Here is a 144,179-nt window from a genome sequence, read left to right as displayed (position 1 = left end):
AACATGTCCAGCCATCTCTTTGCAAATAACCCCATGGTTCTGTGAATAGCGAAGCAGTGAATTATTAACCTTTTTCTTTTAAAGTATCTGTTCCTTGGGGGGCACTTGCGTGGCTTAGTCGGTTGGGCGTCTGACTTTCGCTTAGGTCATGGTCTCGCGGTTCGTGAGTTCGGGCCCCGCGTCGGGCTATGTGCTGACTGCCAGCTCAGAGCCTGGAGTCTGTTTCAGAGTCTGACTCCCTCTCTCTCTGACCCTCCCCTGCTCATGCTGTCTCTCTCTCTCTCTCTCTCTCCTAGAAATAAATAAAAACATAAAAAAAATTTAAAGTATCTGTTCCTTGGATCTCTTGGGGAACAGCATCTATAGACGATGAAAGCCCTATGAAGCTGATAGAATTCTTTATTCACTGGAACCCCTCCTCCTCCTCGAATCCAAATCCTCCTCAGGACTGTACATGAGAGAAGTCAAGTTCTCTATATCGGTGGACAAAATGTTTCAAGATGTATTTCTTTCTGAGTCTAAAGAAAATTTTAAGAGTCATTTAGAAGTTTACTTCTCTCCCGAGCATGAATATTGATCCCTTTCCCTTGCTCACGAGTCCCTATGCCCTTCTTCACTTCTCAATAAGGGACACCGTGTCTCCTGCATCCCTTTTAAATGGGTCTTTACCCAGAAGGGAGGATTGCAACTTGGAGCGCTTCAGGGAGGTGAGCGGACTCTTAACAATATAGTCTGAGCATCCAGGATGCCACTTGCTAATGTCATAAGTAATTAAGTTGCTTTATTTCTTCCCTTTTCCTTCTGAGAATCAGAGAACGCAACAGAACAAAGGGCTGTTTTCTACTGGCTTGTGTGCCATTTTCTTTTCACATTCATTAGAGTGAAGCTGAACACTGCCACGAATGGTCTGATGTGGTAGGCATTTGGCAATTCTGTTTTGGGAAGACCGTAATCCAAGTTTTATTCCTGGATGTGCAATAATTTTATAAAATTTTCTATCAATTCACTATAAAGTTGTATAAAGGGAACATTGGATTTATTTCCTGGTATAACTCTAATTGGTGTCTATTTTTATGTTACCTTTACAAATCAGGGGCCATTTAACAGAAATACAAAGGAACTAAATCCTGCCCTTTTTTTTCTTTTTCATTGCCTTGAATCTTTTTCTTCCATGAGTTAACTTTCTCTTCCTCTGCACATATTTGTAGTTTGGATATCATTTTTAAAAAGTAGAAGCTTTTTTATGTATGTATATGTGTGTGTAATTTGATAAAAGGAGTTGATACAAATGGCTGGATCTGACTTCAACTGCACCCAATTAGTGTGAGATAGTAATTTATTGGGGTGATTCTTAATGAAAAAGGCAAAAATATATGCCTTATTTTTAGCGAAGAATGCATTTTTAGCATAGAGGTTTAATTTGTAGGGGTAAAATCCAAGCCAAAAGGTGGTAGGGAATTTAGGTGAAATGAATGAACTCAACCAGAAAGCCTAATATCAATATATAGACAAAATCTACAGATGAACACAAATGCCCAGAATTATCTTTTATGTAAGTTACTTCTCTGTGCTAAATGATTTGAAAACACGAATCCATTCTAGTCTAAGCACTGTACTAAATGCATACCTTGTTATATTAAACTTATTTAGGGCATCATTTCCTCTTTTGCAAGACGAGACAGTTGGGCCAGATCAGCATTTTCCAACTGTGGGATGGGACCAATTAGTGGTTTGCAAAAACAGTTTAGTGCATTGCTACCAGTGTTTAAAACATCAAAAAGGAGAGACTAGAAAAGGAAATCTCAGAATGAGTCATTAGTCCTAAGGGGAAGTATTTTTTTGCGTAACTCTTGTTTCCATTTTGAATACCTATTCTGGATCACAGTGAAAAAATATTCTTCACTGGGGATTAAAAGTCTCTGAAGAAACACTATTTAAGTTACCTTCATGTGTCACATTCTGATTTTACACCATATTGGTCTTCTGGGTTAGAGCTATCATTGATTTGTAACTTGCTTCCTGTGAGAATCATGGCTATATTTGCCATGAGAAGTTTGAAATACTTAACAAGAGTTACTTCATCCCTGGATGCTTCTGTTCCAGAGAGAACAACATTTCCTTCATCGTGTCTCATCTTAGGAGTCAAGGAAATAAATCTGTTTCCAAGTTCCCAAGACAAAAATGCCTCCACTCTGCCTTTTATTTTTTTTTTTATTTTTATTTTTTTATTTATTTCTAGGAGAGAGAGAGAGACAGCGTGAGCAGGGGAGGGTCAGAGACAGAGGGAGACACAGACTCTGAAACAGTCTCCAGGCTCTGAGCTGGCAGTCAGCACAGAGCCCGATGCGGGGCTCGAACCTACAAACCGCGAGATCGTGACCTAAGCGAAAGTCGGAAGCTTAACCGACTAAGCCACCCAGGCGCCCCTCCACTCTGCCTTTTAAACACCAATAATTTGTTGTCATAGCCAGAGGGTGTATGTAATGCATACACGCACATTACATTTAATTTTTCAACATCCAACATATTCTGTAATTATAAAATAGCACTCAATTTATTGTATAAAATCCATGGCATTAAATGTTTCATTAAGATTTTCCACATCTCAGGACACCTGAGTGGTTCAGTCAGTTGAGTGTCCAGCTTTGGCTCAGGTCATGGTTTCATGGTTCATGAGTTCAAGCCCTATGTCGATCTCTGAGCTGACAGCTCAGAGTCTGGAGTCTGCTTCAGATTCTGTGTCTCCTCTCTCTGCCCACCATCCCCAAAAATGAAAGAAACATTTAAAACATTTTTTTAATTAAAAAAAAAAAAAGATTTTCCACATCTCTTGGGTCACTACATTGACCTGAGAAACAGTGTGTTTTATACTGCATACATCAGCTGGCTCACTCTCTACGCCTTCGAATAAATAGTTTAGATCACTTCACGATGCAAAGAAAAGTGACATGGACAGCCAAATTCTGAGAAGACGTTGGGCGGTGAGTACGTTGTGTGTCTGTGTGTTGTAGACATAGCTGTGGGCACACAGAACAGAATTTCAAGCAACCTGAAGACCAGGGATAAATGCAAACTCTAAACCGTAGCTTCTTTGACATGATTTTTGTAACTGCTGATGACTTGTCTAAGAAACTACAGGAGAAAATATTTGGTTGTGATCAAAGGCAAAGGGCAGTGAGAAGCGCCATGGTTCAGAGGGTGGGGGCACAAATGTAAAACAAGGCATGTGGTTCTCTTTCCCACCATTCACACTCACTGACGGAGCTTTTTGATGTCATGGTTTGCAACACTGGAGAGAGCCTTTCTTGTCACCCATCTCTATTCCCAGGTTAAGGTAAGGATTCTCATGGGGACTGAACTAAGGCTGGCTGAGAAATTTGCTTGTAAATGGCTGCGACACCTAAGAAGAAACTGTGCTCTGTGGTGCCAAATTTAGACCTTCTTTTTCTAGGTTGCATATCTATCTGGTAAATTAGAGGGGACAGTGAGTCAGGAAAACTGGGTGTTCCTTGTGAATTGGATGTGTTCCAGCTGTGTGGACTTGAGTAAATCATGTAACCCCACTAGGGTCACTTCAGTGTCTCCATTTGTAGAATTAATTTTGGGACCTGACACATTTCCTTCTCAAATCTATGACTCTGCCTCGAGTTAAATCCATAATCCCTAGGAGTGGGGGAGGGGGATAACAGTATTGAATAATGTTTCTATTCAGAGGCTTTATCTGTGTAATCATATTTCACACTCACAACGACCTTGTCAGGTGATCCTATTTTATACACAGAGATTTATTTTATGGGTAGGTTCGGAGAAGTCAAGTAAGTTACTCACACGTGTAACAGAAGGCAAAGTTCATATTAGAACTCGAGTTTGTCAGATTTAAAAACTCTCTATTATCAAGACCCATGATTGGCCATTTCAGCTAATTGTCCTTTTAGCAATCGTATTTCTCAGATTCTGTGGATCCAGTTAGAATGAACTGGTGTAGCCAGAGGACTGTTTTTCCTTGTAGGGTGGCCATAGGGGGTTACCAGGAGGCAGAATTAAACAGTTGAATGGGGGGTGGGGGGGAACCAATGGGTCGGAGTCTCATAAACTCTGAGACACAGATCTTAGTCTGTACATCTATTTCTATTTTCTTGTGAACTTGAACCCCATCTGAGTCATATTTTTCTCCCTTCCCCTGCTCCAATCCTAGAATGTACAGATATATACTGGTGTCTTAGAGGATTTTACATCCATGTTGATGGGAAGAGAGTGGTAGTTTTTAAGCAAGTGGTAACATTTCTGGTCCCTATGAAATGTCAGCTTCCTAGCTCATGAAATTGTTTAAACTTGATCTTCTCTGTGTAGGAACTCTTAAGGCTGTTTTATTGCAACCACACCCCTGGGTGGGGAAAATCGCTTCTGGGTTTCTGGATATTGGCAAGATGTCCTATAAGTTAAATACTTTAGTGGAAAAAATGATAATTTTTCTATTGATATTTTCACTCAAACTCAGCAACTATATTTTTCTTTTCAGGTGTTTCTTAAGGAAATGTACCACGTTGAGTTCTTTCCCCTTTGAAACATGCTAGAAAAGTAAGGTGTTTTCCTAAAACACTTTGACTTCCCTAAGGCTAAGATACTCCATTGACATCAACAACAGACAAAGGGAGAATTTCACTCAGATTCCAGAATCTTAATGGAAACCCCTTAAGGGGTCTGTAGTATAGTAGAACAGTACAGCCACCAGAAACACAAACCTTCAGCCTCCTGGATCCAAAACCCTGACCTTGAGTCTCAAGCAGGTCCAGGATCAAGGACAGGCAAGCAAGCTTCCCAAAGGAGCAAAATTTAAGGAAGCACTCATTCTTAGGTACAGGCCCTGTGACCTCATGACCCTGAGTGCACGTACCTGCTGAGATTTTGCTCAGTGGGTGGCTCATTCTTAAGGAGGTGCTCACTGCTAGGGACAGGGTCGCACAGGCAGAGGGTCAACACAGTCAAGTGAATGCTTCCTTAAATTTTGCACCTTAGGGTCTTCCCTGATTCTAGTCCCAACACTGAACCCAGGGGGCCATGACTCCAGGTGGTTCTTCAGAACAGCCCCATGCAGGCCACAGAGATGCAGAACATGGTTGTACAATACATGGGGATCCATTACCTGATGCCACCAAGCACCAGTAGAAGCAAAAATGCTGAGCCCCCTTCCCCCCCCATGCCATTATTCTCTAAACTCACTCCTCTAGACACTGCCCAGGGGAAGGGAGAATTTAGTGAGTGAAAAAGGAATGACAGACCTGTCCTTCATCTAAGAATGCTCCATTCACCGGACTTTACATAACTCCCTTGGAAAGATTCAGAGCTTGAAGCCCTGGAGTGGTTGGCTTCCACTCCCTGGAGTGGAGAAGGCATCAAGGCAAAGTAGGGTTCTGCCAACCTGACACCCTAGAGCAGCAAGCTCTGGCTTTCTCAACAAATATTTGAGGATTAAAAATTTTTTTTAATTATTTTTTTAATTTTTTCTTTTCTTTTACTTTTTTTTTTAGAGAGACCACATGAGCAGGTAAGAGGGGCAAAGAGAAAGAGAAGGGAAAGAGAATCTTAAGCAGGCTCCATGCTCACCACAGAGCCCAACATGGGGCTTGATCCCATGAGCCTGGGATCAGGACCTGAGCCGAAATCAAGAGAGGTGTCCAACCGACTGAGCCACCCAGGCACCTTGAGCATGGTTTTCTAGAAGAAAGTGGGTTAATACTTCTGTAGGACTCTAATGTGCTTACTTAATATTTCTTCCTTTCTTAAAAATATATGTAAAAGAATACTCTCCATTACATATGTTGATGGCACTGCCAGCCCACAGTGGGACATGTGCACTTTGAGATGTTTTTTCCAGTGCTGCAAATGGGATAGGGGTGGTGTGTCCTTACTCTCTCACTCAGTCAGTCCCTTGTGTGCACTTTGGAAAGACTCGGCAAGGTCACATGACTGCTGGGATCAAAGCTATAATCTTGCCGTCTGTGTCATTACCCGAACCAAATGAACTACACTGAACTAAGAACAACATCAATAATGACAAGATTCCCTGACATACCTGACCACCTCCTGTCTGCAGGCACAGTCCTGGGTCCTTTACAGCTATTACATAATTTAATCCTCACAGGAATCCTTAAGAAAGTGGTCCCTTAGCCACTGCCAGAGGGAAAAGAGGGACCGGGAGAATTAAAGTAACTTTCTTAGGTTTCTAAAGCTAGATTGTGGCAGAGATGGAAAGGTATTCTGTTCCAACATCCGTGTTCTTTTTGCTTCCATGAAGCCCCTCTTAGAGCATTTTGATTTCACGAAATACAAGTAACTATTTCCATAATAACGTGACATAAACTGCTAAATAGTGCTGGTTTGATGTACATTTTTGTTGTTGTGTGCCTCTGTATTCCAGAACAGAGGTGAAGGGATGAAGAGTTCTGCTTTATGTCTTTTTTTTTTTTTTAAGGTTTATTTGTTTATCTTGAGAGAGAGCAAGGGCTCAGGGGATGGACGCACAGAGAGAGAGAATTCCAAGCAGGCTCCATGCTGTGCTTAACAGCCCGAGCCACCCAGGCACCCCCTTTGCTGTCTTCAAGGAGATGAGCTATGACCTCGCCACTGAGACCCTCTTTTTTTCCCCCTTGAGTCTCCTCTTCATCCTGGCCGCAGTGCTCTTCATCTGGAGGCCACGATGCATCAGAGATGAAAAAGGTATGTCACACACGTGCATTCCGCCATGTCTCGAAGAAAATCACAGGAGGATTTCAAGCACCGTCTTGTGAGATTTCATAGATGCCCCGCTCTGTAAACATAGGAGAATGTCCACCTCCCTTTCAGGTTATCTATCAAATTGGCTCTTTCTAAAGGACTCAGGAGGTAACGTTTCCCATAGCTCTGGTCTGAGGGGCAGGGGATAAGTGTTCACTTACCCCAGTAGACCTGACCCATGGCAAAACCGAGAGTCCCCACCTCCACCCTCACCCACATGCATCCTTGGGCCCTCCCTGTTGAGGTTCACATAAAGAATATTTTCAAGGACTTATAATCTAGACAATTAAAGTTTCAAAGAGATCACAAGTGCTTTAATTCAACCAATAATTTTGGGCGACTGGAAGAAACATTTCTCAGTAGGCCTCTGTCAACATGCCTGAATCATCTCCCTGCTTATTACAGAGGGAATGATTGACTCATGGAACAAAGCTTCTCCCCGGTCAGGATTTAAAGTGGAAATGAATTTGAAAAGCTGGCGTCAAATTCTGAATTGAATGAAATTTAAACTCAAGAAAAAATTAAATGTAAAAGCTCTTGTGTTCAATTTTATTCTACTTCTGTGCTTTGGAAGATTAGGTCCCAAGTGTCTTACCCACAACACATGTTCAACAAATACTTGTTTGTGGAGGAGAAATAGCAGCGCCTGAGGATGCCGAGGGCTCGTTACAAGTCTTCATGGGATGAGTACGTGCAGAGTCACTTCTTCCTGGCAGCCCTCCTTCAGAACGAGGGATGACCTGCTCTCCGGTAGCTCCATCTACACTTGTTTTTGCTTCAGGTTTTGCCACCGGAGACGGCCTGGCCCACTGTGCTGAGGACATACGTCAGGCAGGGTCTGGAGCAGAAATAACTCATTGTCTCTTCTGGCAGCCAAGCAGCCTGAGTTAGCAGAGAACTTAAGAATTCAATTTTTTTTTTCTTGCAGCTTCCCATTGCAAAATGGAGGAAAATCTCTCATACTTTCATCCCCTTCATGAGTCTCTCTTGCAAACATTCAAAGACAGAGACAGATGCTCAGCGTGTTGGGTTCAACAATTGTGCTTTCTTTTGATGAGGAGGAGGATGCTGGCCACGGAAGCTACACCAGGGGGCGCCATTCACGCAGAGTCCATGGATTATGGATCAGCATGTCCTATAGAACGTAGGAAACAGCCAGGCAAGCTCAGAACTAGAAGTCACTCAATCCCCACTCTCCACTGTGCTTCCGTCCGGAAGCCAGCAGGCAAGAGGTTGCTCATTTCTTTGAAGTCCTCCAATAAGGCCGAGCTTAATAGTGTGAGGTAGCTTTTTTACAAACATTCAGAAAACGCAACATTGTAGAAAGTTCTTCCTTGCCTGGAGCTAAAGTCTACCTCTCTATTACCATTGCTCCTTTATTTGCTCATGTTCCTGGTTTTAAAGACATGCACAAAAATTATATCCTCTCCCATGTGTATTTTAAGGTTGAAATATCTGCCTGATATCAACTGCCTCTTTATCACGTTTCTGCAAAACATGTTAAATGTATTCTTTGAAATATTTGAGGAAAGTTGCAACATTTTATTTCAGCTACCCTCTGATAAAGGTCTTAGGAAACTAAGTTCCACCTTGAGTTAGACAATAGGACTGGGGAAACTTACTCTTTGTGGAGAAAATGACACAAGCTACCGGAATGTCAAAGGGATACTATGAACATCAAATCAGACATCTGTTTGTGAAAATAATTTGACAATAATTACCTATTGTATGAATTTAATCATCATCTTTCCATACTTGATGAGTAACCAATGATATTAACTGCCTGCAAATGATGTTAAGATCCCTTCATTAATTCACACAATCATTTCATTCTTCACTCAACAAACACTTATGGGGTTTCTACTATGTTTCACAATTGGGGAAGTAGGGATGAACGCAATTAAGTGACAACAGAAATGAATAAGACTGAAATTATTTTCAAGTACTTTCCTAAAACTTTTAAAAAATCTTCATCTTGCATTCTGTCACAAGGTTGTAAAGGTAAATACACACACACACACACACACACACACACACACACGTAAGTGCCTACAGCCCACCTCTAACACTGTAACACTCCTGTTTAAGAGTACGTGAAAGATTTTGTTTTCCAAACTCACCTTTCCTCTTTGAAATTATATCTTCTTCCCCCCCATGAAGAACAAAACTAAGGAACAGATAAGAGAAAGAGGTGATAGATAATAGAAAGTTCATAAAAATGTAAACAGCTTAACATTTATGGCAAGCGATCGATTTCCTATGTCACTATCTGGTCTCTTGGAGCAGCATTTGAATAGCTTTTGAAAATAATTCTTTGTTTCCCATTGTAGATGCTTCACTTGAATGAACTAACAAGAACTGCAAATTCTTGAAACACAAAGGTACGCACAGGTCCTATTTCTCTTTTCATTTTTTCATGTTTGGTTCATGAGGATGCGGACTAAAAGTTGAAGGCAGTAAAACAGGTATTTATTCCACATGCCCTATGAGTCTAGAATATAGATAGTCAAACTCCTGCACATGCTGTCTTCAAATTATCACACTGAGGTGTGGACACAAGAGATGACGAAATGGAAACTGTCAAAAAGTTGAGAAAGAGACCATTAGTCTTTAAGAAGAGAGGTTATTCCCTTCCTTGAATAATAAGTGTGGAAGGGAGATTAGTGTCAATTGACTTCATAATGGAACCCAAAATACCCAGACAGTAGAAGTGCCTGGACCATAGTGAGTGCTCAAAATATGTAAATATATATATATTTTAAAAAGTAACTAAAGATGGCTTATCTTTATGAGATTTATTGTTAAATGCTTTTTCTTATTGGTAATTTCCATAGAAACAATGTAGTATATTCCTTCATTTATGTCAGGAGGTCTATAACTGTCTAAAAGATGTGACCTTCTCACTGTTACTACGGTGGGCTATTAAGACCAAACATCATTGCCCAGGATTCTTATTCATTACAAAATATATAGTAAACACACTTTTTTCCTGATGCCATCTATACTAAAATTAATGTCTGTATGGATGCACGTTCTGGGCCATCTTGTGGAGGAGACAGGGCAAGCTCTAACCAGGGCATGGCCCACACAATTGCCCCTGCACACCCATGAGGTGATTGTGACCCACTGTGGCACCTGCTCTCCAACCATGGTCTCCTTTTCAGAGTCAGTGAAAGGCAACAATTTCGACTTGTCCAAATGGTGGAACGAGTAGTCTTTTTTTTTCTTTAATGTTTATTTATTTTTGAGACAGAGAGAGACAGAGCATGAGCAGAGAAGGGGCAGAGAGAGAGGGAGACACAGAATCTGAAGCAGGTTCCAGGCTCTGAGCTGTCAGCACAGAGCCCGATGTGGGGCTCAAACCAATGAACCACGAGATCATGACCTGAACCATAGTCGGACACTTAACTGACTGGAACAAGTAGTCTTTGATTCTTTTTTTTTTTTCTTTTTTTTCTGAAATTGCATGTCCTAATGCAAACCCAAGATGACCTTGTCTAACCTCAGCTGATAGTAAAGTGGGTGATGATACAGCCCTTGTTTTCAAGTATTTTCTAACTTCAACCTAATGTGAACAAGAAACAGGGGTCCATTTACACATTCAAGCACTTTCCTCAGAAATCAACATGTCCAGTCAAGTCCCCGTGGCAAGTGGACTGTTTGTAGAAGGAGCCCATCCATTTCTCCCCCTGAGTTAAGATAAAGCCTGTTTCCAGAAGTAAGTTAGAAGCCTTTCCTTTCTCCCTTCATTTAGTTTATTCTAGCATTGTTTGTGTTATCAAAACTGTAGGATAATAAACAAGAGATAATGTATATATTGAGATAGATATTGCTATATGGAAAACATGCAATATATTTTATATATGAGTTTATTTCATATAGAAGGGTTTAGGCTTCCAATTATCAGATGCTAATTTGTGACATACATGTTCAGTCATGTTTCAGACGAGCCCAGTTGAAGCATACAAAGAATACATTTTACACAGTTTATGATTAAAAACACCAACACTAAGAAGATTTCCATATCAGTAATAAAAAAGGAATTGGTATCTTGGAACCCAAGATACCTGACACTAATTACTGATGGCACTAATTCTCCCAGATTATCCTAATTATGTAGTTATGGTATGAAGTACACCCTCAGAGGCTAAAAAGAAAGAAAAATGTCCTTTGTCATTGAAATAACATCCTATAGTAATTTGTTCATTTTACCTCACTATATGCCTCAAATATGACAAATGTATTAGTTGGTCCTGCACACTTGCGTTTTGTATATTTCTGCCTCTGTTTACATATGATTTCTACCACGTATGATCTAAATGTATTAAAATCGTAATTTATTTACTATACCTCTTCTTTTTCTACACTCACTTAATAGGAATATTTAGACCCTATGGAACAACTGTATAACTTGAAAATTTGGATTTCAAGAATAACTTAGTAGAAGTCAGAATGCGGATTAACTCATGGATTGAAATTAAAACAAATGCTGAATTTATAGGTGCCCACACTGGAATCTGACCATAGTTTTGCCACAAACTCACTCTCGAGCTGCTGGGTGATCATTTAACCTCTCCAAACCTTGCTTCATTCACACCATGAAGACAGTCCAATAAATGATTCCTATGCCTCCTTTCAGCTCTTCAACTTGATAATCTTATGAAAGGTCAGTGAAAAGGCATCCATCTAATATAAGGTGTACAATTACATTGTCAATGCTTTGTAGTATACTTCAATATCCTTGACCTGGGCCATAACATTGGAACATTTTAGAATAATGTTAAGATCTCTGTGATGTAAGCAGATTCTGGAGCACAATCGCAGTTGGATAAAATGATCTTAAAGATGGAATGGGGGTGGGATTAGTTGGTCTTTATAGTCAACCAATTTTCTCCTGTTATGATATCTAACATTAACACATCTTTGTGGATAAGGACAGTGAGCCCTGGTTTCTTAAATGAGTGCGAGTTTCAGAACAAAAAAATTTTTTTCCTGCTCGAGATTGCAGTGTTTAGTGTCTGGGCTGCCCTCTTCCTGGTAGAGTCCATCGCCAACATAGTCCAAATGAGTCATGGAACACTTAAATCTCCTCCTAGTAAGGACAACCGGAAGGAGGAGAAGCCAGAGAAGGTGCTCTGTGAAGAATGAATGAGGCAAGGGGCACTTTGTCAGGGAGTACGTTGGTTGTGTCACAATATTTCATACCCCTCTGGAAAAAGAAATGGATAATGTTGTGTGGCTCCTGGAGTGAAAACTAAAACCAATAGGTGGGAATTACAGGGAAGAAGGTTTATGGTCCAGATGAGAAGGGCCTTTCCTGTAGGCTGAGCTGTGCCACCATGGAGCCGGCTGTTTTATAAAGAGGTGGGCCACCAACACAAGGACTTTTCCAGTGGGTGTGACTGGTGTCACTAATGCTGTGGGAAGTGCTCCTTGAAGATCTTTTTCAAATTTAAGATGACTTGATTCTAATCCTTAACAAATGTACCTCTGATATAAATTTAGTCTCTATAGATGGCTGACTGATGAGGATGTTGGTGTGAGTTGAGGCAGAAAAGCAAACTGGTCAGTCTCAAATCATAATTGATGTTGTCAAAGTTGGAAGATCTCAGCTTCCAAAGATGTCTCTTAATGTGGGTGAGAGAAAAGGGTGGGCACTTACAGAAAGTGTAAAATTATAATACATGTTGTGCTCATTATAGAGGGATCATAAAAGAAAGAAAGTAGGAATTCCCTATGATGATTTAGTTTTTTTCCCCAAGTGAGTCCTGGATGGTGAGTCAAGGCATAGATTCCAGGGTTTACGTGTTTCAAGTGCAGTTCATGCACCCGGTTGCATTTTCCCCACATGTTCTTATACAACTTGCTTTCCAAAATGGCAAGGGGAAGTAGCCTTACCTGTTCATACGCTCACACCCAGCCCTTAGAATGCTTCACATTTGGGTACAGTTTTTTTCTAAATACAATTTTCATAATTTGCTTCCTACATTCTGTCCCGTAATTTGCATGGAAATCACTTAGGAGAAACAGAGACACTGGACAGGTTCAGCGGACATGAAAGACACAGCTGTGGTCCTGCCTCCACCCCAGCTCAGACTCGACGGCTGTCACGAAGGTGTAACTTTCACACGGTGGCTTTGGGAATGACTGATGTCTTTGACCCCTGGAGGGCTAACTTGTCTGGCATAAGTGCTGGAGGAGGCCCTGGCCTCCAAGAGAATCGGTAAGGCCATGCTAGAGGTCACAGAGGGTGGTTCAGAGTGAACATTTACCAACCAAACGAGCAAAATGGAAAATCTTGAAATCTTCAAGGTGGACAGTCCTTTCCTCCCCTCAGTCTTTTTTTTTTTTTAATATTTTTTTTTATTTATTTCTAGGAGAGAGAGAGAGAGACAGTGAGAGCAAGGGAGGGTCAGAGAGAGAAGGAGACACAGACTCTGAAATAGGCTCCAGGCTCTGAGCTGGCAGTCAGCACAGAGCCCGACGCGGGGCTAGAACCCACGAACCGCAAGATCATGACCTAAGCGAAAGTCGGACGCTTAACCGACTAAGCCACCCAGGTGCCCCTCCTCCCCTCAGTCTTATACAAGGAAGCTATGATTCTCTTCCTTGGCAGACTCTCCACCCCTTAAGGAGGGGAATGAATTTATACTCAAATAACTGATTCTTCAAATTAGCTGGATTGCATGAGCTTGAAGAAAGCATTCGGTATAGTTGCAATTGAAATAGATAAACCATATTCTTAGCAATGTTTTTCTTTCAACTATGTCATGCAGAATACCCAACCCATTCTGCCTTGGTTTGGTTTATGCTGAGGAAACAAATTATAGCATCCCATTAATTGTAGTTATTAAAAAATTATGATCAACACCACGTCTTTTCTTTGATAGCCTTCAACTTATTCAGAGCCTCGTTTGTAGGTTGCTGAAACTCAGAATGCCTTTTTCCAAAGAAACAATGGTGTTCAGTGTGATTAGATGACCTAGATAGTTCTTCAAACCTTGTTTCCCTCCCCTGCAGCTGAGCTGTGGTATCAGTGAGAGGAGAGAAGCTTCGCTGGGCGCGAGGTACGCGCCAGGCACACAGCGAAGCCCTGAGAGGCAGGAATGATTATTTTCTCCATCTAAAATGTTTTTACATGTTTATTTATTTTTGAGAGGGAGAGAGATTGAGAGAGAGGATGTGAAGCGGGCTCTGTGCTGACAGCTGAGAGTCCGATGCAGGGCTCCCATTCACAAACCGTGGGATCATGACTTGAGCCGAAGATGGACACTTAACTGACTGAGCCATATTTTCTGCATTTTACAGATGGGAAACTGAGGTTTAGGCTTACTAATTTAACACACAAATGAAAAAAGGCAGGCTGGGTTTTCAGACCCAGGAAGTTTGATACAAGACCTCACACCTTGACCATGATACACCCTGTCCTATTTACCGGTTTGTATTGTAGGACTCAGAGCCAGGGCCTCTGTGGTAGAAAATAAAGCAGAAAGGAAAAGAAGGGAGTTGTTTTGCTCCTTTTCCTCATGTGGGAATGGGCACAGTTTAGAAATAACATTTATGGAAGATTTTCAAGTTTATGAAGAAGTTTCATACTTGAAATCATTTCATAGGCAAGAGTGCTTTATTTTATGCTTATTCTTTTTTCTGTGTTTGTCTCCACTTCTTACCTCTCACTTCCTCCTCATCACGCTCTTCTTTCTTCTGGCCTTTAGGGGTTCATTGTCTCAAGCCCCTCTCCAGAATGGAAGGGAAAGACCCCTGGATTTGGTGTCAGGAGGTCTCAGTTGAAATCCCGATTCTGTGCACCTAGAGGCTGACAGGCTTGGGGGAAGGCATCTGCCTCTCAGAGTTCAGTCTCCTTCCTGTACAGAATGGACATTCCAAGTTGGCTTCCTTAACGGCTGCTGGGAGATTCAAAAAGAAAGGCTTGATAAGCTGTTAACTTTAAACTCCACACCCTAAAAACAAATAATCCAGTGAAGAAGTGGGAAAAAGACATGAACAGACACTTTTCTAAAGAATACATCCAGATGGCTACCAGACACATGAAACAATGTTCAACATTACTCATCATCAGGGAAATACAAATCAAAATTACAATGAGGTACCACCTCAAACTTATCAGAATGGCTAAAATGAACAACTGAGGCATTGAACAACAGCACATGTTGGGGAGAATGCAGAGAAACGGGAACACTTTTGCACTGTTGGTGGGAATGCAAACTGGTGCAGCCACTCCAGAAAACAGTTAGGAGGTTCCTCAACAAATTAAGAATAGAATAACCCTATGACCCAAGAATTGCACTATTAGGTATTTATCCAGAGGATAAAAAAATGATGGTTTGGAGGGGCACATGCACCCCAATGTTTATATCAGCACTATCCACAATAGCCAAATTATGGAAAAAGCCCAAATGTCCATTGACTGATGAGTGGATTAAGAAGATGTGGTGTATACATATATATACAATGGAATACTACTAGGCAATCAAAAAGAACGAAATCTTGCCATTTGCAACAATGTGGATGGAACTAGAATATATTATGCTAAGCGATAATAAGTCAATTAGAGAAAGACAAGTATCATATGATTTTACTCATATGAGGAATTTCAGAAACAAAACAGATGAACGTAGGGGAAGGGATGGAAAAATAAAATTAAAACAGAGAGGAAGGCAAACCATAAGTCCAGAGAACAAACTGAGGGTTGCTGGCAGAGTATTCTGTAGGGGGATGGGCTAAATGGGTGATGGGCATTAAGGAGGGCATATATGATGAGCACTGGGTATTATATGTAAGTGATGACTTACTAAATTCCTCCTGAAACCATTATTACACTGTATGTTAACTAACTTGGATTTAAAATTTTAAAATCAAATAAATAAATAATTCTACCATACATGATAAAAAAAATTACAGGCTGCCAAAATGCATAGCTGTCCGGGGTCCTGCACAAGGGCCCCAAAGAATGCTCTTTGGGTCATCCTTTCTTTTGTTGTGTCTCTCCCTGTTTCCCTCTCTGCTTACTCCTTGGCCATGTTGTCTGCAGGCTCGATTATCTAAAGCCAATTCCTGACTTACCCGACTGGTGTCATTTTGTCATCATTCTAAATTTCTAGTTTTGTCTGGTGGGAAAGATTCAGAGAAACAGTTTTTGAGCACTTTCCTCAGGATTTTAAATTTTAAATTGCATCTCTCCTTTTAAGTGAGTCGGGGACGCATTCCAACTCACAACTAGTTCAATTTTTTTGCTTATGATGGAACATTATTTTTTTCATTTCGCCATTTACCTTTAAATTTACTGACATAATAAATCTAATATTAACCACTTCGCTCAACTCATTTGATGGCTAACTTTGTATCAGGGGAGTCATTCCAATGATGCTGATTCATTGTAATGAGGTTGTTTCTCAATGTCCACTACCTCACAATTTAGATTTTAATTGCTTTAGGTTGGATATAGCAATTATAGTTTGACAAGACTGAGTAAAAATTCTGCAATGTATAACCACTGAGGAAATATTGATGATGCTGCACTATTAAAATTTACTGTTGCTTAGAGGGTTTTCCAGTGAGTCACTTTGCACACCCAATGTGGGTTGGTACATGCTAATAACACATTCCCAGAGTTGGCTGTAAATAGCTTCCATTGTCTAAGCTGACCTTTGAGTCCTCATAGTTTCCATATGAAGTCCTGTCAGAGGCAGCCAAAGAGGCGCAGGAAGACAATGCCGCAGAAGCCAAGGAAGTAAAAAAATAAAGGGTGGGGAGCAAAGTATACAGTATGTTGGAACACTTTAACTATGGGGTTTTTTTTTTTTTTCATTTTCATTTTAATGCTTGGGGGTTTTCTTCTTCTTTCAACTTTTATATCCATGTCCCTAAGCAGTTATGCAAGGGGAAGCAAAGAAAAGAAAAGAAAAAAGAAAAGAAAGGAAAGGAAAGGAAAAGAAAAAAGGAAGAAAAGAAAAAAGAAAGGAAAAGAAGAAAAGAAAAGAAAAGAGAAGAAAAGAAAATGCAATTGGGGAAAGAAGGATTCCCACGGTTTTGTGAACTATTTTCTACAAACATAACTTGTAACATTCTAGGTGTCTCACCTTTAGTTCAAACAGAATGCACAGAGGCTGAGTATTGAGCCATCCATCTCTAATGGAAACAAGACAAACAAGTCCCCCTCACGAAGATTTTTCTTGCCAGAGACATGCTCCTGGATGGAGTAGCAGCTAGCTCTGCTCTGGTTATGGAATGCCAACCCTTTCTCTCCCAATGAATAGAATCAAGAAGCTTAATTGGCCATTTTTTTTTTAATATGGTGACTTTGGTTCTACTCATGAAAAAGTGTTATTGATAAAAAGAAGAGATATCTGAATAATTTTAGTATCTCTCTCACAAATGAATTTGCCGAATGTGTGGATTTGTTCATAAATGATCCCATTGATTATACTTTATGAATTCTGTGTTGGCTTATACCATCACTTACCTGACCAGGTGCCGTGGTGCATTAGTGTGTTTTTCTCTTCAAATCCAAACCACTTTGATCTTTTCCAGTAGATCGATATTGGTTGGAGGATGGGGGGCTGTAATTGTGTCTTTTCTGTACACTTATTATTTTATTCCTCAAACTCCTCTGCCTTCTTCCTCCAAACTACATCACCGCACCCCTCACACACATACATTTCCATACTCTTCATCTCATGAGATTCTTCTGCCATTTTCTGTTCTTCCATTTTTACTCTGTCAGCATGTTTTTTTCTGTTTTCCTTTGGGGGAAGTAAATTTTTTCTGGGTCTACTAGAATGTTACTAACTCCCTTATAGACTTAGATCTTTCCCCAAACTGATACTTAATGATGTCAAACATAATGTGAGAATAAGACATTTTTCTTTCAATATCATGTGTGAGAGCTTAACTTTAATCACAATATCATTACTGAATATATAAGTAGTTTGATACCTTTGATTAGTATATTTTATTTTAAACAGCATAAAGTCCATTTGATAGAAGGAAACACAATGTAATCAAAATTAGATCACAGGGAACCTGGATGGCTTAGATAGTTAAGCGTCTGCCTCTTGGCTTCAGCACAGGTCATGATCCCATGGTTTTGTGAGTTCAATCCCCACATCGAGCTCTGTGCTGACAGCATGGAGTCTGCTTGAGATTCTCTGTCTCCTTCTCTGTCTCCCCTCCCTGCTTGCACTGTCTCCATCTCAAAACTAAACTTAAAACTTTTTTAAAAGAAATTAGATCACAATTTCCATTTCCTGCAAAGAGATATAGATAGATAAGCATGTGGCATACAAGACACACCAAGAATCATATACATTAACTACCAACTATGAATACACTAAATTTCTTAACATCCAATGATGGAAATTGTAAGTAGAAATTATGTGAATTCCAGCTGCTTAATGAAGGCAAGTCAAAATAAAACAGAAAATTATCTACCCATTAAGGGGAGAAAACATCTGTGTAGATGATCCATCCAAAAATCAATTATTAAGTTTTTAAAATTAGGACCCTAAATATTATTTCAAATTAGTCTTAACAAGCATTTACTCTTGAATACTGAGAACAAACTGAGGACTGATGGGTGTGGGGGGGGATGGGCATGGAGGAGGGCACTTGTGGGGATGAGCACTGGGTGTTATATGGAAACCAACTTGACAATAAACTATTTGTAAAAAAAAATAAAAATAAATAAAATAAATAAAGACAGATTCTAAAAAAAAGAAAATAAACGCTTTTAAAAAACCAAAAATGGTTTTTGGTAGATAAGATGGATTAAAGAAAAATGCCTTTACTTCAAATAAAAGTCTGTTTTAAAAGAGTCTGGAATGTGTGTGGAATATATACAGACAGTCAAAAGTGACCAGGGAGCTGCCTGCTAGGACAAACAATGGGTTCAAAGAAATCCCTTACTTCATACTTGATAAAAATATTTCATTTCTATTCATCCAAATTTATATCTTTTATGCTTCACTTTGTATATAGCTAACTCAGTCCACTCATGTATAGCTATACTTGAATCTATACATGAATTGAGAATATTAATGAAGTTGTTCAATAAGCCAGCCACCACCTGTTGCTTGAACACCCACAGGGAACATGGCGCAACCCAAAAGATTTCTCCTTCCACCTTCGACACAGCAACAGGGAGACTCCATCGCACAGGAGAACCTCAGCCCCTCACGCAGCTGTCCTTCCAGAGCAGAAAGCCTGAGGGCTGTTCCCTGCGCAGCTCTGTGCTGCTGTTTTAAGAAAAATTTGGCATGAGATTAAAGATAAAATTTGAAATGAAATGTCTTATGAATTAATCTCCTTGATCTTGACATTGAAAAATTGAAAACAAGGAATGAAGGGAGCAAATCTGTCAAAATGATGAATAAATCATGAAGTTGAACACTTAAAATAAGCCCCACCTGGCTCTATCTGATACCAAGACATCTAGGCCAAAGGATCAAGAATAAACACCTGTAAATAATTTTATGGGAGTAATTAAAATTTCAGAGCAGAAAACCATATATTTCCCTATAGAGAATAATATTATTTGAGAAATATAATCTAAATGTTTTTCTAAATTGCTCTTTGGAAGCAAGTATTCTATTTAGGAAATGTTTCTAAAACAGAGAACCATAAAAGCTATGGACTATAACTTGTACAATATCTTATTTTTCCCTATTGAAATATATATAATTTTCTAGAACAGAGCTCTCCTTCTATCCTTGTGACTATTCTACAAAAAAAATATATTTTTTTGAGAGAGAGAGAAAGAGAGAAGGCACAAATGAGTGAGGTGGCAGAGAGAGAGAGAGAGAAGTGGGACTTACCCCAAGTGGGGCTTGTGTTTACCTGAAGCAGGGCTAGAGCTCACCCAATGGTTGCAAGACTCAAACTCATGAACCATGAGATCACGACCTGAGCCGAAGTCAGATGCTTAACTGACTGAGCCACCCAGGCACACCAACAAATACTTTTGAAAAGGAGTTACTTTCCTTACAATAATATCATCTCTCTTTCATTAATTTGTACCATGTTTAAATTAGCTTAAGATATTATATCCATTAACTTGTTATTCTTTATCATGCACAAACATGGACCCCAAATCCAACCACTGGAAGGTCCCTCAAGGCAGATCCCAAGTTATTTTGACATGATTCCGTCATGTTTGGAGCGCGTCCTTACTCTTCGGTCCAACAAAACATCCCAGGGCTACTCTGTACTTTCCCTGTCTAATTTCTGAAACCAGCCAGTCCTTTGAGAAGCTCTAGCTCCTTTTAGTAGAGAATGGTAGTTAGAAAAGAAGATATGGGTGCTGGAAGGCTCCTTGCTTTATGGGTATCCTCATTTCTAAGACATTTCTGTAGGCAGGGAGGGAAAAATTAACATTACATGATATGATATATAATAAATGCAATATAGTAACAAATTTAATATAATAACAAATAGAACAAATGCAATATAATAAAAATGTAATATAACAAATATAATATAATAACAAATATAACACTAATATAATATAAAACTAATATAATGTAATACAAACTATAATATATGTTGTGTATTTACACTGGTAGCCACGTGTCAAATCCAGCCCTTCCGGGGTTTGCCTCACCTTGCTCCATTTTTATTTGTAAATCATTCTCCCACAGGAAAGACCTGCTTCTCAGAAACGTCAATATTTTTACTTACTTCCTGTAATACATAAAACATGTTTTAGAATCAATTTGGAACTCTTTTAATAGGGTGAAGATTACTTAGGGAGTGACATTTCCTGAGTCCTTACTGCCCCCTAGTGTTTGCTTTGCTGCTTCTGTAGTTTCTCAAACGCTTTTCCGGAAAGGGGTTGCCGGTTCTACCTCAGGGTTTTTCAACCTCAACATTAATGGCATTTTCTGCCACATGAATTTTCCTTGTGGTTGACTGTCCCGTGCATTGAGAGACACAGATTCAGTAGCATCCATTGCCCCTCCATAATCAAATAGCGCCACTTCCTCCCAAGCTGTGACAGTCAAAAATGTCCCCAGACATTGCGGACAACCCCTACTGTTCTTAATTTTCTAGTTAACCACAATACCATCTTTGCCTCAGAGAAGGAATGGAAGTACTTCCAAGTATGAGGATTCAAAAAAAAAAAAAAAAGGGATAAAGAGATTAAGATCATTGAGGGCAAAGCCCTCAACTCAGGAATCAGGATTTTAGAGGCTAGGCTGATCCAATAAGGGGCTTTTCTTGACTAGAACATACTATCTGTAGATTGACCTGAGAAGAATTAGATAATACGACCAGATTCCCTGAGCATTATGATCCTAAGCTGTATAAAGTATATGTAGCTGACTAACTAGGTGAACTGGCAATTTAACATCATCTTGGCTCCATGTGGAACTAAGAAGTAAGCATTCTAGGATCCCGGATGCCTTTATTGATAGACAGGCCCTCTGTGTTGATCTGGGTCTCAGTTGGTTGATTAGGGTCTCAGTTGGTGCCAAATTCAATCACTTGTCCTGGGTATTCAATGTAGGAAGGGGGTCTTGGAGAATATTTGCCCTGAATTATCCCTTTTCCTACTTCCTCCAAATAGCTTCATTGGGAGTCATGGGTAACTCCCTTTCTAGTCTGGGACAGCAATCTCCTACAGGATGTGGGAATTGCAGATCCACACCCTCAAAAATATTGCCCCATTTTCAAGTGCTTACATCCTTCCTCCATATTGCTCTTGCAAATTTCTGCAAGGTTTTTAAGAATCTATCCTATCAAGTTTTATATTTTTGGATTTGATATATGCTGAATGCATTATCTTACATACCTAAGAGGAATGTATTTCCTCTTCGATTCTTGTCATCTACAAATTCAAACAACAAATACCCAAATTCATCACTGCTTTGGGTAAAGTCATCAAATAACATATCCAATGACTCTGCCCTTTAGTGTGACACGAGTAGCCCTTAAAAACCCTGTGGCCAAAAATTTCAGCCATGGCCAGAAATTTATAATAATGAACTATACCTTTGGCCTAATGCCTGAGAAGATTTGTTAAAATAAAAATGTAATATCTTTTAGTGGTTATCAATTAAGTTTTGAAGGTCGCAGGACCAGAGATTGAAGCCAGGCTCCACTGCCATGGGAATTTAGAGACTTACTTTGCCTCTCTGGCTGTCTGCTTCTCCAGTAAAAATAGGAAAGACTAGTGCCAGCTTCGGAGCACTGCTGTAAGGATCAATATGGTGGCACGTACAATGTACCTAGCACAGTCCCAGGTACACAGTAGACCCTCAATGAAATCTTGTTCTTTAACAAGTTCCGCCAACATTCCCTTCTGGCAGAAAATAACCTGAGTAGCAAGGTGTGCCTGTTTTTGCCAAAGTACTTCCGCGTTAACATCTGCATGGAACCAGGAGTTCCTAATTTAATATCCCTCTTAGACGTCTACAGAGGGTTCTCCCATCAAACATCAACTGTCACCATACTCACTCTAAGAAATGCTTTTTTTTTTTTTTTTGGAGACTGGTGGGGGCAGGAGGCTGTCATACTAAAACACGCCAGTTTTTTTATCTGATGCAAAACTAAATACACACACACACACACACACACACACACACACACACACCCTCCAACACATCTTAAGGCTACTTTTCACAGTCAAAGTGAGGTGGCGCATTTACTGGTTTGAATTATTTTTCTGGTACAAGAGTGACCCCTAGAGGACAGGTGTTGCATTTACGCTACCAAGAGCCAATGTCCGCTTTTGGTAAGTTCCAGACTATCGAGGTGTCAGACAGATGCTGGAGTTGGCAGGGTGTGAGTGAAGATCTTAATTCCACACTTACTAATGAGAAAATTTGTATATCTCCTTGATCTCAAAAGTATATTTTTTACAACTTTATTGACATGTTATGTACAATAAGCTGCATTTTAACAATGTTTGTTCTTCCAATCCATGAGCATGGAATGTCTTGTCATTTCTTTGTGTCATCTTCAATTCCTTTCATCAGTGTTTGTAGTTTTCAGAGTACAGGTCTTTCACTTCTTTGGTTAGGCTTATTTCTAGGTATCTTATTGTTTTTGGTGCAATTGTAAATGGGATCAACTCCTTAATTTCTCTTTCTGTTGCTTCATTATTGGTGTATAGAAATGCATCAGAATTTTGGGGCCCCTGGGTGGCTCAGTCGGTTAAGCATCTGACTTTGGCTCAGGTCATGATCTCATGATCTGTGGGTTTGGACCCCACATAGGGCTCTGTGCTGACAGCTCAGAGCTTGGAGCCTGCTTCAGATTCTGTGTCTCCCTCTCTCTCTGCCCTTCCCACACTTGTGTTCTGTCTCTTTCAATAATAAAAATAAACATTAAAAATTTGAAAAAAGGAAATGTATCAGAATTCTGTATGTTGATTTTCTATCCTGCGATTTCACTGAATTTGTGTATCAGTTCTACCAATTTTTGGTGGAGTCTTTGGGTTTTCTACTGTCTACATGACAGTATCTGTCATCTGCAAATAGTGAAAGTTTTACTTCTTCCATGTGATTTGGATGCCTTTTATTCCTTTTTGTTGCCTGACTGCTGTAGCGAGGACTTCCAGCACTGTGTTAAATAACAGTTGTGAGAGTGGGCATCTCTGTCGTGTTCCTGACTGCAGAGGAAAAGCTCTCAGTTTTTCCCCATGGAGGAGGATATTAGCTGCGGGCTTTTCATATATGGCCTTTATTATGTTGAGGTATGTTCCCTCTAAACCTAAGCCTACTTTGTTGAGGTTTTTTTTTTTTTTATCGTTAATGGATGTTGTACTTTGTTACATGCTTTTTCTTCATCATATCGTTCTTATCCTTTCTTTTACTAATGTGCTGTATCACGTTGCTGATTTAAAATAGTTGAACCACACTTGCAACCCAGGAATAAATCCCACTTGATCATGGTGAGTGAGTTTTTAAATGTATTGTTGTATTCAGTTTGTTAGTATTTTATTGAGAGTTGTACATCCATGTTCCTCAGGGATATTGGCATGTAGTTCTGTTTTTTAGTGGAATCTTTATCTGGTTTTGGCGTCAGGGTAATGCTGGCCTTGTAGAATGAGTTTAGAAATTTTCCTTCCTTTTCTATTTTTTTTTTTTGAATAGTTTGAGAACAATGGGTATTAGCTCTTCTTTAAATATTTGGTGGAATTTGCCTGTGAAGCTATTTGGCCCTGGACTTTTGTTTGTTAGGAGTTTTTTGAGTAGTGATCCAATTTCTTTGCTGGTTACTGATTTGTTCAAGTTTTCTATTTCTTTCTGTTTCAGTTTTGGTAGTTTGTAGTTTTGGGGATTTATTCATTTTTTCCAGATTGTCCAATTTGTTGGCATATAGTTTTTCATAATGTTCTCATAATTGTATTTCTGTGGTGCTGGTTGCTATTTCTCCTCTCTCATTTGTGATTTTATTTGCATCCTTTCTCTTTTCTTTTTTCGTAAGTCTGGCTAGAGGTTTATCAGTTTTATTATTTTTTTCAAAGAACCAGCTCCTGGTTTCATTTATCTTTTCTACCGGGGTTTTTTGTTTGTTTTGTTTTGTTTTTTAGTTTCTATGTCATTTATTTTTGCTTTAATCTTTATTATTTCCTCCCTCCTGCTAGATTTAGGCTTCATTTATTGTTCCTTTTATAGCTCCATTAGGTGTAAGGTTAGGCTTTTTACTGAGATATTTCTTGCTTCTTAAGGTAGGTCTATATTGCGACATACTTCCCTCTTAAGATCCCTTTTGCTGTATCCCAAATTTGAACCATTGCTTTCTCATTTTCATTTGTTTCCATGTATTTTTAAAAATTTCTTCTTTGATTTCCTGGTTGACCCATTTGTTGTTTAGTAGCATGTTGTTTAACCTCCATGTATTTGTGGTCTTTCCAAATTTCCTTGTTGTTGACTTCAAGTTTCATAACGTTGTGGTCAGTCTTTCCGTAATTGTTGAGGCCTGATTTGTGGCCTGTTATTGATCTATTCTAGAGAATGTCCCATATGCACTTGAAAAGAATGTGTATTCTGTTGTTTTAGGTTGGAATGTTCTGTATATGTCTGTGAAGTCCATCTGGTCCGGTATCTCATTCAAAACCATTGTTTCTTTGCTTATTTTCTATTAGATGATCTGTCCATTGATGTCAGTGGGGGTGATAAGGTCCTCTACTATTATTAAATTATTATCAATTCATTCCTTTTTGTCTGTTACTGTTTTATATATTTGGGTGCTTTCATGTTGGGTGCATAAATATTTCCAATATATATCTTCTTGTTGGATTGTCCCCTTTATTATGATACAGTGCCTTTATTTATCTCTTATTAAAATCTAGTTTGTCTGATATAAGTATTGCTATTCCAACTTTCTTTTGACATCCATTTACATGATAAGTATTACTCCATCCCCTCACTTTCAATCTTCAGGTGTCTTTAGGTCTAAAATGAGTCTTTTGTACACAAAGAAATGGAAAAACATTCCATGCTCATGGATAGGAAGAATAAATATAGTTAAGATGTCATTACTACCTAAAGCACTCTACACATTCAATGCAATTCCAATCAAAATTGCACCAGCATACTTCTCAAAACTAGAACAAACTATCCTAAAATTTGTATGGAACCACAAAAGACCCCGAATAGCCAAAGTAATACTGAAAAATAAAACCAAAACGGGAGGTATCACCATCCCAGACCTCAGCCTCTACTACAAAGCTGTCATCCTCAAGACAGTATGGTATTGGCACAAAAACAGACCCATAGACCAATGGAACAGAATTGAGAACTCAGAAGTGGACCCAAAAGTATACAGCCAACTGATCTTTGACAAAGCAGGAAAGAATATCCAATGGAAAAAAGACAGCCTTTTTAACAGATGGTGTTGGGAGAACTGGACAGCAACATGCAGAAGAATGAAACTAGATCATTTTCTCACACCATGCACAAAATCAACTCAAAATGGATAAAGGACCTGAACGTGAGACAGGAAACTATCAACACCCTAGAGGAGAAAGCAGGAAACAACCTCCTTGACCTCCACCGCAGCAACTTCTTACTTGACACATCCCCAAAAGCAAGGGAATCAAGAGCAAAAATAAACTGTTGGGACCTCATCAAGATTAAAAGCTTCTGCACAGCCAAGGAAACAACCCAGAAAATTAATAGGCAACCAACGGAATGGGAAAAGATAGTTGCAAATGACATATCAGATAAAGGGTTAATATCCAGAATCTATAAGGAACTCACCAAACTCCACGCCCGAAAAACAAACAACCCAGTGAAGAAATGGGCAGAAGATATGAACAGACACTTCTCCAAAGAGGACATCCAGATGGCCAACAGACACATGAAACGATGCTCAGCATCCCTCCTCATCAGGGAAATACAAATCAAAACCACACTGAGATACCACCTCACGCCAGTCAGAGTGGCTAAAATGAGCAAATCAGAGAACTCTAGATGCTGGCGAGGATGTGGAGAAACGGGCACCCTCCTACACTGTTGGTGGGAATGTAAACTGGTACAGCCCCTCTGGAAAACAGTGTGGAGGTTCCTCAGGAAACTAACAATAGAACTCCCTTATGACCCAGCAATAGCACTGCTAGGAATTTACCCAAGGGATACAGAAATGCTGAGGCATAGGAGCACATGTACCCCAATGTTCATAGCAGCACTCTCCACAATAGCCAAAACATGGAAAGAGCCTAAGTGTCCATCAACAGACGAATGGATCAAGAAGATGTGGTTTATCTATACCATGGAATACTACATGGCAATGAGAAACAATGAAATCTGGCCATGTGTAGCAACATGGATGGACCTTGAGGGTGTTATGCTGAGCGAAATAAGTCAGGCAGAGAAGGACAAATACCATATGTTTGCACGTATAGGAGGATTAGGAGGAACTTGACGGAGGACCAAGGGGGAGAAGAAGGGTGGAAATGGTGGGGGAAAGGGAGAGAGGCAAACCATGAGAGACTCTTGAATGCTGACAAAAACTGAGGGCTGGGGGGGGGGGGGGGGGGGGGGGATGGGCATGAAGGAGGGCACTTTGGGGATGAGCACTGAGTGTTATGTAGAAACTAATTTGACAATAAACTATTTGTAAAAAAAAAAAAAAAAATAAAGGGCTACATCCCTAAAAGTCAAAAAAAAAAATAAAATAAAATAAAATAAAATGAGTCTTTTGTAGGCAGAATGCAGATGAGTCATGGTTTTTTATCCATTCTGATACCCTGGTCTTTTTGATCAGAACATTTAGTCTATTTGCATTTGGAGTAATTATGGATAGAAATGTATTTATTTTCTTGCTTGTTTTGTCATTGTTTCTGAGGATTTTATCTGATCCTTTCTTGTCTTTTTCACTTTCAGTCTTTCCTTTCCACTCCAAGAGGCCCCTTTAATATTTCTTGCAGGGCTGGTTTAGCGGTCACAACCTCCTTTAAACATTCCATGCCCATTGATTGGAAGAACAAATATTGTTAAAATGTCTATACTAGCCAAAGCAATCTACGCATTTAAGGTAATCCCTATCAAAATAACAGCAGCATTTTTCACAGAGCTAGAACAAATAATACTAAACTCGTATGGAACCACAAAAAACCGTAAATAGCCACAGCAACCTGAAAAAAGAAGAACAAAGCTGGCGGCATCACAGTTCTGGACTTCAAGTTATATTACAAAGCTGTAGTGATCAAAGCAATACGGTACTGGTACAAAAATAGACACATAGATCAATGGAACTGAATAGAAAACCCTAAATGAGCCCACACCTATATGGTCAATTAATGTTCAACAAAGCAAGAAAGAATATCCAGTTGGGAAAAGACAGTCTCTTCAACAACTGGTGTTGGGAAAACTGGACAGTAACATGCAAAAGAATGAACCTAGACTACTTTCTTACCTTATACACAAACAATAAATTCAAATTTGGATTAAAGACCAAAGTGAATCCGAGGTAGACTCAGCACTGTCAGTGCAGAGCCTGATGTGAGGTTCGATCTCATGAACTATGAGATCATGACCTGAGTTGAAATCAAGAATCGGTTACTTATTGACTGGGCCATCTAGGCACCCCGAAGCTCAGTGAGTTTAAGTAGCTCACCCAAAGTCACACAGCTAGTAAGAGGCAAAAACAGGCTTGGCATCCACTATCTACCTGTATGGCCCATGGGTTTAGCTATCATGCTGCACTTTTATTATTACATTGATGGTGGATTTTTCAGTGGAGTTAACGAGACTTAACTAAAGGTGGTGGAGTCAACAGAGTAGAGCAGTGCGGAACTAGATGGTGTGTCATATACTGTGCTTGCTCTTGGGGCTTGGAGGCACGTCCCCTGCTGATCATGGGCTCTCAGGGGTGTCTCCTAACACCTACTACCCCCAAAACCCAAATCCAGGAATCTGATATCTTTAACTTTGTGTCCAGAGAGTATGAGAGTTCCAGCTCTGATCCTCAGTATCTGTGTAGCCTTAATGTCTTTTAAACTTGTTTTCTTCTCTGAAACAAAGTAACAATAGTACTAAATGCATTTATTACTATATGAATTAAATGAGATTACAGGTTAATCACTTAGTACAGTGAACGCATATGGTAGCTACTCTACAACTGTTATTTATCACTGTGGTATTATTGGTATTGTTATTAATTAAATCGAAGCTTGTGCTCTTTTCACTGGTAAAACATACTCTCTGTATATAAGTATGAAAATAGGGGAAGCTCAAATGAGGTGGTTACTTCAGCCCAGCATTGATGGAAGAGGGTTGTGGGCAGAGGTGGGAAGGAGGAAGCGGTGGTTCTTGGAGTGCTCACAGAGAAGGTGCTAGAATGGAGGTACAAAGGATCTGGAGATGGCTTTGGGTGGCTGGGGGGCTTGAGTGAGGACCAAGAAAAATAGTTCAATTGAATTAAATTCACTCAACATTCACTGAATGCTTGCTTTACTCAAAGCAAAGATAAATATGATATACCATAAAATCGTAGTACACCATTGTCTGTTTGAGTTTGGAGGGAAGGAACCAGGTATGTGGTGAGGGGTGAGGGGACATTCTCAGCCTAGGAAATGGTTACAGCAAGAACAAGGAGCAAGATGCACTAGAAGTCCGATGTGGAACTTTTTACACCCCCTCCACCCCCCAAAAAAGCAAGAAGAAAACTTTAGGAATTGCCAAAGCCAAAGGACTCCAAAAGCAATGATAAAAACTGGGATATGGAAGCAGATAGTAAGAGTCAGGAAGGAATGGACATGTTTGAACGAGTTGGGAGTAGCTGGGTGGGGTGAGGTGGGGAGTCAGGAGTGGCAGATGCTTTACACAGCTGTTCGTGCCCTTGGGTGAGTTTTATGACAGTCATAAAACACTCTCCGGTGAAAAGAATGTAAATCCTCATTTTAAATTGGATTAAAACAGTTTAATGATTTATTGAATTAACTGCATAAATTAGATAATAAGTAAAGCAACAATAACTTCACAGTGACTACAATACTTAATTATTAATGAATGAGTTTTCACAACTTCCCTCCACCCCTGCTTCCCTCTATTCTCTCTGCTCCTGTTAGGTGGGGAGCTCTCTTGCTTCATATATTCACTTCCAGGCAGGAGAAGCTGAGTAATGCGTATCACAAAGAGGAAATGAAAAGAGGCTGGAGGGTATGAACTGATTCAGTCCTTTAGGGCTGATAAAACAGAGGTGAAGACAGGAGCCGAATGAATTGTCTTCCAGCAAGGGGTCTGAGCTGAAAAATGGACAGTGGCGGGGGGAGGGGGGTGTGGAGCTTGGGCCATGCGAGGGCTGGACTGGGTAAATAATGGCAGGGGCGCCTGGGTGGCTCAGACGGCTAAGCATTGGATGACTTCTGCTCAGGTCATGATCTCACTGTTTGGTTCACGAGTTCCAGCCCCACCTGGGGCTCAGGCTCTCTCCTGTTGGTGTAGAGCCCACTTCGGATCTTCTGTCTGTCCCCCTCTCTCTCTGCCCCTCTCTCCCACCCAAAAATAAATACACACTCAAAAAAAAGAAGGGCAAAGACTTACCAAAGCGCTGCTCTGGGTTCCCACCTGGAAATCCTTTAATATTCTCCCAGGAGATGGAAGTAAAGGGTGGAATTGCTTGATTATTTCTGTCCCTGCACAGTCAGGACAAGGTGCACTAGGGGCCACATGTCTTTGGTGTTAAGTGTCAAGCTCAGGTCAGCTTGATCTGGGTGGAACCTCAAGGAATGGGCGTCTGAAGAAGACCCAGAGCACAAACATTCAAAAAAGGACAGAAAAAGTTAGCTTTAGGCTTCCCAAGGAAATAATGTGCAAAATCACCATGGTTTCTGAATTTACGTGTATCCACACGGAGAGGAAACAGCCTTCATACCCCTGTGCTGTTCAGGAGCAGCGCTTCACATGTTAACATAGCAAAGTTCTCTGAAGGCGTCCAGGTTTCCTCAGGGTTTTGTTCTTTGAGGGACCATCACCAGATCTGACCGAGTCATTAATGATCTCAGGATGCAATCTGTTTCCTCTTGTATACAAGGTGCTGAATCCCACTGGAAGCAGGGAAAAGTGTCAGTTTTTATGTTTCCGTACCAATGAGGTTTCATAGTCTATTATAAAAGCATGAACAAATAATTAGAAATGAAATGAAGTGGGCCAAGGCTACAAATAACAACAACAACATTAAACAAGAGAAAACTGCATGAAGAACTAGGAATGATCAGCAATGCAAGATGTAAGACAGAGAGGATCACTTGCCACGCAGGTGTGTGGGAGAGTGTTTTAGGCAAACATCCTTTGTCACTGATTTCACTCTTTTTTAAAAAAACAACCTTTATAATGTTTATTTTTGAGAAAACGAAAGACAGAACACGAGCAGAGGAGGGGCAGAGAAAGAGGGAGACACAGAATCTGAAGCAGGCTCCAGCCTTCGAGCTGACAGCAGAGAGCTCCATGCTGGGGTCAAATTCACAGATGGCTAGATCATGACTTGAGCTGAAGTTGGACGCTTAATGAACTGAGCCACCCTGAGTACCTTGATTTCACTTTTGTAAGCCAAAAGTGCTTCACACTTCTCCTCGGAGATGGAGATTGTCACTTGAGCAAAACATTTGTTTTACTTTTCTATGTTTGGTGGTCTCTGTGGCCAGCTAGCTGCCTCCATAATTCTATTTTTCACCTTGTGTCCACATGGGCCATGAGATGCATTGATTTTCCATTTCATTTCTCATTGAGCTGTGCAATATCTTGAAGGGACCATAAAAAATAGAAGATTTTGTGCACATCTGTTTTAAAACTTTCCATGTAAATTCATCGTCCTTAGAATGACGAGGTTTCCTTCCACGTGCGTATTTGCTGGGTCTGCATCCCAAACATGTTGCAAGAATACGTGCACGGTGGGGTTGCCACACGATTCAGCAGCTGTGTGATGTGCGGCCATTACAAATATGCAGGAAATGGGTTTGCGTGTGGAGTGATCTTCCTGTCTTTCCTCACGATTAGGAAGCCGTATTATCAGGGAGGGGTGCTGGGTCAGCAGCAATGCGTTGATGTGTCAACTTTCTAGATATCCTGGTGTTCTTTCCTGGAGCAGGGGTGAAGGGTGGAGCGAAACTGACCAGGCAGGCCTGCCAACAACCAAGGTCTACAGTATGGGTCTATGTAAAAAGAGTGGGATCTGCGGACATTTGTGGCCGAAGCTTCCATACCGCTGGAGGTCCCAGGAGTGCTTGAGAGGTTTAGAGGAGTGAGAGTAAGTGGGCCAGCCCAGTCGGGGCAGGTATTCATGGAGGAGAAGCACTCGGGGCCTGCCATGACCACAGGATCAGAAAATCACATAAGGTGTTAAATCAACTTTATTGAGAAAGCTGATTCAATCATGCGAATCGTTCAGCTTGCCAAAGACAAAACTACGACAATTGAGTAAAGCCTTTGATGTCCTTTATTCAAGGGAAACAATGCATGGATCACAGGCAGTGGGGGGCCATTCTGGAGCGGCGTCAAGAATGAGTTTTATGAAGGCTTAGAAGAGACAATGTGGAAACAAGCATGATTGGCTAGGAGGCAGGGGATTTCCTTATAAGGCCAGGGCTCCTGTTTTCTAGGGCAAGGTAAGCTAATGAAAGTGAAATGGCAGCATCGTGATTGGTCTGTGTTAGGTTTCCTTGATAGGATTTCGTGTAAGTGCAGGCTGACTTTGGTTTACATTTGTGACATGGGCCAGGCCAGGGGGTAGGGCCTCCATCTTTTGGGTCCAGATATGTAAATGAACTTTATCAAACTAAAATTGATGAAGCATTTTCTACATGCTGGGTGCTATGCTGGGTGCTGGGACAGAGCAGGACACAGTCTCTTAATGTGGAGTTTTCCTATTGTCAATCTCTCTATTGGATGAGGTCACCTGTTTTAGGTTGCATTAAATAAATATTTAAGGCTAGGATTTCTGAAGAAGTGATTTATTTAAGGATATACCTCCAGGGGAAACCAGGAAGGTCTCAGGGGAGGCATGATGAGGAAGTCAAACAAGGGTGGAGTTTCACGTGAAGTCCCAGGCTCACCTGATCCCATGGGGAGCTCTAGAACATGACACTCAGAACCCAGGAACTGGGCTTTGCATTCTCACATGGGTCTCACATGGGTCAGCTCTTGGCTAGGGACCTCTCATGGGAAATGTAAAACTCACAGGCACTTCCAGCTCTCATTACTGGAGACGTGGCTTTAGCATCCACCGGAAATTTTCTGAATGTTCCAGATACAAGCCTTTAGCAGCAATTGGACAGAAGCTGGAGGATTAGCAGGTGGGCAAGGTACCAACCATGTCCCCAACCCACCAGTGGGAGAGTGGGGAGATAGGACATAATGAAGAAAAGCACACCCAGAGTCTTGCTACTCAAACTGTGGCCTCAGACCAACAGCATCTGGTCTAATGGGATCCATCAACAAGGAGCTCGTTAGAAATGCGGAGTCTCAGGCCTCATTGAAGACCTAGTTAACCAGAGCCTGAATATTAACAAGATCTCCACAAGATAGATATGCATATTAACTTCCAGTGAACTTGGCTCCAGAATGTTAGAAAAGATGATCTACTGACCTCCTAAACTGGCAGGAATAAGCATCGTGATCTGAGCCACAATACGGTGGGCTTAGAAAGTTCTTAGGCTGAAGGCCCTCTGGCCTAGTAGCTGAAACCAGGGGCAAGAGAATGCATCCCTGGCTGAGGGTAGAGCAGTGCCCACTTCCCTACCCGGAGCTCTATCGTGCCAGGCGTTAGGGTCCCAAATTTCCAGACTCTTCAGTCTCCATTATTTCATGAGAAGCTAGTATCTTTTGGGGTGGAAAGTGGGGAGACGATGAGGAGGAAAGTTTTGTACATTGACATAGGGAAGAGCAAAATATAAATAATGCAAGATTTAGAGTTATCCCACAATTTGAGCTTGAAAAGCATATTGAAAAGTCTCAGCAGGTAAATCACTTGACTCAGTTATGCATCATTAAGGAGTCATGGCACAAGTCATGCATGAGGAGAAAACTCGGGGGTAAAACATATTGGTCACCAGAAGGCCCCAATAGGACAAAAATGTCTCTTCCACAACACTGAAAATTCCCACCATTAGAGTCACAATGTAGTCGGTTAGCTAACACCATCTCTGAAAGGACACCATCTCTGGAGGGTGGCTTGCAGCAAAGTTTGAGGGACATCTGGTTAAAGACACAGATGACACGCACTCATCTGACCTCAGGATATCCTTAAAATAACATGGGAAAATCATAGTTTTGGCTGTTGTTGATTTAAAGCAGTAAACTAGGAAGATAAAGGGAATTGAAGAGAATAAAACAGCAATAACTTTTAGGAGGCAAAAAGTAGATTGGTGATTGTGGGTGGTAGTTGACTTAGTAGAACCAAGAAAATTGAATACTAGAAAGTGAGCAATCAGGAAGGCTGATAATAAATTTAATGTATCCACAGCATGTCTCTAAAGGCTGAAGAATTAGCAACATCAGATACCTTAGAGATGGAAGCTTGAGCCAAAAATAGACCAGTGGACCAATTGGTAGTCTGTTGAAGATTCAGTTTGACATTCAGATCCTCTCCCAGAGTCCATGCACCCAGCATGCTGCCCCTCCCCCTCCAGGAAGAAAGGCAAGTGACTGGAAGTTGATTCTCTAGAAACAGCAAAACAGATGGTAGCCTTCAGATAGCCAAATGCCAGCCACAGCTAAGATCAAGGTTACCATAATGCAAAAAGAAGAGCAAGTAAAAGTTTAAATTTTGAATTGTATAAGTCCCCAGAGGACCCGGAAATCCCATAGCCATCAGCTTGCTGCTAGGAGATCGGAACGGTTTTGTCTGGCATTGAAAGATAGTAATATTGGGGATCTCCCAAAGAAACGGTCCATCTCGATCATCATCCCACATTCCACACTTTTCTCCCTTTTTGCCAGGTTCCCTTCCAAGCAGGGTTTCCAGTTAGGTTTTTGATGCCCCATTCTAAACCAGGAGCAGATTGCCAGGTGTCCACAAGTAATGCAGCAAGATTCTCACACCGAGAGTTGTGACACCGAGGCTTCTTAATTTCCAGGAAGCAACTTTTATTCAGGCTGGCACTGCTCAGTTGGGTTTGTACCCAAAGAACTGAGTACCGAACGTCATGTGGCGTCATTCTTTTTATATATTTTCTATTTCTTTGTCTCCCGTATATGGTAACACACATAACCGTGCGGTCTGATTAAGAAGTCTCAGTTTACAAGGTCATGAGGGATGTTGTCACACAGGCACATAGCCAGGTGACGTTGAAGTTTACTCTCCCTTTTTTTTCTCTCTCCTTAGGGAGGGGACCCTACCACATTCCCCCCTCAGATGCGCAGACCCCTCGATTTTGGGTCAAAGAGCATCATCTTGGTGTATATTTCCATAACATCATTACATGAGTGGCCGTTTTTCTCTCAACCATCACCTGAGTGACACCGGAGACAGAGCAGACGATCAAGGGAGCTAAGCAGGGTAAGATCAAGCACTCTCCCAAGGTATCGAATATTGAAAGAACAACATCAGAGCATTTTCCATGTTTGAGATGTTTTGCGTGAATGAGCATCTGGTTGGGTTTTCAAGTTCTGGCCAACTATGTAATTAGCTTTCCTTCTTTCTCTGGATCACTTTCCTTCTCTTTTCCTCTTGTTGCCCCAAAACTGCACCATATAATAACCATTAACATGCAAGCTTTGCCTTAGGCCCTTTTATCAGATAACACAAGATACTACGCCCAGGCCTGAGAATGACCACATAGAGAAGACTGTTCACCCTCCACCCTCCACATGGGACTATGGAGGAATTGAAAGTAGTCTTTTAGTGCATTAAGGTGTTGATTTTTATTTTACTTTGATTTCAGAAAATTTCAAATATATACAAAAGTAGAGATAACAGTTTAATGAGCCCCCATATACTCATCAGCTAGCTTTAGTTATGATCACCCATGGCCTCTCCTGGCTCATCTATTCCTCTACTCTCCTTCTCCCTCAACTTTATGTCTCTGAAGCAAATTCTAGGCATCATCTCATGTTATCCACAAATATTTAAGTATATCTTACTAAGGTAACAGGTCTTTAAAATCATAACACAATATCTTTGATCATAACTAAAAAAACAATTTATCCACATCATTAAGAAGCCCATTATTCTTTAAATTTCTCTACTTAATTTCTAATTTACTTCTTTTGTAGTTGGTTAATTCAAATAAGAATTCAATTAAGTGCACTATATCTATATCTGTATCATCTATACCATCTATATCATCTATACCATCTATATCTATATATAGACTTTTCCAGTCTAAATTTCTCTCTTTTTATCCTTGAATTACAAATTTTGAAGAAAATTAGTAATTTGTCCTAAATATATTCCCATGAAATTCCATAGTGTTGTTGGTGTATTCTTTGATGATTTTTCCTTAAAGTATCATTTTTAACTCATGAATTTTAATGCATTTGAAATGTTTAAATTCATTTCCATTTTAATTTCTTTTCAGGCTCAAATTGCCTTATTTTTGGTCAATGGGAACTTTCTTACGCTGGCTCCTGGGTCCTTTTGAAATGACCCCAGTAGTCTTTCATGGCCTCTGCTTTCTGCTGTAACAAGATCTTCAGACTCATCATATATTTCCTGCCCAAGGCCCAGAATCAATTACAGTAAAACCTTGGTTTGCGAGAATAATTAATTCTGGAAACATGCCTGTAATCCAAAGCACTTGTATATCAAAGCAAATTGATTTCAAGAACCATTGGCTCAGTTGTGATCATGTGATGTTTGGCATCAGGTACTACTTATATTGGAAGACGTCGCTCATATATCAAGTTGAAATTTATTAGAAATGTTTGCTTGCCTTAAGGAACACTCACAGAACAAGTTCCTCAAAATTCAAGTTTTTGCTGTATTTTTTTAAGTAGCCCTACTCCTCTATAGCCACAAAAGTTTTAGAAATTACTATAGGAGGATATCATTCTGATTTTGACATAGAAAAAATTTCCTTAAAAAGATATAAAATGTTAAGCATGTAAGAAAATACAGATATAGTTAACAGTATCAAGACATGTCTCAAACATTTTAAAATGCCGAATTAGAGTATTTTTGCAACATATGTAACCAATAGCATATAGAAAGAACTCCAATAATTGAATACAAAAAGAAAAAATGCTTCCTCAAACTTTCCCTGACCAAAATAAATTTCAAATAAGGATTTCACATTCACAAGAGAGGAAATCCACATCATCACAGTGTTATGAAAGAACGTTCAATCTCTTTGGCAATCAGGGGAATGTAAATTATGACATACCATTGTATCCATGCTCGGTAGTCAAAAATCAAGAAATTTGACAATATCAAGTGCTGGAGAGGTGCATATTGGAGATGTCTTTGTATAGTGCTGATGGGAATATATATTAGAAAATGGGAGAATACATAAATAATTTGTAATATTTTAGTTCATTCAATTCATTGCTATTCCATGGAAATAATGAACTATCCGGGGTGCCTGCATGGCTCAGTTGATTAAGTATTGGACTTCAGCTCAGGTCATGATCTCACGGTAAATGAGTTCAAGCCCCACATTGGCCTGTCTGCTGTCAGCACAGAGCTTGATTTGGATCCTCTATCCCCTCCCTCTCTGCCCCTCCCTAGCTCATGCTCTCTCTCTCTCTCTCTCTCTCTCAAAACTAAATAAACACTTAAAAAAAATACCTGGAAACAACCTGACTCTTAGAAACACCATGTAGAATGGAACAACCAAGATCCAGAAGACTACAGAATATGTAAAATTTTAATAAACAATTTGACATTGTATTGTATATACCTAGAGAAACTCTTGCATTATCCATGTACATATGCAATCTCTGTAGGGCAGGGGTCAGTGAGCTACAGCATATGGCCCACCACATGTTTTTGCAAGCTTTGTACTTGAATACAGCCGCACCCATTTGTTCATTTCTGTTTTCCCACCACAATGACAGAGTTGTGGTAATAGAGACCAGATGGCCCACGAAGACTAAAACTATTACTATCTGGCCCTTTACCAAACACATTTGCTGCCCCTCCCCCCACGCTACAGTACGTGTACCATAGTGCCAAGTTTTAATAAGTCTCACGCAGAAGCAAATATAAGCAACCTATTATTTTCTCATATTTTCCTAATAAGGATATACAAATAAAACTAGGGAATGATGAATAAAAATTCAGAATAGTGTTTACTTCGGGTAGGAATCAGAAGGCAAAGGACGGAATGGGGAGAAATACATACATATGGAAGTTAATGGCACTATTCCCTTCCGTGCATTAAATATTGTATTAGGAATATAACTAAAAGTAAATTTTAAAAACCAAAATAAATAATTACAGAAAAATTTCTTAGGACTGAATGACATAAGCTTCCAGATTAAAGGAGCCTGAGTACCAGTAAAATTGTACAAGAGTCAGTCCATCCCAAAGCACATCATTATGAAATTTCAGGACATTGGCGACAGAAATTTCATAAGCTTCCAGAGATCAAAGTTAAGGTCATATACAAAAGATCAGAAATTGTTGTTCAAGTTTTGAATTTTTACTAGCAAGGCTAAATATTAGAATATGACAGAAAAAGCCTGTTGGTATTTCAGAGGGAAAATATTTTTTCCCTAGATTTTTTAGCTTAGAATCCTATACATCACTAAACTAGGAATTTAACAGAGGGGAGAGAAAAGGCATTAATTTTTTTTTAATGTTTTATTTATTTTCGAGACAGAGGGAAACAGAGCATAAGTGAGGGAGGGGTAGAGACAGGGGGAGACACAGAATCCGAAGCAGGCTCCAGGCTCTGAGCTGTCAGCACAGAGCCCAATGCAGGGGTTGAACCCACAAACAGTGAGATCATGACCTGAGCCGAAGTTGGATGCCCAACCAACTGAGCCACCCAGGTGCCCCGAGAAAAGGCATTTTGAAGTATTCAAAAATCTAAAAACTCTTACTCCTTATGTCTCTTTTTTCAAGTTGCTAAATTGAGCATTTGCTCCACAAAATTGAGTCAGTGAACCAAGAAAAAGATGAAGATGTAGGATGAAGATGATGAAGAATGTAGGATAAAGAGAGTCCAGTCCCAGAGACACATAAAAAAAAAATCCTCAGATTCTAGGTCATCACAAGAGGACAGACAGCCTTTCAGGAGCCTTGAGAGCAATAATTTGGTCTGGACCAGATCAGAGGCTCTGAGCATTTTTATTTTAAGAAAATGAAATTGATTAGATCCCTCAAGTGTTTGAATGTATTTTTTTCCTCGGTTTTATTGAGAAAGAATTGATATACGTGTCTTTAAGTTTAAGGCATACGGTCTGATGCCTTAATTTACATATATTGTGAAATGATTCCAACAGGTTCAGCTCAGAGCCACTTTGTCATACAGATACAATAAAAAGAAAAGAAAGAAGGAAAGAAACAGGAAAATGAATTTTCTCCTTATGGTGGAAGAATTTTCTCCTCATGGTGGAAGAACCCTTAGACTTACTCTCTAACCAACGTTTTTAATACGTCATACATCAGTGTTAGCCCTAGTCATCGTGCACATTACACATAGTACTCGTGTATCTTATAACTGTAGGCTTGTGCCTTTTGGCCATGTTCTTCAAGTTCCTCTTCTCCCCACCCCTCGTCTCTGGTAAACTCAAGTCTGATATCCTTTCCTATGAGTTTTTTCTTTCCTTTTTAAAAATATAGTACTTCTCTTTCTATCTGGCCTATTTCACTTAGTATAATGCCGTGTGGGTTTATCCACCTTGTAATGCTCCTGTCATTCTTCATATTTTATGGCTAAAAAATATTGCATTGCATATATCCACCATGACTTCTTTATCCACTTACCCACCAATGACCACTTCAGTGGTTTCCATGTCTTGGCTATTAAAAGTATTGTTTCTATGAACATGGGGGTGCAGATAATCTTTTCAAAGTTAGTGTTTTCATTACCTTTGGATATATTCCTAGAAGTGGATATATTCTAGATCATATGGTAGTTCTATATTTATTTTTTTGAAGAACTCAATACTGTTATCCATGGTGGCTGCACCAATTTACAATCCCACCGACAGTGTACAAGGGTTCCCTTTTCTTCACCCTCACACCAACATTTGTTATCTCTTGTCTTTTGATGGCCATGTAATGGGCATGAGATAGTATTACACCACAGTTTTAATTTGCACATGGCTAATGATTAGTGTAGGTGAACATCTTTGCATGTACTTGCCTTTCATACATCTTTCATATACCTTTGGAGTGAGGTCTATTCATGTCCTTTGCCCATTTTAAACTAGGTTATTTATGTTTGTGTTATTGAGCTTCATTAGTTCTTTATATATTTTGGATATGAACTGATATCAGAATGTGGTTTGTAAATACTTTTTCCCATTATGTAGGTTGTCTTTACACTTTGTTGATGGTTTCTTTCTGTTGCACAGAAGCTTTTTAGTTTGATGTTGTCCGATTTGTTTATTTTTTATCTTGTGGTTTGTACTTAAGGTGTCATACCCAGAAAATCATTACCAAGACCCTTGCCAAAGAACTTTGTTCTTATGTTGTTTTCTAGAAGTTTCAAGGTTTTAGGCCTTCCATTTACATCTTTAATCCATTTTGAATTAATTTTTGTGAGTGGTTTAATCTATGGATCATTTAGTTCATTTACATGAGAATATCCAATTATCCATTTATTGAAGGGACTGTGTCTTCTCCATTGAGCATTCTTGACTCCCTTCTCAAATATTAGTTGACCATATTTTATTGTGTCTATTTCTGGGCTCTCAATTCTGTTCCATTGATATGTTTGTCTGTTTTTATACTAGTACCAAACTGTTTTGGTGACTACAGCTTTAAAATATAGCTTGAAATTGGGATTGTGATACCTCCTGCTTTGTTTTTCTTTTCTTTTTTCTTCTCATTAGATGCATAATATAAAATTTATCTTGCTAGGAGAGGTTTGTGGCTGAGTTAATAACAAGTATATATAAACTGAATACATTAAAAATGTTTATTTCTTAATTTTGAGAGAAACAAGGAGAGAGTGTGTGTGAGTGGGAGAAGGGCAGAAAGAGAGAGAGGGAAAGAGAGAATCCCAAGAAGGCTCCACACTCAGCACAGAGCCCTACATGAGGCTCAATCTCAGCACCGTGAGACCATGACCTGAGCCCAAATCAAGAGTCAGACTGAGCTACTCAGGCACCCCTAAATACATTTAAAAGACAAGATAATTAAGAATGCTAGAATAACAAAATGTGCAAAATGTACAATTATAGAATTTGGCCCAGCTTGAATTCCATGCACATGGTCATAATAATGAAGATAGCAAATAATTATGTAACCAAAATTTAGATATTATCATATATGGCAGAATGGAAGGGGTGCACATGCATATCTCTAAAGGCCATGCTTATATTGCTACTTCTCAAAGTAGCAATATGGCGATATGGATGAAAACATTAAAAGAATTAGCTAAAGCAATTAAAAATAATTCCGTTATGGAGTGAGGAATCTGGGAAGAAAAATGATGTGCCTTTACACTTGTAATTAAAAATTTAAAAATAACTTACCAAAATGACACCAAAGACCAAAATCTGATATATTAAATAGGATCATCCCTTCCCAGTTTAACCAACTAACAAGAAAATATGGCAGTATCTGGAACTGGCCTCTCCCTTAAAAGAAATTAATTAAACAAGTCAGCTTGAGTCTAAGAAGATGAGATACTTAGTTTTTGTTGTCTTCAGCACGTTACAGAATCTTTCCATTCACTTGAAGCTGTTCTTCCAGAAATGAGTGTTGTTTGGCAGTTAGGAAAGAGGGAGTGGGGGAAGAAGCATCCTCTTCTCTGACACTCAGAAATGGGTCATGCTGTTGTATTAGACATAAAGCTCATCACAGAATCCCACCCTCAGACAAGTTACTCCGAGGCCACGCCAAAATGAGATAAGATAAGCCCATGTCATAATTTTGTTCAAGTACAGACAAAAGCAAGGTGACTCTGCCATCCATAAAATAGCAAACACACCTGTCTCTCACCCAAAAATGATTGATTGCTACTTCTTTATCATTTATGGTTTTATCCTCCCTATAAATAAGATTTATTGAGATACCAATCAAAGAATTAGACCTCCTCCCTTTTCTGACAGCATCCAATGCAGAGCAAATCCCAGCCATGAGTAGGGTGGGATGTGGCTGGTGCCTTGTCACATGCAGGGTGGACAAGAGGGGATACAGTTTTACATTGCTAAGCACTGGGCGACTCAAGAGTGAATGTAACATTGTTTCTGTCCTTGAGTTCCTAATGTCTCCTTAAACAGAGGCAGCAACATACAATAATGCATTTCAAAACTAGAGAGAACATGATACTCGTACGGGAGGGGGGTGTGTGCCTGGGTGGCTCAGTCAGTTAAGCATCCGACTTCAACTCAAGTCATGATCTCACGGTTTGTGAGTTCGAGCCCTGCATTGGGCTCTGTGCTGACAGCTCAGAGCCTGGCCTCCTTCAGATTGTGTCTCCCCCTTCTCTGCCACTCCCATGTTCCTGTTCTGTCTCTCTCTGTCTCTCAATAATAAATAAAATGTTTAAAACATTTAAAAAAACTAGAAAGAACATGAAAGGTATTTTCAGTGGAAAGAACATTGACCTAAAACATTTGGGTTTAATTCTTACAACTTATTAGCACTGAAGCAAATCACTGGACTACTCTACTGGTCTGTTTTCTCACTTATAAGACAATGATTTATCCTACTAAACAATCACTGAAAATATTAAGTAAGATCATGTGCACTGAAGTGTTTTATAAGTAGTATGGGATGACTATAACTTGGGGAGCCCAAAGGGAAAGGAAGCCCCAAAAAGTGAAATGACCTACCCAAGATCATAATGGATGTTATGAGACATCAGTATAACACTCAAGTGGAGATAATTACCAACAGTACTTCAACAGTAAAAATAATGATAATAATAATAATAATAGCAATTGCTTATTATGAATAGACATTCTGCCTTACGATTTTTCTACATTATTTCATTTATAACAAAAATACTTTAGTCTTGCATGTAGAAGGTGAACCTCCTTTTATATTTCTCTTACTTTATAATTTTACCCAGAGCTGATGGAATTCATGAACATGATTATGTTTTACGACTCTATCAAAAATTTGGGAAAGAGAGGATATGTGCTCAACTTTCTACATTAATATAAGAAGAAAGAAGATCTTAAACTTCAAGATCATGAAGCTGTATTTGAATATCATGCAACATAATTTCAATTTGAGTCAGGCTAAATGGTCACGACTCTTGATTTAAAAAAGGTGATGAACTCCCTTCTTAATAAAGACCCTCGAGAAAGTCGGGATAGAAGGAGCTTACTTAAACATCATAAAAGCCATCTATGAGAAGCCCTCAGCTAACATCATTCTCAATGGGGAAAAACTGAGAGCTTTCCCCCTGAGATCAGGAACACGACAGGGATGTCCACTCTCACCACTGTTGTTTAACATAGTGCTGGAAGTCCTAGCATCAGCCATCAGACAACTGGAAAACAGTGTGGAGGTTCCTCATTAAATTAACAATAGAACTCCCCTATGACCCAGCAATAGCACTGCTTGGAATTTACCCAAGGGATACAGGAGTGCTGATGCATAGGAGCACATGTACCCCAATGTTCATAGCAGCGCTCTCAACAATAGCTAAAACATGGAAAGAGCCTAAGTGTCCATCAACAGACGAATGGATCAAGAAGATGTGGTTTATCTATACTATGGAATACTNACATGGCTATGAGAAATAATGATATCTGGCCATGTGCAGCAACATGGATGGACCTTGAGGGTGTTATGCTGAGCGAAATAAGTCAGGCAGAGAAGGACAAATATCATATGTTGCACCTATAGGAGGATTAGGAGGAACTTAATGAAGGACCGTGGGGGAGAAGAAGGGGGCAAATAGTCGGGGAGAGGGAGGGAGGCAAACCATGAGAAACTCCTGAATGCTGAGAACAAACTGAGGACTGATAGTGCGGTTGGAGGGAGGGGAAGGGGGGTGATGGGCATGAAGGAGGGACTTGTGGGGATGAGCACTGGGTGTTATATGGAAACCAACTTGACAATAAACTATTAAAAAAAAAAGGTGATGACCAAAGGTTCCTCCTTGATGGTAAGGTTTTCCAAGAAATATTTTGAAATGGGCTTTATGTGGTCATGTCCAGGCAAACAGGAACTTGTTATAGAGTAAGAGTGGTTAAACATTTGTAACCCTAGGAGTTGGTCACAAAGATATGCATACTTGAGTGTTGTGGAAAAGTTTAGAACTTTCCTTGAGTAAATGGTATGGATTTATTCTTTATCCCTCCACATATTTGGGCTTCTTAGCATCACTTGATGATATATGAGACTGATACAGTCCATAGCCAGTTCTGATGAATCAAAGAGCCTTTGCATTCTAAGAAGTTACTACTATAGAAAAGTTATATTAGAACACAAATCTACATCCTGCCTCTGTATGAAAAGAGATAGTAACATTAATGTTTTTTTATAATTTTTAAAAACATTTTTAATGTTTCTTATTTATTTCTGAGAGAGAGACAGCGTGAGCAGGGGAGGGTCAGAGAGAGAGGGAGACACAGAATTTGAAACAGGCTCCAGGCTCTGAGCTAGCTGTCAGCACAGAGCCTGACGCGGGGCTCGAACCCCCGAAACGTGAGATCATGACCTGAGCTGAAGTCGGACGCTTAACCGACTGAGCCACCCAGGTGCCCCATAGTAGCACTTTAATATTAAGGCAACAAGTATATGGGTACAAATATTGAAATGACTAAGAAATATGATTGAAATAGTGCTGGAAGCATGGTAAGGGTAAAAGTCACTGAGAAATGATATACTTTGGGAGATAATTCATTCAGATAATTCATCTGACTCAGACTTCAGATAAACAAACAACTGTAAAAGGATAGATTAAGTCTAGAATGAAATCTCCCTCTGTCTCTCTCTCTTTCTCTCTCTCTCTCTCTCTCTCTCACACACACACACAGCCACCACAAGCCCTGACCTGATGGAAATCTGAGATGTTCTGATCTTTGTACGATCTCATTAACATACTCACTTCAACGTCAAATACATAAATCAGGTAAATTATTTATTTCCCTGAAGTCAAGAGTCTTGCAATCTTATTAATAGGATGGTGTTTAGCCACATCTTCAAAACACTTTTTCCCATTGAAAGTTTAAGTATTTCTGTTCATAGTCAAATGAAGTCTAATACAAGACTTAGAAAATTGAGGCAAATGAAGTGGCCTTCTTCCTTTGTGTCCTTAAATGCTCCCACCCCCATCTTCTCTCAGCTCTTAGCCTCCTTTCCTAGTGCTTGGTACTTGAGCATTGCTTACAGCTCCTGGGTCCCCAACTCCTTTGATGCCTTCACCTGAAGCCTGGAGTAGATGACGTATTTTCCCTGCCACAGGCCTGACACTCTCTATGTCTATTGTAGCTAGTCACAATCAAAGTCTCTGTTATTTTGTTGATGGAGTCCTATCTCACATCTGATGCTGAAGTTCTCCAAACTCCTAGACCGAGGAACCTAACATTCAACTTACATCATTTGATGGGACTCACCCTTAACTGCTGCCTATTCCAGAAGATAAAGTTTTCTTTCTTCATAGCAAAGGAGGAAGGAAGAGAAGGAAGGCCACACTTTGAGGCTAACTAAGGAGGATCAAAATTAGAATACAAAAGTTTGTCTTCAGCTTAGTTCAAAAACATTAAGTAGGCAGTGAGTGCATATTATACTAAAAGTTGTGGGTATAGAAACTGAGATATACAGTTTCTGTTTGTAAGAGACTCACCAGGGCAACAAACATGTCAAAATAGAACTTAATATTTTTCTAAGTCCAGTAATAAAGCTGACCACTAATGCTAACAAATTTGGGCATTGTGGCCAGATATTAAAGATTTATTTCACAGTATTTAAATTAATATTATTGGATAAGAAAAGAGAGGGCAGATCACAGATGGTCTTGGACTCTGACTGGACTTTATCTTGTATTTACTGAGGACTCGATGAAGAATTTTCAGAAGAGTCATAGCTAGGTCAGGTTTACATCAAATAGATCAGGCTTGCGGCTTAAGGAACAAGAGACTAGAAATGTGGGGATGAGACCAGAGATGATGGAGACCAAAGCGCAATCGTTTCAGAGAAAAAAGAGGAGCACATCAAGAAATACTTCAAAACTAAAATTAGTGGACTAGTTAAATGATAGATGTGAACGTGGACATAAAGAAAAGAGTAAAGGATGTTGCTTCAATTTTGGCTTGGATGTCTGAGGCGGATGGGAAGCAGATGTGGAGAAACAGGTGGACAAAAACAGGCCAAAGACAGATGGACAAAGACAGGCAGTCAAGGGCGGGTGCCCGCTAGGAGGCTGCTTATGGCATCTTGGGATCCCAGGAGAGGTCAAGGTTGGAGACAGAGTAGCAGAAGCCTTTGCTGTCTCCTTCTCACCCCTCATGCTCTCGTCACCCACACATCCCATTTACATTCCCATATTCCTGTCCACGCGCTCTGTGAATTATGACTAATTAACAGAGGGAGAACTGAGCAATCACTTCCCTTCCTTCTCCTCACTTTGACACAAATCTAAATAAGGCTGTCTTCATTTGAAGGTGATGTAGGTACTCCGGCCCCACCCTGTGATAAGATGCATCACTGTGTCTCAATACACCTACTTCTTTTGGCAGTTCCATCCTAGAGATCAGGGATTCCCCTCATCATTTTATATGGGACCAAATCTGATACCTGTGTGTAAATCATTTATGTATTTTAGTAGGAAGTGTCTGGTCATTTTATCTACTCTTAATGAAAACAGAAGATACAGAAATTCATAAAGAGGGTAAAAGAAAAGTAATTGACATCTGGATTTGGAATGCTTTCTATGACTATCTTTATTTTTATTTTTATTTTTTTGCCTTCTAAGTATGTTTTATGAAAGTTATCACTGAGAGGCACCTGGGTGGTTCAGTTGGTTGAGTGTCCAACTTTGGCTCAGGTCATGATCTTGCAGTCAGTGAGTTTGAGCCCTGCATCAGGCTCTGTGTTGACAGCTCAGATCCTGGAGCCTGCTTCTGTCTCTCTCTCTCTTTACCCCCCAGCTCATGCTCTGTTCTCTCTGTCTTTCAAAAATGAATATCTGTTTAAAAAAAAAACATAGTTATCATTGAAATATGTTACTTTTTTTAGGCATACAGCAGTGGCCTAGATGTACTAGGAACATACTAGATAAAAGAGAGACTAAATTAAGACTTGTTAAGCAATATAAATAATCCACTTATCCAAAAATAATCCACAAGGGTAACAGACAGCCGAATGATGCATGCAATTGTGGTTACACGAATCCAGTGTTGTATCATTAGATCCTTGAAGGAAATGCATCATGACAAGCGCAGTTTCATCTGCTGTGTAGAATGAGTGACTTCATGATTCACAACACAATCGGTGGCCGCTCTGGAAATGTGATCTCTCTCTCTGCATGCTTTTGGCATGACAGGTTTTAGGAAGGTTGTTGGTTTTCTCAAGTAGCTGAATCACAGAACACTGGATATTTGTTCCCACAGCCTACCAGCCATGGCATCTATGTTGGGATTATCACTTGGCAACAAGGTAAATACTCTGAGTGAAGTGTTACACTCCCTAACAGAGCTTGTTTCATGTGCAAACTTTCTCACAGGCTGGCCCAGGGCGATACCTCAAAATAGGCAAGGTTTGCTTTCTGCTGGTCTGGATTCTGATATCGTTCCTTTCTGTGGCCTTGGCTCACTCATTCAAAACTGCCTCGGTCTTTTGCTTTTCTTCCTCACACACCCCGAAACTCTTTTTCCTGACCGCCTCTCCCCACTCTATCAAAACACTTTTTGCAGGAATTAAGAAACATGTATTATTTCTCCCAGAGCCATGATGAATTCTATCGCTAATCGTAGAAGGAGATGTTTATTCTCTGATAAAGATATTTCAAAAAACATATACTGCACGAATTCTTAGTCAAGGTGGCCCCAAAGTCACACCATGGAAGTAGCCACTTTCACATTCATTTGCTCCTGCTTACAGTGACAGCTACTTAAATTTCTAGGATGCACCATGCTATCAAAATACTAGGGCTAATTAATATTAATGATCTTGGTTGTAAAAACAGTGTTTCAAGACATTTCATGGAAAGTCATTGGTAAAATAAGATTATTAGATGGAATTTTATGTCAGAATGGGACTTCCTTTTGGGTCTACAATCGAATCATGCCTTGGATAATTTTAGTGGTGATATTGCTGATGTGGAGATATTTCCCATCAACCAGCAAATCACATGGGAAGAGTAACTGTGGAAGTGCCGGTGGTTGTACATTCAAAGTGGAGAAGAGAAAAGAAATAACATGGCAATGTGCTGAGCATGAGCAAGCACATACCTAGTGAGCACTTTAATTTGAGCCAAGTGCCTATCTCATTGGGGAAGACCGTCATGGTCATAGAGTCATGGTACTTACCAGGTACAAGGACATCGAGATGACGAGATGAGTGGTTAACAGACAGCCCCCTCAGTCACAGTTGGACAGGTGCTTCCGAGAAAAAAAACCACAGTGCCTATAATCTCCAAATTAGAATATTAGAACATTATTCATAAAGTTGTTTTCTTATCTTGTGTCTTATTTATCCTTTATGCAGGTTTCACTGCAGTGCTACCAGGAAGAAAATAAACACCTTGATATAGACACTTTGATCATGTATTTCTGGTTTTAAAAGTAATACATTCCTATTGTGGAAAATGGGGGGAGTTGTTTGAAGTAAAAAAAAATTGACAAACATCTATAAACTTACTGGAGTCAGTTTATATTTTGACACTTTCCCTTTGGGTCATCTTTCTGCATATATTTTACTTATATATGTGAGGTCGTATTGCATATATAATGTTGTATCCTATTTTTCATGTATGATTATCTGACACATTTTCCTGGAGGATAAGAAATAGAGAAGGGGGAGCACTTGCTGTTTCATTATTCCCAACTTCCACAGAAGTGATCTGATATATAGCTGTTGCAAGTACTATTTCAGGTTAACTGAGAGGCTTCATCTTATGTATTCTATAAGGGTAAGAGTCACTATGTAGTAGCTCTGCTCTTCTAAACCACCTACCGACTGGACAATTTCAGTGGTCTCCTGGTAGGGGTCTCAGCCTTCTGGTTCCCTGTCTTCTAGACTTTTCTTTTCCTCCTCCTCCTCCCCCCTTCCCCTCCCTTCTTCTTTACACTTTTTACAAGCAACTTCTCTTCCCCAGAGTTTACACAGGATGTCTTTAGATTAGATCTCAGCTCAGGGTGGTATCAATTCCCCTCTGTAAGATGCAGTCCCCTCTCCCCTCTCTCCTTCTCTTACAACAGCGGCTGCACCAGTCAGATCTCAGGCAACTGCTCAACAGTCTTCAATTCCCACTACTGTAATTTTAGTGCCTTCCCTTTTCAATTTTCATTTTATTTTCATTTCTCTTGTCTCCTTGACACGCATTTGTCAATCTTTCCCCCTCTTTCCTGTGACACTACCATTTGTGCCACTCAGTTTGGCTTTTTATCATAAATTGCCTTTTATGCTTCCTCCGGTAGTTTGAGGTGTAACTCAAACTCTTCGTCAAGGGTTTCTTTTTATACTGAGCTCATAAAATTTCTCTCATCTAGGCAGGAAGACAACTTCCAAATCACTCCGTTATACTAGCAAACCCCGTGGAACACTTACTAGGTGAAAGGTAATATGCTAAGCATCAGACACACATGATCTCGTTGATTCTTCACAAAAGGCTATGCCATTTAGGAATGCTTAAACAACATAGACTTATTTACCATCTCATGTAACCATAACCATGAGAATGAAAACTAGAGGTAGGTCATTTCCAGAATCGACTTGGGAGTGCTCTGATGTCAAGGCTCTGGTTTGGTATCTCTGCAAACCCACTGGCCTTCCTGTGTGGTTGATGTATGGCGGAACATCTCTTGGCATCACTTCCTCATACAGCCAGGCTCAAAGTCAGGTAGAAGGGGTGGCATAGGATAAGGAAATTCTGTCTGCATGCCTCCCTCCTATAAGGAAGGAGAAATTTCCCTAGATGTTCCCCAACGGATTTCTCCCAAACTTCACTGACCAGAATTGGGTTATATAGACACCCCCTTGGCCAACAACTAGTCCCTCTTTCCCCAAGATAAAGAAATCTCTTGACACCTAAACAAAATCAGGGAGAAGAATAGCGAAAACTGGATTGCTTTTGCATAAGCAATGAACAGTACCCGCATTATTAGGCAATTTAAGCTCAGAGAGGTTGAGAAAGAAATTTGTGCAAGATTATACAACTAGAAAGTGGCAGATAGAAAATTCAAATTAGAGCTTTCTGAGTCTCTCAGAATCCATATCTTTGCTCACCACACTAAATGGCCTTTTTCGAAAATGTTGGCATTTCACTCAGTCAAAAGATAGTTTGTAAGTCCAACTTGATGCTTAGCACTGTTCTTGCTCCTCAAGGGGGATCCGTGGGGAATATATTTAGGAATAGAAGTCCACTCAAATGAAATAGGTAGAATACACATGATTAAAAAGTTAATCAATTAATAATATATTTTCATATTGTAGCTCTGAGAGGTGCAGTTTTGCATAGTATGAGTTCACTGAAGATTGTAGAAATCATACTGGGTTTTGAGGAATCTATGGGGTGTGAGTAGAACCTCACAGGTTTGGACCAGTGGGGAGAAGGGAGGAAGGCATTCCTGTTGAGAAGAATAACTTGGAAAACTGTCAACGGCTGCCTGAAAGTTTCCTTCGGTGTAATGGGAGAATTTAGGAGTTGAAAAATCATCGTTGTGGGTGGGATTCCAACTTCTTCTTCATGTGACCTGAGATCTTCCAGCAATTAAAAAAAAAAAAAATCGTATAATTTGGCTTTTGGCTGCTAGGCACAGATTCTGAAGAACACACCTATCCCGTTGTGCCTCTGATGCTAACGAGGGGTTTGGGTTAAAGCACCTCCACTCATTATGACCAGAGATGCAAATAAGCAAGATGAGGTGAGGGTTGATCAGGTTCTGGGAATCACCACCAAGCTAAGCAGCTCACGCAGGGCTCAAACACACCATTTTGGTGTCGCTGACATGCACGTTGTCATCCCAGCTGCAAAGCACGTCCCTGGAGCTCCTCACAGCAACGGAGAAGAAATATGATGTTATTTCCACCCATCCCTTCCCTTTGGGGATTTCCTACACATAACAATAAAGCAAACAGAAGAGAAGCCACCCTCCCAATGTGTTGCAGCTTTTCAAAAAGCTATAACAATACAAACATTTTTAGACTCAAATTATCTGTCACCGTGCCTATCTTCTATCTGTTTCTGTTCCTCAAATTCCTTTGGCAGTATCTAAATATCTAGTGATTTTCTTCAGTCAAGTTTTCAATATCATGATTCTAGAGTTAAAAGTAAACTTCAAGTATACATATCAGTATAACAAAAGATAAGATCTGTGTTGGAAACATAGGCAAATAGAAAGTTCTTTGGGTGTGGCTGGTGACAGGGAATTAGGGTGGAACCCAGAATCATTTAGGTAATTACAGTTGGAGAAATCTAAGACAGTTTAAAATAAGCTCCAACTAAGAAAAATAGTGTTTTTTCTGTTCCTTTCCATGCCCCAGGGTCACTTGGGGTCTGCTTAGACTCGCGAGAAGAAAAATGATTCCATTGACTTTAAATATTACAAAAAGCCCACCAGCCATTCCTGTGCAAAGATGGAAGGGGTGTTGTGGAATTCGGTACTCTCCTTGGGCGCATGTATAGAGGGGACACTTGAACCTGAGGCGGACAGACATCAGCTAATTTTAACAGGCATGTGTAAGTATTGCCAAATTCTTAAGTTTCTGAATGACGTAATCCTCTGAACAAATTTCTTAAATGGTGCCTTAGCAAACAAGAATTTTTATAATAGTGATGTCTTTCTGAGTAAAATGTTGAATCACTCAAAGGATACAGATTAGAGAGAGAGAGGGAAAAAAATGCTCTGTGGGAGGGGCAGAGCTTTATAAAACCTGTCTTCCCTATGTGTGTACTCTGACAGCTCTCTGAGGACTGTTTCCTGTCAGTAGCACCTCTGGGAATAAGCAGGTATGTCACTGATTTTCATGGCGATTGCCATGAAATATGGTGTCATTTATTCTTCTTTCCTATTGCAATTACTAATATAATGAAATTAAAGTGTGGCATGTCTTTAAAAAATGAGTAAAAATGTAGTGGTATGTTTCTTGTTTAGATTTTTTTAATTAAAAATATTTTAGTTTAAGATTTGAGCTAAATTTACATTTAATATTGAACTAAATTAAGACTTAATCTTGAATCTCAGAAGCCAGAAAATGCCTGTGTAACATTAACCAAACCAAAGTGCACATTCAAGTCATGATGTCAATTTCATCGAAGAGGTTAGAATATGTATATTCTGTACTAAGTAGGGTTTGACACTGAATTTGATGGGAATAGTTGGATCGATTAAAATATATTCATTAAGCAAGGAAAGTAATCTATAAATTGTATATAAAGATAATAAAAATTTAAAAAAAGAGGATGGTCTTTATAACGATCAGAATCTGCAGAGATTAAGCAATCTGGGTTGGGTCAATTTAACACCAGAGTATATCTAAAGTTTAGTTTATAATTGGTCAATTCAGTGAAAAAGAAGAATTAGTCAAACTAGTTGTTGGATTGGCTGAAGTAACAGTTTAATATATAATTTAATATGCATAAACAGACACTCATTCTTTATGAAAGTCATCAACTAACAGGAATTGCTTTTGATTTTGTTGGGAAGAGAATGTGTAAGTTTGGATGGGAGGTTTCCTGAAAGTTATTGTTTTCTCTTTGTTTCCATTGATGTTTGTGGTCAATTTCTAAATATTTCCACCCTGTAGTCGCAAAACAAATTGTTTTAAAAGCCACAGCAAACTGTAATCTCGCATCCAGTGATTGTGAGAAGGAGGTATGATGGTGTGCCTGGGGGCACATCCTCACCTCTTGGTTAATGGGCGAAGTTTCAGCACACATTTGTCAACGTGTGTTGCAGGAAGTGACACAGATATCATGGAGCCCAGCCCCACCTATGCTGTCCATTTATTCTTCTCCATGATAATATTAAACCTTAATTAGCTGCATGATATTTGGGAGTTAATGAAGCTGTAAAATGTTAAGAGTTAAGAAACTCACAACAGGTGTTACCTGTTTGGGGCAATTAGGCTATTTGATGTCATTCTTCGATGTCAGTTTGACATTGTCAGATTCCCACCCAAACGTGAGCCGTGAACTTGTCTGAGAGGAAACACACTCTCCATAAGCCTTTCATAGGTTTGAAAGGCTAAAACCTTCTCAAACCCCATTTGAAAAGCACCAAGCTCGGAATCAGAAGGCTGAGAGGCAGTCTAGGCTTTGGAGCTCACTAGCTGTGCAAACTACGTCTTTATCTTTTTGTAACTAGATATGACTAGATTTTCCTGGGCAAGTAATTACATAAATTAAAACAGTGTTGCTGAAGGAATTTAGTAACTGCAATATAGACATGACATATTACTGTTTTACGTTAAGTATAGTTAATAGCACCTTGTTTATAAAATAAAAGCTAGGGGCACCTGAGTGGCTCAGTTGGTTAAGTGTCCGACTTTGGCTCAGGTAATGAGCTGTGCTAACAGCTCAGAGCCTGGAGCCTGCTTTGAATTCTGTGTCTCCCTCTCTCTGCCTCTCCCCTGCTCATGTGCTCTCTCAAAAAATAAATAAGCATTAGAAAAAAATTAAAAAATAAATAAAAGCTAGACTATTTTTAAAAGAAGTAAATGTATATGGGACAATTTAATTCTGTCCCTACTTATTTACTTCTTTTTTCTTTATAAAGTCACCAGAAATCTAACTTGGCGTTCAAAGCCTCTCCAATAGTTTGTCTTGACACTTAAATTTACACTTAAATTTTGTTAGTGTCAAAGAGACCTACTACACAGGAGACTATAAAGATTTCGGTATAAGAGATGCCTACAATTCATTTTTCTGGCTCTAGGCCCTTATTTATTTTTATCATATGAGGATAGAGAAATTTTATTTATTATGCTAATTATTAGTTTGTTTCCAAAATATTATTGATATACTTTACAAAAATGATCTGCCAATAAGACTAATTAACTTACAGATGATTTTAAATCAGTAGAAGGAAGAGGAAACAAATTTCTGAGCGACCCAAGTATCTAATCTCAGTGATAAAGTAAGACAAAAAGAATCGTGAAGTTTTTGTTTTGTTTTTGTTGCTGCTGTTGTTTTTACTTGATACTCCTTCTAGGAGCTTTACAGACTCACTACTTCCCTGTTTTCATTTCCTCTTTCTAGCATTTCTCTAGCTGTTAACTTGTCCAAACTCTTACACATAATAGCGCGTGGGGCATCATCAGCAGGGCAGGCAATGCGGGGAATTGGATGGAGGGGGGTTCATGACAGACCCAGGCTTGACTCCCTGCACCACTGCATAGGAGCTCTGTGACCTTATGCAAGTCTCTTAACTTCTCTCAGCATCAGGAGGTAACCTACAAACCACAGATAACGGTATGGACCTTTTGCAGACGCTGTGAGGATTGAATGAGAAGAGGTGCGAGTTTCAGGGACAAATTTCCCTTCATTTACAACTGTGTCCTGAAAAATACAACCGGCAGGGATTCCAAATGAGACACTTCAATACAAATGGCACTGCTTTTCTTAAAAAGCAGTGTTCATGACCCAGTGGTCACCTACGACAGCCATGGGTCAGGGAGGGAAGTGAGGGCTGGCCCCTGTTTGGAAGCCTGCTGAGTGAGTCCAGCCTGCAGACGCAGGGCGTCCTTCACCTTGGGGCCTACGCTCAGCCCCTCCTCAGCTCTGAGAAGCCACTGTCACAAGATTTCCTGTGGATTAATGAGTGTCAGTGTCTTGTGGTAGATTTATATATTTTGGTTAATTATAGGGTGTGTTTTAAGCCACCGTGAGAGCATAATGCACAGTCGAGAAATGATCGCTGGCCAGTACTAACAGATACCTGCACACACCTCGGGTGTGGCCGTGCATTCCGCTGCACCCAGAGACTTGGGTCATGGAAGGCGTGTCTGTCCTTTATCTTCAGGTGGTGATAGGGTGTGCGCGCGTGTGCTTTCGCGCGTGTGCGTGCGTGCATGTTTCATGCTCCCAGGATGGTCTCTGCAGTTTTGCCTACAATGGACTTTCCTGCTAGGGGGTCAGGAGAAGCAGGTGGCCATTCCAGCACCCGCATATGAACTCCTTAGCAGAGGGAGCTGTTTCACAGCCGGCTGCGGATGTAGGTGTGTGTAGGGGGGTAGGCAGAGTACAGGAGGTAGGAGCTGGGTGAAAATACCAACCCTCAAACAACGACTCCAAACCACTTCTGGAAGCAGAGAATCTGAAAGAAGATTGACAATCTCACCCCGGGGCCAACAAGAATATGTGCGCATGAGGCACACGTTTGAACATGTGTGTATTTCCTTCTGTGTGTACCGTATATTCGCGATGCAGCTCAGAGCTGGAAAGCCTGACCCTGGAGGCCATGCCGCCTGCTTCAGTGCCCTGTCCTGTCCCTCCTAGGTGAGGAACGCTGGTCACTTTTCTGATGCTCTGGGCGCAGTTTCTTCCTTTATCAAACAGGAATAGCAATGCCTTTCTCAGAGGGGTTTGGCAAGAATTAAATGGTTGGTAAAATGTTTAGGACAGCATCTGTTGTGCAGTAAGAGTCTAAAAAACGCTATTTATTGTTACTACTATTATACCGAACATCACTATGGCTGCACAGGTCACATGAGCCTGACACTCTCCCGGCTCCACTTCATGTTTGTCCATGAAGGAAAAGCAGAGAGGGAGTCCCTGTCCCGTGCAGGGTATACCCTGTCCTGCTCTGCTGACATCACCCAAAACGTTGAGTCACCTTTTAGAGCTGTTTTTTTTTTTTCTTCCTCATTTTCCTTCCAGATTGAAACAATGGAAGACCTTTATGTGGCCAACACAATCTTCGCCCTCAATTTTTTCAAGCATCTGGCAAACACCAGCGCCACCCCCAATCTCTTCTTCTCTCCATGGAGCATCTCATCCACCATGGCCATGGTCTACCTGGGTGCCAGGGGCAACACCGCAGACCAGATGGCCAGGGTAAGTGTGTGAACGCCCCCAACCAGGACTGGGGCATTCCTGGATGGAATTACAGAGTTGCAATATTACCTGTGAGGTAGCTTGGCTTGAACAAGGTTGGTAATCGTCACATGCTATTATACCACGAGCGCCCTAGATTCAAATCTGCAAAACAACTAAACCACAGAAACTCTCAACCATAGATAGCAGAAGGCGCACTGCGGTTTCGTATCCTGCAAGGCTAGAAGCAGCGACTACGTCTGGTGTTTTATAATATAATGTTTATACGTTTTGAAATATTTTGCGTGCTTTATCTCATTTGGTTTGAAGACAAGTGTCATTTTACGGATGGAAGACGAGGCAGCGTGGGCATAGCACCTCCCACGGTCTTCCTGGGGTTTCCTCACTCCTAGATCAGCCCCCTTTTTTTTTTTTTTAACTTTGTTTATTAATTTTGGGACAGACAGAGACAGTGTGAGTGGGGGAGGGGCAGGGAGATAGAGGGAGAGAGAAAGTCCCGAGCAGACTCCACACTGCCAGCACAGAGCCCGATGCGGGGCTCGATCCGAGGAAACCGTGACCATGACCAGAGCTGAAAACAAGAGTCGGAGGCTTAGTTGACTGAGCCATCCAAGCGCCCCCGCGTCAGGCTCTTTCAATGGCTCTACCGCTGTGGCATGTTTGCTCCTCACACATGTAGAGAATTCCTCCAGGGGTCTTCGGAGAGTGTTGTGAAGAGCTGAAGAGCTGGTCACCGCACTGCCGGAGATGCCAGGGGAGCCATGTGACCTCACATGGCCTCAGCCATGCTATTGACCCCATGGCGTCATGTCAGCAAAGTAAGGGGTGGCACGGTGGCCCATTTTCCAAACCAAGGTCGACAGGGTGTGCAGCAACAGTGTAAGGTTGTTTATGTCAAGGCCATTGGCTTTAGTCCTTGGTGAAGGGACATAAGCTCAGTCAGGGGACACTTTCACCGAGTCAAAGGCCTTGGAAATATGTCGAACTGCTTCCACCACGCACCACAGTGCTCCTGTAGGGTGAATCCGGCACATTTAACAGGCACATGTCCCTGAGATGTCCTCAGTCAGTGAGCCAGCTACAGTCATCATGCAATTAAGATTCTTTTCTTTCAGAGAAGCATGCATACAGACCTTGACATTGTATGTTTGAAGTACAGGCTCCCCTTTCTCACAAGCACAGCCTGTGTTTTAGTCACACCAAAGTGCCCCCGGCCACGTTCGGGTTTCCCATGAGAACTATGCCTGAGTGTAGATATGACCTTGTCTGGTGCACAGTGACCCAGTTACGGATGGGCCTTGCTGGAGGTGGCTCCCAGATAGAGTGTTAGTCAATCTCAATGCAGCAGGAAAGGAAGAGAAAGGCATCACTCCCTGTGAGTATTTGACAGTTTAAACATCAAGACTTACAACAAAACTCAATTGCTCAACCCTGATACCAGCAACATTTGGCAACACCTCTTCCTCTTCAGTTTCTTCCCCTTGAAGAAATAAAAACCATGAGCTGCACTGCAGGGTCTTAATATTTTTTATTTATGTTTTAACGTCTATTTATTTTTGAGAGACAGAGCACGAGCAGGGGAAGAGCAGAGAGAGAGACACAGAATCCGAAGCAGGCTCCAGGCTCTCAGCTGTCAGCACAGAGTCCGTCACAGGGTTCAAAGTCACAAACTATGAGAATCATGACCTTAGTCGGATGTTCAACTGACTGAGCCACCTCGGGGCCCTGGGTCTTAATTTTTTTCATGAGGGGGGTCAGAAGCATTATGTTTTGAGGAAAAATGATAAGTGAAGTACTCTAGGTTGTTAAAATTAAAAAAAAAAAAGATTTTGATCCCAAAGGAAAATGAACTTACTGGTCACTCTGGCACAGCACAGCTTTTCTGCGTCGGGAAAGAGTTTTAAGCTCGTGGGTCTATGCAAGGATCTTACGCTGTTTTCCCATAACTCTGCTGCATGTACAGACTTTAAACTTCAAAGGCAAATTTGGTTAATTCCCTACTAGAAAGAAGAAGAAAGGCTGGTTGGCTCAGAGGAGGAAGCACGGACTTTGGGGGACAGGCCAGGGTGTGTGTGAGTAGTAGCTTCGCCCCTCTTCACTAGGTATAGGAGGAAAGGCATTGAAACTCTCTGCACCTCTGTTTTCTCGTTGACGGTACGGGAATGGAAATACCCAGCCTGCAAGCCAGTTGTGCAGATTAGAGATAGCGGGCAACTCAGCCACTAGCAGCCCTTGACCTACTAGCTAAGGCTTATCAGCGCCTCAGCCGGGTACCTTTCTAAGAGCGTTTTATGGATTTGCCCACATGACACACAATCCTATGAGGCCAAGGCTATGACCACCATACTCATTTTATGGATAAGGAAGCAGGGGCAGGAAGAGGCCATGTTGCTGAGAATCGGCGTGGCTGGTAAAGGAAGCAGGCTGGAGTGGAAGGAAGGAAGACACGGAAGGGACGGACTCCTGCAGCGGGTGTCTTTGCGAGACTGGCGCGCAAGCAACGAGTGTTTCTTCCAGCTCTATATTTATTTTTTTTTAAATATTTTTTTATGTTTTATTTATTTCAGAGAGAGAGAGAGAGGGAGAGACAGTGTGAGCAGGGGACGGTCAGAGAGAGAGGGAGACACAGAATCCAAAGCAGGCTCCAGGCTCTGAGCTGTCAGCACAGAGCCTGATGTGGGGCTCGAACCCACGAACCGCGAGATCATGACCTGAGCCGAAGTCAGACGCTTAACTGACTGAGCCACCCAGGTGCCCCTCTAATATATATTCTTATATATTATGTGTAAAGAGTATCTGTGCTCGTTCCCCAGACATGAAGGCAGGGAGGTAGACATGACCACTAAGAGGTACTCAGTTGTCATTGGTTTTCAGGTTAAGTGATCTAGCAGGAAAATATACTCATAAATCTATTCCCTCTCATTCCAATTGTAGGTGTTTCAGTTTAACAAAATTGGAGTCAATGAAGTCCCCCCAATGACCCTGGAGAACTTCACGGGTTGCAAACTCATGCAACAGGTCCAGAAACGCCCTTATCCTGAGGCTATTTTGCAGGTATCTGACTCACCGGTTCCTAATGTCTTTTGTATTTTATTTCTAGAACCTTCTTGTCTTAAAGTCACAATGTTAGACAGGGAAAGAACCTAGCCAACTTCCCCTGTTTGTAGAGAGAAAACAAAGACTGAGAACCCTTAAGTAAATATCCTATGGGCACACTGCTAAGTATGGGCAGGGCCAGGGTAGAAGTGAGACTTTATGACTTTTAGGCCAAGACTGAGTCTAAATTTGATCACACCACTCTGCCAGGAGCTGGGCTCGTGTAATTTATTCTGAAACAGTGGTAGCAACTCTTAGAATACACGTGCATGGATGCAGATTTCCAGGTGGGAGAAGGTAAAAAGTGACAAAAACATGAGGAATGAGGTAGGTCACCCTCAATGATTTTATGAGAGACCACTGCCCCTTAGATCTCCCTCCCCGAGCCTTCTATCTGTCATCCGTCCATGTATGTAATGTCTGTCTGTCTGTATGGGTGTATATGTATATATGTATCTATTTATCATCTATCTCTCTCAGGTGTTAATATATTTTCTCAGTACTCTATTTCCTTACACACCAGCTATCCAGCTTGACTTATGGGAACTGGGCATCAATGTGCTCCTATTGATAGACAATGTCCACAATCATCCTCCTCAGGCTAGAAAGATATCTCCCATAGTCTCCATCTTGGGAATCCTGCTCCATCTGTCCATTGCCCAAGGAATTATGGGCTAGAGGAGGTGGAGAGGACCCCTTCAATATGGAGATTCATCAGGTCTCCTGTGGCACCTGGGGCAGTCCGTCAGCAGGCTTCCGTCCTCTGCTTCAGCTGGCCGTGCCGTGACTGAGCCCTGTGTCTATCATCATGCTGACAAACTCCGGGTTGAGGATCAGAATTCCCCTTTGTTTTCAAGGCTTTCTAAAACCTGGATTTTCCACTGCACAAACTGCCCTTTACTTATAAAATGGGTACTTTCAGGCATTATGTAAACTTTTTCTACATCACCTCTAAGGTAACGTTTTAATCTAATCAAACTCCTTAGAGACTTGGAAGTTGACGAAATTATAAAAGAAGCCTCACTTTCTTCTAGGATGTCGGTTACTTCATGGTTAAGTGCAACCTGTAGATGCAGCAAAATGTGAAACAAGTAAAATATAACCTTATCGGTTCTAATGCACTATATCAAAGTGTTTCCTCAGAGATTCTTCTAAAGCATTGGACAAAATTATATATTAATACAGCATTTTATTGTTGCATTGGAAAAAATATGTTTGCTTATAAGACATATCTCGTTTAGCCTTCCTGTGTTGGCTAAAGAGACTCCCTCCTTTCTGTTTAAGGCACAGAGTAGAGACAGAATCCATTCATCTTTCCGTTCGCTCAGCTCTGCAATCAATGCATCCACAGGGGAGTATTTGTTGGAGAGCGTCAATAAGCTGTTTGGAGAGAAGTCTGCGAGGTTTAAGGAAGTAAGTGAAGCCTGTAATTGAAATTGCAGGGCTCCCAATGTGCAACGAGGTCACTTTCAAAGCTGTAGTCTGTGATTGCCACGCAGAGAGTCAGAATGCCACACAAGCTCCCTAAGGCTCCTGAATGCCCTTGGTCATGGCGGCTATTGCCCATGCTCCCCTTGGTGGACACTCCCTCCCGTGGCTGCAAAAGCCCCATGTGCAGAATGAGTCCTAAATGTGGAGGAACAGTGAATTCCAGAGCCACTACCCACAAGCCCAGCCTTCCCCTCCTACCCAGTGTCTATAATGCACAGTGAGTGTGGGGAAGAGGGTCAACAGAGCACTTGTAATCTGCACCATTTCCTCTTACAGTCCCTCAACCCCCATGCCCACCCTCCACCCCTGCCCTTACCTACTCAGGCCCCTGAACCTTGACAGGAAACCTCATGATTTACAATTATACCAAGTCTTTCTCAGTATATGTTTGGTGTAACCTTTGGCCTATTTCTTGCTTTAAAGGAATATATAAAACTCTCCAATAAATACTACGCTACAGAACCCCAGGCACTTGACTTCTTAGAATGTGCAGAAGAATCTAGAAGAAAGATTAATTCCTGGGTCAATACTCAAACCAAAGGTAAAGCCAAAGCAATATTTTCTGTTCTTTTTAGTTAGAAAACTCCGATCTATTTAAAAAAAAAATCATTCTTATACTTAGCCCTAACTCCCTTAAAATTCACCCAAACTCAGTTATTCGGTTAATATAACCTTCTTCTTGTTTATCTGAGTGGCATTTTAAGTGAGAAAAAATAGTTGAGGTCGCTTAATGGAAGACATATATTCAGTACTTAAATAATCTGATTTTGGATATAACCATGGGATAGACGATGAGAGCAGGAAGACATGTCTTCCAATGTAGGAAATAATCAGAATTGAAATCATTGTGCTCTGTGTCCACTGTGGACAAAAAAAAAGAAAGAAGAAAAAAGAAAAGAGACATGCCCCTCCAGTGAGTAACTGGCGTGAGACCATTGGCAATAGAAACAGAGGGATCACAAAGTTATTTTTAACTATTTTGCACCATTCAGAGCCAATCTGCTGTGGAGTTCTTTTGGTCCCTGATAAACCACTTCTACTGGTGCAACTCAGGCCACTAATTCTTTCATAGGCTCCTGCCTCACTTTGTATTCTTCATAAGGACTCAAACTTAGTTAAATCTTCCGTTCATTCTTACTGAATTTAATCCTTCAGTCAACAACGGTATTCATCCACCACATACTATGTGCTAGGCACTGTACATGAGAAGGAAGATAAAAATGATCAATGAAACAGAACACAGACACTGCCACCCTAGAACTTACAATCTAGTCTAACCCAACAGACTGGGCTTCACCACTCTTGGCTCTCGAGCTCTCCACAGCGCGCTGGTTCCTACCGCCATACTTACTTTTTATGCATTCCTTAACTTCAGAGTTAAATTTAAGTGGCAAACCAAAGTCCTAGCCTTTCCTAGAGGTATCTCTCATCCAGCCAGGTCCTGATCTCCCCCTCTTCTCCACTCTTTTGGTGCTTTGTCAGCTTTGTGATGCCTGTTAATGGTTGCCTTGTACAGCCTTAAACTGTTACTGAACGGATTTGATCTTGTCTGCTTTGCCATCGCACATAAACTACAATTATTTGAGGGGAGGGCCAATGTGTCCACCTCTCCTTTGTCCCCACAAAAATTAGCACAGTCTTTGGCTGATAATGAAAACTCTTGATATTTCCAAATTTCCAGGTAAAATCATAGGTCTTAAATAATTACTGAATAATAACATATAGATGGACTTCTAAGAACAAAACCATAAAGACTGTTATAAAGGCAGAGCTGTTTTCGTATTTCATAGATTAATGAGCTCTTAGGACTAGAAAGGTCCTTGGAAATAACTTATCCAGATTTACTCCTTTATGGTTGTAGACTCCAGGCCTCTGAGAGGTTAACTCATTCAAGATCCCACTACCAATGAGTGGTGAAGCTGGGGGGGTGGGGAGGGGAGGTTCCTTTTCTTTGATCCCTAGTCTCATTCTGGGAGTCTTCAGTTGGATGTTTAAAGAGTTTGTTTGATAACTTAGGCAAAAAATAACTTTTCATGTAACTCCTGTGTGTAAAACATTGTTTCAGGCAATAGTTTGGTGTGGCTGGGTTTCTTGGCTCCCATGATGGGAAAAAGCATATGAATTACATCCTATAGAATTAAAAAAATATTTTTGCTTCTCTGAAAATAGCCGATCTACTTCTGTTCTTCATTTCTATTATGTATTTTGAAGTTACTGTTCTAAAATAGTGATCAACTGTGTACACAAAGGAAGCAGAGAAAGTGAAGATTAACAGAAGTGAAAGTAAAAACTGCAGAATTCAAGAGACTTGTGGAAGTTTTACTTTTCTGAGAAGAGCATGAACTGTTGTTTTCCTTAAGTATTGCCTTCAGTGGCTATGAATCTAGGAATTATGTTGTCAAAATGCCAAGTCATCCTTTGGGCTGATTTTTTGTCAAATTTTATAGTAATTTGAGGGAATGATCTGTTTATTTGTTAATGATCACATTCATTCTGTCATTTATGTCACAAAGTTAAGTACAGCCTTGGCAGTTTCCAGTAGTAACCAAGAACGTTAACTGCCTGGGGGATATACCGAGTGGCGTATGGAAGCTGGTCAGATGACACTGACCTTTTTATTAGAGTCGTGACTGTCAGTAGGATTGGGAGGCAGTGGGTGCTGGAGAAATAATTCTGACCTGCTACCAGCTTGTGATCTTGGGGAGATTGCTAGCCTCTCTTGGCATCGCGTCTTTTTCTGTAAAATGATAATAATGACACCCCAATAAAATAGTTGTGAGAATTAACTAAAATAATGTACTTAAGCAGTTGAAGTATCATAGAGTAGGTATCGACTGTAAATGTTTCTTAAGCCATTTTTTTTTTTTTTTTTTTGATAACTACCACACTTGGATGTTACAATTTCTGAGAAACTTCCTTCTCTGGTACACTCTTGTGTTCCCTTCTCTGCATTGCCGTAGGACATCGTGATCTCATAGTTTCTTACACATTGTTTGACAGCTGATTTTGAATGCCTCTTCCAATATTCTCAGCCCCTCCAGGGCAATCTTTCCTTTCTCTCCTCTTGTTTCTGTATAACTCCTAGCATAAGTCTAGCAGGACTTAAAAAAAAAAGTTTTTGAATGAATCAATGGATCAGACCCATCGATTATCTGGATCAGATCTAGAAGAAGCACTGACTAAGCTGAGAGACTTTGAGAAAATGACGTAAAAGGAGGTGACAGTCTTTCCAAGTTTAATAGTCATTCTAAATTTTCAATGCATTACTCCTTTTTCTCTTGGACTTTGCAAACCCTCTGAGAAATGTGGTCTGCTTTATTTATGCTATGAATGCATTGGGAGAAAAACTTGTGCCTGAGTCCATCGCCTCTGCAGAGTTTGACAAGTGTAGATGACGAGTTTGATGGTGATTCAAGAATTTCAAGTCATAGTAAGGTAACACTTCTTGGTCATGAAACCTAACATGTGTCATGTTTTCTGCAGGCAAAATCCCAGACTTGTTACCTGAAGGTTCTGTAGATGGGGACACCAAGATGGTCCTGGTGAATGCCGTCTACTTCAAAGGAAAGTGGAAAACTCCATTTGAGAAGAAATTAAATGGGCTTTATCCTTTCCGTGTGAATGCGGTATGAGACAACAAGACGGATTTTCCTAACATATATTTTAGGATCTTAGCCAAGACAGAGGAAGAAAAGTTAAAGACCATTCATGCTCCTGCATGACTTGCTAGTCATAAATCATGCACATTGGAGAGTTGGTTGACTCTTTCACACTACTGAGTATCACATGGTAATTTTCTGAGAGGCCATATGAATAGTGGTGAAGACCATGGGCTTTATAATTAAACAATCCTGGATATAGATGTAGGCTCTACCACTAAGCTTCTATTCCTAGCCAGCCAAGACCTTATTTATCTTCCATGTGTTCCATTTTTTGTGATCAATTAACACTTGGCCTTTGTAAAGATTCAAGAGATTTCACAGAATTCTTGGCCCATGGTGGGTACTGAACAAATATTTTAATGTTATTATAATTATTATTATTGCCCATCTTAATAATAATAAGGGCATACAGATAATTTGTTTTGTTGACTTTTAAGAATATATTTCCTCAACACTAAAGCAGAATCTATTCTCTTTTATGTCTAATTGTAAATCTCTTGAAGTCTTAATATCAACTTTTTTATTTCACTTTTTAATAATTTTAGACTCAGCGCACACCTGTTCAGATGATGTACTTGCGTGAAGACCTGAACATTGGATACATAGGGGACCTGAAGACTCAGATTCTAGAACTCCCATATGCTGGAGATGTTAGCATGTTCCTGTTGCTTCCAGATGAAATTGGGAGTATGTCTACTGGCTTGGAGTTGGTAAGCTGTTCCAACTTGTATTGTTTTAAACCACTGGAGCTAAACTTACCTTCCATGATAAACATGTCTGCACCTTTGGAAGCGGTATGCAGTTTCTCACAGAAACATATAAGTTGGTTGGTAACAAACGCGCACATCTCAAACTTTCATTCTGAGCATTAAAATATGTCACACATGCTACCTTTCTGCAAAAAATTTACTAGAGTATTAAATTGTAACATCACTCACAATATAGTAAAGTTAAAATTATTGATTTTTTTAAATGTTTATTTTTGAGACAGAGAGAGAAAGAGAGAGAATACAAGCAGGGGAGGGGCAGAGAGAGAGGGAGATACAGAATCCCAAACAGGCTCCAGGCTCTGAACTGACAGCACAGAGCCCGAAGTGTGGCTTGAACTCACAAACCAGGAGATCGTGACCTGAGCCAAAGTCAGACACCCACTGAGCCTCGCAAGTGCCCTAAAGTCATTTTTAAAAAATATAGTTTATGGTTTAGTTGGTTTCCATATAATATCCAGTGCTCATCCCAACAAGTGCCCTCCTCCATGCCCATCACCCATTTTCCCCTCTCCCTCACCCCCCATCAACCCTCAGCTTGTTCTCAGTATTTAAGAGTCTCTTATGGTTTGCCTCCCTCCCTCTCCTTAACTATGTTTTCCCCTTCCCTTTCCCCATGGTCCTCTGTTAAGTTTCTCCTGTTCCATGTATGAGTGAAAACATACGGTATCTGTCTTTCTCTGTCTGACTTATTTCACTGCAGCCTAAAGTCATTGATCTTTAACATTAGACTGTTAGGTTGCTTTGCTTCTTTTGTGAGCACTTACTGGCTTTTTTTGTCTTATGTTTGCATTTGTAGCTGGAAAGGGAAATAACCTATGATAAATTCATCAAGTGGACCAGCAATGACACGATGGTCGAAGATGATGTGGAGGTGTACCTGCCCCAGTTCAAATTGGAAGAACACTATGAGCTCCAGCCCATTCTCAGGAGCATGGGCGTAGAGGACGCCTTCAGCAAGAGCCAGGCCAATTTCTCTGGAATGTCTGAAAGGAATGATCTGTTTCTGTCCAAAGTGTTCCATCAAGCCACTGTGGATGTGAACGAGGAGGGCACCGAGGCAGCCGCTGGCACTGGGGCCATTATGTCAGGGAGAACTGGCCATGGTGGCCCACAGTTTGTGGCGGATCACCCTTTCCTCTTCTTTATCCTGCACAAAACCACTAAGAACATTCTCTTTTTTGGCAGGGTTGTCTCGCCCTAAAATGGAAAAGCTCCGTTTCTGCACAGAATTTTGTAGTACGGACCGTAAGCCTCAGAATCACTATAAGTGCCAAACGTTTAGAGGCTTTTTCTACCTATTTCTGTTTTTTTCCCTCTGAACAACCTCTACTACAAGCTAATGATAACTGCAGAGATAGCTGGACCGCTGTTGACCATAACGCTGCAACCCTGTTAATCATTCGGTCTCTAAGTGGAATGATGTTCCATTTAGTTCTTCCTTACTATTTAGTTTATTTTATAGCATTGACTTTTACTGTATTATTTATTATTTTATATGATGGTTTTTGTTATTGTTCACTGTCGGTTTCTGAAGCTGATACAGTTACAGAAGCAGGTGATCAGTTATTTTTCTACCTAAAGAAATATATTTACTCATTTATGTAATGAAGAATGAGTAGTTGTCCTTCCACACCCTTCATCATAAAGGCCCAGGAGAAAGCACTGAATAACAGGAAAATGTATGTTATGTGCATTTCCAGACATATCACATGGATGTGTCTATAACTTATGTAAAGTTGCAAGTACATAAAAAATAAACATGTTTCCACACAACCATTTGTTCGTTGTCAACATTAGATTCTTAGACTATAAGACTGTTATACCTCAATTCTTAGGAATCAAGCATCATGTCTCATTTTGGGGGATCAAAAAAAAAAAAAACTAATAAAGGACACAAAGGGAGAATTGATCCTGCAAGGAGCCCCCTTGTTGGGAGTGGGGTGGGATTGCATGAAAAATGGTTTTGAGCTGCCTTCTCATAGCAGCAATAGGCACAGAGATGAGGAAGAGTTTGAGACTTGGTCCTTTGGGGACATTCATATTTAAACCTCAAGGATATCAGGAATAAACACCAAGTCCAGTGGTTCAGACATAGAACCAAGGTCAAGGTCATTGAGCTGAGAGTTCGGAGGAGGGAAAATGGGCTGTAGGAAGAGAAATGCAAAATGGCTTCTGTTAGGGGTGTTTGTTTCAAAATAGCAGTGAATACTTTTAAGTGGGTCTGACTTAGAGCAGAATGTAACCTAAGTCCTGAGAACTAAGGCAGGTCTAGTTTGGGGAGTCCCAGCTCATGGGAGAGTCTGTCTACAGGAGTGTGGCTGGATCCTGGAAATGTTTCCCAGACAGTCCCCTCCCTGCGTTGGAAGACAGGGACCGATGACCCACTGGAACATGGTGGCTCAACAGGTAACCTCAGGCCCTTGACTGTCAACACCTAAAATCTCAGTTTTAGTACTTACGAATCCTCTAACTGTGGGTCAGGAATAGTGCTTCTATATGCTTTGGTTTGCCAACTAGAAAAAGTAATACTTTCCCATAAGGTTGCTATGATGGTTAAATGAATTCATATATCATGTGGATTATGCATAGTGTTTAATAAATACTAGTGCTGGTGATTATTACCTTTGTCAGAAATAAAACCATCACACTGTCAACTTGTCAGAAGTAGAATCCCAGGGGCACTTGGCTGGCTCAGTCAGTAGAATGTGTAACTCTTGTTCTTGGGGTTGTGAGTTTGAGCCCTATGTTGGGTATGGAGATTACTTAAATAAAATAAAATAATTAAAAAAAAAGTAGAATCCCAAAAAATTATAAAAAGTTAAGTTTTTAAGGCTTGAATGGTGGTTTATTTCCTCTAAATCAGACATTATTGAAAATTAAGGGTTCTTGCCTCTTGCATTCTCTTACGTTGAAGTTTATTCTTCTGTGTACTTCCAATAATTCAGCAATAGGATAAGCAGTAGCTTTCTGAATCATTATGTCTTCAGGTTTCAGTCTCATTATTGAGTTAAAATATGGACATAAAATTCTAGGTTCAAAGCCCTCTTCAACACTTTAGGGGTTCTAGAACCGGACTTGCTGATGAGAGAGTTGATGTCAAGATTATTCTTGCTCTTTGTAGTTTTCATAGCTTTCTTCTTGTTCTTGACAATATTCTTGCTATTTCATTGCATTATGAATTTTTTTAAATATTTTTTTTATTTTCTAGGAGAGAGAGAGAGACAGCGTGAGCAGGGAAGGGTCAGAGAGGGAGGGAGACACAGACTCTGAAACAGGCTCCAGGCTCTGAGCTGGCAGTCAGCACAGAGCCCGACGCGGGGCTCGAACCCACGAACCGCGAGATCATGACCTAAGCGAAAGTCGGACGCTTAACCGACTAAGCCACCCAGGCGCCCCGCATTATGAATATTTTTAAAAATTGTTCTCAAAAGTTTGTCTTGTTCCTCAGCACATTTTTTTTCCATCTGGAAACTTGTGTCTTGCTTCAGTTCCGGGGAACTTTCGGCCATTGCTATGGACGGAATGTTTGTGTCCCACCCCATCCCCACTTACATATGTTAAACCCCTAATTCCTAATGTGATGGTATTTGGAGCTGGGGCCTTTGGAAAGGGGTTATGGTTAGATTAGGTCATCAGGGTGGAGTCTCATGAGGTAATCGGTGCCCTTATGAGGAGATGAAGGGATCAGAGATTCCTTTCTCTACCATATGAGGACACAGAGAGTAGACGGCCGTCAAGAAGAGAGCCCTCACCAAGAACCCAACCATGCTGTCACCCTGACTTCAGACTTCTAGCCTCTAGAACTGTGAAAAAGGTATTTGTTGTTTAAGCCACCCAGCCTTTACTGTTCTCTTACAGCAATGCAAACAGAATAGCACAGCCATTATGCACGTATTGTCTCTGCCCACTCTATTTATGCCCTTCTTCTGGGTTCTGATCAGAGGAATACTGATGCATCTGTGGCACCTGGGTGGCTCGGTCAGTTGAGCTCTGGCTCATGACTTTGGCTCTTGTCATGATCTGATGGTTAGAGAGTTCGAGCCCCACATCGGGCTTGCTGCTGTCAGCACAGAGCCCCTTCAGGTCTCCTGTCTCTCTCTCTCTGCCCTTCCTCCACTCATACTCTCTCCCAAAAATAAACACTAAAAAATAATATTGATGCATCTGGAGTTCTCTAGGTTTCAAAATTATTTGGAATATCTAATAAATTCATATGGTCTAAATCCCAAATATCATAAAAATACTAGGGCAAAAACTATCCCTCTCACTCCTTTTCCCCCGCTCATATAGTTCCTGTCCTCCCTCCCTGCTAGAAATGTCCGTACATCTTGCCACATATACATAGGGCAGGCCATAAATAACAACAAACAAAATCGTGTTAATAATATTGTGTTGTTAACTAAGGAGACTATTACTTCCTTTCCTCTCCCTTCCCACCCCCAAACAGGCATCAAAATTAAGCACGACCATTATTTTCTTGACATGGGGAGTGTGCCTGTATGAATTTTAAAAGGTAACTGGGAAAGAGATCTGGAGATGGTTTGGGGAAACAAATGAACAAAACTTGGTCCGTGACTTTTATTGAAGATGAAACCATTTCTTGGCTAGTTTGGCAACATCTGCAATGATGCATTTAGAGCAACATAAATAACTAGAGCAAGTCTCCATGCTGTGCCTGAATGCGGCCCAAGTCACTCTCTAGTGAGCCGCTGTCTGTCAAGATAAACAAGCCCCCTTAATCTCCAGCTTCCATGTGATACTTTAAGCTGAAAATAGTCTGGAGGCCCCAGTGGCTACTACTATCTGCTCAGCACATGTCAGGCAGGCATCACGGGATTTCCTACTGCAAGTCACATTCACGAGTGAAGTCCAGGGAAAAGCTCTGTGCTGGGTTTCCCACTAACATTCAAAGGTTAAACTCTGAGCCAGTTTCCCACAAGACGTGTGCCCCATTTTTATGCAAAGTGCACGAAGGACATTCCAAATCTGTTATAAGGGGCTCCTTTTCTCCTTCAATCCCTTTGGAAAGCTCCCCCTACGCATCCCGCTGTCCATTCCCCTCACCACCTTGCTAAGCAGGCAGGCATACAGCGGTAGAAAATGAAACAATAACTATTGTTTTCCCTGTTGAATAAATACAGAAGAGTGAGGGGCCATTCATAAGAAGAAATAAAAGATAATCAAAAAATGAACCAGCATCCGACTCAGTGACTGTGTCTAAAACATTGATTCAGCCCCCTCGTCCTTGGGGTGGAAGAATGGACATCCAACGTGATGGAGTTATGCCCGGGGTCCACACCAACTCACCAAGGGAGAAGAAAACCAGCATTTTCTGGATGCCTCTCACACATGGCACCATAAAAAAGCAGATTGAACAGTTTAACGGCAAATATTTCACCCATAATATTTTCCATTAGCTGCCCATTACTATTCCACTGATTTGGAGTTTTCTGTTTTTTTCATTTTTCATTTTTATAATTTTTAAATGCTTATTTATTTTTGAGAGAGCAGGAGAGAGTGAGTGGGGAGGGGAAGAGAGGGAGAGAGAAGATCTGAAGCCGACTCCATGCTGACAGCAGAGAACCCGATGTGGGGCTCAAATTCATAAACTGTGAGATCATGACCTGAGCTGAAGTAGGACACTTAATGGACTGAGCCACCCAGAGGCCCCTCTATTTTTTTGTATTAAGAAGACTACCGGGGAAAACCACTATAATTGTGGCCAATTGGCAGCCTCGAGAAGAGATTAAGCAAGGAAAGTGTGAGTTACAATTTGTCAGCATTCAGGTCTCTACATGCGGACAGACGTGGAAAATGCGGGTAACTAAGTAATTCAGGCAAAACCTTAATTGTCTAGCTCTGTCTTTTTATTTGAGCTTTAGGCCAAGATAAACCTGAAGGGAAGATTGCCTGGGCCTCTGAGTGAATTAGAGGGTGGGGCGAAGAAAAGGGAGGTGCTAGAATGTCTAAAGAAGATTTCTACAGTTACAAGTTACTTAACTCAGCCACAGTCTCTTACAGAAGGAGCCACTGTCAGTTCTGCTCCAGCGGAAGGAAACAAGGTATCGTAAAACTTTCTTTGTTTAAAAGTGTTTATTTATTTATGTTCCCCATCTCTGCTGAGGTGCCTAGGCAAGTCACAAATGATCAAGAGCTCCCTAAAATGGAAATAATAGATAAAGAAAGCTTCATTCCCCTCCCCCCAAGAATGCTGCGCGAGTCAGACAGATTTAACCCCAATCTGCTTCGAAGTTTGTAGGGGAGAGAGGGCAAAGGGGGCAGGGAGAGAGCATTCCTTTGAAAGGAGTTATGGTTTTACCAGGAATGGTGAAGCTGTAAATGTCATCTCCTCCAGTCCCATGTCTAGATTGGCTACTTCTGTATCCATCAACCTAGGCAAAGAGAAACAGAGTCTTGTTAGAATAATTGAGCCCAAACCCCTCTAACCCTTCAGAAGAGAGGGCTTGGCAACATGAATTTGATGCCAGTCATTAATGTGTGGAATTAATGGCCTGGCTTTCAACCCGGATTCCCACCTGACATCCCGTCCTGGCCACCACACCATGGACTGTTAGCTTTCTTCTCTTCCATGGATAGTCTAAACCCCACTCTTCCACTATGTGCTCATCATAAAACATCCCAAACTATTGCCTCCCTCAGAAAATGGCTTTGGGTGAATATAGAAGTGCTGAGGGTGGGGGACATGTCTTCTTCTGGTAGGCACAGCCCCAGAGTAGGCAATGTCATCAGTATCATGGAGGCGTCAAGGAGCTTTGGGTATCCTTTTATAGGAAACAGGGTGAGGATCCTTCCCACACCCTCCTCCTTCACACCAGCTTCCCTCCCTTCTTCCTCCTCCTGTTCAACCTTCTCTCATCACACAATCCCTTCCTTTTATCATTAAAATATTTTTAAATGTCTATTTATTTATTTTGAGAGAGAGAGAGAGAGGCACAGTGGAGGAGGAGCAGAGAGAGAGAGGGAGACCGAGAATCCCAAGCCGGCTCAATACCATCAGCACAGAGCCAGACAAGTGGCTTGATCCTGTGAACTATGAGATCATGACCTAAGCAGAAATTAAGGGCCAGACGCTGAGCCACCCAGGCACCCCTTGCCATTAAAATCTTAAAGACGATGAGAAGCAATGACAAAAGCGATTGTATTCAGAGTCCAGAGAGGGGGGTTGCAGTGATAGTATTGCTCTGAGCTGGCTGTGCATATTGGGCAGCACATTGAACCTCTTTGGGCCTTCATTGCCTTGCAGATAAAACAAGGTAATTGGATTAGAGGGGACTGGGAGATTCTTTGGGACCCTAGGTATCTATAATGTGATATTTTGATGAATGACACTATCCTTTTATTACTTTCTTTTTTTAAAATATTTTTTTAATGTTTTATTTATTTCTGAGAGAGAGAGAGAGGGAGATACAAAATATGAAGCAGGCTCCAGGCTCTGGGCTGGCTGTCAGCACAGAGCCCGATGCGGGGCTTGAACCCATGAACCTCGAGATCATGACTTGAGCCGAAGTCGGACGCTTAACCGACTGAGCCACCCAGATGCCCCTCCTTTTATTACTTTCATAGTTCTCCAGCTTCTTCCCTAAATCCTTGACAGGTTGAAGTTTTACATATTTTACACACATAGTGTATGTATTGCATATTTATGTATTTATATACATGTAAGCTGATACATCTATAACTTTTGAAAACTGCAGAAGAAAATTTATTCTGAAAATAGCATAGTAGGAATTTTACCTAGACATTTATAATCTTCTCTGAAAAAAATCATTGTCTAACCCTCATATGGGTAAATTATTTCCTGTAAAATAGCATCCTAAAATTCTGCCTCCTTCAGAAAGTAGTTTCCACTCTTGGGTTAAATTTTATTAATGGATGACCTCTTCTATATGTTTTTTTTGTTGTTGTTTAAAAAAAGAGCAGGAATTGTTCTTTTCCGTTCTGGGTTATACCTCATTTATTAGTGTTGATATTAATAAAAGAATTAATGAAGCTGAAGATAACTGTATATTAACTTTTCACAAGAAATTAGCTCTTTCATTAGAGAAAATTATTGTTTTCAGGAATCTGTTACAAATAATTAAACTCTAGAATAACTATAAGGAGAAAGACCAAAATCTCAGGCCTGAAGATACTAGTTTCTCTTCCCTTCATGGTCAGTATGATTTGGAGGGGCCAAGCGTTTTGCATAAGAATGTAATCCATGAAATTTGAAGAGATAAAGCTTAATATAGAGGCAGTAAACAGAGCATCATTTGATGAATACAGCTGTAAAGAGATCAAGGAGATTATTTCCAAGATGACACTGAATCTTTCAAGAAAAAATAGATATTGGCAAGTTTCAAACATTTTGAGGGTGTATAATGACTACAAAACTAGAGTTGTTTTTTTTTTCTTTAGTTAAGTAATATTAGCCTAGGATTGTCATTATTTGCAGCATTAAGCAGAAGTTACAACTGAGGCAGCAGTTAGAGACTGGGATTAAATGTAAGCCTATGGTTAGAGGGATTTCAACAGGATCACTGGTAATCCAATTCATGATGAAACCAAAACTTCGCCTATACATGTCTCTCCCTTGATGCAACTGTTTGACCACAGAGAACTCCTGACCTTTCTAACGTTCTGAGGGCCAGGTGATATCAGTGTAAGATGAAGTTCTATATGATTGTTGGCACGAATGGGAATTTCCAGGTCTAGGAATTTGATTTATGTTTAATCATTTAACCAGTTTGAGAAATTATTTGGCTATAAATGGCAACAGAGTGACATAGCTATTTCTTTGATAGAACCCAAGTCTTAAAAGACTTAAAATGTCAGGGTAACTTGAGGTGAAATTTAGAGGTTGAATACAATTTTTTTAAAATGAGAAAATGTGAGTTTTTGTTCAAGAAGACCAGCTTCAGAGGCTCTCAAGTGAGTGAGAGTAAAGGCAATGAGCCTGGAGTTCCTTACTTCTCTAAAAGCATCTCCCACTAAGGTGTGAATGGTTTCAAGTTTAAGTGAACAAAGTATGGTGGCTGGAGCCAAAGGATGAACATTGGAAAGAAGTATAAGCGAGTATTTACAAACATCCATCTTGTGGGAAGTCCTGAGCAAGGTGCACTAGACCCACAGACTCTCAAGGAACTTACTCTGGGGTTGGAAAGATCTGGACGTATGAAGACAGAACCAGTGGTGTGAGAAATGTCAAGCAAGGGGCAAAAAGCGAGGTTGTGGGACATACTCTTGAAGCTTCTAAAGAAACAGAGAAACTTTGAACAGAATTGGATTTTACCAGAGTAAAGGAGGATTGAGGCATTCCAGGAACTGGTAATAAATATCATATAAAAGAGCATGAACGAACAAATAAGGTTAAACTATATAAACATATGGGTGATAGGTAAGTAAGAAAAAGCATAAAGTTTCTTGAAAGATATATAGCCATTTCTCATCTACTGTGTCAAGTCAGCAGTCACATGATGCTTTGAAAAGAAACACGGGGCTGACAGTCCGGGGACCTGATTCCACTGCCATTTTTTTTTTCTAGGAGAGAGAGAGACAGCACGAGCAGGGGAGGGTCAGAGAGAGAAGGAGTCACAGACTGAAACAGGCTCCAGGCTCTGAGCTGGCAGTCAGCACAGAGCCCGACGCGGGGCCCGAACCCACGAACCGCGAGATCATGACCTGAGCGAAAGTCGGACGCCCAACCGACTAAGCCACCCACGCGCCCCATCAGTGCCATTTTTATTGTGTTTTATTTCAACAAGGAGCTGCTAACTGACTAGCATCCAATTGTTCTCTGCTGTTCCTTCATGCTAAAATTTGAGCAATTCCCTTAAACTCTCTGGACTTCAGTTTTCTTCTTTTTTTTTAAGCTTGCTTATCTATCTATCTATCTATCTATCTATCTATCTATCTATCTATCTACTTATTTATTTACTTATAGAGCATGAGCCGGGAGGGACAGAGAGAGAGAGAGAGAGAGAAAGAGACAGAGAGAATCCCAAGGCTCTATGTTATCAGCACAGAGCCTGACACACGGCTTGAACTCACCAACCGCAAGATCATGATCTGGGCCGAAGTAGAGAGTGGGCTGCTTAACCGACTGAGCTACCCACGCACTCCTGGAGTTCAGTTTTCTAATATGTAAGCTGATGGTGTTGGTGTGGACTTTTCCTATAGTACATTCAGCTGTTATGAATAGCTACATGTATAAGGATGAGAGGAAATATATATGTACATAATGGATGGAAATATATACATTCTATAAACTATATAAAATCGAATTCGATAATATATTTTTTTGTCATTGCAGGAAGAGGTGATTTAAGGGAGATATTTATGTTAGCCAACAAATTGTTTTTTCAAATATAAAATAAGCAGAGAGGATTATTAACACATTTTCTATACCTGCTTTATTTTTCTTAGGTTTTCCAATGGACTCTCTAGCAAAATCAATCAACCAATTTACCCTGGATTTTAGCAAAAAGCTAGCTGAATCTGCTGAGGGCAAAAATATTTTCTTTTCTCCATGGGGCATCTCCACCTCCTTGGCCATGGTGTATTTCGGTACCAAGGGTAGTACTGCAGCCCAGATAGCCCAGGTGAGTGGGAGAGAGCCTCCTCTGCGGCCTTCACACCAAATGCTTTCTTTGACTTTTATCGTCATTTGCCTCCTGAAATCCAAATAGCTTACATCCTATGGCCATATCCTTCAAAACAAAAGGTACACTTAATCATTTACTTAGGCCATCAAAAGAAGTCTTGGAAAGAGAATCATTTGGAAAACTGCTGCTTGAGAAACGATGTAAGAGTCTGTGTGTACTGGCAAGATCAGACAGAGAGGATAACGTTATCAAGTTGGGTTCAACACCAAGAACAATGTAATTTCGATTATTAACGTATTTCAAGAAGTTAGGGTGCATACTTCATTTTATTTTATTTTAAAACTTTAGTTCCAGAGAAGTTAACACATGGCATTATATTAGTTTCAGATGTACAATACAATGATTCAACAATTCTGTATATTACTCAATACCCATCACAAGTGACCTCTTAATCTCCTTTACCTATTTCCCCATCCATACACCTACCTCTCCTCCTCTCTGGCAGCCACCATTTTGGTCTCTATAGTTAAGAGTCTGGTTTGTTTTGTTTTGTTTGTCTTTTTTTTCTTTGTCCCTTTGTTTTGCTGCTTAAATTCTACCTATGAGCGAAATCATATGGTATTTGAATTGCTCATATTTTAAATATCGTCATCATCTTTCCGATCTCAGAAGGATTTTCTTGAAGACACAAATGGAAAAATCAAATGAATTCTCTTCTTTGGTTTGTTTGGTTGTTTCTTCATTCAACCTCTAATTGTCTGAATGATCATAAAGAGCTCATTGAGATCATTAAAATAACGAAGCAATATTATCCTATAAGCAATTATTGATTTGCTGTAAGCATCTTCAGGCATAGTATGTGTGTGTGTGTGAGTGCACACATGCACACCTGCAAGTATAGCCATAGATAGCAAAAATATAATTAAAAAGCCATATATGCATATGTGTGCATATGTGTAAACATATAAATATATGTGTGTTTTTAAAACAAAAAAATAGAAAAGAGTAAATCCACTTCTAAATCATGCAATAATCAAAAGGACAAGTGATAGAATTTCCACTCAAGATGCTTTTTTCTTTGCCAAATATAGAAAAGGACACAGCCACTAATTTTTTTGTAAGTATTCCATCTTTTTATTTTATTTATTTATTTATTTATTTATTTATGTTGATCACATTTTTTAACAGTTTATTGTCAAGTTAGTTTCCATATAACACCCAGTGCTCATCCCCACAAGTGCCCTCCTGCATGCCCATCACCCCCTATCCCCCCCCCCACCTCCATCAGTCCTCAGTTTGTTCTCAGCATTCAAGAGTTTCTCATGGTTTCTCTCCCTCCCTCTCCCCAACTATTTTTACCCCCTTCTTCTCCCCCACGGTCCTCCATTAAGTTCCTCCCAATCCTCCTATATGTGCAAACATACGGTATCAGTCCTTCTCTGCCCGACTTATTTCGCTCAGCATAACACCCTCAAGGTCCATCCGTGTTGCTACACATGGCCAGATTTCATTCTTTCTCATTACCATGTAGTATTCCATTGTGTAGATAAACCACATCTTCCTGATCCATTCATCCATTGATGGACACTTAGGCTCTTTCCATGGTTTGGCTATTGTTGAGAGTGCTGCTATGAACATTGGTGCAGCCCCTCTGGAAAACAGTGTGGAGGTTCCTCAAAAAATTAACAACAGAACTCCCCTAGGACCCAGCAATAGCACTGCTAGGAATTTACCCAAGGGATACAGGAGTGCTGATGCATAGGGGCACAGCCACTAATTTTAAGTGAAAGCGGCAGACTATATATTCTGTCAGTTTCGGCCAAGGATGTCATTCTTATTCTTTTGGTTCACAAGATATTGTGTAGTTTAAAAACAACAAAATCCTGGTTCATGGCTAGTTGATAATTGGTTAATTATTAAAAGGTTTAACCGTTAATGTGATAGGCACTCTTAGATGGAGTCCAATTTGGGTCCATTTCATATAAATATATTGCTATGTGTTTCTCACCCTTGCTTTATTTAAATGTTATTTAAATATCAACAGCTTCAGTTTGCATGGAGATGGAATTGTTCATGTACCCTGTCTGTCACTATGTGTCAGCATAACCTTTAGTAAACTAGACTTTATTCCTAATTGTGAGCTGGGTCCATGATGTAGGAGATGGAATTATCACCTTGTTCTCTAATGTGGCACACTTCAGAGGAAACAAGGATGTGCACATCCTTCCTGTTAACTTCCAGATGAAATGTTGGGGTGAACACAAGGAATGTGTCTATAAATATGAAAGGGGGAGACACAATGAGAACTGAAACACTGAACTAGAATAAACAACTAAAATTCCTCAATGTTCTAGATAACTAGAGCAATGGTTGCTTTGCTGAAATTGTCTAAATGATACTCTCAACAGAACACCCAGTTCTCAAAACAGCCATAGATTTTTTAAAAAACTGAAACATGGAATACAAGAAAATTTTAGCTCTAAGTGTATTCCCAACATCACCTTCAATGTCCTATAAAGAGTATTGTAAGAAAGAGACTAGTTACTTAAACTGGAATTTCAAAAACTTACTTGAAAGCCACTGTTGACTTCATCTGTTCACGTCATTTAAGTGAAATCAGAAACCCTCCCCCTAGTTAATTAATTATATGTTCTGTATTGATGGGACTGACTGACTTGTGTTTACTGAAGAGTATTTCATATGATTACGTCTTTGCAAAGTGTGTTCATATATTGCCTTTTTGTTCAAATGATAGGTGCTTCATTTCAGAGACCAGGACATCAAATCTTATCCTGAAAGTGAAAAGAAAAGAAAGACGGTATGTCTTATTTTTATTGTCTATTTTATGATCAAGGAGAAAACACTTGCAGCACATGTCTTTTCATGGGGGAATTTAAGCACCCTTTAATAGGTAATTTTCCTTAGAAAAATAGCATAAGGGCACCTGGGTGGCTCAGTCAATTAAGCATCCAACTCTTGGTTTCAGCTCAGGTCATGATCTCACTCACTGTTCATGGGTTTGAGCCCCACATCACGCTTTGCGCTGATAGCATAGAGCCTGCTTTGGATTCTCAGTTTCCCTCTCTTTCTGCCCTTCCCCCACTTGTCTCTCTCCCCCACCTCAAAAACAAACATTAAATTTTTTCAATATCATAGAATTATAGAAAAATTTCCAAAATACAAAATTCTGTACACTTCTTGGAAAGGTCGTATTCTTTCCCTTTATCTCTCTCCACTTTTTTCTTCCCTTTCAGAACTGCCCCACATTCAAACTTGTTCTTGCCTTTACAAACTAAATGTGAAGAAAACGAAGCCCCCAAAACTTTTAAATCTTGCACCAACAACATTAAAGAAGACACTTTTTGTTGATCGTGCAATCAATATCAGCTTTTGCAAGCAGTACAACAAATTATTTCATTTAAATATAGGGTGTTGATCTATAGACAGTTTTTGTTCGACATTTTTATTTGACTAATCCCTTTTCTTTTAAAGGAATCAGGTTGGGGCAAGGTTGAAGAAATGCACTCTCATTTCCAGACACTCATCTCAGAAATCAACAATCCCAGCAATGCTTATGCACTTAAAACAGCGAATAGAATATATGGAGAGAAAACGTATCCATTTCACACTGTAAGTGTAAACATGTTTTAATCTAATGGGAAAGAAAGAGCCATGTGAGACCAATCAGTAGACTCTTTGTACATTGCTCTAGAGATCCCAGGGACGAAGCTAATGTATATGGTCAGGCTTTCTAGTAAACAACCATTTGGAGCACCAGTAAGTGTCTAATTGTAAAGGAAACCAAAAATCAGTCTCAAACCAGATCTAGTAATCGGATCTTTACGTCTAGAATAAAGGGATACACCCGAGGAACAGCCTGTGAACATGTACAAAAATGCAGTCTGTCTGATCTCTGGGTTAGCATTTGTTTCACAGGAAGTGGAGTAAAAGCAGTGGAGTAACTCAGGAGGCTAAACCTGCAGAAACGAAGGGACGCGATCGTCCCGGGAATGTGGCTGGAGACTGTGTCCTCAGGAGCAAAGCTGACTTTGGGGTCAGACAAGCCATGTCACAACATGACTTTAGGAGACATTCTTAACATAGAATAACATCAACTTCTCCCCTTCTCTGATGGTCGAGACCCCACAATGCAGACGGTGATTTCATCCTTAGTTCAGATTCAAGGGCGCCTCAGAGTGGTGAGCCTGAACCAGGCCGAGCATGGACTTCTTTCATATTCGCCCATCACATCCTTTGGCCCATCTCGTGAGAATGCGGGTGCCCAGTGGGCAAACAGCAAGGAAATCAGATCGGGCAGAGGGAAAGCGATAGAAGGGCTGAAGCGATGTTGTGGCATCAGCAGTGCTATCCCTGGCCATAGCCGGTGAATTCTGGAAAGTGCAGGAGTTGGGCTTTGTTCTGACTAAAGCATGAAAGCATCCAAACAAGGTCTTAAAGACATTTCTATTACTGGTAGTCGTGTGCATTCGGGTGTGATCCAGAAGCAAGAGGTTTTGAGTCCGGCAGGCACTTACAGATAAGAAGGACACAGAGATACAAAATGATACATCTGTTAAAGTGTCCACAGGTCCTGGATGTGCTCAGATGGGTTGATCAGAACCCATGAGTCAAGACAGAGAATGGTGCCATGTGAAACTTTAAGCTTTTTTTTTTGTTTTTAATAAACTCTACAGAATTTAAATTTCTGAAACTGAGTTAACTCACGTTTTTACTGCACACAATTCCTCCATAAAGTAATAAAATGAGGAAGTATGACAGCTGTCCTGAGGAATAAATTTTGTTCCTGAGGCAGGTGGCCCCACGAGCAGCTACCCCTATAGCCCACGTATATGACTGCCACCAGGGTGGACCTCAAGGGGCCAGAAGTATGAGGCCAGCTTTCTTCCCTCAGAAAGCCTCTGAAACTCTGACCGTGCCTGGCAATCAGTTTTCACGGCAGGGTCGAGTTTTCCTGAGTGGCCCATCACGGGTTCGTGGGCACTCAGAGTCCCCAGTGGGCAGACCCTTCAGGCTTCACGTAGGCTCCGTCCCTGCTGCAGAAAGCCAAGTGCAACTGCCCAAACCTTTTGCTCACTGGAGTCCTGGGATTCCTAGAGTTCGTCTCTTTTCATTCCAGCCCCGTTTCACAGACATGAATAAATCTGGGGCATGGGAGCCCCAGAACTGCGGGAGACAGGCTTCCCTCCACATCTGGGCTTTGGCACGGGGGGTCAGTGCCCAGCCATTTCTAAAGAGGGAGGGTTTAGGTTTTGACCAAAATGGGAGTATGGAAAGACAGAAAGGGGACGACGAGGTGGGGGGTTGCAACTGTCCAGGAATAGACTTGATTTCTCAGTTTTGGATAAACTACAGACGGAGATATTACCTGTATCTTCCAGAAATATTCAGAGGACGTGAAAACATACTTTGGTGCAGAACCACAATCTGTTAACTTTGTGGGAGCTTCTGGACAAATCCGAAAGGAGATCAACTCTTGGGTTGAAAGCCAGACTGAGGGTAAGCTTTCACCAGGGTGCTTGGCAAAGTGCTTCCTCCAAGCATTGTCTTTTTCTGAGTTTGCGTTGTGTGTAAGCAGGTGTCTTTCTTAAGTAGAACAATGGTCACATTCGAGGTATTCAGAACGTGTCTTTCTATTCATGCCCATGATGTTTAGACTCCTAGCTTTCCCCATGAGTCTTATCCAAAACATGGAAGTCAGGATAGATACCACCTTTACTAAGTGGACAAGAAACTCTTATATCCCAGTCAGTCTAAAGAGAAGTCCAGGGGTAAAAAGTAGGAAAATTTGGAAATTTGGGGTACTGCTCCATTTGTGATTTCTAAAGAAAAACAGCTGGTAAGTAATAACAAAATTGTGGCATTAAAAGTGTCATGATTTTAAGTAATTTTCAAAATAAGATCACGTGTTAGAGTGTGGGCTGAGCTGCTATAACAGAGAGACCTGCAGTACAGTAGCTTAATGATAAGATAGAAGTTTCTTTTTCTTTCACATAATTGTCAAAAGGGAGATAAGCAGTCTGTTCCTTGAGACCATCCAGAGACCCAGACTAGGGGGTCAGCTCTGCCATCCTCAAAACACGGTTTTCATATTTACCTCTAGGAGGTTCTTGCATTTTCCATTTTATAGTCAGCAGGAAATGGGGAAAAGAAAGCCTCTTTGCTCTTAAGAAGATGACCTGAGAGTTTCACACGTCAGTTTCACTCATAGCCCAGTCAGTTACATGGCGCACTGTATGCTCCAGTGACCAACCTGTCTGAGATTTTCCTGGAATTATCACCTAAAGGTCTCTCAGTTCCAGGCAAACCAGGACAGTTGGCTGCCTAGACTTGCGGTAATAAAGACCTATAATATGTCTTTAAAATTTTTTGTTAACATTTATTCATTTTTGAGAGACAGAGCATGGAGACACAGAGAGGGAGACACAGAACCCAAAGCAGGCTCCAGGCTCTGAGTGGTCAGCAGAGAGCCTGTTGCAAGGCTTGAACTCATGAACCGCAAGATCAAGACGTGAGCTGACCAGATGCTTAACCGACTGAGCCACCCAGGTGCCCCTATAAGATGTCGTTTTTACCTGGGTATCCACATGCTCACCTAAAATTTGAGTGTTCCCTTTCTTTTTTAATTTTAATTTTAATAGGTTAAGTTTTTATTTAAATTCCAGTTACTTAACATATAATGTAATATTAGTTTTAGGTGTAAAATTTCGTGATTCATCACTTCCGTACAACACCTGGTGCTCATTACAACAAGTGCCCTCCTTAATCCCTATCACCTATTTAACCCATTTAACCCCACCCAACTCCCTTCTGTTACTTTGTTCTCTATAGTTAAGAGTTGGCTTCTTGGTTTTCCTCTCTTGTTTCTTCCACTATTATTATTTGTTTTTAATTCCACATATGAGTGAAATCATATGGTATTTGTCTTTCTCTGATCGTCTTACTTTGCTTAGCATAACACCCACTAGCTCCATCTAAGTCAGTGCAGATAGCAAGGTTTCATTCTTTTTGATGGCTGGGTAATATTCCATTGTGTATATATACCATCACTTCTTTATCTGTTTGTCAGTCAATGGACATTTGGGCTCTTTCCATAATTTGGCTATTGTTAATAATGCTGCTATAAACATTGGGGTGCATGTATCCCTTCAAATTAGTATTTTTGCAGTCCCAGGATGAATACCTAGTAATCCAACTGCTGGACTGTAGGGTAGTTCTAGTTTTTAACTTTTTGAGGGAACTCCATGCTGTTTTCCAGAGTGGCTGTACCAGTTTGGATTCTCACTAACAGTGCAAGAGGGTTCCCCTTTCTCCACATCCTTGCCAACATCTGTTGTTGACTGAGTTATTAATGTTAACCATTCTGACTGGTGTGAAATGAGATAGGAAACTATTAAAATCCTAGAGAAGAACACAAGCAATAACCTCTTTGACATTGGCTTTAGCAGCTTCTTACTAGATATGTCTCCTGAAGCAAGGGAAACAAATACAAAAATAAACTATTAGGACTTCATCAAAATAAAAAGCTTCTGCACAGAGAAGGAAACAATCAATGAAGCTAAAAGGCAGCCTACAGAGTGGGAGAACATATTTGCAAATGACATATCTAAGAAAGGGTTGGTATCCAAAATATATAAAGAACTTATAAAACTCAGCATCCAAAAAACAAATAATCCAGTTAAATATAGGCAGAAGACATTTTTCCAAAGAAGACATCCAGATGGACAACAGACACATAAAAAGATGCTCAACATCGCTCATCATCAGGGAAATATAAATCAAAACTACAATGAGATATCACCTCACACTTGTGAGAATGGCTAAAATTAACGACACAGTGTTCTATTTCTAAACGGAAATAGTAGATTCTTATAGACAACCTAGAAGACTTTTTTTGTTTTTTTTTTTAAATGTTTTATTTATTTCTGAGAGAGACAGCGTGAGCAAGGGAGGGTCAGAGAGAAAGGGAGATACAGAGTCCGAAACAGGATCCAGGCTCTGAGCTAGTAGTCAGCACAGAGCCCGACGTAGGGCTCGAACCCACAAACAGTGAGATCATGACCTGAGTTAAGTCGGATGCTTAACCGACTGAGCCACCCAGGCGCCCCCCTAGAAGTCTTTTAATGTAATCCTTATCTTAGAAATTAGGAAGCTGAGGCTTTAGAGAAATTAATTTGCCTGAGATCACGAGTTTAAATCTTCAGAGATAAGATTAAGATAAGATTCAAATCTAAGTCAGTTTAGCCCTAAAGTCTGAACTCAGACCAAGCTGCCTTTTAAATCGATATAACTATTGATGGTCCGTTACATGTCACAAAGAAATACAAAAGATGTCATTATTAATGAATAGTAATAATTAAGCCTTAGCATTGCATCAAAGTATGTGGAATGTTTAGGCATACCACGGGAACCTTGGTGGTCATTATATATACCTGCCAGGACGTACCTGCTGAGGGCCCCACATTTCTCAAACTCAGCAGACCTGAAGTCAGACCTCAGAATGGTTTTGCCACACCTAGTCTTCCTCTTGGTTCATTCTCAATCTCAGTGATTGTGTGCACTGGCACACACACTCTTGCTCACACCAGAAATCTGACAGATGCTCTCAGCTCTCCCCTTTCCTTTGCCTCCTCCTACATGTTTCTGAGTCCACCTTTCCTTCCAATTTCTTCCTCCCCTGCCTTTGGCTTTGGTTATCATTCGTCTGTGCTAATACAATAACCTGCCTCTAGTGCTGCTCCCCTCAAATCTAATCTCCTTTCGGCCACCCAGATGATGTACCTCTGATATGAATTAGGGAGATAATGTCACTCTTGTACTCAACACCCCATGACCCACAGGATGACTTCAAGCTCCCTAAACTGACATAGAAGGCCCGGCAAGACCCTAGACCCCTGCTCGTCTCCCTGCTTCAACCCTTGTCATTCTCTGACTCAGAATTTGTACTTCAGGAATTCCTAGTGCCACAGAGTCTCCAGAACCCCCTGTGCTACCTCATGACCCTGTGCATTGGCGTAAGCTCTTCCCTCTACCTGAAATCCCCTGCCCTGTCCTGGCTCCAGGCCAGGCTAAGAGCCTTCCTCTTTGCTCTCATTGCACTTGGTGGGAAAGTTTACCTCGACAGGTGCCATATTATTGCTGAAGTTAACTGCTGAAGCCTCCCCTACTAGATTCAAGGACCCCAGTGCAGTGATGCTGCCTGGTTTGAGTTTCGGCTTTGAACCACTAACACACAGTAGGCCTGCTCATAGCAGTTGTTCAGACGTTACTGTTTGTTGAACTAAACTAAGGAAGTTGGCAGCCCTGAATTCTCAGTTCTTTTTTCGTTGTACTAGTGACTCAAAAGCCATGGTGAGGCAAGAGTGACCATATTACTTAACTTATATCTGACTTGAATTCATTCAAAAGTAAGCCTGTTTTTAGAATTCTAGATCAGCTAGCATTTACTGAGGACTTGCACTGTGTCATTTGGCGAGAGGACCACATGGGATTGTATAGGCAAAAGCATTCCACACGACAGAAGTGGGCCTGAGGGTATTCTGGGGCTGCACCATATCTGAGGTCTCAAATTCCTAACCCAGTGCCTGTTATGTCATCTGGTAGGAAAAGGGGAGCTGTATAGACAGGGAGGCTAGGAGCAGTTAATCTCCCGTCTCTACACACTGAGCAACATTTTTCAGAGCTGAGAGGAGAGCCATTGACTGGTGAGGCATAAGCTTGGCTCTTAGGGTCCTTCCCGTGCTTCCCCAGCACAAAATAACACCTTCAAGGAACACGATCAGATCCAACTCTCTGGATCCCATAGCTGCCCAAGGAAATCTTCCCGTGATGGTAGAAAAATCCTATAAGTCTGCTCTGCCCAAGTGCTATAGTCACATGTGCTACCCACATGTGACTCTAGATGATTGGCAATGTGGCTAATGTGACTGAGGAACTGAATTTCTAACATTAGTTCATTTTAATTAAATTTAGTAGCCATGTGTGTCTAGTGGCTACCACATTTGACAGCACATAGGAAGTTCTGCTTCCTAGGAAGCACTGAGTAAATAACCTTACATTATGGAGGAAAGAATAGACTTCAGATTGCAATTACTCTATGGTCAAGATATAAGAGAGTCCACACTTTGAAAAATCCTGTTGTCATACTACTAGTAAAATGAGGGTTCCCCACAAATGAGCTAACCAAGGGCATGGTCCGAATCTTTTATTAAGCCCCTGTTTCCCACATCCATAACTTTGTTCCTCCAGCTCATCCTGCCTGCTCTATTTCTTAGAAGTGGACTCTTCCAAAGAGGCAGGAAGCTGTAATATTTCTGTATTTTCTCTTTACATATTGAACACAAATACCTGCTATTTGAGGGCTATTCAACATCAAATAAAGTAATAAATTCATCAGCTATTCAGGAACTTTATCGAGGCAAAGTTTTGCACGTCCTTAAGGCAAAGTTACTAGAAACTCTTTGGCATGATTGCGTTCCCTCTGAACCACCTGAAGGAAGTTTCTTCCCTTTGGCTTTCAGATAGGTTGTCTTTCAAGTAGTCATGTGGACGACTGGGACATATACAACATACACACACTGGGACATATGCTGGACACACACATATCACTCAGTGATAGTGTCAGTTATATGTTGCAATTTTTTCTGATTTGTCTTCTTTATAGTCTACAAGCTACTTAAAAGTTGGGGGTTGGTAATCCATGCTTGTGTACTTGTTTGTAATCTCAAAATCTATCATGTGCTTGGCACATGGGGCCCTCTAGTGCCACATTAATAACGCTGTGCCCAGCAGGACTTAACCCCGAAAATCTTCAAAGATTGTCCTTCCCAATACCTAAAACTACCAAGGATGCGTGCAATGCACGAGCCAGTAGGTGGCCCTTTAGTTCTCAAGAGTGTAATAAAGCCCTGGTCAAATTTGGCTTTGTGTGTTACTTTAAAGTTGTGTTTAACTACATTTTTTTTCATCCTTTGTAAAATAATTATATTTTACACGTTCTAACAGAGCTGTGGGGGTTTCAAAAGTTTCGCTTCCTTGAAAGCATATGAACCCAGGGAACAATGCAAACAGCTTAAATCATCTGGATCTCGATCAACTTGAGCTAAGTCAGTGCAAAACCCAATCCCCAAAACCTACGTTTTCCAGACCTACTTTTTGTTTGTAAATATAAAGGGAAACTGAGAAGTTAAGCAGACCTAATTTTAACTGTTCTTTAATAAACATTTTTAAAGTTTATTTACTTATTTTGAGAGGTGGGGAGCAGATAGAGAGGGAGAGGGGGAGAGAGAGTAGGCTTTGCACTGTCAGCACAGAGCCCAATGCAGTTCTTGAACTCAAGAACTGTTAGGTCGGGGAGCCTGGGTGGCTCAGTCGGTTAAGCATCCGACTTCAGCTCAGCTCATGATCTCACGGTTTGTGGGTTCGAGCCCCACATCAGGCTCTGTGCTGACGGCTCAGAGCCTGTTTCAGATTCTGTGTCTCCCTCTTTCTCTCTGCCCCTTCCCCACTCATTCTCTGTCTCTCAAAACTGAATAAATGTTAAAAAAAAAAAAAAAAAAAGAACCGTTAGGTCATGACCTGGCCGAGATCAAGAGTCAGACGCTTAACTGACTGGGCCACCCAGGTGTCCCTAATTTTAGTTGTTCTTAACCACTTTTAAAAGTTTTATTACATGTATTACATATAATCCTTACTTTAGAAAATTTTTTTTTAATGTTTTATTTATTTCTGAGAGAGAGACAGAGAGAGAGAGAGACAGCATGAGCAGGGGAGGGTCAGAGAGAGAGGGAGACACAGAATCCAAAGCAGTCTCCAGGCTCTGACCTAGCTGTCAGCACAGAGCCCGACACGGGGCTCGAACCCACGAACCATGAGATCATGACCTGAGCTGAAGCCGGTCGCTTAACCAACTGAGCCACCAGGTGCCCCTATAATCCTTACTTTCTAAAAACACAATTCAGCAAACCCACTATGTCCTAACCATAGTGTGACATGAGTGTCCTAACTCATTGCACTAACCTGCAAGCTAACATATTTGCTACCCATTGCTGGCACGCAGGGAGGTGTAAAAGGCCAATAGACCAAATGTTTTCAAAGTAGTGGCTCTCGGTCCTCACTATATGTGAAACTAAATTTAATAATTTGTAAGTCCAACCCCAGGTGAATTATTCAGATCTCTGGAAATGAGGCTCAATCATCAGTATTTCTAAATCCTCAGGTGATTCTAATTCACAGTCCAGGCTAAGATTAATTGCTGTAAATGGCATAATTCCTTCAATCTTATTGACACCCACCCTTTTCCAACAAGCTCCACTGCTCATGGCCTTTGAGCTTCCAACACCCTGGATAACACTTGGACTTCTGTAGTCCTCTGTGAGTGTGTGCATGCGTACATATGTGTGTGTGTGTATGTGTATGCACATGCACACTGTGGCTTTACCTATCAGTCTAATCCATCTGTATTTTCTCTTCAAAACTTCTAGTCCTTCTATAACATCTTTTATTAGCTTACATTCCTGTTTCAGAATTATTCTTTTGAACAAATATTTATTCTAGTAAAAGAATATTTTGACTATGAAATCTAAGACTTAAAAAAGAGAACTGTATACAAATCATGTACCCTAGTTATCAAATTTGTTTTCCACAGGAGAATGGGTTAGCCATTCTGAGCCTATTTTATGTATGTTCTAGGATTGAGCAAATAAGTAAATATATTGGGAATAATAAGATCCAGGTTGCTAACTGACAGAGAAAGGAATTACAAATAAGGAAAAGCAAAGGTGAGCATAAACCCCACGGTGTTGGATTGAAACAGGTGATGTCAATCTGACTTCCTCATCTTTAATATAAAGCAGAGATAGAATTATATAGAGATGGAAATATTTACAGATATGTGTATAATATGTGTATTTCCTAGCTTTCCCTGCTGAGCAATGACACCCCAGTAGTAATGAGTATAGCTAACATTCACATCTTGAGTTCTAAAAGCCATCCCTTAGAAAAAGTAACCAGGGCTCCTAGAAAGCATCAGACAGACCTTAGGGTATACTGCGATACCAAAATGTAGGGAAGTGCTCAAAATATTTGGGAACAATGTCAAAAGGATATAGGAGCCAGGTTGAGGAGATTTCCAATAGCCAAATCTGGGACAGTTTGAGAAACAAAATAAATAACGATAGTACTAAATTATAACACATAGAGTAAAACAAATATTCATGAGTCTATAGTGATATAAATTATTGAATGCCTAAGTACAAGAAGGAGATGGGAAAGTTCTTCCTCACAGTAGAATTCCAATTAAGAAATGTAGAACAAATAGTGGAAATTGAAAAATCACCATTTGGCAAAAACTGCAGCAATCATTGTTTCAGGCAAGATCATCAATAAATACTAAAATTAGAGAGCAAAAGTTTGGTGAATACAGGAAATTTACATGGCCTCAAAGTATCTCCCAACATGATACTTATTCATTACAAAGGGAAAGCTTCATAATTTTACACTGAGAAACCTGTAGAAATCGGATCATCAGAGTTAATATCACTAGTAATGGGACATATGAACATCATATATTTTCTGGTATGATTCATTGAGAAAGACACAACATCGCTTCTTTGGTTGTGATGATTTTTCAGGGCTGCCATAACACATTACCACAAACTGGATAGTTTCAAACAATAGAAAAGTATTCTCCCATAGCTCTGGAGGCTGCACATCTGAATCAAGGTGTTAGCAGGGTCAAGCTTCCTCTAAATGCTGTAGGGAAGGCACTGTTTCATGCCTCTCTCCCAGCTTCTGGTGGTTGCTGGCAATCCTTGACTTGGTTTCTGGACACTCCACTCCAATCTCTGCTTCTGTTGGCACATAATTTTTTCTTTAGGTCTGTCCTATGTCTGTGTTTTCACAGAGGCTTGTCCTCTCTTTGTGTCCATGTCCAAATTTTCCTCCTCTTGTGTATCAGTCATTGGATTGGAGGTATCCTAATCCAGCATGACCTCATCGTAGCTTGATTTGATCTGCCAAGACCCTGTTTCCAAATAGGATCGCATTCACAGGGACTGGCTTTTAGGAACTAACATATCTCTCTCAGGGGATACAATTGAGGAAACATCAGACAAATCTGAACTGAGAATTGAGGGACATGCTACCAAACTTTTTTCAAAATTGTGTAGGTCATGAAAGACAAAGAATGAATGAGGAACTGTCCCAGATTCAAAGGGATTAAGATGAAATGACACTTAAATACAACTTGAGATCTTGGATGATTTCTCATCCAGATGAAGGACTTTATAGGAAAAATAGATGAAATTTAAATAGGATCTGTTAAGTATTATTATATCAGTGCTAACATCCCGGTTTGGATCATTGGTGGATATGAGATATTATCACTTAACAGTATCCCATATTTATCATTTTTTAAGTGTGGCTTGTTGCCAGGATGTAATGATACCATTTGTAATCCCTCCTCTTTCTCTTTTAGGAAAAATTGTGAATCTCCTACCTGATGATGCTGTGGATTCCACAACTAGAATGGTTCTGGTGAATGCCCTTTACTTTAAAGGAATCTGGGAACATCAGTTCTTAGTCCAAAATACCACAGAAAAGCCTTTCAGGATAAACAAGGTAGAAATCTCTTAATAATCAGCATGAGCTTTTACATGGCATTGTAGAGGAGATTCTACTTTAAATTCACTCTTATTTCTGAATATATGTTCCTGTAAACTCTCGTTCTTACCAGGACAGGAACGGCTGAGCTAAAAGCCCCCAAATCCATCATGCTGGGAATTTCCTCTTTCATTGTTTTTTTTTTTTTTTTTTTCCCTTGTGAAAACAGACTATTTGCTTATTTTATCAGAGTCCTTGCTACGACTCTGATAGAGTAGATAAGGTAGTTATTATATTTATTTCCCAGGTGGCTAAGTTACTGGAGTCACATGTCTGGAGTTGTATCTAAGTCAGAAATCTACCAGAACCCCAACCCTTCACTATTAGTTCTGTTCTTATTCTACTAGATCAACACTCTCTTCTACCAAACTCTTACCCTTCCATAAGTGATAGAGATAAAAATTTAAAATCTCATCTCTTTCACTGAGTTATCTCCTAGTGTTAGGATGTAACATGCTTGTTTTTGTGATAGGAACCAATGGCAACAAAAAGGGAGACTAATGTAAGATGACAGATAGATCTCCTAGAATCCAAGGGCTGGAATATGGTGGGTCCTTGGAACTTGAGTGGAAACAAGATTCAGTCTCTATCTTTTTAACTCTGTTTCTTCTATCATTCCTCCCTCAGGCTAAAGTCTAACTTTCTCTCCTTCCCAGTCCACAAGGGCACAATCTAGCTACTCACAACACTGCCTCCGTTTTAGACACCACTCTGATAGATCTCATTTTAAATTCCCAGCAATCAATTATCCAACATTTGTTAGAGCTGTTTGGTCCTGGGGTGAGGCATCTCACGTAAATAGCGCTGCCAGGGACCTATGGCAGTAATCACGTGGATGTGTGCAATAGACGGTTCTCACACCATCGGTGGGATAGAGATGGGAAAGAGACTGAACATGTAATCGAATAGGCTACCCGGAAATGAGCTGGATAGTTACCTGACTTAGTATATCCACAAGGAATTTTCAGTTGCGAGTGATAAATAGAGCATTCCAAACTAGCGCCCATGAAATGGGAATTGTATTTGCATTAGTTTATGTAACTAAGAGGAAATGAGAAGTCCAGGGAGTCTGATACTGAAGATACAATTCACCCATATGATCTGGGAATATGGTTGTCTCTTTTTCAGTGTTCTAGCTTCACAACCCTGGTAGATAGTCTTTGCTGCTAGCTCTAACAGAATGGTCCCAAGGAAGACTCTATTTTGTGCCATTCATGTGCTCATCCCTGAAACAATCACTGTATCATGAAGTATCCTGAACGAACAGCTCTACCCATATGGCTGCTACCTTAGCAGAAGGGTAGAGCTTTGTGATTGCCATTTAGCTCCTTGTAGAATGGATAAATGACGTATGTCTATAATATCTGAATTGCAGGGTTTTGTTTTTGTTTTACCATTATCTTTACTAAAAATGGACATTTTAAAGAGCATTTCTAGGTTTATAGCAAAATTGAGAGCAAAGTAGTGTTCCCTTATTTCCTCCCCACAGTCACATAATTTCCCTTATTATTAGCATTTTGCATTACTGTGGTACATTTGTTACAATTATTTAGCCAATATCAATAACTCTTAATTAACTGAAGTCCACAGTTTACATTAGGATTCACTCGGTCTTGTACGGTTCCCTGGAATTTGACTAATGCATTATGTCATGTATCTGCCGTTACAGTATCATATGGAATAGTTTAACTGCCCTCAAAGTGCCCTGTACTCCACCTATTCATCCCTCCTTCTAAATGCCTGGCAACCACGGATCCTCTTACTGTCTCCGTAGGTTTACTTTTTCTGGAGTATCTTATCGTTGGAATTGTAGAGTATGTAGCCTTTTCAGATTGGCTTCTTCCACTAAGCAATATGTAATTAAGTTTTCTCCCTGTCTTTCCACGGCTTGATAGATCCTTTCACTTTACTGTTGAGTAGTATCCCATTGACTGGAGGTATTGCAGTTTGTTTAGCCATTCACCCTCTGAGGGACATCTTAGTTAATTTCAGTTTTTGGCAATTATGAATAAGGCTGCTATAAATATTCATGTGCAAGATTTTGTGTGGACATAAGTTTTTATCTCATACTGGTAAGTACTCACTAGCACACCTGGATCCTATGGTAATACTACGTTTAGTTTTGTAAGAACCTACAAAAAGAACTGTCTTCCAAAGGGGCTTGCTCTTTGCATTTCCCATTGGCAGAGAAAGGCATTTCCTGTCGCTCCACATTCTTGCCATAGGTTGATATTTGTCAGCATTTTAGACTTTTAGCCATTCTAAAAGGTCTGTAGTGGTGTCTCGTTGTCCTAATTTGCAATTACCTAATGGCATATGGTTGAGCATCTTTTCAAATACTGTATGTCTTCCTTTGGTAAGGTATCTGTTCATGTCTTTTGCCTATGTTGTAAAATTGTTTTTTTTTTCCATTGAGTTTTTAAAAGTTCTTTATACGTTTTGATACCCGCCCTTTATCAGATATGTATTTTGCAAATATTTCCTCTAGTCTATTATCTTTTTATTCTCTTGATAAATTGCAGTGTTTATGATACTACAATACTTTCTCAAATGGTTGCATGTGAAATGCACCTTATTCTGTTTCTGAATCGTTGAAATCTACATAGTTTGCATAAGATTATATAGTTTTTAAGAGTACCGTAGGATCCAGCTTGCTATGATTTACAGAGATTGTCACAATCATGTTATAAAAGAAACTTCCACATTACTTATTGATAATGGTATCCAGTGAAACATGTACTTCCAGAAAGCAAAGTCTGAATAACTTATTCAGCATTTTGCAGAGAATCACTCATTTTACCACCGTCTCAGACTACTGGGCACCAATTATGATAAAAAAAAATTAAAGATTAGGTGGAACACTTCCTCAGTGACTTTGCTACTTACTTCCCATAGAGTATCAGCAAACCAGTGCAAATGATGTCCGTGAAAACAAAACTCAACGTTTTCTGCATTCCAAAGCCACAGGCCATGGGCCTCCAACTCTACTATAACAGCCGTGACCTCAGCCTGCTCATCTTGCTTCCAGAAGATATCGAAGGACTGGATCAGGTACAGTCTGTCTGATGTGAAGGTGGATCCGGTGTTTACCCCTCTGGGGGCGGGGAACATAAGACATAGTCTCTCTGTTCTTGGATTCCTGTAGAGGAAGGCAACCAAAGTACCAGAGACCTAGGGACTTTACTTTCACAGTATCATTTAAACTTTCTAAAACTCTATCAGTTTGGTACTACTACCCTCAGAAAGGCTTAGGAATCTACAGGCACTTGCATTGGGCAGGTAAAAAAAACAGCCACATGAGCAACAGAATGTCTGTCACAAAGCTGTGTGCATTGATCTATCTTTCAATCAGTCTAGGCCTTTCTTCTCCCTCTGGTAAAGCCTACCTAATTGGAGGTTCCTTTTTCAAATCGCTGGCATCAGTCTAGCTTTAGATATACATTGTTAACCATGACCCTGACTTCTAAAACGTAAAAAAAGACATTTTAATCAAGTAAACAGTCTTCAGGAGAAATAGTCCATATCAGTACTACCTTCAAGCATTATTTAAGTTATTTATCAGCCAAATTTCTATTACAGTGGATAGAACTTTCGTCAGACCATGTTTCTGAGCCATTTGTAAATTAAAAAAAATTTTTTTTACATTTAATTATTGCTGAGAGACAGAGAGAGACAGAGCACCAACAGGGAAGGGGAAGAGAGAGAAGGAGACACTGAATCTGAAGCAGGCTCCAGGGTCTGAGCTAGCTGTCAGCAGAGCCCGATGTGGGGCTCGAACCCACAAACTGTGAGATCATGACCTGATCTGAAGTCAGATGCTCAACTGACTGAGCCACCCAGGCGCCCTCTATTTGTAAATTTAAATCAAATGTTAGTTTCTCATGCAATGAGTGGCCTGGCTTTCTTTGCACAGTGCATAACTTCTCATGTGTGCCATACTCCTTATGGTAAAAATAAGACCAAGTGTGGACACTTAACTATTAGGGTCCCACCCTTATAAGATAAGCCTTTCTTCCTAAGAGTGCAGGTTCCTGAACTGATTATGTTATCAGATCAATGCACATCATCTACAGGTATGTAATTGACAGCAATGCTTGGGTATAAAAACTTTCAAACCAGCAAAGCAAGTTTTTTGAAACAAGCATGTTATTTTAAAAGATGTGGTGCAATCAGTTAAGAATCTGACTCTTGATCTCGGCTCAGGTCATGATCTCACAGTTTGTGAGTTCAAGCCCTGCATTGGGCTCTATGCTGACAGTTTAGTGTCTGCTTGGGATTCTCTTTCTCACTCTCTGATCCTCCCCGGCTTGTGTTCTCCTCCCACTCAATAAATAAACTTAAAAAACTCAAGCACATTTTTAACATATATTCTTATGCATATGGATGCATATATATTATTTAAAAATGTTAAGATATAAAGAGGAGGAAAACACTCTCAAAACTACACTAAAAAGGGCATTACTCTTAAGATGTGAGGATTTTCCTTTCTTTACATTTCCCTCACTTCTTTTTTGCATAGCTTATGGTGACTAATTTCATATTGTTGTGGCATTTTATCTTATCTTTGATTTTGTTTTCTTTTTTTTTTTTTAAATATTTTTATTTATTTCTAGGAGAGAGAGAGACAGCGTGAGCAGGGCAGGGTCAGAGAAAGAGGGAGAAGAGGGAGTCACAGACTGAAGCAGGCTCCAGGCTCTGAGCTGGCAGCCAGCACAGAGCCCGACGCGGGGCTCGAACCCACGAACCGCGAGATCACGACCTAAGTGAAAGTCGGACGCTTAACCGACTAAGCCACCCAGGCGCCCCTGATTTTGTTTTCAAAGAACTGTCTCCCATGTTAGTATAACAAATGTCTGTGTTTTTTTTTTTTTTGTACTCTGGCACACAATTTCTTCTAAAGCTTATTCTTTTGTGTAGACATCATCTAAATGTATATTTCTATTGCTGCATTTCCATGTGTAGTTGATATCTTGCATGGCTGTTATAGAAGTACTGCCTTGTTTTAAATGTTCATTTGTTTATTTTGAGAGAGAGGGAGAGAGAGAGACAGAGACAGAGACAGAGAGAGAATGAGTAGGTGAGGAGCAGAGAGGGAGGGAGGAAGAGAATCCCAAGCAGGCTCCATGCTGTCAGCACAGAACCCGATGTGGGGCTCGAACTCACAAACTGGGAGATCATGACCTGAGCCTAAATCCAGAGTCAGAAGCTTAACCTACTGAGCCACCCAGGTGACCCAGAAGTACTGTCGTTTTGAATCAAAGTTTTATTCTCCTGTATCCAGAGAACTATTAAGTTGCAAAACAAAGATTCTGTAGGTCAACAGTGTGAAGGATCTCATGACACAAAGGATTTTCAAAAGCATGTGCTTTGTTACCCAGTGTAACAAGAGTGACAATTCATCTATATATATGTTGAGGCCTCGCTCAACCAATATTCCTCTCTCTACCTTGACTCTCTCCTCCTTGTTCCAAACCTGCAGCTGGAAAAGGCCCTGACCTATGAGGAGCTGAGCCAGTGGACCAGTGAAGACATGATGGAGTTGTGTGAGGTGCAGCTGTACCTTCCCAAGTTTATGCTTGAAGAGACGCATGATCTCAAGTCGACCCTGAGCAGCATGGGGATGAGCGACGCCTTTAACGAGGCCATAGCTGATTTCTCAGGAATGTCTATGGGGAGAAACTTATTTCTGTCCAATGTTTTCCACAAGGCTTTTGTAGAAATAAATGAACAAGGTACCGAGGCTTCAGCCGGTACTGGGAGTGAGGTGAGTTTTCGAAGTAAACTCCCCTCCATTGAATTTAATGCAAACCACCCATTCCTCTTCTTCATCAGGCACAACAGAACCGATAGCATTCTCTTTTACGGGAGATTCTGCTCCCCCTAAACCATATATCTCTCTCATCAAATAAGACCGTTTTACAGTGTGAAAAGCACACCAAAAGATGGAAAAACACAATTATAATAAAAACCAGTTTAGAGCTTGTATCTTTTTCACATTCGAATGTTCGCTGATAAGCCTTGAAATAATGCAATCTAGTGATTTTATCGTACCTATAGAGCTATTTTTGCCACTTAACATTTTGTCTTAATGTGACTTTTATTTACATTTCAGACGTACTATGTTATTCAATTGAGTGCCTTAGCATTTTTGAACCCCGTGGTCACTGTATTATCATTGTCACGTATAAGTCACGTGCCTCATTGAGCGAAGAAAAATCTTTACAAAGGTGATATATGGATAAGCAAGAATTTTCTCAGGAGTGGAATTTTGATAGTTCACAAACTACCACTATAAAATGAAGCTCCCACACTTTCTGAGTAGTAAAAAAGTACTTCTGTTAACATTAGTAGAAAAGCCATGAAATCCAAACGAAATATGGAGTTTAGTTCATAACAATGATCCAGTGTTGCCTTTTTAGTTTGAACAAATGTATAATGATAATGTTAGATGTTAGCACTGCGGAAAATGTGTTAGGCGTATACACAATTCCCTGGATTATCTTTGCCACTTTTCTGCGACTGTAAAAGTATTCAAAAATAAACATTTCACTACGAATAATTATCCTGTATAAAAGTGGAGTCATACTAATATCCCTCCTTTTAAAAATCTTACGAAGTAGAAGAACACATTTCTTTTTTTTATATTCTTTTTTTTTTACAAATAGTTTATTGTCAAATTAGTTTCCACATAACACTCAGTGCTCATCCCCACAAGTGTCCTCCTCCATACCCATCCCCCCTCCCCCCCACATCCATCAGTCCTCAGTTTTTGTCAGCATTCAAGAGTCTCTCATGGTTTGCCTCTCTCCCTTTCCCCCGCCATTTCCCCCCTTCTTCTCCCCCTTGTTCCTCCGTCAAGTTCCTCCTAATCCTCCTATACGTGCAAACATATGATATTTGTCCTTCTCTGCCTGACTTATTTCGCTCATCATAACACCCTCAAGGTCCATCCATGTTGCTACACATGGCCAGATTTCATTGTTTCTCATTGCCATGGAGTATTCCATGGTATAGATAAACCACATAGAAGAACACATTTCTAATTGATATAATAAATATTGTAAGTTATAAGTGTAAGTTATAAGAAGATGCTTTTAGAAACACTAAATCTTCATAAAATCGGCTGTGTTTTTCCAATTTCTTCAAAAGCTGTTCACACAACTGCTTACTGGTAGCCCATTAGCTGTTATTCTAATTTTAGAGGTTGATTATATACTCTAGGTTCTTTTTTACATTCATCTGATAAAATGAAAGACTAGATCTGTCATGAACAGTGTATAAATTAGTATAAGAAAGTGTGTTTTCTGGTATCAAATCCTGGTTCAGTATTATAGGATTAAAAAAAAAAAAAGCCCTAGCTCCAAAGACAGGAAATTGTAATACGTATGACATTTTATCATATCTCTATGAAATATTTCGCCCCAATCCATATCTCACACTAAGTCGCAGCAAAACAAATCCTTTGTGTCTGTGTTCTAGTAAATTAAAAGTCCTCGAATATCATAAAGGAAGACCACCATAACACTCTCAGAGACTGACAATCACAGAATATTGAACACAATGTTTTTCAAACAAACGACAAGGAAAAAAGGATGATACTAGAAACTTCGGATGAGTGAGAATGAGATTAGTAGAATAAGCTTTGCAATCAGTATGCTATTTTGTGTAATTTTTTATTTTTATAATTTAACTAGTTTTTGAAAAGTTTATTTTTGAGAGAGAGCATGAGAGGAGGGTGCGGGGATAGAGAGGTGGTCAGAGAATCTGAAGCAGGCTCTGTGTTGACAGCACAGAGCCTGACACAGGGCTCAAACTCACAAACCATGAGATCATGACCTGAGCCAAAGTCGGATGCTTAACCGACTGAGCCACCCAGGCAACCCTATTTTGTGTGTATTTTTAAAACATGTTTGAATCTTAGAAAAGTCTAGTTCACTAGACTTTTAAGTCTTGATTTATTAGATTCACGGAAATTCAAATGTTTGTGAAAGTGTGTTTGTGGGGCACCTGGGTGGCTCAGTCGGTACAGCGTCCAACTCTTGATATCCGCTCAGGTCACGATCTCGAAGTCCTAAGATCGAACTCCTCATGGAGCTCCATGATGAGCGTGGAGCCTGCCTGGGATTCTCTCTTTCCCTCTCTTTCTGCCCCTGTCTGCTTTCTCTCTCTCAAAATAAATAAATAAATAAATAAATAAATAATTTTTAAAAGTGTGTTTGTGAAATTTTGTAAATCTATTTTAAAGGTGTTTAAGGTTTATAAAGATCTGACAGATTATGTAATCAGTTCTTAAAGATTTAAGAAAAATTAATTTCTTGCCTACGTAGGTAGTGTGCTTTAATGTTCGAGAAAAAAATTATTTTTACTTGTTTGGCAAAAAATAAATTGCCTGTTAACTCAGGTACGAAGGTAGGAAAGTTGTTCCCTGCTTATGAAATTATACTTCAGGACTGAAACTCCCACAAACTTTAAAGAACCGTTTCCTCACCAGCAGGGGGGCAGAGCAGGAGAAGAAAACTGGAATTCATGAGTTTCTCAAATAGGAGTGAGCGTGTGAAAAATCATCCACAAGGTTTTCCCGATCTGTAGAACATTTAGGGGCTCGTTTGCCGTAGGTACCTAGAAAACTAAAGAAATGGGGAAGAAGGCAGTGTGAATATAAGGAAAAATGGTGTTATATGAAAAAGGAATGCATTCATAGGACAGACACTGTTTAACTTAGCAATGAGTACTATTTAGTTGTGATAAAGTAAACACAGTAAGTGAGACAGTGTGAGTGGTGTGAGAGGACTGAATCCTCAGCCTCTAAAGTAGGAAGGATAATGTCTATAGTTGTTAGATCGAAAATGGTAGTACACCCATATTACTTGGAAATATGAAGGCAGATACCAGGAGAAAGAACAAATGACCAGAGAGGGATTGCTTCTGGGGAGTTGGGAGGGGAGGCTCGGAACCTATTATCTTTTCAAATATCTCCTCCGGCACTGGGCTTTTTCAGCTAAGTGTACACACATTCATTTCACCAAAAAAATTTTAAGAAACCCTAAGAAAAACATAACTAACATAAAATTTCCCCATTGCCCAGAGACAGGTGATGTACAGAATTTATTTCCTTCTGGTCTGTCTATATAATTTTGCTCACATGCAAGCTTATTCCTAATTTACACTTAATATCATTCCCATGGCAATACTGTTTTTTTTTTTTCTACAGGATACATTAGTTTCCTAAAATGGATGTGGTAGAATCTAATCTGTTCTCTCTTGTTGGGCATTTAGAGGTCTTCTCTGTGCATAGGAAGTCAAAGATGAAGTGGCCATCGTTCTGCATAATATTCTACTCCATATCTGTGAGTTTTACTTTCAGTGAAATTCCTTGAAATGACATTTTTGATTCAGAAGGTATACATGTTTTCATGGCAATTTCTTTTCTTCTTTCTTATTTTGCCCATCTTTCTTTTTCTTTTCTTTTCTTTATATAATTCTAAATCAGACTCTGGAAGTAACTGCTAGCCAATTTACAGCATTGCTTATGTAGAATAAGAAGTCATGCACATATATATGGGGCACCTGGGTGGCTCAGTCAGTTAAGCATCTGACTCTTGTTTTTGGCTTAGGTCATGATCTCGATGTTCGTGAGATCGAGCCCTGCTTCGGGCTCTGTGCTGACAACGTGGAACCTTCTTGGGATTCTCTCCCTCCCCCTCTCTCTCTCTCTCTCTCTCTCTGTTCCTCCCCAACACATGCCCCTTCTCTCTCTCTCTCAAAATAAATAACCCTTTTTTTTTTTTTAAATAAAAAGCCATGCCCATCTTACCAGAATTGGAAATTTTTAGTTTTTATACTTGCAGATTTTTACATTTTCAGAAGGTAACTTTAATTTGCTCTTCCCCACTTCTTCTTCTTTTTTTTTTTTTTGGAAGGCCATCATGTAGCAGTTGATTGAAACAGTGAACTCGAAAGTCACACAGACCTGGCTTCCAATCCTCTGTCGATTGCTTAGAGCGGTGTGACCTCAGAGACCAGAAACTTAAATAGTTAAGGCTCAATGCTTCTCTCAGATATTCACAGCACCGACCTCACAGAGTTGTCCAGACTAAATGATTTCTTGCAAGAAAAGCTCTAGTATAGGTTCTAGCACATAGTATATAGTCAAGAAATATTTATTATTTTCGCTGAGGTTAGCAATTTTTATATGATTAGCTATAGCTTTTGTTTTCATTCCCTTTATAATTTAATTTGAGTATAGTTGACAAAGTATGTTACATTAGTTTCCAGTGTACAACAGCCATTGCTTTTCTTTGTTGCAAATTTGCTAATGTCTTTTGCACATATTTCTACTAGGGTCTTTTTTTTTAAATCAACTTTTCTTTTGAGCTATTTAAGTGACATTAAAAATTTTTTTTCAAATGTTTTCTTATTGTCTCATTCATCTCTTAATTTTGTGGCATCTTTTTGACCTGGAAATCAAATACTTTTTGTCAAACGTATTGAACTTTTGTGATGACTCATTGTGAACGTTTCAGAATACTGACAGGTAATGTAGCAGGATTCTTGTGCAGAGAGTGATGACATCGAGGCTTTTCTTTCCAGGAAGCAACTTTATTCCTATTTCTGCCGGCACTGCTCAGGGGGGTTCATACCCAAAGAACTGAGCCCCGAATGCCACGTGGTATAGTTTTTATGTATTTTTTACTTCTTTGTCTCCCATATGTGGTAACACACACACATGCAGTCTGATTAAGTGGTCTCATATTGCAAGGTTGTGAGGGATGTTGTCGTGTATGGGAATAGCCAGGTTGCCTTGAGGTTTTTTTTTGTTTTTTTGTTTTCTTTCCTTTGGGAGGGGACCGACCCTACCACAGTAAAATCTTAATTTTGTAAATATTTATAAAAGATATCAGAGCAGAAAGGTACTGTTCCCACGGAGCTCACCTACTTACCTACCCGGATTTCTGTCTTCATTTACAGACTTTCTGGCTAATGGGGCCTTTTAGTTCACCTCTGGTTCTCATTCAGATTCCCCTCTGCTCCTCCCCTGCCCTTCCTAAAGTTAAGGGCTCTTCAACAATGGCCACAACACAGGGCATTGGTGTGAGGTTAATTGATTATTTGCATTTTTTTAAAACTCTAGTGTTCCAAATGTGCTGACCTCTTCTGTGATGTCTGTAAAACCATGTGATGGCTAGTAAAACACCTAGCAAGTATTTTTTTAAAAAAAAAAATACTGTTGTTTGACAACTGCCTTTTAGGCAAAGCTGTGTTTTATCCATGAATGTGAAATCAATTGCTTTTGAGAGATCATTCGAGAACATCTATTGGGATGTTTTTCCATTGTTATCTGATTTTATTCCTAAAAAAATGTTAAAACTGGGAGTACTTAAAAAACTTGCAAAAATGTAATTTTCCAAGCTTCATAAAAATCTTCTCAAGAGAAAATGTTTGGTGGGCTTCTAACTGTTCAAATACTGAAAGTATAACATTGAAAAGTTTTGGTTTGCAAAAGTAAATGGTTTTCAAGGGGTTACACAGATTTTTAACATTTAGACTTCAACCAGAAATCTTTGCACAGTCAGTATGTGAATGAAAATCAAGTATCAAGGTTTAGTCAATACAAACAATGATGCCTTTATTTTAATTAATTCCCTTCCCTTCCCTTCAAAAAGTTTTTAATCTTTATTTTTGAGAGGCGACAGAGGGACGGGGCGGGGCGGGGGGGGGGGGGGCACATAATTCCAGCAGCTCCAGGGTCTGAGCTGTCAGCACCGAGCCCAACGTGGGCCAAGAACCCGGGGACCCGGGAGAGATCACGACCTGAGCTGAAGTCTGAGGATCAACGGACTGAGCCACCACCCCAGGCGCCCCTTGCACATCCTTCATTTGTTCTTCTCTGGTCTTGCTTTTATAGTCCGTTTCCAAGGCGAAGCCCCAAATCTGAAACTACTGTTGCGCGCGCGCGCGCGCACACACACAACACACACACACACGGAGGCGCTCGGCGAACACCGTCCCAAGTCCGGGCCCAGCGCCCCCGCGAGGCCGAGTGCACACACGCACACACACACACACACCCACACACACACCCACGAGGAGGCGCTCGGCGAACACCGTCCCAAGTCCGGGCCTAGCGCCCCCGCGAGGCCGAGTGCACACACACACGCACACACGCACGCACGCACACACACACACACACACACACACGAGGAGGCGCTCGGCGAACACCGTCCCAAGTCCGGGCCCAGCGCCCCCGCGAGGCCGAGCGCACCCGCGCGGGGGCACCAGGACCGCGGGGGCGGCGGGGCTGCAACCCCGGCCGGCTCTGAGTCACCCGCCGGGAGCCTCGCCCTGGATCTGGGCGGCCGGGAAGCGCGCAGCCGGCTGGGGCAGCAGCCGCCGCGGGAGCAGGAACGGCGCAGGTACCGGGCTGGGAGGCGCGCCGGGCCCCGCTTCCCCCGGCGGGAGTCCCCGGGCTGGAGCGCGGCGGCGGCGGCGGAGGGGCGGCGGGCGCTGGCGCGGCGGATCGCAGCGGACGGCCGCGGGGGGGGGGGGGGGGGGGCTGACGCCGCCGGGCCGCGACTTGCCCGCAGGAGGGCGAGGCCGGTAACCCGCGCCTGGGGCGCTGATGCGGGAGAAAGCGGGGCCGACAGCCCTGCGCGCGTGCGTGGAGCCGCCGCGGGTGCAGGGGGGGCGTGGGGCGCCCCGCGCAGCCGGGCCTGGGATGTCGGGGAGCCTCAGGCGAGCTCCGGGGAGGAACTGGGTCAGCGCCACCTCCCGGGAGATCGCCTGCGGGCTCCGCGGCCCCTCCCTCCTCCTCTCTGCCGCCTTCCCTCCCGGGCTTCCGCCTTCCTTCTTGTTTTCTGGTTTTTTTCCATTGTCTTTCTGGTTTTCTGTGTTTCAATTTCCCTCCCTCCCTTTCCTTCCTTCCTTCCTTCCTTCCTTCCTTCCTTCCTTCCTTCCTTCCTTCCTTCCTTCCTTCCTTCCTTCCTTCCTTCCTTCCTTCCTCCCTTCCTTCCTTCCTTCCCTCCCTCCCTCCCTCCCTTTTTTTTAATCTTTATTTTTGAGAGGCGGCGGAGGGACGGGGGGGGGGCACATAATTCCAGCAGCTCCAGGGTCTGAGCTGTCAGCACCGAGCCCAACGTGGGCCAAGAACCCGGGGACCCGGGAGAGATCGCGACCTGAGCTGAAGTCTGAAGATCAACGGACTGAGCCACCACCCCAGGCGCCCCTTGCACATCCTTCATCTGTTCTTCATTGGCTGCTTGTTCTCAACTTGAGAAAATGCTTCCTTGCCAGTTTCCATCTCCTCTGCAGCCACAGTAATTAATTTAACGGACGCCCCGCTTCCCAGCTCCTCCCCACCTGCTGCCCGCACTCCTTGCCTCCCACCCACTGCGCTGCCTTTCTGTCGTCCTTCAGCCTTCCCATTGTCTGTTCCCTGGGCCCCCAGCCGCACCCCGTCACCCCCCAGGCCCTCCAGGGCATCCCTGTCTTCTTGGGCTACTCCTTTTTCTACCTACAAACGCTGGAAATTCTTAAAAACCAGATGAGTTTCTTCTCTTGTGCCTTCTCTGTATGTGCTGGGTGATTTCTTCCCACTCAGCTGGAATCTAGGGCAATCGCCCATGGCTCTCCTCTCTGGCTGTGGGAAGTCTGCCCGTCTTCAGAAACCTGCCCGTATTTACAGAGGCCCCTTGGCTGTCTTTGTTAGGGGTCCTGGGGTGGTGTGTTCCCTGCATCTCAAACGGGATGTATCGCCTTCCTCGTTCCCTCCGGCTCCTCACACAAACTTCCAGTGGTTCATGGCTCACCCTAAACATAAATTAGCTGCGAGTCTGTTAAAAGATAAACTGAGACGTATTAAAAAGTTAAGTTTAGGGATGCCTGGTTGGCTCAGATGGTTGAATGTTCCACTCTTGATTTTGATTCAAGTCGTGATCTCACGTCCTGTGTTCAAGCCCCAGTCTGGCTCTACTCTGAGAGCATGGAACCTGCTTGGGATCCCCCCCCACCCCTCAAAATAAGTAAATAAGCATTTTCTAAAAAAAAAAGTTTATTTGAGCAAGATTGATTTGGATGGGGCAGTATCCAATGTAGCAGGTGGAAAGGAGCTCTGAGTTGCTGTAGGAAAGCAAAGATTTATAAGCAGAAAGGAGAGGGAGCAGGAAGATACAGGAAATTATATCCCTGCGATAGAACAGGGAAACATCACAAAAGTCCCTTTCCCCTAGGGAATGGCAGGGGTCTGTCAGGTAGGTGACCTCATTGTCGCTGGTCAGGCGGGTCCTGACTGGCTGGTTTAAGATCCCACTTCTGGGAGAGCAGGCATGTAATTAGGTTACATCTCTGGATCAGGGCTGGGCCTAAGCAACTCCGTCTGGGGACTTTCCTCTTGTTTTTAACCAGCCTGGGCGGTAACCCCTGACTTCCTGCTCCCTGTCACCCAGCCCGACGGTGCCCGCTTCTGCTCTCTGGGGCTCTTGTTTCCTGGGTGTTTGGCGGTGGCTGGTCTGCCGGCGGGNGGGGGGGGGGGAGCGGCTTCCCCAGCCTTTCACCAGGCTCAGCGGTGAGACCCGCAGTTTCCTAACTGCACCCATATGACATTTGTCATATCAGAGACGTCCTATGTCTTGTTTTGAAAAAATACCTTGGAAAGAACCGCTGGACAGGCTCTGGTTGAAACAGTTGACCCCATCCTTGCCCTGCCTACCCATCTGCTCTCTCCTCTCCTGCCCCTGAGAGATCCAGGATGCCCTCCCCCCCCCCCCACTCCCATTCCTGCCAAGACCTAACGAAATGCAGCTGCAAGGCTGCTGTAGGAGGCGCTTCTAGTCTTCTGCAGAACTGGAAGAAGAAAGGTCAAATGACGATCCCTCGGTTGATGAAAATGGACAGATACACGATGATCTTTATCTCTAGGTGGAGATTCCAGTGCTTTTGGTATTGCTTCTTTTTTCATTTTCCAAACAGGAACCGAGTTTTCTTGTGCCCCTTTAAGATTGTTGAGCTAAAAATGTATATACAAATAAAAACAAAGGATAACATCATAGGCAGAATAGAAATAAACAGCTCATGCGGGACTTATAATAATTTGCTGAAATTGTAATTGACAAGCTGCAATAACTTTTCACTTCTTGGAGCAAGGGGTCTGCTGCAGTCCCACAGAGACTGGGAGGTAGGGGAGCTGGCGTCCTTGATAAATCCATTTTTAAAAGTTTATTTATTTTGAGAAAGAGAGTGAGCAAGGGAGGCTCAGAAAGTGAGGGAGCGAGAGAGAGAAAATCCTAAGCAGGCTCTGAGCTGCCAGTGCAGAGCCTGATGTGGGGCTCGATCTCATGAATTGGGAGGTCATGACCTGAGCTAAAATCAAAAGTTGGATGCCTAACCAACTGAGCTACCCAGGCGCTCTGATAATTCCATTTTTAAAATATTTATTTTTTTGAGAGAGACAGAGACAGAGCATGAGCAGGGGAGGGGCAGACAAGGAGGGAGACACAGAATCCAAAGCAGGTTCCAGGTTCTGAGCTGTCAGCACAGAGCCCGACCTGAGACTCGAACTCACAGACTGTGAGATCATGACCTGAACTGAAGTCAGGTGCCCCCGATAATTCCATTTTTAAAAATTTATTTATTTATTTATTAAAAACATTTTTTAAATTTTTTTTAAATTTATTTCCGAGAGAGAGAGTGTGAACAGGGAAGGGTCAGAGAGAGAGGCTCCCAGGCTCTGAGCTAGCTGTCTGCACAGACCCCGACACGGGGCTCAAGCACACGAACTGTGAGATCATGACCTGAGCTGAAGTCAGACGCTTACCCGACTGAGCCACCCAGGTGCCCAGATAATTTCATTTTCAAAGGAATGGCTTCTAGCAGTTGAGAAAACCTGACTGGCTTGGGTTTAAAACAGGAAAGAGGCTTTTCAAAATACAGTAAAACCTTGGTTTGTGATCATAATTCATTCTGGAAACCTGCATGTAAGCCAAAGTATTTGTATATCAAAGTGAATTTCCCCGGAAGAAATCATGGAAACTCAGATGATCCGTTCCACAACTCAAAAATATTCATATAAAAATGATTATAATACTGTTCTATAATATAACATCATAAAGAAAACAGAAAGAAAAATAAACAAATTAACCTGCACATACCTTTGAAGACCTTTGTGGCTGGTGTGAGGAAGGTGAGAGGGAGGGTTATTGTGTAGGACGACTTTCACTATCACTAACGGATGTTGCCTACAGTAGTATAGTATGATTTAACTTTTGTCATAGGCTGTATTTGATGTCACTGGCAATAAGGCAGCAGAGGAAAGGCTCTAGATCTGCAGGCAGCAGCCTGGCCTGGAAGGAAGCAAAGCCTTCCTAAGTTCACTCTTGTATGGAAAAGCAAAGGACTGTCCGTAGGTGCTTCGAAGTGACCAAAAATACAGTAGTGCCAGGTGCGGGCACCTTCCAACATTCCGAAAAATCACTGATTTCTGCCAGATGCCGTGGCCTGAGCATGGGGACGATCACCCACAGTCCCTCAGAGACAGAGTGAGAGAGAAGAACCATTGGCTCAGTGTGACCATGTGACATTCCGTATCACGTACCACTGCTATTGCAAGACCTCGCTTGTTTATCAAATTAAATTTGATTAGAAATGTTTGCTTGTCTTGCCGAACATTCCCAGAACAAGTTACTCACCATCCAAGGGTTTACTGTATTTTTATCTCAACAGAGCAGAGAAACAATTTACAGTGATGCATTGTCTCAAGTAAATTTTCTAAGGAAAGGGAGGTCAGCAAGGCAGGAAGGAGTAAGCTGGGGTGAAGGTCAGGTTGGACTCAGAATTGGTGCCTCTGACTCAGTGTCCACCTGATAGGACTTGAGACTTTTTTGCTTCCCTGCTTATGGGCTCCATTGCTGGCTACCCCCCCCCCCCCTTTAATTTCACACCAGATACACTCCATGGAAAACAGTGTATCTTTTTGGAGTCCTCCTGATTCAAAGTGAATTTTTTGTCTTCCCAGTAGCTCGCATTTTAGGTCAGACTTTCCTAAACCCACCCTTAAAATTTGTTGAAATCCATCCAGTTGATTTCACACGACATGGTGAGAGAAATGTTATTTATTTACAAAAATTATTTATTTTTATTTTTTAAAATTTATTTTGATGGAGAGAGGGAGAGGCTGAGAGAGAGGGAGAGAATCCCAAGCAGGACTCCGTGCTGTCAGCAGGAAGCCTGGTGTGGGGCTTGAACTCACAAACCGTGAGATCACGACCTGAGCCAAAATCCAGAGTCAGATGCTCAGCCGACTGAGCCACCCAGGCGCCTACAAGGACTTATTTACAACAGACCACTGTGTATAGATTATGCTAGAGAGACCAAACTGAGGGAGAACTTGCAGCACTACGGGGTCTGTGTAATGATGAAGAACTCAGGCTCCGGGATGAGACCTCAGGTTCCGACCCTGATTCCTCAAGGACTGGGGGATCTGGAAGCGGCTCATAGGCTTCACCCAGGCTCCCTGTCTGTAAGGTGGGTCAACTGTAGTGGCCTCATGTATTGTTGTGGGATTAAGAGATTCCTGTAAAACAAGAGAACCTGGCACTGAGACGTGCTGGCCATTGTGACACGAAGGGAGGGTCTCGGAGGGATGCTGAGCCTCTGCAGTGGTCCTGTGGCTGATGGTGCCATCGTCCTTCAGCCCTGCGATTGGCTACTTTGTGAATAAACCGGCGTAGCCTGGGTGGCTCAGTTGGTGAAGCACCCTACTCTTGATTTCAGCTCAGGTCAACATCTCACGAGTTGGTGAGATCGAGCCCCATGTTGGGCTCTGTGCTGACAGCGTGGAGCCTGCTTGGGATTCTCTCTCCCTCTCTGTGCCCCTCCTGGCTCGGGCTCTCACTCTCTAAACAAATGAACAAACATAAAAAATTACTTCAAAATAGGTCCGCAGAGCTTCGTGTTTTCCTGGAGGCTCTAGGGCAGAATCCGTTTCCTGGCCTTTGGCAGCTCCTGCGGGCTGCCTGCGTTCCATGCTCTGTGGCCTCGGGTCCTTCTGACCTTCACTTCTGCAGCCTCATCTTCTCTGACTCTGACCTCCTGCCTTCCTCTTATAAGGAGCCCGTAGTTACACCCAGCCCCCCCGGATAATGCAGGCAATCTCCCCATCTCATGATCCTTCATTCATCCATCACATCTGCAAGGTCCCTAATGCCACAGAAGGTAACAGAGGCCTGGGGCATTCGGCGTGGATGGCTGTGGGGGCGCAGCTATGCCGCTGACCACACCCAGTGGCCACTGATAGGGGTGCTCGTGACCAGATGACATGGCAGTGGGCGTGGTTGATGTGCCTCTGTGTTGTGCTTTTGGTGCAGACCTTCCCTGATGGATAATCTCTATGAAGCAAACGGCAGTTTTGCCATCAACTTATTAAAAATGTTGGGTAAAGAGGACAGCTCACGAAACGTGTTCTGCTCCCCTCTGAGCATCTCGTCTGCCCTGGCCATGGTCTTCATGGGGGCCGAAGGAGACACTGCCACCCAGATGTCCCAGGTATGCCTGCCTATCGCAGAGGAAGAGCGGCGGGTTGCTTCTTTGCTTCCTTTGATGCTTTCACAGAGATGGTTTCTTCCTACCTCACAGCAGCTGAGGAAAGCCAGCGTGGCCGCTGGGTGGTGAGGGGCACCGTAGTGAGGGAAACAGAGCAGACGTGGGCAGAAATGAGAATTATTTAAGATCCATTAGCATTTATCATACCCTTAGCATTTAGAGGAGAAATCAAGTCCTTGTGTCCTTTTCGTTGGATAAAGGCATCAGTATGTTACAGCAAATCATAACTTTGATGCGTAAGGTGAGTTATAATTCTGACCCACAAGAAGTCCAAGCGTTTCAACTTTGTTATATTTTAAATTTTGGCTAATGGTTTATATTAGACTGAATTGCAGCCGTGTGAATGAACTTTCTGTAAAATGGGTTCTTTCTAGTGTGTGATTGTGCACAAGTGCAAGACGAAAGTAACACCAGTGTGGACTTCCATCTCTGGGATTATTTAGAGGGAATATGGGATGTGACTGATGGGAACTGGGTGCTGTGGGATCTGAGCTACAAACGAAGTAGTGCCGAACACTTGAGGGAAATAGTCTTGACCTCTTTGTATCTTAAGTTTCTTCGACAACCTTGGGAGTGGCCCAGAACATTGCCAATACACACCACTTTCCCATTAATAGCCCTCTGGAGGTGCTCGCTGGAGGAGGGAGGCTTTGGACTGGGGCCCTTGGGAGAGAGAGGAACAACCTTAATTTCTACTCTGACTTGACTTGGAAGTCACCATCTGGCTGGAGAACTTATGTGAAATTGATGATGAAATATTTTCTGTTGATTTCTGTTCACTCTTGTATTCTGTGGGTTGTGCTGGATTCATTCCAGCTACCTACTTGTTGTGTTCTGTCTCCCTCCTGAGTTATCACACCTGTCTTTCTTCTTTATTTTTTATTAAAAATTATTTTTATTTAATGTTTATTTATTTTGGAGAAAGAGAGAGAGAGAGAGAGACAGGGTGTGAGCAGGGGAGGGGCAGAAAGAGAGGGAGACAGAATCTGAAGCAGACTCCAGGCTTGAGCTGTCAACACAGAGCCCTATGTGGGGCTCGAACTCACGAACCGTGAGATCATGACCTGAGCCGAAGTCAGACGCTTAAGCGACTGAGCCACCCAGGCCCCCATTGCATCCATGTTTCTAAGTGGGGAAGTCAGCCAGGGCGGGTTTCCCACTTGGGGGCAATTTTGCTTCCATGGGATTCCCCAGTGTCTGTGAAGCTTGGTTGTTGTAATCGAGAGGTGCTACTGACACCTAGTGGGTAGAGGCAGAAATGATGCAAAATATCTTAACACAGAACAGCAACAAAGCACCTGGCCCCAAAAGTCAGTAGTGCCCAGGTGGAAAAGGGCTGTGTGAGGCTGAAACCAAACTCCGTTCAAGATGGGGTCCTTTGTGATTTTCAGCGCAGGGGTTTGTGTGGACGTAGCTCTTTGGGGGACCAAGATGACGGCAACGTTACGAGCCTGTGTCCTTGTTTCCTATTACCAGGCCCTTTGTTTGAACAGAATTGGAGATATTCACCAAGGTTTCCAGGCACTTCTCACGGAGGTGAACAGATCTGGCACTCAGTACCTGCTCAGAACTGCCAACAGACTCTTCGGAGAGAAGACGTGTGACTTCTTTCCCGTAAGTTGTCCTCCCGCATCGTTGTCAAGGAAATTGAAGATGAAATAGAAACTACGAAAGAACAGAGATAAAGTATAATTCTCTTCCCTTATAAATGTGCTTAGCACTGTACTTCTGTAATAGTAATTTTGAATTTTATGTTTGCCTCTGAATTATGTCCTTTTCAAAGTTATTTTTGATAGATTCCTTCCAGATGTCAATCTCAATATGTCCGGTCTCCTGCATCCAGACCTGCTTCTCCCCGTTGACCCCTCTCCTCAGCGACCACACAGTCTTGTGTGCATACATAGCTATCCCGAGTCTCAGCTCTGGTTTTTGGGCTGTCCCTGCAGAGCTGGTCTCTCAAGGCCTCTTAAATTTGTCCCCTTTTCTGAATCTCCACCACCGCTGCCTGGGTGTAGACTCTCACTGTATCTTCTACACCATTATTTAATTCTTCCCTAATGGAACTCTCCAAGTCCTGCCAGGTTCTTCCACATTCCTGATGGAATAATCTTTCTCAAATGCAAATTGGTTCATGAAACAGGTTTTTAAATCTGTGTAGTTAGTTCCTAATAGGCTATCAGAAGTGTAAGTAAGTGAGGGCCAAAAAACTATGCTACACACCATGCAGATTGAGGCTACGTCAGATTAATGAAGCGATCTAGGCAAACCCGCCATTGTACTGGCTGGGAGTTCCAAGGATTCTTCTGTGAGACTCAAATACCTCCCTGTCCTGGCTGCTGTTGGGTGCTACTCCATGGTGGTTGCTTGCTCTGGGCCTCAGTATCATTGGAGAAAATTCTGGATCTTCTACAACAAGCACTGACGATCCAAGGAACCTCCTGGTTGATGTTCATTGTTGAATGTTGGCCTAATCTTTGAATATTGTAACTGGGGAATATTGGGGACACAGGGAGCCACCTTCCCCTTTTCTCAGTTGCTTGGCTCCTCTTTCTCTCTACATTTTCTTTCTTCTGTAGAAGCTAAAATATTTGAGAGCAGGAGATGGGCGGAGCATGGGAGCCAATTGCCAGGCACATTATATCTGAAACCCAAGTTTTGGTGAGGTGAGTTATCTTTGGGATTTCATGTGTTGAGTGCAGGCCCTTCCTGACTTGGTCTTACCTTACATTTCAAGGCTCATCCTTTGCCACTGTTCTCCCTAATCCCCACCTCCCCACCCCCACAGCCCCACGGTCATCTAGACCTGTCACATCGCACTCCGGGAGGACACAGCGATTTCAGGATGATCTGGTTCCACTGCGGAGCCTCCCAGTCATTCACAAACCTCAGACATTATGGTTGGTGCTGGTGATGCAAAAATGAACAAAAGAAAGTTAGAGTACCTGGCAGACAGACAGATAATCAAGCAGGAAGTCAGGGTGGAGGGGAAGCGTCTGACGGACGTTCACGCGGTTGTGTGCGTGGCTGCCGGCGTCCGCGTCCTCGAAGCACAGTTACTGCCTGTGTGTGGATGTGGTTCCTCCCAGCCGACTGTGAGCCACCCCAGGCCCGGCGTCCGCCCGCTGGCACGCGGCGAGGCCCCGAGTGGGCGGCCCACCATTCGTGCCAGCTGCGTGAACCAGTCTTAAAATGCAGGGTGGCCCGAGCAGGAACTTATGCTGGAAATGTGTTCAGAGCACGGTGTGTCCACGCCCGCGGGCACGTCGCTGACCCGGGTGAACGCGGTGCCCTGTGTCTGCAGGCCTTTAGAGAGTCCTGCTGGAAGTTCTACGGGGCGGAGCTGGAGGAGGTGTCCTTCGCGAAGGACACGGAAGAATGCAGGAGGCGCATAAATGACTGGGTGACAGAAAAGACCGAAGGTGAGAGATTTTCGCTGCAGTACTCTTGGTGTTTTGCAGGAAAGAGAGCCGAGAGTGGTGGGGGTGTGGCCTCCGTGGTGTCCCCCTCCCCCACCCCGGGACCCTGGACCCAGTGCCCTTCTTGTGTATGTGTCTTTGCCCGATTTTCAGGCCAGCAATGCAATTCTGTTCTTTTCCTTGGCTTTATGAGATCACGAAGTGGGGATTGCTAAAAAATACGTAAACCTAGTGTAAGGATCTCAGACCCTCTCCCCTCTGGACTGTGCTGGAAAATTCTGGAAAAATGCTTCCTTTTTGGGGCCCTGTTAATCTTCTGTCTTGGGAGAGGGAGACCCTTGCCTGGCCCTGAGGGCAGAGTGACATTCAGTTGAGGTGGCAGCTGAGATAGGGCAACGTTTCCCGCCATCTCCCTGAGGCAGTGAGCAGGGCTGCGGCGGCGAGCAGGGCTGGTTTTGTCTGCAGGCCTCCCCTTCCTCGCTGTTGTGGCCGTGGCCGAGTAGCTTTCAGAGCACCACCTTCTCTGACTTTGCTGCAGACTCTGGAGGTGCAGCGTCCGCTGTCCAGACCACAGTCTGTCGTATCAGCAGTGTTTTTGCCAGTGCTTGATGGGAGTACAGCGGAAAAGGGCATGCTGTTAAGCACTCCAAGTACCTAGCGCAACTTAGAGACTTCCAGAAGCGTGCGTGGGGGGGGAAGTTAAACCACTTATTTCCTTACCCAGCACATGTGGGTACGTCCCTCAGTCTTTATGGTGTGCCCAGTGCATGTCAGGCAGCAGCAGTGATTACACTGAAAGCCAATAAAATAATGACCTTAGGAAGGCCGGAGCCTTTTACGTTTTCCTGTGCAGTGGTCTTTTGCTCTCCAGTTGATCTGTACTAATAGGTCATGAGGGGAAGTGAGAAGGTTCTCCAAATACTACTCTCCCTGCACCACTCACCTCCTCATCGTCAGAATGACCATCAGTATATTTCTCCAAAATACCAGACCTAGAGGGGACATTGGGGGTCACTTTGTCCCAGTTTTATTGGATAACTCAGTTTGGGCCCCTTTATTGCACCAATTAATTCCTTTACTCTATACATTCCTGCCTTCAGGAAGACTGCTTTCACCCATTTACAGGTCTGTGTTCCTTCATCCCGTGGAAGCTTCTCCCCACCTTGATGAGATTTGAAAGTTGGCATAGAGCCATGAATCTCAACTAGAATCAGCCCCTGGGTAACATCTGCCAAGGGCTGAAGTCATTTTGGTTGTCACAGCTGGGAAAATGCTGTCTGGCTCAACATCCTACAACCCACGGGACACTCCCCACGACAAAGAATTATCTGGCTTTACACGCTAGTGGCGCCATGGTTGAAAAATTATGGCGCCATGGTTGGGAAGCTTACCGTTAGACTCGAGACTCTTGGGTTATTATCGCCTCAACTCAGCCATTTGCCACCTATGTGTCCTTGGCACAGACAAGCAAATGCTCTGACCTCAATTTCTCTATCTATAAAGTGAGGGTAAAATGATAGTTGACCTTCCTGTTTCAAGATTGTTGTTTAAGGATGAGCAATACCCAACGCATCGCCCCATTCCTCAGGTGCCAGGAAGACAGACTCCAGCCTGGCCATCAACCAAGCCAGGCTTCATATGTCAGGAGGACTGTTGAAAAAGAATTCCCCTCCCTCCTCCACCCAAATAGCAATTGAGTTCTCTTGTATTCTTTGCAGGTAAGATTACAGAGATACTGGGTCCTGGGACAGTTGATCCACTGACGAAGTTGGTTCTCGTGAATGCCATCTATTTCAAAGGGAAGTGGAATGAGCAATTTGACAGAAAGTTCACACGGGGAATGCCCTTTAAAACCAATCAGGTAGAGACATATTTTTTTCAGGCGTACTTCGACTTTCTTAAAATAATACGCCAGGAAGGATTGTGATTGAGTGGAGAAAATAATTTATTTCATACTCTATTTCTGAACGAATTTCATGCCCTCCATGTATATTTTATCGGAGAGGGAAAGAGAAAAGCTGAAATCATTTTCATATTGACAGTTTTGTGTTTGTATCCTTTGTCAAACTGATTCTTCTGTCTTCGGTCATATTAATTCGGATCCAACGAAACTCTCTTCTGACCTTTGGAATTACGTTTGTATTGTACCATCACCGTTTGTATTTACACAGACACCTTCTTGCAACGTCAGTGAGAACTATGCTTATTTATTGCCTTGTATTTCAGAGCCACACAATTCCGAACACAAGGGAAAAACAGTGTTAGCAGTGTTTGGGATAACTTTGTGTTTGGATCTTTTTAGAAAGAAAAATTGGATATGTTTATGGCATGTGAGGTGATTTTGATGCATGTATCATAGTGAAACAGCTGCCACCGTCAAGCTAATTAACATACATTTTCATCACGTGGTTACCAGAGTATTTTTGTGATGAGAGCACCTGAAATCTACTCTCTGAGCAGATCTCCAGTATTCCCTACAGTATATAAAAAAATTTTTTTATTTATTTCTGAGTGAGAGAGAGACAGTGTGAGTAGGGGAGGGTCAGAGAGAGAGAGGGAGACACAGAATCTGAAGCAGGCTCCAGGCCCCGAGCTAGCTGTCGGCACAGAGCCGATGCAGGCCTCGAACCCTCAAACCGTGAGATCATGACCTGAGCCGAAGTCAGATGCTTAGCTGACTGAGCCACCCAGGCGCCCCTCCTTACAGTATTATTAACTAGCCACCATGCTGGATGTTAGATCTTTAGACTTAAAGCCTAACTTAAAAATTTTTTTGTCCAGATTCACTTTTGAGTCTGATAATGTCTGGCCTCAATAGCAATTAGCTTAAAATTTGACTTTCATCAACTTGGTGATAGCATGTTGCACACAGGTTGAAGGTCTAGAATACATTTGATGCAAGCTTTAGAAAGGGTGGATGCTGAAAATCTTGTCTAGTCCCCCTCTGCAAGAAAACCAAAGCTGTAAAGCCAATTATATAAGTGAGCAACTTTCCAGAATAAAAATTTAACCCTCTGTGGCTTCTACATCTTTTCTAACCACATCCTATAACCTCCAAACTTGATTATTAGTTAATTCTTCCCTTAACTTGGCTAAATAATTCTTAATTATAAGGTCACTGGAGTTACTTTAATGCATCTTCTCAAAAGAGAAAAACACAGCTTCTTCCAAAAATAATGTAGAGTTTTATGTCTCTCTGTATTTGTCAATTTTATTCTCTCTCACCTGGTAATACGTGATCTGCTGGGACAATAGCATGTTGTATTCAATACTAATATGTAATAATGAAGATCTTACATCTATCAGCATAATGCACGGAAATCCTAATTCTCTTATATGTACCTAGGGGTTCTGCAAATCAGATTTCCCTTAGATTAGTAAACTGTGCTCCTTCTTCAGTAATCTGATTTAAATTTCATGTTTTCATTAGGAGAAGAAGACAGTGCAGATGATGTTTAAGCAAGCTAAATTTAGAATGGGGTACATAGAGGACATGCATGTGCAGGTCCTGGAGCTGCCCTACGCAGGGGAGGAGATGAGCATGGTCATTCTGCTGCCGGATGACAACACCGATCTGGCCGTGGTAAGCCCTTGCCGGTGAGCCTGAGCGTCTACACAGGCAGCCGCGTCTACGCAGGCAGCCACGCTTGTGTCTCTATGTCCATCGATCAGATAGCATTTGAGGAATTTCCAGTGTAGGGTTATCATGAGGAGTGGCTGAACGTCATCTCAGGTCTTGGGTGAACATGTGTTTGTTTGCATTTCTGTTGAGTATCTAGGAGGGGAATTGTTGGTAAGGACACATTCTGGTGAAGCGAAGCAGAGAGAGTTCCAGAAATATAAGAACACTGCTCTCTATTCTGAGGGAGGGGCTGGTTGAGGTCTCACTAATCTTTTAATTATTTTTTTTATTAGAGAGACGGGGGGTGCAGAGGGAAAGAGAGAGAATCTTAAGCAGGCTCCATGATTGGCGCAGAGCCCAAAGTGGAGTTCAGTCCTACAACCCCGGGATCATGACCTGAGCTGAAACCAAGAGTCAGATGCTCAACCGACTGAGCCACCCAGGTTCCCAGAGGTCCCAATAATTACTGAACAAAAGTACTAGAAAATAGAGGGATAGATCTGGGCAGTGTTTCTCTAACATTAATGTGCATAGGAACTCCCGGGATCTTGTTAGTCTGCAGAATTTCACTCAGCGGGTATGGCCTGAGATTTTGCATTTCTAACAAGATTCCCAATGATGCAGATGCTGCTGGTCATGGACCACACTTTGAGTAGCAAGTGTCAAGTACAGGTGAAGAATGTCCCTTAGACGGGAGGAGAGGGATGTCTTCCCATGACAGAAAAGGAACAAGATTCAAGGATGGGAGAATGTAAATTTGTAAGGAGATGCAGGACCGGTCGTGAGCGTGTTGTCTAGCTTTCTGGAGTTGGGGAAAGGCTTCCTTTCCAACTCTTGCTGATTCCTGTGGTGTAAATACTCTGTGGCTGCATTTAGGCTACCGAGGGTTTAACAGTTGCCTCTTGCCAAAGATACAAGCCAGCTCTGGCACACCCAAGTACACAGGATGTGGTGGGTGGGGCTGCCTGAATGCTCTGGTTTCTCTGGAAGCAGAAAGTTATTGGCGAACGTCACAGATGAGATCGGTCATGGCTGCTGAAGAAGAAAATTAGGGGAGTCTGGGAATTAGAACCAGTGTCCAAACAGCCGTCACTGGAGAGGGGCACTCACCTGGGCTCCTAATGGTAAAGCGAAGCGGGGGGAGGTGCAGTGGAAACCCCTTCTCTGTTTCTGTTTTCACTGTGGACAAACAGAATGAGTGATGAGGCTCAGAGGTTTGGAAGCGAACCCCAGGGCAGGCAAGAAGACAAACAAGAATGCCGGAAACACCAGTCTTGTTGAATTCTCTGTTTCCGCTCTCCCCTTCCCCAGAAGCCATGTGTCCCTTCCTGTTCAGATGATCCCCGATCTCCCCTCTTTCACTCGTCAGAGTTCTGAGCCGAGCTCTGTCTCTTTTTTTGTCAAACCATCTCTCTCATTCACAGTCGTGTGCATCGCATGAGTACAATCGATTAGTTATGAGAGCTTTCTAAATGAAAAAATATTTGGAATAAGTTTAGTACAAATAGTTAAGAAAAAACACACGTCCCCTGTTCCAAGTGTGTTTTAGCTGTTTTCCTCTTATATTCATAGAACAGGAGAAAGATGAGAATTTGAGGGAAAATCTTGGTGTGTTTACAAGAGGAAAATGTTTGTCGATTGTCTTGGACCAGAACTCATGTCATTGGGGGAGGGGTACTGAGTGGGGACATGGGCACCAGGCTGTTGTCTCTACATTTGAAGATTTGACCCCTCATTATTTTAGGTGGAAGACGCACTTACCTACGAGAAGTTCAGAGCTTGGACAAATCCAGAAAAGATGACGAAGGATAAAGTTCAAGTTTTCCTTCCCCGATTGAAGCTTGAGGAGAGTTATGATTTGGAGTCTTTTCTTCGAAGTTTAGGTATGACTGATGCGTTTGAGGAAGCCAAGGCAGACTTTTCTGGAATGTCAGCAAAGAAGAACGTGCCTGTGTCCAAGGTCGCTCACAAGTGCTTTGTAGAGGTCAATGAGGAGGGCACAGAGGCGGCCGCGGCCACCGCCGTGGTCAGGAATGCCCGGTGCTGCAGAATGGAACCAAGATTTTGTGCAGATCACCCTTTCCTCTTCTTCATCACGCACCCCAACACCAATAGCATCTTGTTCTGCGGCCGCTTCTCTTCTCCATAAGGAGGGGCGGTTCCTGTGCGCTCACTTCCTTCCCTCGTGCCCACCTTGCTTTAACACAGATTCCTTGTGACCGAATCGGTACAGTGGTCTGAATGCCACAATAAAGTGTGTGCACCTGGGAAGTGTGTGAATGTTCTTAGCGAATATCCCACAGTCACTGAGAAAACTCAGGTGTCAGGTGTGTGACGTTCGGGGCTGAGATGGCGATGCTTGTTCCAGAGGGGAGCTCCTCTTTCTCCCTGACTCTGCCCCATCTACTTATCAGAGGATTGTCCGCACCTCTCAAAGTCTGTACTCATTGTTTGTGGGTGTCTTGAGGAGCATGTCAAGGGTTCCCACACCAGCCCTCCATACACTTTCCCATCCTTCAGTGACCTCAAAGCTGTGCCCAGACCGCCCTGCATATCTACCATCTCACACAGCCCCTCGTCAAGACAACTTCACATCTTCTTGCTGACACCTTCAGGTCTGAGCTAGGAGGCAGAGCTCTGAATGTGCTGTGTAGTCCTCCCTGCAGGGGCCTTCACAGGAAGCATCTGTCAGGAGCAGTGTCCTGCTAGTTAGTCACACATGCTCACTTGTGGCTCCAGCATGTCGAGCTTACAAACGGACCTCCCTGTGGTATTTTTTTGACTTAAAATAATTTGTATTATGGTAGCAATTCGGAAACTGTTGAGAAGTACCAAAGAAAGCTGAAGTCACCCATAATCACCACTATTTTTAAAAAATTTTTTTTTTAATTTTATTTATTTCTAGGAGAGAGAGAAAGAGAGACAGCGTGAGCAGGGGAGGGTCAGAGAGAGAGGGAGTCACAGACTGAAACAGGCTCCAGGCTCTGAGCTGGCAGTCAGCACAGAGCCTGACGCGGGGCTCGAACCCACGAACCGCGAGATCATGACCTGAGCTGAAGTCGGACGCTTAACCGACTAAGCCACCCAGGCGCCCCATAATCACCACTATTAAGTCACCACAATTAAATCACAATTAATGATGTATACCCTTCCCTATTCTATGTATGCAAATACAAATTTAGAAACGTTTTAGCACAAGTTAATCATATGCTTCAGTAGCTGTTTCTACCCCTACTTGGTATTAACTTTTCCCAAGATAATTATATCATCAATTTCATGTGTCAAGTCATATGACTCTCTATATTTTCTATTATTGGATCTACTTTTAGATAGTTAAGGTAACTAAAATTATTTATACTATATACTGCACTCTTATGTGGATATACTAAATATTTTGCTCTCATCCTTCATATTTGAAAAGAAATATTCATAAAAATGGTAATGTCAAGATAAAAGTTGGACACATTTTGAGACTTCTTCCAAATTGGTCTCCAAAATGTTGTACAGATTTATAACCCCCTGTTCATTACCATTTACACTACCACTAGCTGCGGATAGCCATTTTCTTTTTTCTTCTCTTCTCTTCTCTTCTCTTCTCTTCTCTTCTCTTCTCTTCTCTTCTCTTCTCTTCTCTTCTCTTCCTTTCTCTTCTCTTTTTTCTTTTCTCTTTTTAATGATTGATTATTCCTGACTTCTGTTTTAGATTCACAGTTCACAGTTACTGTAATATGGCCATTCCTATTATAGTTCTTATTTATAGTTCATCAAGCTAGAATATGTTCTATTCATATTCATTTCAGGGGCTATACTTTCCAAAGAAGATTCGGTCAAAAGTTAATCCACAGAACTAGAAGGCCTCCATTTTTAAATCTCATTTCCACCTCTAGTTTAAAATAATCTATCCCTTTATAGAGGTATAATTTATACAGAATAAACTTTGCATACTTAACATGTTCCGTTTGAGAAATTTTGACACATATATGTACCCATGAGACCAAACCAATCAACAAATCGCCAGGTGCCAGGCCAGGGGAGGCCCATCAGGCAGCCCTCTGAGGTCTTCACAGTGACAGTCCCTGTGACTGAAACTGGAGGTGACTTAGGGAGACCTGCCAACTCTTACCCAGACCTCCTTGCTTTCCAAATAAAGGAGAGTAGGGGTCAGGTTGAGATCCCTCTGTCCCCAAAGGGGACCAGAGCAGTATGTCAAGGTCATAGTTCTGTGACTTCAAATATCCGAGCAGGGGTAGTTCACATTTCTCTCTAATAAAGCGGAAATGTTCTATACAGCTACTGGTCCACATAGCTGAAACCCAGCCCAGATGGGGCCTCGAAACCGCAAAGGTCCTTGGAGGGCCCCTCTGCCTCCCAGGCATAACACCCAAGGAACTTAACATGAAAAGTGATGATGAGAACAGGATCCACTCCATTAAGTTGAGAGAACTTACTGGGCATGTAAAGAGGTTGGAACAGTGTCTGGCATAAAAGGACACAGTATCTCATTGGTAACTCATTACTAGACAAGTCTCAATTGTGTTTTTGTGCATCTAAAAAGCAATAGTTAGAAATATAGTTAATTCTGCACTAAAAATATAATGTTCTCAGTAATAATAATTGATTCAAGATAAGTAATGCTGTTACATTGAAAATTAAGAAATGCTATAGAGGGACACCTGGGTGGCTCAGTTGAGCATCTGACTTTGGCTCAGGTCATAATATTGTGGTTCATGAGTTCGAGCCCCATGTCAGGCTCTGTGCTGACAGCTCAGAGCCTGGAGCCTGCTTTGGATTCTATGTTTCCCTCTCTCTGCCCCTCCCCTGCTCATCCTCATACTCATGCTGTGTCTCTCTCTCTGAAAAATAAATAAATATTTTAAAAATTAAAAAAAAAGAAATGTTATAGAAAGTCATTAAAGACGACCAAAAAAAAAAAAAAATGGAGAGATTTCATATCATGCATAGAAAGACCTCAAATTGAAAAGTCATCAGTTTTCCCTCACTTGTCCTGTAGATGTAAAGTGATCCCAATCCAGATTCCAGCAATGTTTTCTGTGGACCTTGATGAGTACATTGAAAGATTTATATGAATAAGCAAAGGGCCAAAACTCCCAAGCACACTTCTACAGAAAAAGATTAAGTTGCAGAGCACCGCTACCAGATATTGTAGGTGAGTATAAAGTTTTAATAATTTAGTGTGGTGTTTTCACAGAGATAGACAAACAGATTAATAGTACCAAATAGAGCTCCAGAGCATACTCATTCATGTATGAAAATGGGAAATGGGACAGAATTGGCCTTAGAGGGCAGTAGGGAATGACAGCCTAAGACAATATGCTGGGACAACTTCCTTATGCAAAAGAAAACAAAATTACTGAGCAATTAAATACCAAAATATGAAAACCAAATTTTGTAGGCTTTACAAGAAGATATAGCAGAATCTTTTATGACTCTAGGGAAGGGATAGATTTCTTAAACAATATAGAAAAAGCCACAATTAGGGCAGACAACTGACAAAATCAACTACATTAAAACACGTACTTTAGGGGCACCTGGGTGGCTCAATTGGTTAAGCATCCAACTGTTGATCTCAGCTGAGGTCTTGATCTCAGGGTTGTGAGTTCAAGCCCCGCATTGGGCCCCACTGGGTGTGAAGCCTACTTAAAAAAATGTGCTTTAAAACACATCATAAAAATTATAAAATATAAGCTCAAACCAAGAGATGATAGTGTAACACATTTTTTAAAATATTAAAAGATAAATATAATATCCAAAACAAAATACTTTCATGTAAGACTCTGTAAGAAAACGGCAAGCCAATGGAAAAACGGATAAAGACTTGAAGAACTACTTCACAAAGAAGAGAACAGAAAAAGGTCAATAAACATATAAAAAGATGCTCAGTGTCATTAATGAAAGAAAGCAAATTAAAATAGGAATTAGAGGTCAGAGGGAGGTGGGACCATGGAGGAAAGGCAGAGAGATGCAGTATTTTTGGCTTTTGAAGATGGAGGAAAGGGGACCGAGCCAAGGAATGTAGATGGAGAAGCTGAAGAAGACAGGGAAATGGATTCTGCCCTAGAGCCTCCAGAGAGGAACACAGCCTCACAGGGACCCTGGTTCTAGCCCACTGAGACTTGCCTTGGACTTCTGAGCAAGCAGAGCTGTGACATAGTGAATTCAAGTTTTAGATCTTGAAGCTTGTAATAATTTGTCACATCAGCAAGAAACCAATAACGTATTCAACACAGTTGCTTTTCTTTTACAAATGACAGAAGCACACTTCTAACTTAAGAAAAAAGTAATTTATTATCCCATATCAGGCTGAGAAAAGTACCTGAGGAATAACTAGGACCATGGACTCAAGTGACTTAGGCTCACTCCCCATCTCTAGCTTTGTTGTTTCTCTTGAGCGTTAGCTTCCTTCTCTTTCCCCATGGAACTTGACATGGATATCCACCTCTCTACCCATAAACCCTTGTCTTGGATTGGTCATTTTGTTACTTATTTATCCTAGAATGAACAATAAGGCCAAAGAGGCTTGGATGTACTGACCTCCTGGATCCCTGGGAAACTATGGATGAGCCAGAGAAAAGTTATTATAATAGGAAGCTTTGAAGATTATCAAGTGTCTGTTTCCTACTCAACTTGTTTTGGCCTTAATTGAGCAGTGATATGTCTTAGAGTTTGTGACTTCCTTCTGTCAGTCAAAGATAAACAGAAAAGATCAATTAAAAAGAACATTGATCGGGGCGCCTGGGTGGCTTAGTCGGTTAAGCGTCTGACTTTTGCTTAGGTCATGATCTCGCGGTTGTGGGTTCGGGCCCCGCGTCGGGCTCTGTGCTGACTGCCAGCTCAGAGCTTGGAGCCTGTTTCAGTCTGTGACTCCCTCTCTCTCTGACCCTCCCCTGCTCACCTGTCTCTCTCTCTCTCTCTCCTAGAAATAAATAAAAATATTAAAAAAAAAAAACATTGATCCAGTTATTTAAAAGTATTTGCACCAGGGCTCCTGGGTGGCTCAGTCGGTTAAGCATCTGACTTCAGCTCAGGTCATGATCTCGCGGTTCATGAGTTCGAGCCCCATATCAGGCTCTGGGCTGACAGCTCAGAGCCTGGAGCCTGCTTTGGATTCTGTGTCTCCCTCTCTCTCTGCCCCTCCCTTACTCACCCTGTGTGTGTGTGTGTCTCTCTCTCTCTCAAAAATAAATAAACATTAAATTTTTTTTTTAAAAAGCACTTGGACCAACAAAATTATCACAAGCAAAGTTCACCTACCGTATTGGTTTTCTGTTCCTGCCTTGACAGATGACCACAGACTCAGAGGTTCAAGCAATGTGGATTTGTTGTCTCACAGTTCGGTAGGTCAGTAGAAGTGTCTTGTCTCCTCCATTCTTACCAGGTTAAAGTCCGAGTGCAGCAGGACTGCCCACCTCCTTTCTGGGGCTCTGAGGGAGAATCCATTTCAGGGACATTCAGGTTACTGGCAACACTGAGCTCCATGTGGTTGTAGAAGCAAAGTTCCTGTTTCCTTGTTGGCAGTCAATGGGATCTTTCCCAGCTTCTTGGCTGCCTTCTTCTTCCATTTTCCAAGCCAGCAATGGCAGTCCAGTCCATCTTATGCTTTTGTAGGGGAGAAAAACTTTATCTCTCTTTACCCATCTGAGGTTTTCCCTGAGACTCTAACACAAAGACAGATTAGCAAGAGGAAAGCAGTTTCCTACTGCATACATTTGTGTAGACAATGGCCAGATAGCCCACTCCTAGTTTACCACTAGAGAAACTATGTTTGAGAGACATGTAAAATAATGCCCATAGCAATATTGTTCCTCCTAGCAAGAAAAATGTTGAAAAAAAACCCTAGGAAAAATGCTGACTTATTAAAATGAATAAATTCTGTTGTAGGCATTTAGCAGAATCAGGGTCATCACCTTGCTTGGCTCTGGGGCACTATTCACATTGTTAGCACCTTTCATTTGGATCATAATGTACTGGTGTCTTCCGGAGGTGGTACACATTTGTATGGAATACCGTATATTGGGGAAAGTGAATTAATCATAACTATCAGCATAAAACATAATGCAGAACAGAAATAGCAAGTGTCAATTACATTTGCACCAAGTTAAACAGTAAGCAAACTGATCATTATACTGTTAAGGATATATACATGTAGTAAAGCTATGAGAACAATATAGGAATTATTAATGCAAAATACAAGATACTGTTAAATCCAGGGCAGGGAAAGAATGTAATCACTTAGGGAAACAAGAAGCTTCAGAGTTATTCATGATAGTCTCTTAAGCTGGGTAGTAGATATTTGATGTTTACTAAATTTTCCATTAATCTTTACATATATATTTAAGTATATTCATTGGTATATCCATTGAGTTATATGCCTGATACATTTCACAGTAAAAAGAAATTTGACAGAAGAATGGAGAAATCATGGTATTATATGGTGTGATAAGAACTACAATCAGCTGAGAAAAATAAGACTAAATACTGTTAAATTTAATAATCAAACTAAATGTAACTTTCCTATTAAAAGACAAAAATCTTTCAGATTGAAAATGAAGAACAGTATTTTCCCAAATGCGGTTTTCCATTATCATACCTCAAATAAAGTGACTTAAAAATGAGCAAAGATATATCAGGCAAATTTAAATAAAAGGACAGCAGGAGTCAAGCTATTATCAGAAGTAGATTTTAAGGAAATGAATTGAAATTGAAGAAATGCTGCCGTTTGATACAGAAAAGGGTAAAATTAACAGTGAAGACAAGCTTCCATATGCCTTTTTCACTACTGGACAAATTAAGGGGGAAAACAGTAACAGCTTGATGAGAAAGCTCAATATTACACTGTACTTCACACTAAGACCCATTTTTGTACATCTTTATGCTTCTGAAAGTAAGATGTGTCTTGATGTCATTGTCATTATCACTATGTACTGTTTTTAGTCTTGGTTGTCCATATTTTTTTCACTTATTGTAGGTGCTGTATGTGTTGTCTATGGTTGCCATTAATTTCTGAAAATTATATTATCATTTGGAGCTAAAAAAATATTGCGAATGCCAAAAATTATTAGGCTAGAACAGCGATGTGAAATTTGTTCTTTGAGAAGCAAATCCTTAGGTTTGGAGGAAAGAGTAAAGTTCCCTATGCTGTTGCAAAGCACGAGCTGTGATTTATTTATAGAACCTGAGAAAGGACAAAGAGAAGAAGCTATCCTATAGGATTACCCATCACTCACCAGCGCCAAACCTTGCTGAAAGGGTGCCAGCAGTTTGGAAGAAAATCCCAGAGACACAAGAGCCCTGTCTGCTCACATGTCTGGTAAAGCCCACATGCTGAATTTCCTGAAAGCACAATAAACAATACTTTGACCAAAAAAAAAAAACATGAACATCTATGCTTTTAAGCCTCATTGACTATTGAGAGAGTCAGTTTCTGAACTGGTTTCAAGGTGATTTTGAAATTTATTCTGCAAATATTTAATTTTACATATGAATAAGCATAAAACATAATAAAATATACATCTAAATATAGCTAAAATGACTCTTTACATATTTATAAAATAAAAATTCAAGTGAAATAAAGCATTGTATCATAATGCAATTGGTACAGCCTTTATTTCCTTGGCAATGCATGAAATAATAATGTGTTTTAGAGCTGAGATCATTTTAAAATTGACGAAATGTGGTACAATTGATTTGATTATTTCTTCCTTTCCTATCTTACTGTCTAGAGTGTATGAGTATCTAGGGCTGAGCCCTGTGAATTGATCACATATAGCTCAACTTTTCTATTCTTAAATCCAGAGAGATTTCCTGAATATTTTCTCTTAGTCCTTCTATTGATTTTTTGGGGGTATTTTATTTTAAATTTCACAAACATGCTTTCTTGCCTTTTGATTATTTCTTTTTTGTGTCAGTCTGTGTGTGGGTGTGCATCTGTGTGTGCACGTGAATGTGTATGATGAGTTCTTGAGTTAGCTAACAATACTAATTGGAATTTTTAATGTTCTTGTTTAAAATGTTTCTTCCAGGTCAACTCTTCTGAGTATCAGTATTGTTCTTTGGATAGTAAACCAATGATATTCTTCAAAGTTCTTTGTAAAGTTTGTCCATTCCTATCTAGTAATGAATAATTTTGATTATTTGCATACACAATTCACTTATATCATCTCTATTGCTGTGTATGTGTACAGGTACTTCTATTTCCTCAATAGGCCTCCCTTCAGAAAGTATCCTTAATTGAGATGCCTCATGGAAAAGCAAGCCAACCTGGACTTGTATCAGAGGGCGTACAGGCAGATAAGCTTGGCATGGCTGCCCCGTTACCCACCAACTCCACCCTCCTGCTTTCTACCTCAACTCTCTCTCAAATCTCAGGCTAGGATGAATGCTACTCTTGGACTCTAGTGTCCGTATTAAAATCTCATCCTCTCCCAGGCCAGATTTTAAAAATTTCTTTACAAAAACATTCACACTACTAGTGATTCTCCAGAGAACAGTTCTAGATTGCCGATCACTCTGTAGCAGGAAGGTGGGAGACGGAGCCCGTGAGAACCACCCCACTCCTTCACTATCTGCTGACTCAGGATACTGGGTCTGTCCGGGCAAGTCAGTGCTCAATGAGCACACTACAGAAGGGATCAAAGACAGTGAAGCCAATACTAAGCTCCAGCATCTGGTGACCTTGACCTTCAGCCCAGCTCAGGAGTGTCTCAAGAACTGGGTGCAGATGGATTTTCAGAGAGAAGACTTCCGAGATTGGCTCTGTGGTTGGAGAGGAAGAAGTTGCTAGCAATTCAGAAGTCACTAACTAGTTATACGACCTTGAACAAGTTATTTAGAGTCCTTTGGGTTCAGAGTCTCCTCCTTTGTAACGAGAAGGGTTTGCCCAGAAGATCCCTAAGTATCTTCCAGCACTCACGCTGTCTAATAAACGTGTAGCACAAGACGATTTGGGGCTGTAAGCTTTACTTTCTTCACTGAGATTTTTCATTACTTTGTAAGCTTTTGTTATTTCAAAGATGACTTTCGTTGTTAGAAATCTAAGTTCGCTCTAGTGTGCTTGTTATTTCGACACCTTTTTCATTTCAGTTAAAGACTTTGATGACAGTTTCCAGTGAGAGCATGGCAAAATAAAATCATGTTTTCTGTTCTAACATTTGTTTCATCTTCATCTTTTGTCAGCGGAAATATTGCTATTTGTCATTTCAACATTTTCCAGTGACACTTCTCTCCTCATTTGGGGCCTTTGAAGTTCCTCTCAACGGAATGAAGCCTTTGCTAACAGTTCTCCAGGGCTGCTGCTTCTGACCGAGAAAGGAGTTTAGACAAGGCTGCTCATGTGCTGGCCGAGGTCTCTGGGCAGTCTCCTCTTTCCCATAAATAGAGCAGCATTTGATTAGAGGGCCAAGATTTGGGGGAGAAAAACTGCTCTGGGGCTTGGTGGCTCCTGTTGCTTTATTTGGAAGTTAGCTTATTTATATTAGTCAGACCCTACATTCACCTTCCCCAGAAGAGGCCTGGGAGTCCTGCGCCTGGAAGCAGAAGGGACAGCTGACCTGGTTATCCCTTCCTGAGAAGCACAGTTGGTGACCGAAGCATGGTGGCGTGGAGAGGCCTTGCTGATTCAATGGGTCACGGATAGTTCCAGGACCATTCCAGAAGGTGCACAAAGAAAGCATTCTAACTGCCTCTACTCAAGACGTTGCCCCCAGATCCTGAATGGGGGCAAGTGTGTTTTCTGCAAAACAGGTCTGAAATTGGTTTCTTTCACGGTTTGAAATCAGGATTGTTCAAGAAAACCCAGAACCTCTGATACTTCTGCTCTCAAGGGGAGATTGAAGGAAGGATCATTTTCTTCCCTGTAGGTAGATAGAGAAATACTATTGCGATGAGCACAAGGGATAAACAAATGTTGTTACTGGTAAGGGTGACGAGTGTTTAAGAAGGGATTTATTGGGAAATCACAGAGATTCAGGATTTGAACAGAGAGGGATTTTAGGAATAATTGAAACGCCGCCCCCTTTCTATGGAGTCCAAGACCCAAAGAGCTCACACGCCCTGCCCAGCACCCAGCATACTACCTTACACATTAGAGCAGTTTATTAAAAAGTTTTGGGGGTAAGTGGGGACAGCCCTCAATTATGGGGGGAAGAAGAATGGGAAAGCAGAGAGCTACAGGAGAGTCTCTGACGTTTACAGCCCCTCCTTTCCCACACTGGTTCTGAGCCTTGCTCTAAGACTCGAGACTTTCGCCTTTAGAAATAGTAACACGGAGCTGTTTTGGCACTTCCTTCTCTATTTATAGAATATCATCTGCCAACGCACAACAGGAGAAAGCTGGGCACCGTCCCTGGTTTCCATCTGTCTGGTATGCCCACAGTCAACCAATTAAACGCCCTGCCCATGCGGTAACTCCATGTGCACCTGCCATCCCCCAACCCTTCCCAGGTTCCTCTGCTCCAGGCTTATCCACTCCCTCCCGAATCTAGTCCTTACACTGTTATTAGGGTCATGATTTATATAAGCAAATACATTCATACCGTTCTCTACTTTTCAATGCTTTCATGATCAAATCCAAACTTGTTCAAGTGATGTGGCCTCTTATGGTCTGTCCCTCACTGCTTCTTGATGCTCATTGCTTCCCATCTCCTCTCCTCTGTAACACAACAGTTCAGCTGTAGTGAAGCCTGTGGTTTGATTTATATTTCATGTTGCTTCATGCGCTCGCCTCTGTGGAAATTGGTCAAACATGGTGTTTCCGCTCATCTTCTCGCCATCACTTACCAGCCCATGAGAGCACTTTGCAACCTGGAGAAGTTTGCACGTGGTCACCAGGTAAAGGTAATGAGAGGAGCTTGTGTATCTAAGAGTGATAATGGAAACTTCTATAACCAGTCTCCCATCATACCAACGAGTTTGGTTATCCCCATTTTAGAGATGAGGGAAAAAAACCTCACTAATGAGAGATTTTAAATAATGGGCTGCAAATCATATACCTAATAAGCAGCAAAGAAGGATTTGACATTACTTTATTAATCTTCCCATCACTTTCTCTCATCATTAGGAGCTACAGCAACCTCTGCAGAATGCACAACACCTGTCTCGTCCTTATTTCCAAAATGACAAATAAAATTAATTATGCTCATTTAATCATGGTCATCCATATGGAATTTTTTTATTTGACCCTGAGTCTGGGCTGGAGACAAATTTTCAATATAGAAGCACTGGTTGTAATTATAGTTGAAAAACTCCATCCATTTCAGAGCCAAATTAGTTGGTCACTGGCAACCATTTTTCCAGGTAATTTCAGATGTTTAAAAAACAGTCTAAAAACATTTCCAAGATGGCACCACTTGGTGTCACTATTAGTCTGTATGTAGTTGACTGAACTAACGTTTCCTTCTGAATTGTAGACAAATGGCTACTTGTTTATTTTAAAGAAGTACTTTTGGTCTAAACTGGAATAGACCTATCAGAATTCAACTTATATTCCTCATTTTTAATTTTATTTTTCAAAACTTAATATTAAGCGACTCTGGGTGTATTTCAGTAGACAAATTCCAACAAACAAATCTTGTATTAAAAATAAAAAGCCTCATCTTGATAACCTAAACAGAAATAACAGAACCAGAAGGAAACTCTTAAAATACTGTCAAGGGCAAATCAATGCTAAGTGAATGGAATTTTTAGAATTGATTTCTTACAACCAGTAATTTGATTATTAGTGCCACTTTAGTTTTATTGTGCTGGAGATGCTTCTAAGCACTTGGGTCCACTGAAATGGGTAAGACAAATAATATTGATTGGATATTTGTGGCATGAAGACATTGTGTTAAATGATTTACAAAGTCTATAAAGTATATAAAGTTTAATCATCTTCATCATTACGACCATTCAAATTCTTCACTTATGTGTAACGGTTCGAAGCTTACAAGGCACTTTATCTTAATGATTCCCATGAGGCAGAGGGCAAATGTCAAAAATACTCAGGGAAACCATTAGAAATAGAAGAAAGACAGGGAAGCATCTACAAGTTGCACATAAAAGTATATCAGAGTTTATTAGACATGTCTTGGTATTTGACTGCATATTTTCCACAGTACTTGCTAAGATCATTAAATTTCTTCATGGCTTAGAAAATATTAAAAACAAATAAAGTCGAAGAGCAAATGAATAACCATGTCCAGTTTTTCAGTTCTAAAGATTATCACCTTCATTGAGGATCGTATCCTGGCTGAGTGTATAATCGAGGCCAGCCCAGGTGCATGAGTGTCCACTTCAACACGACTATGAAATCGTTATATTACACAGATTGCACCTTGGGGTGTAGACCTGGATAGCAAACTGCTTATTGGAGATTGTTTCTCAGACATCTGCAGTCATCCAAATTGTGCATATTTCAAAGCAAAGCCATTTCCATCCCTGCATCTGCTGCAACCCACCCAGCCCCCACCTAATTTCCCTCATGTGATTCCAGTCTCACCAAATGGAACCAACTTTCCAGCTATGTTCTCCAGGCTGGAAAACCCAGAAGTCACCCTAGACCTCCTCTTTCTCTTGCCTCCCACATCCAGTCTCTCAGGGCCCCCTGCCACTTTGTCCTGTGAATACTGAGGTCTCTCATAATCTGTCTTTGTCTCTCCAAGTTCAAGTTCTCACCATCACTCTCTCTCTCTCTCAGAAAAGAGCTAGTTCCCCAGCTTCCCCCCTCCTCTATGCTCCAGATTGTTGCCAGAACCAGTCAAGAAAATCTAATCAAGTCATACCCGTGGTCCGATTTCTAGTAGCTCTGATTAACTAGAGGGTGAAATCCCCTTTTTCATGTCTGGTAAGCACAGGACTCCAAAAAGGATTGCGCTACAGCAATGCTGAGCTATCTAGCAAGTATTCGATCAATTTTGGTTGAATTAATAAAGAAATAAGTGACAGCATGATTTGATGGCTAACGGGCTTGTACCTCAACCTGCCAATCGGCACATCACTATTAAGACTTTCTTCTTTGGGTTGTGGAGTTTTTTTTTTTTTTGAGTTCAAAAATCCTCAAAAATGATTGATTAAATGAATGTGTGAATGCATGTGAAAAGATTTGGGAGTGTCAAAATGTGATTTTTTTTTTTTTTTTTTTAGTTTATATGTACATTTCTGGTGAGCCACCTAAGGAGTTTTGCGGTGCAGAGATGAGTCCTGTGGCTCGAGTGTGGCCGGGGAATGCTGTGGGTCCCCGTGACTTTCTTCACCGACCATTGCTGGGAAGAAACTTGCTCACAGAATTCTGACTGCCAAAGCCAGCTGGCTAACCTTGGGCAAGTTATTCTACTTCGGTTTCTCCTAAGCAAAGTTAAAACAGCAACATTAACCTACCCCCCGCAGGCATGTTAATAAGCACATTTCCCCCCAAAGTGTAATGTACAAGTTTTCATTAGTCATAGGGCTACAATAATAGTTAATTGTCCCTAGTTCTCCTTGTTATTTACTGTTCACTCAAGCAAAAGACTTTTCTGAAGGGACCAAGGGGGGAAAAGTTGTAAAATATGCTGATGTACCAAATAAGTTGCCAAGATCATAAAAAAATGTAATCAAGACTACAGAAGACCTTCTGATTTCCATCCCAACGAATCATTAGAGATTCTATTGCAAACTCATTTTCTTATCTCTTATCTCCAAGTCAGCTCCTCTGCCAAGGACTTAAGGACTCAATTTATCATCTCCTTTAACAGGTACCTGGACTGCCAGTGTGCCTTGGCTCTGGATCTACCCAACTGATTTACAGCAAAATTGATCCTGACTCAGAATATTTGTGCTCTTGGTTTTAAATGCAAATGCCCAAGTGCTGAAGTAACAGACAATATGACCCTTATGCTATATATATGCAACTTTTACTTCAATCTCCTCTTCTGAAAGACAAGTACTGCCTTTAGAATCAACCAAGTGTATCATACCACAACATATCTTTCCCTTGTCTCTCCTCCCATCAGGACATGCAAAGAAAAGAGCAAGACAAAGGAAACTTTCAGAAGGAAGAGTCTCTAGAACATCAAAAATCCAAGTGGCTTACCAAGGTTTATATCGCAGGTGACTGAGTCAATCTTTCCAGTATACCCATTAGTCAGTTAACGAAACAACTACAATGACTGATTTTACACAATAAAGGCAGAGAAACAAATCAGTAATTATACTGAGCTTCTCAATAGACATGAAGCATCATGGCATTAGAAATACTAGAAAGTCCAGAAATAGGCCATTGAAGAGGTTTCCATATTCTTCCTTTTAAATGTATAAACTAACCACTAACCACTGCCTGTACCCAGTCCAGGAGCAGACTAGACTGGACACATGCCTCCTAAGCATCTAGTCTGGAATTTTCCTTTTTAGCTCAGTTAATATCTCCCTTATAATATAGCTCCCTCTCTCAACGTTTTATTTCTCAGATTTATAGCCACCTCAACCATCTTTTTGTTTTTTTCCTCTGTTGCAAATTAATTGAAACTCATCATGATACAGAATCATTAATGTGTGAACCTTTAGATGTTATGATAATAGAAGTAGTGATTTTCTTTTTTTTCTTTAATGTTTTATTTATTTCTAGGAGAGAGAGAGAGAGACAGCGTGAGCAGGGGAGGGTCAGAGAGAGGGGGAGTCACAACTGAAACAGGCTCCAGGCTCGGAGCTGGCAGTCGGCACAGAGCCCGACGTGAGCCTCGAACCCACGAACCGCGAGATCATGACCTAAGCGAAAGTCGGACGCTTAACCGACTAAGCCACCCAGGCGCCCCAAGAAGTAGTGATTTTCCAAAGGAGAACACTGAGACTTGAAAGGGTTTGCCCAAGATGCATAGGTAATGCCACAAAGAGCTATGACGCTCATTTAAGAAAAACAAAATCAGATTTGAAGGTACAAGTTCACTTCACTATATTTGGTTCACTATATTTGGAAAATAATATTCATTCCAACTTTGATTAAAAATAAAATATTGCTCTATTACATTTATGTGTTGAACCATATGAACGAACATTTTTCTTGGTTGAAGATACTATAGTATATTATGTGTATTCCACCCTGAGGTGTGATTATCAGAGAGCATGATTCCTTCATCACAGTTGAACTTTCATAAACATAAGCTATTGTATATATAGCTTATTTATTTCTCACCTATCCTTATTTATCACCTATCGATTCAACCCATATTACACATCTTTGACTTGTCTTTCTTCCTGCTCCATATTTAATCAGTCCCAACCTATCAATTTTAACTCCTTGATATTTCTGCAATACCTTCTCCTTCTCTCCGTTTTTAATATTTTTTCCTTAGATCAAAGGTTGGCAAAGATTTTTGGTCACTTGCTGATGGTAAATATTTTCAGTTTTGGGGGACAGTCTGTGTCATGACTATCCAGCCAGACATTGTAGTGCTGAAGCTGACAAAGGCGATATTGTTGTGAATGTGGCTGTATTCCAATAAAACTTTATGAACATTTTGCTCAGATATTTCATCTGGGTTACTACAGTAATTCTAATTTAAATCCTTAGTCCAATCCTTCATATTCCTAATCTGATCATGCCATAGCCTGCTTTAAACACTCAACACCTGCTTTCGCCCACTGGGAAAAGTCCAGATTCTGTTGTATGTTGTAGAAGACCATTCAAGCTTTGGTTTCTATAAATGTTTCCAATCTCATCTCTCCTTACATTCAGAGATACTCTCTTCACTTCATCTGAACTGGACTGTGTGCATCTTCAGAAATCTTCAGTGAGTGTCTCCTCCAGGTCTTTGATGTGTTGTTTATTCTGTGTGGGTTATGTTCCTTCGTCAAAATCTCTCTTACTTCTCTAAATTTCATATATACGTTAGTTCTTATTTTCGATATCACTTCCTTCAGGAAGTCTTCCTTGACCCAAGACTGGAATAAGTGTGTCTTCCATATACACCCATTAAAAAAAATTCAGGGCACCTTTGTGGCTCTGTGGGTTAAGCATCTGACTTCTCTCTCTGCTATCAGTACCAAACCCGCTTCTGATTCTCTGTCCCCCTCTCTCTGCCCCTCCCCTGCTCAGGCTCTCTCTCTCTCTCAACAATCAATTAATTTTTAAAAATTAGATTCATTGTTGCATTGTGCTTTGATATCACTCTCTCCCTTGGGAAATTAATTAGAGGGCAGAGAACTGTTTGTTTATAACACTATCCTTGAACCTGTTTTAGTAGCACAGTATTGGGAAGCACAATTAATGTTTGTTAAATGGGCCCAGGTATATGTTAATACTTTGGGAATGGGTACAAATGTGATTTAGCCAGAATATAAGGATCATAACAGATGCCTAAATACATAAAAGTTTATGAATAACTTCACCACATGTTATCTTATGTAATTAAACTTCTCACTCACCTTGTTGAGTAGGTCTTTCTGAAAATCCTCTCTATTTTACAACTGAAAAACAGAAAGACTCAGTGAAACTAAACTGTCCAAGATTAGAAGATAAATCAACACCAATATATTAGGGTTTGTTTTGTTTTGTTTATAGAGACAGTCTTCTACTTTTCATTGTTTGGAGATGGGAAGAAAGTTAGTATTAGTCTTGAACCTCACAAGGTTGTGGTTTAATATTATGCAAAGTGGCACTGTGTTTATCAGTCCGTACCATCTGTGTCTAATTTTCTGGTTAAGTATGTGGACATAGGATACTGTCTATGTCAAAGATATGAAGGTAATTCCCCCAAACCTGCCACAGGCTGACTCCCCTGAAGGCGGGATCCCAGTGTGGGGAGAGTCAGGTTTTGGTGCCGCCATTGTCTTTGTTAGTAACCTCATAGTGAGGAAAGGACAGCTCCCAGCAGGCCCTGCCTGCTTCTAGTGAATAATTCATTAGGATCGCCACTGGCTGGGGAACATCCTTCTTTCACTGATTACTTGCTTTTATCCACCCATTTATCTTCATTAAAGACTTTGTTTCCTCTCAAATACTTGTCTCCGATTTTCTCATTTAAAGCTATTTTTTCCCCCTGGCTTTGAGGTTTTTAGATTCACTCTCTTTCTACCCATACCAGCGCTAACCACAAATTCCCAATGCAATGAATGTTGAAATCCTAAAATCGCTCTCAGTGTTTAGACATAACCAAATTTTACCATGCTCAGTCTTGACATCTTTAGTATAGAGCATAGACTGGTCAGCTATTGCGATCCCTCACTAGAGACTTCTTTCATGTGAAGATTAATGATCAGTTTTCCTCGCCAATGACAAGTTTCATTTTACATAGCTGAACTTCTGAATAAGTCAACTAAAAGTCGTTCGGCAGGTGAATGTTTGATTTTTCACATTCCAAAGTTATTTTTAAAAATACATATTCAATAGTCACTGTCAACTTTATTTTCCCCCCTCTGTATTTCAGTGATATTGAGGGAAAAAGATGGAAGTTTGTTTTGTTTTGTGTATTTTCTTTTTCAGTATGCTCATGGTTATTGTGATTCTGGTTCCAAGATCTTTTTGTCATGTGCTAAATTTTATGATTTTACTAGTGATGAATATGATTAGTGGAAAACTTACCACCTGTTAATTTCTGAGCTCATTCTTTTTAATCTTTTTTTGAAGATGGGTACCATGTTGCCAGTATCCAATCTATTATAAGAGTTTGAAAAATCATTGTAAGTTAATTAAGTTTTTTGACTAATTTCCTTAATAGCCTCAGGCATTTGTCATTCATACCTATTGCTTCATATATTTTCATGTTTTCTAAGCATTTTTTTCACTTATTCTTTGAAAATAGCAATTTTTACAAAGTCTTCATTAGTTCCTAATTGTTCAAATTTATCTTGTTCATGACACCTGCTAAAGGCCTATTTTAAAATGAGTTCACTTTCCCTCCTATTTTAGAGTTGTTTTTATATCTTATATCCTTGTTTATTACCGGATTTAAATTACTCCAGTATATTTTGCCTTTGGTTTTGGGAACAGCTAAAAAAATCCTCTACGTGTATTTAGTATAATATATAATAACTAAAATTAGGCACTTTGAGAATAAAGGTTTTTTCCTTCATTAAAAGAGTTATGCAGGTAACATTTCATCTACTTCTTGTTAAATAAAGCATTAAACAGGTTTATCTACTGAGGCTTGTAACTCACCTAGCTTTTGTTTTAAATATATCTTACTACCAATCGAACCAAGATGGTTTTCTCTAGCATCCATACTAGAGGATTTTCTTACCCTCACCTAAGAAAATGTGGTCCTGAGTAATGACATTTTAATGCTTTGAAAGTACTTAGGCAAACAGAAGGAACAAACAAACCAACGAAAAGTACTTAGGCAATTTTTTTATGTCTTGATGGAAAGTTTTTAGTCTTTGGTGTTTTTAAATCTTCATCTGTATCTTTGTCTCTATTTCTTTTAATTTAAAATGTTTATTTCCTTATTTAAAAAATTTTTAATGTTTATTTATTCTTGAGAGATAGGTAGAGTTGAGCAGGCGTGGGGCAGAGAGATGGAGACACAGAATCTGAAGCAGTTTCCAGGCTCCGAGCTGTCAGCACAGAGTGTGGGATTTGAACCCACAAACCATGAGATCATGACCTGAGCCCTAGTCAGATGCTTAACAGCCTCAGCTACCCAGATGCTCTGTTTATTTACTTATTTTTGAGAGAGAAAGTATGTGCAAGTAGGGAAGGGCAGAGAGAGATGGAGAGAGAATTCTAAGTAGGTTTTACTGTTTTCAGTGCAGAGCCCATGGCAGGACCCTAACCCACAAGCCACTGTCTCTCTTTTAATATTTGTATCCAAAATGCATTCTAATATAAAAAAATTAAAAATAGAATATTTTGAATTTAATAGATACCTTGCAAAATACCTTCTCTTATAATTTGTACATTATAGGAGGCAGGGTCTGAATACTTATGTCTGTCAAATAATAGTCTCTGGAAAACCCTATTAATTCCTGGTGTGTAACCAATGAGGTTTATAATAGTGCTAAAAATGATGTGAAGCAATCACAAGTTTGGAAACAGAATACAAACAGACAATGATGAAGCAAAGGTAATTTTTTTGTTGTTGTTATTTTACGTTGCATCAACCATGTATGAGGAGGCTGGGCCAGTCTCCATCCTGCGATTTCAAGCCTAGGTGGAAGGCTCTGCATTCCTGCACAAGATTCCTTCCATCTTGGGGTCCCAGATTCACTCTCCTTTTTGCTACAAGTCAAATGTAGGTCTCGCTCAATGCTTTCACCAAAACACCCAGGGCCCTTTGATTTCTATTTGCACCAGCTAATTCCAGCACATACCTGTCCTGTCTGCACATTCCACCTCCACCACCCTTCAACTCGCACCTTATTCCTCTCTTCTCACTCCCACACATCTCCCAGTGCGGGGTCCTGCCTTTGCATCTGGAGAACCAGATTCTGCTTCCCTCACGGCTTCCCTCTGAATTGACAGTTTCACTAAAAACAAACAAAATAAGCCCCAAAGTAAAAACAAAACAAACAAATAACACACTTAATACATCTCCTTATAGAGCACCGCGCAGGACATATCCGAGCCTCTCCTGCATGTTGGACCTGTTGTGTTTTCTCCTGCAGGCTGTGTGCTCATCATTTCTAGCCACGAATGAGGAAACTTGAAGCCCTCGTTGACTTCTCGTTCACTCAACAGCTGCTCAAGACTCAATTTTTTGCTATGATTTAAAAACACTCCCTTCTCCCTTTTCCATGGTCCCCCAATCACCTTTGACCCATTTCTCCAATCCCAATTCTTTAGATTGTCACAGTCCCGAGGACACCTTAAGTCACAGAATCCTGAGGGCACACGGGGTGTCCAGAGTGAGACCATCTATTTGGAGGGTATATTTCTGTGCCCCTGGGTGTCTCCTGCTTGCTCTTGTCTTTCTGTCATTTCTGCAGATCAGCAGAGGCTACTGGGTAGGGAGCGGTGGCCAGGTCCCTTCACTGATTTCTTTGACAATTCTCAGTTCTCTGTCCCTGGTTTCTTGGGTCTGTGGCAAGCCCTATGTTGTTTTCTCTCCCTTCTCCTTACGCTTTTTTTTTTTTAAATATTTTTTAAATTTCTTTAAAAAAAATTTTTTTTTTTACAAATAGTTTATTGTCAAATTAGTTTCCACATAACACTCAGTGCTCATCTCCACAAGTGTCCTCCACCATGCCCATCACTCCTCCCCCCCACATCCATCAGTCCTCAGTTTTTGTCAGCATTCAAGAGTCTCTCATGGTTTGCCTCTCTCCCTTTCCCCCACCATTTCCGCCCTTCTTCTCCCCCTTGTTCCTCCGTCAAGTTCCTCCTAATCCTCCTATACGTGCAAACATATGATATTTGTCCTTCTCTGCCTGACTTATTTCGCTCAGCATAACACCCTCAAGGTCCATCCATGTTGCTACACATGGCCAGATTTCATTGTTTCTCATTGCCATGTAGTATTCCATGGTATAGATAAACCACATCTTCTTGATCCATTCATCTGTTGATGGACACTTAGGCTCTTTCCATGTTTTAGCTATTGTGGAGAGTGCTGCTATGAACATTGGGGTACATGTGCTCCTATGCCTCAGCATTTCTGTATCCCTTGGGTAAATTCCTAGCAGTGCTATTGCTGGGTCATAAGGGAGTTCTATTGTTAGTTTCCTGAGGAACCTCCACACTGTTTTCCAGAGGGGCTGTACCAGTTTACATTCCCACCAACAGTGTAGGAGGGTGCCCGTTTCTCCACATCCTCGCCAGCATCTAGAGTTCTCTGATTTGCTCATTTTAGCCACTCTGACTGGCGTGAGGTGGTATCTCAGTGTGGTTTTGATTTGTATTTCCCTGATGAGGAGGGATGCTGAGCATCGTTTCATGTGTCTGTTGGCCATCTGGATGTCCTCTTTGGAGAAGTGTCTGTTCATGTCTTCTGCCCATTTCTTCACTGGGTTGTTTGTTTTTCGGGCGTGTAGTTTGGTGAGTTCCTTATAGATTCTGGATATTAACCCTTTATCTGATATGTCATTTGCAACTATCTTTTCCCATTCCGTTGGTTGCCTATTAATTTTCTGGGTTGTTTCCTTGGCTGTGCAGAAGCTTTTAATCTTGATGAGGTCCCAACAGTTTATTTTTGCTCTTGATTCCCTTGCTTTTGGGGATGTGTCAAGTAAGAAGTTGCTGCGGTGGAGGTCAAGGAGGTTGTTTCCTGCTTTCTCCTCTAGGGTGTTGATAGTTTCCTGTCTCACGTTCAGGTCCTTTATCCATTTTGAGTTGATTTTTGTGCATGGTGTGAGAAAATGATCTAGTTTCATTCTTCTGCATGTTGCTGTCCAGTTCTCCCAACACCATCTGTTAAAAAGGCTGTCTTTTTTCCATTGGATATTCTTTCCTGCTTTGTCAAAGATCAGTTGGCTGTATACTTTTGGGTCCACTTCTGAGTTCTCAATTCTGTTCCATTGGTCTATGTGTCTGTTTTTGTGCCAATACCATACTGTCTTGAGGATGACAGCTTTGTAGTAGAGGCTGAAGTCTGGGATGGTGATACCTCCCGTTTTGGTTTTATTTTTCAGTATTACTTTGGCTATTCGGGGTCTTTTGTGGTTCCATACAAATTTTTGGATAGTTTGTTCTAGTTTTGAGAAGTATGCTGGTGCAATTTTGATTGGAATTGCATTGAATGTGTAGAGTGCTTTAGGTAGTAATGACATCTTAACTATATTTATTCTTCCTATCCATGAGCATGGAATGTTTTTCCATTTCTTTGTGTCTTCTTCAATTTCCTTCATAAGTTTTCTATAGTTTTCATCATACAGATCTCTTGTATCCTTGGTTAGGTTTATTCCGAGGTATTTTATGGTTTTTTGTGCAATTGTGAATGGGATCAGTTTCTTGATTTCTCTTTCTGTTGCTTCATTATTGGTGTATAAAAATGCAACCGATTTCTGTACGTTGATTTTGTACCCTGCAACTTGGCTGAATTCTTGGATCAGTTCTAGTAGGCTTCTGGTGGAGTCTGTCGGGTTTTCTATGTAGAGTATCATGTCATCTGCGAAGAGTGAAAGTTTGACTTCCTCTTTGCCAATTCTGATGCCTTTGATTTCCTTTTGTTGTCTGATGGCTGATGCTAGGACTTCCAGCACTATGTTAAACAACAGTGGTGAGAGTGGACATCCCTGTCGTGTTCCTGATCTCAGGGGGAAAGCTCTCAGTTTTTCCCCGTTGAGGATGATGTTAGCTGAAGGCTTCTCATAGATGGCTTTGATGATGTTTAAGTAGGTTCCTTCTATCCCAACTTTCTCGAGAGTCTTTATTAAGAAGGGATGCTGTATTTTGTCAAATGCTTTTTCTGCATCTATTGACAGGATCATATGGTTTTTATCTTTTCTTTTATTGATATGATGGATCACATTGATTGATTTGCGAATGTTGAACCAGCCCTGTAACCCAGGAATGAATCCCACTTGATCTTGGTGGATGATTCTTTTGATATGCTGCTGGATTCGATTTGCAAGGATCTTGTTGAGAATTTTTGCATCCGTATTCATCAAGGATATTGGCCTATAGTTCTCTTTTTTTGCTGGATCTCTGTCTGGCTTGGGAATCAGAGTGATGCTGGCTTCATAAAATGAGTCCGGGAGTTTTCCTTCGACTTCTATTTTTTGGAATAGCTTGAGAAGAATTGGGATTAATTCTGTTTTAAATGTCTGGTAGAATTCCCCAGGGAAACCATCAGGTCCAGGGCTCTTATTTGTTGGGAGATTTTTGATCACTGATTCGATTTCTTCACTCGTTATGGGTCTGTTCAGGTTTTCTATTTCTTCCCGTGTGAATTTTGGTAGTGAGTGTGTGTTTAGGAATTTGTCCATTTCTTCTAAGTTGTCCAATTTGTTGGCATATAATTTTTCATAGTATTCCCTGATAATTGCTTGTATTTCTGAGGGGTTGGTTGTAATAAGTCCATTTTCATTCATAATTTTGTCTATTTGGGTGCTCTCTCTTTTCTTTTTGATAAGCCTGGCTAGAGGTTTGTCAATTTTGTTTACTTTTTCAAAAAACCAACTCTTGGTTTCATTGATCTGTTCAATTGTTTCTTTGGTCTCTATGTTGTTTATTTCTGCTCTAATTTTTACTATTTCTCTTCTTCTACTGGGTTTAGGGCGTTCTTGTTGCTCTGCCTCTAGCTCCTTTAGGTGAGCTGTTAGATTTTGGACTTGTGCTTTTTCTAATCTCTTGAAATAGGCCTGGAGAGCAATGTACTTTCCTCTTAGGACTGCCTTGGCCGCATCCCATAGATTTTGAATTGTTGTGTTTTCATTTTCATTTGTTTCCATATATTTTTTAATTTCCTCTCTAATTGCCTGATTGGCCCATTCATTCTTTAGAAGGGTGTTCTTTAACCTCCATGTTTTTGGCGGTTTTCCAGACTTCTTCCTGTAATTGATTTCAAGTTTCAAAGCATTGTGATCTGACAGTGTGCATGGTATGATCTCTATTCTTTTATATTTATTGAGGGCTGCTTTATGTCCCAGTATGTGATCTATCTTGGAGAATGTGCCATGCGCACTTGAGAAGAAAGTAAATTCCCTGGCCTCAGGATGTAAAGTTCTAAATATATCCGTCAGATCCATCTGGTCCAATGTGTCTTTCAAGTCCATTATTTCTTTAGTGATTTTCTGTCTGGTTGACCTATCCATTGCTGTAAGCGGAGTATTAAAGTCCCCTGCTATTAGCACATTCTTATCTATAAGCTTGTTTCTGTTTGTGATTAATTGTTTTAGATATTTAGGTGCTCCCATATTCGGTGCGTAGACATTTATGATTGTTAGTTCTTCCTGATGGATGGACCCTGTAATTATTATGTAGTGCCCTTCTTCATCTCTTGTGATTGTCTTTAATTTAAAGTCCAGTTTGTCTGATATAAGTATCGCTACTCCGGCTTTCTTTTGATTTCCTGTAGCATGATATATATTTCTCCATCCCCTTACTTTTAATCTGAAGGTATCTTCCCGTCTAAAATGAGTTTCTTGTAGACAGCATATTGATGGATTTTGTTTTTTAATCCATTCTGCTACCCTATGTCTTTTGATTGGAGCATTCAGCCCATTTACATTCAGTGTTATTATTGAAATATGTGGGTTTAGAGTCTTTGTATCTTTTGTAGGGTTCATGTTTGTGGTGGTGTCTCTGGTATCTTTGTTCCTTGCAACCTTTCCTTCAGAGCATCCCCCTCAGGATTTCTTGTAGGGCTGGCTTCGTGGTGACAAATTCTTTCAATTTCTGTTTATTTGGAAAGGTTTTTATCTCTCCTTCTATTTTGAATGACAGGCTTGCTGGATAGAGGATTCTTGGCTGCATATTTTTACTGTTCATCACATTGAAGATTTCCTGCCATTCCTTTCTAGCCTGCCAAGTTTCAGTAGATAGGTCTGTCACCACTCTGATAGGTTTCCCTTTGTATGTTAGGGCCCTTTTCTCCCTAGCTGCTTTCAAAATTCTCTCTTTGTCCTTGTATTTGGCCATTTTCACTATGATATGTCGTGCAGAAGATCGATTCAGGTTACGTCTGAGGGGAGTCCTCTGAGCCTCTTGTACTTCCACATTTACTTCCTTCCCCAGGTCGGGGAAGTTCTCTGCTATAATTTGTTCCAGGACTCCTTCAGCACCTTTCCCTCTCTCTTCCTCTTCTGGGATTCCTATGATACGGATATTGTTGCGTTTGACCGTATCGCTGAGCTCTCGAATTCTTCTTTCCTGTTCCTGGATCAGTTTGTCTCTTTTTTTGTCAGCTTCTTGTTTTTCTATAATGGTGTCTTCTAAATCACTTATTCTCCTTTCTGCCTCTTCAATCCGTGCATTGGAGGCCTCTAATTTATTATGGATCTCATTTATCGCATTTTTTAATTCTTCATGCCTATTTTTATTTTCCATTCTGTCTGTAGCCATAGTTTCTTTGATGTCCCCTATGTTTTTTTCAAGCCCAGCTATTAATTTTACCATTATTATTCTAAAATCTTGTTCAGTGATGCTGCTGATATCTGTTTTGAGCAGTTCATTAGCTGTCATTTCTTCTTGGAGTTTCTTTGGAGGAGAGGTCTTTCGTTTCGTCATTTTAGTTAGCTTTCCGGCTCTTGTTGGTTTTAAAGACCTGTTATGCTCTCTGTTTCTATGAGCGCTGCTATATCCAAGAAGACTCTTTGACTTTCCAGGGCCTATCCTTTCAGAGAGTGTTTTTTGAATGGTATCCCCTGGTCTCTCTTGTTGGGACCTTGGTTATTTTATTTTCCTATTCGTAATGATATTTGGGACTCTCCACCTTGTGTACTCTAGCTTGTTTCTTGAGGTAGCCCTGGAAAAGAAAACAGACAGACAAACACACAGGGAGCAGGAGCACACAAACGCACAGGCTAATTCAACTAACATGCAAAGCGAGTGGGAAAACGAAAAAGTTAAGAGAAAAGACGGAGGAGGGAGGGCGAATAATATGGAGTATAAAATACATAAAAGGGTCAAAAAGGTGAAAAGAAAAGGAAAAAAGAAGAAAACCATGGGCAAAGAATGGTTTAAAGCATATAACCGGATTTCCCAGCTACAGTTAAATAGCCGTGTGTATGCAGTGCTGGTTGAAGAGCATAGAGAAAGAGAGAGAAGACAGGGCAGGATGAGGCACAATTGGAAATAGAATGAACAGGCAGAAGGGATAAGAAGTTTTTTTCCAAGAGGTCAAGGGTAGAATATGGTTGGATAGGTGAGAGAAGGATGCTGGAATTATCCAGAGAAACTATATAGTCTAATTACTCCTGAGAGAAAGAAATGAAAATGTCCGTAGGTGTAGAATTTACATTTACAGAATGGAGTCGTTGTGATTGTTTAAGCAAGCCGGCTACCAGAGTTAATCAGGTCGGTGTTCTGGGGGAAAAAGAGAGAAAAGAGAAAGAAGAAGAAAAAAAGAAAGGGGAAAAAAACGGAAAAAAAAAAAAAGGGGGGAGGAGGGCAGCTCTCAGGCGGGATGGGTGTGGCGTGATCCAATGCCTCAGGCGGGAGCTCTGCCCTGGTGGTTGTGGGGAGGAGAGTGGCGGCGCTCCAGTCCCTTCTTGAACCAAGCGCTGCACCTCGCTTTTCTGGGCATGTAAACCCCCCGTGCCGGGGGCACAGCCGAAGTGGGTTGCACTCTTCAACCCAGGCCAGTTCCAATCTCCAAATCCCCGTCCATGCGCCCCCCTGAAATTGCCTTAGACACAGCTTCCCAGGCACCCCCCTCGGGGCAATTCCAGGCCCCCTGCCGAGCTCTGGGGGCGGAGTCAGAACCGCTGCTTCCTTCTCTGGGTCCGGTCGGCGCGCATGGGCGGGGGCTTGCCTGCCAGGTGCGCGGAGCCCGAGCCCGCTGGAGTGAGGAAAACCAGGTCCCTCTATGCTCGTCACCTGAAACCCGAACTCACAGGCAAATGTCCCAGTGTTTAGCTCTCTGCCTTCCCTCCAGAGCCCCAGCCCGCCAGGAGCGCGGACGCCCGGTGTCCCCGCGCGGCTCCTCCAGTGGCCCCAGCCGCCCGGGAGCTACAATGGCGGCAGGCGCGCCGCTGCTCTGAAGTCCAGCCGCCAGGAGTCAGCACAAAGCAGCGGTCTGTGTGCTCAGCTTCCCCAACCCCCCCCTCCCCCTCCCCGTGACCAGTTGGCGCGAGGGGACCTGGTGTGCAGTGCAGGTATTTGGCAAGTACGGTATTTCTATTCACCGAGCAGAGGTTTTTCCCCCCCAAGAGGAGGTTTTTCTGTTTCAGACTCTATCCTTTCCCCTCTCACTCCCCGTAGATGGTAGAG

General features: G+C 41.3%; 3 protein-coding genes and 1 long non-coding RNA gene across 5 annotated transcripts; 3 read left to right on the top strand and 1 right to left on the bottom strand.

Moving 5' to 3' along the window:
- Nucleotides 1-6,558: 6,558 nt before the first annotated feature.
- LOC120245046 lies at nucleotides 6,559-11,476 on the bottom strand. Its single transcript, XR_005531695.1, has 3 exons — nucleotides 11,319-11,476; nucleotides 7,370-7,909; nucleotides 6,559-6,746 (listed from the first exon to the last, which is right to left on the bottom strand). It is a non-coding gene; the product is annotated as an uncharacterized LOC120245046 (long non-coding RNA).
- A 39,888-nt stretch (nucleotides 11,477-51,364) lies between these two features.
- On the top strand, nucleotides 51,365-66,269 carry SERPINB2 (serpin family B member 2). Of its 2 annotated transcripts, none has more exons than XM_039251884.1 (8): nucleotides 51,365-51,427; nucleotides 55,298-55,474; nucleotides 58,409-58,528; nucleotides 59,855-59,983; nucleotides 60,485-60,602; nucleotides 63,545-63,687; nucleotides 64,269-64,433; nucleotides 65,290-66,269. In XM_039251884.1, the coding sequence occupies exons 2-8, from the start codon at nucleotides 55,307-55,309 to the stop codon at nucleotides 65,692-65,694; spliced, it is 1,248 nt and encodes a 415-aa protein (XP_039107815.1). In that variant the 5' UTR covers nucleotides 51,365-51,427; nucleotides 55,298-55,306; the 3' UTR covers nucleotides 65,695-66,269. The 2 variants fall into 2 exon arrangements, with proteins under 2 accessions (XP_039107815.1, XP_039107816.1); XM_039251885.1 differs by lacking the exon at nucleotides 51,365-51,427 and adding an exon at nucleotides 53,715-53,933.
- A 4,236-nt stretch (nucleotides 66,270-70,505) lies between these two features.
- On the top strand, nucleotides 70,506-96,335 carry SERPINB10 (serpin family B member 10). The gene is made up of 8 exons (XM_039251895.1): nucleotides 70,506-70,555; nucleotides 74,919-75,094; nucleotides 77,853-77,915; nucleotides 78,590-78,727; nucleotides 80,497-80,614; nucleotides 89,592-89,734; nucleotides 92,672-92,827; nucleotides 95,256-96,335. Exons 2-8 carry the CDS (start codon nucleotides 74,927-74,929, stop codon nucleotides 95,658-95,660), a joined length of 1,191 nt encoding a protein of 396 aa, XP_039107826.1. The 5' UTR covers nucleotides 70,506-70,555; nucleotides 74,919-74,926; the 3' UTR covers nucleotides 95,661-96,335.
- Nucleotides 96,336-101,939: 5,604 nt separating this feature from the next.
- On the top strand, nucleotides 101,940-117,676 carry LOC120245045 (serpin B8-like). The gene is made up of 7 exons (XM_039251905.1): nucleotides 101,940-102,189; nucleotides 108,133-108,310; nucleotides 109,844-109,981; nucleotides 111,669-111,786; nucleotides 113,502-113,644; nucleotides 115,214-115,366; nucleotides 117,150-117,676. The coding sequence occupies exons 2-7, from the start codon at nucleotides 108,143-108,145 to the stop codon at nucleotides 117,552-117,554; spliced, it is 1,125 nt and encodes a 374-aa protein (XP_039107836.1). The 5' UTR covers nucleotides 101,940-102,189; nucleotides 108,133-108,142; the 3' UTR covers nucleotides 117,555-117,676.
- The last annotated feature ends 26,503 nt before the right edge of the window (nucleotides 117,677-144,179 follow it).

This window comes from Hyaena hyaena, unplaced genomic scaffold (assembly GCF_003009895.1).
Source record: "Hyaena hyaena isolate Hyena2069 unplaced genomic scaffold, ASM300989v1 scaffold_399, whole genome shotgun sequence".
NCBI classification, from domain to species: Eukaryota; Metazoa; Chordata; class Mammalia; order Carnivora; family Hyaenidae; genus Hyaena; species Hyaena hyaena.
This window is presented reverse-complemented; position numbering and strand designations above follow the sequence as displayed.

What these genes read in the sequence shown, in the direction of transcription:
- LOC120245045 (XM_039251905.1), top strand. Translation starts at nt 108,143, where the DNA reads ATGGATAATCTCTATGAAGCAAACGGCAGTTTTGCCATCAACTTATTA. An exon ending in CTGCCACCCAGATGTCCCAG is followed by an intron (nt 108,311 to 109,843) that starts GTATGCCTGCCT and finishes TCCTATTACCAG; the next exon opens with GCCCTTTGTTTGAACAGAAT. An exon ending in TGCCCTTTAAAACCAATCAG is followed by an intron (nt 113,645 to 115,213) that starts GTAGAGACATAT and finishes TGTTTTCATTAG; the next exon opens with GAGAAGAAGACAGTGCAGAT.
- SERPINB10 (XM_039251895.1), top strand. Translation starts at nt 74,927, where the DNA reads ATGGACTCTCTAGCAAAATCAATCAACCAATTTACCCTGGATTTTAGC. An exon ending in CTGCAGCCCAGATAGCCCAG is followed by an intron (nt 75,095 to 77,852) that starts GTGAGTGGGAGA and finishes TTCAAATGATAG; the next exon opens with GTGCTTCATTTCAGAGACCA. An exon ending in ATATCGAAGGACTGGATCAG is followed by an intron (nt 92,828 to 95,255) that starts GTACAGTCTGTC and finishes CCAAACCTGCAG; the next exon opens with CTGGAAAAGGCCCTGACCTA.
- SERPINB2 (XM_039251884.1), top strand. Translation starts at nt 55,307, where the DNA reads ATGGAAGACCTTTATGTGGCCAACACAATCTTCGCCCTCAATTTTTTC. An exon ending in CCGCAGACCAGATGGCCAGG is followed by an intron (nt 55,475 to 58,408) that starts GTAAGTGTGTGA and finishes TTCCAATTGTAG; the next exon opens with GTGTTTCAGTTTAACAAAAT. An exon ending in AGTCTGCGAGGTTTAAGGAA is followed by an intron (nt 59,984 to 60,484) that starts GTAAGTGAAGCC and finishes CTTGCTTTAAAG; the next exon opens with GAATATATAAAACTCTCCAA.